Consider the following 144,179-nt stretch of genomic DNA (forward strand, 5'->3'; position numbering starts at 1 on the left):
TTTTAGTTGATGCAATTGAATCAAATATGCCTATGCAATTTATATGTATGGTATGAACCATCCTATTACACAAAGCATGCTAAATTATTGGTGAGCCAACAAATACAATATAGGAGATGAAAATTCAATGACTATGAAACATAGAAGCAAGCATCTGTGTGGTGAACATACATGCCTTTTGGCACAATATGATATTGAAGCTATATTCAACGTTCGTTCTATATATTCTTCCTCCATCTATGGATGGTAAAAGGGCTCCATATATTTTATATAAAATTCCATGTGATGGAATACCTCATAGATCATGTCAGTTTTAAGGCCACTCATGGGGATTAAACAAGTGATAAAATACATGACTTAGGTCAAGGGAAATCGCTCGAGAAGCGTAGGAACAAAGATCTTTCCTAATATGATATGCAATGTTGTTAATGCTTGAAAAAGGAAGAACGTTGGTAGTCTTTTAGAATCTGCTCTTACTATGCAGTAACACTGGGAACAAACACCTCTCAAAATCATGGTCGAGGAAACCTAAAATGATTTTTCACATACCATATAAATTGAAAATATTATGGTGTAGAAAGGGACTATACAAGGGTCCAATTTAATTTCTTTCTTTCAATCAATTGATTGTGTTTATAATGCTATTCCTTATTTGCAAATGTGTCTAACCAATGCGGTTTTCTTGCAATTAAATGAGAGGGAACAAGAATGGAGGATGGGACTAAGTTGGAGGCTAACAACTAGGGTTTTGAGAAGTCAAAAAGACATATCCACGTAGGCTTCTGGAACCAGTTAAAAATACTAGGAGCACAACATCAAAGGTTGGTTGGATGCATGTGAGGCATAATATAAAAAAAAAAACGCTTGAATCGTTACCTAGTAACGACATTGGCAGTGAATACTCTAGGGTTTCAAAGAAACCTCTGTACACTCCTCATAACTACTCCTCTAACATAATGTAAATATTTCTCATCATGGTGCGAGGAACTATGGTGAGATCAATAGAGCATGTATTATTCATTAGGTATGAGAGAGCTGTGAGGAAGTTAAAGAGTCATGAGGGTAGACGAAAAGTCACGATATGTGAATAATCACTTAAACTCTATAAATATACCCTCATGCCTCAATTGGGGGGACTTTTAACATTCAATCTAGGACTAGTAGTAGATATAGTAGATATATGATCTATACTTGAAGAGTTAGAGGCACTCAACTCTTGGAAGCTACTAGGGTGAGATGTGGTGAGGCTAGGGTTTTGCATTGGATGATGGTATGAGTAGCCCATGTTCCACTATTGGGATTTGATGGATTCCGGGAGATGTACTTATATTTGCAGAAATATTAATAATAAGTTATTTTCTTTTAGTATGAATTCCTTTGCATAGTTATGATGATTTTACTAGCTTTCTTATATTTCCATCGTGTTTGTATGTGTGCTTTCATGTGGGCATATTTTAATGAAATCATTCTTAGCTTATGGATTTAATGTCCGCTTCAAATTTGTGCTTACTTATTCCACGCCATGTTAGTGACCTATTGCGAACTAATTTGAAAATAACCTCTTGCATGTTCTTGTTAATGTATGACTTAGATAGTTTTAGCTCACTAATCCTTCTCATGGTCTACTTCTTATTATTGTTCCTATTACTTTTCTATATCTCATTCTATATTTTGTCAATCTTGGGTTGACCTTGTTCCTGTTTTCCATGCATTTCATTCTTCCCCTCACTTTAAAATCTCCTCATTTGATAGCCAAGAGAAACCAAAATGATGGCAATCGAGCCTACATATCAGATGGGTCTCCTATCCCAAGCAATGTTAGGCATAATTTGGACTTCACACTAGGAAAGACCCCTAGCTTTTGGCAGTACATTCCAACATGTCAAAAACATTTTGGTGCTAGAAGGAGGGCTTGATGATAAGTTTATCTCATGGAGCCTTCATCTTAATATCATATCTCGAAATGAATCCTTCCCAAATCTCTATCTCAGGTTATTTTTCTAAAAGTATTAATCTTTGCGTGCCCATGGAAATAGTTTATAAATTGTCACAGTTTAAGCTTGATGGTGAGGGTCGAACAAATGTATTTGGGCACATGTGTCAACTTATCCATTTCTGTCACTCTAATAGAGTACATTGTAAATATGTTATTGGCAGATTGTTCACTCTCATGCTCGAAATTCACATCAAGAATTGGTGCCACACATTACCAGTCTCTTTAATCGATTTGTTCAAAAAACTCGTTAGCGAGCTCTGTCAAGCTTTTGACAGGTACAATTATCAAGGTGTGTTTAAAAGGATAAAAAAACTTAGAATGAAACCTAAAGAGTTTTTAAAAGATTTTGTTGATAGGTTTGCTCATCTTCGCTATGAATTTCCTGAAAGGGACATGGATTGGATGTATTTGAGTGATAAATTTTGACGATTGGTTTCTGTTTCTCTACAAAATTTCGAATCTGAAATGAATCTCGATTCTATTATTCATCATGATAACCTGCGAGTTACAAATCAGCTAGATCTTATCCCTAATATTATATTTCCTATTTCTTTGAGTCAGGAAAAGCCTCAAACACCTTGGGAGGAAATTATCACCTGTGAAATTCCTCATTCACCTCTGACTTCATTTTCTAATGAAACTTTTGTCATCAATAATCTAGGTGATAGAAAGTGTTTGCACGGTAAATAACCAACTTGCCTTGCTTCCAAAGCTCTCATAATTACTGATAAATTTGGATAACTTGAAAATCAAGTTAACAACCCACCTTCCTCTGTTGACAAGATTCAACTTAGACCCGTTGCGCAACTGCCTGAATCCCCTCATATTATGCTCCCTCATTCACTTATTCCTAAAGACTTGGTTCTTGTCTCAGGTAATACTGAAGTTGTAATCAACTCCATGGAGCATAACATGCATGGAGATCTCTTGATTTCTCAAGATGATATTAATGTGCAAGGCTTGAGTTTTGAACCAATCTTGGTTGTAAATGTTATCTCTTCACTTGATTCTTTTCATCCCTTGTACCCTAATTTGTTTCATGAGTCTGCTCCACCATCGATTTCTCTAAATTATTCAAATATTTATCCTACTAGTTTCGATTGCAATCATGTACATGATGATGTTGTCTCGTAATCAAAGGTAGAAAGTATTGAATCCATTTTCTACAATATTTTCAAACTGCATTCTTTGAAATATGGAGTGGAAGAACTACGTCTCAAAAAATTCAATATGGTCCTTTGATTGGTTCTTCATCATTCTTAATCCTTGAAGAGTCTCATTGGTTCAATACTAAATTTGATCAAATTAATGGGTTTGATCACTGTCACCCTATTGATAATATCTTCACTAACACCTCTGATGACAGTTTCTTAGATTCATTCATTGAACTTTATAAGCCAACGAAATTTAATGATTCACCTTTCAAATGTTCAGGGACTTGTTAGGAAGTTTAGGCACTTCATGTTCCACTAATGGTTAAGTTAGGTTCTCACGATATTGATAGGATCCCAGAACTAGGTCTGATTCTAGGGTTTCCTCACATGATCTCTCTCTCAAGACCAAATCATTCAATGAAATATCATTTTTTGAAGAATCTCAGATGCATCACTCCCTATACCCTAATTTTTTTATTGAAGAGAGTATGTTGACCATTGTTTCAAATCCTTTTGATTCCTACCTAGCTTGCGTAGATGGTAATAATGTAAAAATTGGTGCTTTATTACATTATATTGTGTGCATGGGAAAGAATCACGTAACTCATCTCTGTCATGAGACTCATTCGGTTGATTCATCTCCATATTTGAGAATAAAAGAATCTAATCTTTTGAATTGTCGGTATGTCAATACTAGAATTCCTAATCATATTAACAATATATTCAATAATAATTTTGATGGCATAAATGATGATGATCATGTTAATTTATCTCTTAATCATATGAAACCACTGATATTCGATGATCTACTATTTGAGGGTTCAAAGGTTTGTTAGGACGGCGAGGTACTTCAGCTCTCACCAACAGTTATGTCAGGTCCTCATGTCCTTAACAAAATCCATGAACAACCTCAAATTAGGGTCTCTAAAATTAGGGTATTTATCTTAGAATCCTCTGGTATCTTAGTTGCACCTGATGGATGTCCATGTTTGGAAAATTGTGAGGGTCTTCAAATTGATCATCTTGGATTTCATGATAGGATTGTTGACTGGATGGAAGACTCTTGTCTAGCTAATGCCTCTGCAATAAGGCAACATCTTGCCTCTCTTATGCTGGATTTAGGGTTGGGAAATAATGAATGCACACCTTGGAGAAATGACCAAGGTTCCAATATTTATATTTATTTTTACAAGGATAGAGTTGTAGCTTAGCTAGAATAGTCTTTTCTAGCATGTTTTCTTGCCTATAGGCATTACCTTCTTGCTCTTGTGTATCTTTTTTCCCCTGGAAAAATCCGTAATTTTTCATTATATTGGAAAAATTACATATTGTAGATGCTTATCGCATATGCTGTTTGCCACTATGAACTATGATCATAAGAGAAACTAAGAGTATCTATAGCCAGATATACCTCGTAGGGCAATCAGCTATATTTAGCTGTATATATTGACAACTGTGTTATACTTGTTTTGACTATACATTTAGCCGCGCAGGGCCCTCATACTTGGTTCTGTACATTTCAAAAATACCATTTGTATTGTTCAGAAAAGTTAACAAAAATCAAAAAATGTGTCCTGTTCAGTGACCAGGAACTCTATGATATATTTGGTCTATATATGGCTGGTGGTAATACTGATATGCATTTGTCCCTTGCTGCTCGGTAATCTCCCAAACGCCTCTGGGCATTAGCGCGGCCTCCTTGGATAATTTGTCAGCATGGTTGTTATGCTCCCTGTAGATATGAGAGCAAGAGATATTGGTAAAAGCTGCTTTGAATATATTTACTTCATTTAGAATGTTGCTGAGTGTGTGAATGTGACAATCAGAAATTCCATTGAACCAATTGATAATAATCTTTGAGTCCCCGAAAATGTTTATGTTGGTGCAATGGTGACCTAGAGTGAAATGAAGTAAGTGACGCAATGTTATGAGTTCAGCATAGTTATTTGTTCCGGCTCCCAAGCCCATTTTGATTTTATAGTAATGTTGTGCATTGATATATAAAATGAACCCTCCACCGCATCCATGTTGGTTTGCAGCCCCGTCAAAAAATGCCCATGGTGTGTTTGTGTCAATACATGAAGGTGGATGTGGTTGACGCTCTTTAGGAGGCGGGGGATCTGGCAGCTCCTTGAATGCAGATATTATCCCTGCCTCAATCTGTGGCCAATGTGCAGGTCTGTTGTCAAAGATATGGCGATTGCGAGCTTTCCATATGTGCCAATTGACGAGTACCGGAAGGTTTATGAGCTTTGTTCCTTTGTGTCTATGAGTCCATTCATCCCAAGCGATGTTCAGGTCATCTCCCTCCCAATGCCCGTTGTATGGAATCGTAATGGATAATGAGTTCCACAGGGCTAGTATAACACTGCAGCGCAGAAAGAGATGCTCTATGGACTCCGACGTACATTTACATAGAATACACCAGGTGGGCCCTTGAAAAGCTCTGTGTGTGAGCTGTTCCCCTGTGGGTACCTTGTTTCTCAGAATACACCAAAAAAATAGCTTGGTTCTTGGCGGGGACGTGAGTTTCCATAAGCTTCTCCACCAAAATGGAATGATGTCAGGTTTTCTATGCATATTTAGAGTGATGTAGCCGACTTTTGGGGAGTATTTTCCATTTTCGGCCTGGCTCCATATCAGTTCATCGGGCCCTCTTTGATTCTAAGATGGGATTCAGATAAAGCTGATCTGAACTCCTGCCACTCCTGGTGCCATCTATGTGGAAGATCTATTTGATGAGCCGACTTCCATGCCTGAGTAAACATCCCTGAGTTCTGTTGGTCAGCAATTTGTGAGAATACCTTGATCTCCCGGGAGTGAAGATATCTGATGAGCTCTTGAGAGAGGATATGTCTACCTCCACTACCAATCCATGGATCCAATCCTATCCGAGCCAGGGATCCGTCGTTGATCCTCCACACCAAGTTGTCTCTAATTAGGGGCAGTGAATGAAGCAACGCCTTCCAAACAGATGAGATACCTATCTTCTGCCAGCTAGGAAGCCTGACCCAATCCATCATGTCTTGGGGCCAGATATATTTATGATATGATAAGTGGGACCATAGGTTCTGACTAGTCAGCAAGGACCAGCCGATTTTGGCAGCAAGGGCTTGTGCAAATAGAGGGAGATCTTTTAGGCCCCATCCCCCCCATCTCTTTGGCAATGCAATCTTTTGCCAGTTGATCCAGGCAAAAATGTCTTTGTCCTGATTCCTGGCCCAAAGATATCTGGTGCACAGTTTTTGTAGGCAGGATAGAATATGTCTAGGAATCCACGCGAGAGCCATCCAGAAGACTGGGGTGGCTTCCAGGACTGATTTGATAAGCACTAATCTACCTGCCCTGGACAGATATCTGTGGCTCTAACAGCTAAGCCTTTTCTCCAATTTTGTAACGAGCCAGACCCAATCTGCTATCCTCTGACATGTGGGTTTTAACCAATAACCCAGATATTTTAGTCCTCTGTCCAATGGGTGTATACTGAAAGGGAATACCTGTTGAGCATACTGAGATTCATGAACAGATGTGCGAGCGAAAGTGATTGTGGATTTTTGCTGGTTTACTAGCATGCCAGTGGCAGTCGAGAAAAGGTGAAGGATCCGAGAGAAAGCCAGGGAGTCTCTGATGCTGCCATCCAGCAGGATAAGTACATCATCCACAAATAATAGATGTGTGAGGTAACAGACATCAGAGATCTTGAGGCCACTGAGGGATCCATCCCGCTTAGCAGACGCAATTAATCGACTTAGCCCTTCCATGACAATAAGAAATAAGAGAGGGGATAGGGGGCAGCCCTGTCTGAGACCCCTTTCTGAGTGAAAGAAATGGGATGCCGATCCATTGATGAGGACACTGAAAGTAGGGGTGGTGATGCATGCCATGATCCAGTTGATGAAATTATGAGGTAGACCCAGATGAATGAGAAGCATTTTGATATAAAGCCAGTTGACTCGATCAAATGCTTTTGACAGGTCGATCTTGAGGATGATGCTCCTTGCTCTTGTGTATAATTTACAAGTAAACATTTTTTTTTGGCATATTACTTCATACTACATTTAATTGTTGGCCTCTTTATTTTTGCAGGTCACGAACTACTATGACGGATACATTGGAAGTTTGATTTTAACTTAGCTGTTCCCATGCCTAGTTAAATTAGGGTTTTAGGTTTAGACTAGTGTAGAGTTTGCTAATTAGGTTTTGATTATTGGAATTTGCTTCATATGGTTTTAGGGTTTAGATATGCGTTTTTTGTGTTTTCCTCATTACAGGTAGTTAGTTTATTACATGAAATTATGCATTTATCATGCATTCATCATTTTGCAGTACATTTTTTGCATAGACATTACATCATCCTTTTAGTCACAGTTAGTTGATTTCTCTTGCATTACATTGTATTACATTGCCATTAGAGAAATTTTGAAGTAAAAAATGAGCCTCAAAACAAAAATGTACAAAAAAAATCAAGTTTATAAGAACCAATAGGTTTCAATATGATGATGTAAACCATGGGGGATGATTCACCATTTTTTAGTAAAAAGGTGAAAAAATAAAAAAATAAAAAAAAACTACATTTTTAACTCGTATTTTCAACTTATCTCCTTACGATTTTACTCAAATTTCGACTAGAAGCACTCGTTGGATGAGAAAATTAATTTTGGAGTACCCATGTTGCATAATTTTAATGGACCCTACTACACGAAAAAATTGAAATACATGAAAAAACATGATTGCAATCACATTATGTATTTCACAATTTTCATGTAGTAGGGCCCATCAAAAGTATGCAACATGAGTACTCCTTGGATGCAAAATTAAATTCTGCATCTAACGAGTGCTCCTACTCAAAATATGAGTAAAATCATAGGGAGATAAGTTGAAAACACGAGTTGAAAAAGTAGCCTTTTCTTTCCCCCCCCCCCCAAAACTTCCTCTCAAAAGAAAGTTATAACGAAATGTCAAACTGGCATGTTTGAGACCAATTTCAAAAGTATTTAGAGACCTAATTTTCTTATGCTATATCTTTGAAAATATAGCAAACTAAGATCTAAAATTTGATATAGAATTTGACTAAGAGCTTTACTTGATGTGATTCAATTTTCAACTTTTGAAACCTCCTAGAAAAATATTACATAGAAAATGTTGAACTACCATATTTGAGACTGATTTCATAAGCATTCAGGAACCCTAACTTCCTTAAAGTATATCTCTGAAAGTGTAGAAAAACAAGATTTGAAATTTAAACCATATATTTCTTGATATTTCTCCTCAATATTATGAAAAATTCACCATATGAAAAATTCCTAAAATAAATTTATAGTGAAAATGCCACAATCACCCATTTGAAGCAGTGAAATCCTAGGATCATGAGATAAGATACCAAATGTTATGAGCCCTATGCCTTAAAAATGATAAGAAACCAATAATTATAGCGCTCTTCGAGGGGGGAACCTTCTTTTATAGTGAACACAATGGATTATGCAAAGACTAGGTCTCCTTAGTGTGTGTGTCTATATATATATATATATATATATATATATATATATATATATATATATATATATATATATATATATATATATATATATATATATATATATATATATATATATATATATATATATATAGGAGACAAATTTTACAATTATGATAAAATGAGACCATGAGGGGTTCTATCCTACACATATTATAACAATGCAAATGTAATCCTTCATTATCTAGGGCTTAAAGTGGTTTTAGTGTTAACATGGGGCTTATATAGGGCTTAATACATACTTACCATACCCTTTTATCGATAAAATTTCCTTTCAAGAGGATTTTATATCCATGCCATTAAAGATGTCAAATAATCACGACTTGGTATGATCCCTATGTTCATTAAATCCATTAAATATAAGAATACAACCATACATATCCATGACAAGAACCCATTTAATTTTTAATAGGAAATCATGTGGATTTTACATATCCATAAACATCATTTCCATTTCATTTCGTAAAAGTCTCTTTGTAATTAAAAAATTAGAGAGGAACTTATTTCATTGAGTTAAATATCTACTTGCAACTAGTGAAGGGTGAGCCATTTTTGACCCATCCGTATGCTCAAATTTGTGTTAATTTATTTTGCAATTGGCCACCCCCTAGACAAACCATGATTCCATTGGGGAATATTTCTCTTAGTCAATAATAGGTGGAAATAGTGAAGATCACTCTCCTTGATGAATCATAATTGGAAAATCAATAAGTTTCCCTTTATTCCCTTTTGATCCAGGAGCCTACACATAGTTATAGGTGGTTTCCTAGGTGGCTTGCATAGCACAAGGGAGTCCCTTCAATAACCTAGAAGTTCCTTAGTGACCTCCCCTTTTAATTCCTCTATGATTTTCTCAATAAGAACCAAAAAATTGTAGTTTGAGTTCAATGCACTTTTGCTTGATTTCCTTAGTAAAAAAGTAGATCTAATTGAGTCTCAAAATTTTTACACCAGTCAACAATGTTTTTGATACCATTGTTCATCCAGATTAGTCACCAAACCCATTCATGTGCAACCCCCATTGTCCTCCCATGAAATTTCTTTGTTCTTTTCTCTTTTCCATGAGATTTCATGTGTAGGATCCAAAATTCATGGGTCAAATCAACATATTTGTGCATCGAATTAGAATTTTTTGGATGGAATCTTGCCCATACCTTTGAGGGAAGGTTCGGTACAAGTCCCAACTACATCCCATAATCATAGGGAGTTGGTAGTTCACATGGGGGCTTCACTCAATGAACCTTTGACATATCGCGTGCATCCATGACATACTAAACAATACCCCTAATTTGAATAAATATTGGAAAAACCTCTAAAAATCACATTATTTAGCCACCTACCAATATGAACCCAATACACCTTCCCAATTTAGAAAACCCCTAATCTCCCTAGATATGTTAGGTATCCATATTTTCATTAACATTTTTTACACCCCTTTATATTTTTTCATTAACTTTGAGCTCCATGTTTTATACTTGTGAATATAAAAACCCTTTACCCCTATATATCCCCCAATATATTATACCATTTTTTTTTCAATCTATATCCCCCAATATGAATGCACATGGTATGATATTTCTCTCCTAGTGAAGCCCCCGTGGTAGTTCAACTACCAATTCCCTCACCAATTGATTTCTTGGAAATTTGGGATTTTTTTTTTTTTTTTTTAATTTTCAGCTTAGCAAAGGAATTCTAGGGATAGGTTATGTTAGCTGGCACACTTTATATCATTTCCCCATTTCCATCTTATGCTCATGGAATCATAATTAGCATGGGTGCTCCACTCATTCACTTAGTTGCTAGACAATTATCATTAACAATAAACAATTACATTATCAAAGCTCTAACAAATTATCCATGATGAGCTCTCTCAACAATACATGCCTTAATGATATTTAAACTTTGGGTTCATAAATTGGGTGTTACAATACTCTCCTCCTTAAAGGAATATTTTCCTCATGATTCACACCACTCTAGGTGTATTTTTCTATTTGTAAACTATTGTGGATATTCCACTAGATAATTTGTCATAATAGATAATAGTTTTGTAAAATTAAAACCAAAATATGTACTATTAAATTGATTCCTTTTCGATTCAATATTTTTTATTATTTCTTTGTTGATGTGCATGTAATAGATAATATTAAGAAAATAGAGAACATGCAACTGTGATCACTTACAAACCATAATGAACAAAAAGATATGCTTTAGAAAACCCTTATGGGAGAAAATCCAGGTGGAAGGTGAGGTCGCTTTACTATTTTTTCTAGAATGGAAATGATGAAAGTACAAGGAGAAGGCACTCCCTATGGATTTTCTTGATAACTATGGCGCATGGGATACTATAGATCACAAACCTACTTTTTTATGCTCTTTATCTATCCACAGTTAACTACTTTGTTCCAATATGAAACAAAATGTAAGAAAATAGAATGGAACCCCTTTTCCTCCTAGTGGTCTAGTTATAATACAACCTGATAGCCAACGAGGAGTTAGATTTATCCCGTTCAATCCTCAATATGAGTTATAACTCAACCCTCCTAGAGTATTCTTTATATTTCCCATGTTACTAGCCTATTTTCCATGAGTAATGTAGGTTGATGCTGCAACTTCTTGAAATATGGTGGTTATTCATGATAGGTCAAATTATGATAGGCATAAATTTCTCATACAAGCTTCGATTGAGGTGATTCGTATGCCTTTGGAAAGGTATTAGTGTGTAAATTATGGAATATAGTCCATAGTAAGTTTGGGGCCATGAAAGTGATCATTTAAAGCCTGAAAATGGCTCCTAAATTTTTTCCCACTGATAAAAATAACCCTACTTGCTAATTCCAACAATTTTTCTACTCTAAAAAAAATTGGGATGGATGATAAATAATATAATGATCCAATGATCATACCTCTCTATTTTAGGGTACTTTTTGTCTCCAAAATATTTTTAAAAATGAGGTGAGCAAATTTTTCCTCTACCTTCTCCTTGGAGTACCATTTAATCTTGCTTGGAAATTGTCCTTTCAACCTAATCTACCAAAGCTCACACTACCCCTATCTTGTAGTTATATACCTATTTAGTAAAAATGTATGTTTTATCAACTTTGATTGAGAATCTAGTGCTAAATCCTCTATGGAAGGTAGCACCTATTCCTCTTCTTGATCTAGCATGGAAGGCTCATATAGTTTCATAATTTCCACATTCATTGCCGAGAAAGTTGTTGACCTATTTTCCTATTAAGGACCATAATAAACTACCTAGGGACTTATTTAAATTCCCTATACATTTTTAAAGAGCTGTTATTCCTATTTTTAATTCACTTAAATTAATTCAAAGAAGAAAATTGAACATTATGCACATTCACCTATAAGTAGAGTAAGTGAGTTTTCAAAATAAAAAAAGAAATGAAATATAGTAGAAATACAAATTATCTTACATATTCATCCCATAATACATATCCATTTACTTATCATAAGAAAAACATATTTGAATCAAAATTCATATATAGAAAGTAAATAAATGGCCCGAATTTTCAGAGAATTCAAATGATATCATTCATTTGAAATCATAAATAGTCATATGAGAACATTCATGAGATCTCACTACTTCATTAAAAGTATATGTAACCAAACATGTCATGCACTATTGAAATTTTATCTCTACCAGAGTCAAAAAATAATATTACATACTTTAAGTTAGAATAAAGTAGTTTCCTATAAAACTTTAGAAAAATCTTGATACTTAAATGTAACTTCAATGCATTCATCCCTAATGGATTGGGATGGGGATCCCATGGACCAAAAATATAAAGTTACTTGGAAGAAAACAAAATGAGTGTAGTTAGGGATTGGGTTCATAAATGTAAAACACAATTCACAAAGCTAGATGATTAAACACTAGGTTGAAAGAAAAAGGAATGGCCTCGGATAAAATAGAGAACACTCACAAAATTTTAGAAGGGTGACAAGAAGAATGAATTCTCTCCCTTTTGTATTGTCAAACTGTTGGAGTATGTATTGGCTTTGTGTAGTTGTTAATCTAACTGTTGGACAACTATTTAGGATTAACAATTTTGTTTACAGATATATTAAGCCATTATTCAATACAATCCTTCATTGGTGGGATGGTTATATCTTCCTTCACTCTTACCTCACATATCTCTTCTTCTATTTCCTTTGAATTTGACTGCAATTGCTTAATGACTAATTGCTATTCTTCATTTTCATTAACAAATATGACTAACCATTTTTTAATTTCTTCTTCTAGAAAATATATAAGGTGTAAAATTGATTACTTTGATGTTTTAATAACTTTCAATTCTTCTTGTAATATATTTCAAAGCTATCATGGAGTCTCTAAACATCCTATACCCTTGAAGACCTTCGAAAACTTTAATTTTGAACAAATCATTACTTCTTTAGTCATCAAATCTCGAGTATTCAAAAATAGCAACTTGTAGAATCTTGATTCTAGCATGCCTTCCTACCTTAATTTGTTTTATTCACTTCCATGTTGAAATCCCTCATTGAGTCTTTTAAAAATTGAGTTGAGAGTAGCAATCTTGGTAATGAATGTCATTAAATTATTATCATCAAAGTGTTGATCATGTTCTAAATATTTTTACAATAATCAAAGGTAGGATAAATAATTTGAGAATTATTTCTCAAATATAAACAAATTTCCCATGCATATTCAATAATATCTAGTCACTTATTAATATTATCTATGACATGGGTTCTAATAGAATTTAAAAATATTGTTTCCTTCTTAAATTTATTAGGTGTGCTTGGTGTAGCTACTGGTGCAGGTTATGGGGCTTCAATTGCTGCAAGGGGCATGAACACAGATTTGGGGCTAAGATCTTCTTCAAGCTCACTAATATTTCTCTTCAATATTATGTTCTGAATCTCTTTCTCTGTAACAGAATGAGGAATAGCACCCCTTGTAGTCATGAGTAATTTAAGGAGTCTAGTAGGTCCAAATCTTAATATGTTTATCTCTAAATTCCACTTCTTCGTGACTTTCTTATTTTCAATGTGCACCTTTTGAATTTTGAATTTCTTACCAAACTAATCATATTAAGTATTTTACATTCTTAGTGACTTCCCTTCAAAAATGGTTGGCTCTTCAAAAACTAGTTCTTCCACTATCTTTTGACTTTTAGCTAAGCATAGTGCCAACCAGTCTGGGATTGTGGCATTGTCCAATTCCATGTCAGTAGGTTATTTTTCTTTTTGTGACCCTTTCATACTAGAAATTTTACTTTTTGATGAAGTAACAATATGATATTTTTCCAATCTACCATGATAGGTTGCCTTGTTATCATCATCTCCACTCGATCATTGTTCATTACTCTCTTCATGGTTTGTAGTTTCTTCTTGTTTTCTACATGAGCCAAGGAGGAACTATAGCATGTCTATGGCACTAATGAGGAATGTGCATTCATAGGATTGTTCCGTCTTTGCTTGGCTTCCCTTTTGAATTGGTTCTAATTTCAACGACTATATCATAATTATGTATAACCGGTTCCTTTTATTTTTCTCTTGAAGTTTCTTCTTGTCTCTACCTCCTTTTATAATTTTTGTGAATAGGTTTTTGTATCTTGCTAATTACATATGTTTTGATAATTGTCCCTTACGACCAAACCTTGGCAAGTTCAAACTTTTTCAAGTTAAAAGATATTATTCCTTTAGACAATTCTACCAAATGTGTAAAGTTCTTCATTACAACTTCTCCAACTTTAAATGTTAGTGAGATGAATTGCATCTCCATTTTCCTGTCAAATATATTGATTAGGAACAATATTGTCTACATACTTACGCAAAAAAATACTTATTAGAGATAAGAGTAGGGAGTACTAACAAACTTCCTTGATAACTATAAAGTTTTATGTATCTATGGTTATCCTCTGCTATATGCACTCTCTTTTCTTTAATTTGTTCTTTCTTCTGAAGTTATCCTTTTTGGTTAATTTCTTATCGATATATATCTAAATGATTTAAGAAATTGGTGTAGGAAAAGGAAGAAATGAAACAATTATTTATGTTTCCACAAATTAGGGTACCATAATTGTACTAGCTCTGCTTAAAGGTTCATATTTCTCTTAAGGCGTTGACTATTGAATAGGTTGAAATAAAATATGGCCATGACTCAATAGGAAATCATGAATAATATCTAAGGCTTATGATAGTTTGCTAGATGGAAATAAATCTCAATTGAGATTACATTTTCTTAGTCTAAAACAATGTATTTTCTAGAAGAAAAATGTAAGATACACAATACTACTTTGGGTACACGAGACATTGATTCATGTCCCATAATGCAGGAAAATAATTAAGATAAATATTAGTATGCCTTTGCTAACAATGAAATGTCAAAGTAGTGAGGTCAAATGGAACATGCATAGTCTAGAGCATGAATTCTTAGGTGACATTAATTCTACCACCCCAAGAGTTAAGAAAATCATCAGCCTTAAAAAAATTAAGTTTCTTATTTTGGTTTGGAAACTTTAGAATTCTTATTAAATCTTTGGGATTCAATAGGATTGGGTTCTTTCCTAACTTTGATATTCCTAGTCTTGGGGTCAAATCGGTAGGCATACCAACAAACAATTTCTTTGAAATTAAATAATCCAAGAACACATCCAAAGTTAACGAGGCTTGTAATGAAATCTATGTTTTTATTCTTCTCTTGAGGTGTTAAATTCAAATACCATTAAGAGGTCATAGCCTAATGGGAGTTGAAAATAATGGGCATGAAATCCAACATTCTACATCTTATTGTGTGCAATTTTGACAAACTAAATTATATGAATTTTCATAATATATAGTAATTGAGGTATTGATAGGAAACCCAAGTCCTCCTACAAGTTGACAAATCCAAAATTCCTCCATCTCTGCATTAATATATCCATGATATTCTTCTTCCATAATCGAAAAAGATCTAATATACATTGTTTCTTGCATATTGAAATGAACAAAATAACCATTAGTGTATTTTTTATCACCATTTTTACCTTCCTAGTTAGACTCAATGAATTTTAATAATGAATCTAAGCTTCGACAATATTTGATACCAAAATAAGAGGTACCTTTAATGTAATGAACAATTCAGTTTGTATCTTTTTAGTGGCTCTCTCGCAGATCATGCATAAAATGGAAAACCACACTAACAAAGAAGGAAATATGAGGATAAATTTGAATTTAATAAATAATGTTGTTAACCAGCTGTCAATAAAGTGTAGCATTAAATTTCAGAGAGGGATGCAATTTAGTCAAATTAATACCTAACTAAAAAGGTGTAGCACATTTCTTATGATCATCCATACTAAATAATTTCAACAAGGTCAATACATATTTAGATTGAGATTTAAAGAGACCATCTTACAAAGGAAAGACTTGAAGACAAAAAAAGAAATGTAGAAGACTAAGGTCAATCATCTCAAAGGTTGTAGTAAGTTGAATATTCAATTTAAGAACTTGATTAATTTTATTTCCAGTTATAACCAAATCATCAACATAGACAACAACAATCAAGGTGTCACCATTAATGTCTGATACACAAACACTATGATCAAATTCACAATGTTTGAATCCATGATTGACAAAGAAATGGTTAACCTTAGCATACCAAGTTCTAAAGGCTTGCTTAAAACCATACAACATCTTCTACACTCAACAAACAATGCCAGAATCTATCACAAAACTTGGGGCTTTCTTCATGTAAATTTCTTCATATAAGTCACCATGAAGGGAGGCTCTCTCAATTTCCATTTGATGAACTTTCCATCCAAAACAAGTAGTAATGGAAAGGATGAGTTGAACATAATTCATTTTTACAACAAGGGCAACGGTCTAATGTAGTCAATTCTTTTTGCAATGAAAAATATTTCATAATGAAACAAGTGTTATGATGCTAAATATCACTTTTAGAAATGAATTTGGACTTATATACCCATTGGCACTCCAAAACATTATTCCCTTATGGTCGAGGAATTAAGTCCCAAGTGTGATTCTTCAAAATAGAATTTATCTTAGCCTACACAACTTGTTCCAATTTAGGTTATCCTTATGCATCATCAAGGGATTCTAGATCACAATTTTCATGAACATGAGCCATCAACGTAAGATTGTCTGTAGCTTCTGAGTATGAGTCTATATTCATGAAAAACATCACCAACATCTAGTCCAATCGTTTGTTGATGGAAAAAAATGATCATAATTGATAATGGGGAGATCACTCAGTCAGGGACCCAATCAAGCTCTTTTCCGTTTGGAATTGTGATTTTGACTGGTCAATGGGTTCAAGCTATCCCTCAATCCCCCTAGCGATTTATGATGTTTCTAATTACTGTAATCAAGAAGAGGTATCATACTTGCCCTCTTGTAGCTAGCGTGCAAGAAATAAATTATTAAACTAACATAAGGGCTCAACCAAGCCACCAATTGGATTTCCCCTAAGAAAGGACACTTTCAAAAATGTAATGAATACATATAAATGAAATGAAAATGCAATATATTCTAAGATGCAAACAACAAAAGTAAACTTTTAAATCTCGGTTGGGAAAGACATAGATCTCTTCCTAATCAAGAGAAAGATAATGAAATATGGACCAACTTGATCTTAAAATAAAATGGAGTTTGTAGGCGAGGGAAATAGTTCTATGATCTACTACTTGTTCAAGCAAATATGCACAAACAACTATCTGATGTAAGCCATCATGATGCAAGCATGACTCTTTGCACACAGTTTCTTTTTGTAATTTTTGAAAATATTCACTCAAGAAATAGATCAAAAAAATTTGAGGTGACTAGCCGAGAGATTCTTACCACACTAGTATTCGACTAGAGTAAAAAACTAATAGCTTTATTTGGAAAAAAAATTAGGAGATAGTTGGAATAGCAAACAACTTCAATGGTAATTTTTTTGTATTGGAAGAGATACTAGGTCATTGCGACTAAGATCTTGTTCTTGCATTCTACCACACCATCATATTGGGGACTATGGGATACTAACCTCTGCCAAGAGATACTCAACTAAACAAGGCATTCCTCAAACTGTCGATTCAGATATTCTCCTTCATTATCAAATGAAAAACATTTAATAGGACAACATCATTGCTTTTTTACCAATTCCCTAAAACCTTTAAATATTTGAAAGACATGGATTTTATTCCTCAAGAAATAGACCTAAGTAAATATTGATAAATCATCACTAAAGGTCAAAATATAATTCACACCTGCAAATTAAGACTTATTAATGCAACAAAAGTCACTGTGAATTAACTCTCTTGGTTTCTACACACGACATTCTTTTCTAGAGTCAATGGGTGCTTGATGATGCTTTCCTAGCACATATCTCCTGCAAAATCCATTAGGTGCAAGAACCCTTAGTAGGCCAAAAATCATGTCATTTGTTTCCATTCTCTTCATAGTTCAAAAATATATATGTTTGAATAATTGATGCCAAAGTTTGATCCAATTGTTGATCTTTACAATGAGAGCAGCCGATTCAAGATCTACATGGGACAAGTAATGAAACTTATACAGTTCATCCTTTGACTTGGGAACTCCTTTGGTGATAATCAACTTCTCTTTCTTTAAATATTTAGAATTGATCCAATCTAGCCAAAATTTAATAATTTTAACAGTTTGTGTTAGTTGAGACTCTGACAACAAATTCACACTCAAACTAGGCACATGATAAACATTCATAATTTTATCATGTAAAAAAGGTACATCATAGTGACTAGCAATGTTGAGAGCAAAATCATCTACTAAGTCTTTTGCTTAATATGAACATTCAGAGAGGAAAGCAAGGAAGCATCCTTTTCCATGTGATGATTGCAACTAGAATCAATTATTCATCCATTCTACATGGTGTGAGCATATGATGCTTCAGTTTCAACTAAAAAATTGAAATTTTTAGTCGACCGACACTTGATCTTTTAGCTAACATGTTTTCTTCAATAATCCTTAACCTTTTCCTTCAACTTGCTACTCTTTTTCCAACTGGTTTTCTTCACATGTCATGTCTCCCCACAATAATGAAATTATTTTTTCTTCCAATTCTCATTTGATGATTTAGCTCTATAATGCTTTCATTTAGTTTTGTAGTTGAGACACTCCTACCAACTTCCATTCTCCTCCTCCTTCAACTTACCCTTTCCTTTGAGAAAGTGATCTTCGTGTTTATTACCAAGCTTCCCTCAATCAACCAATACACCATAAAAGGTATCAAAGGTGTAATCCTTACCATCTTCCTTGTGTGATCTCTAGTTGGTGCAAAATGGAGAACATAAAGCATCGTAAGATGTTCTTAAATTCATCAGAACTAGTTCAATGAGCTTTCCATCTTTCTTTGAATAGTTTTTCCCATAATCTCCTAACTTTAACTGTAGCCCTTTAACAAAAATCGGATATTACTCAATCCTTTCAAAGAAATGGGGATTAAGAGAGATAAATTCTCTCCCTAACTACATGATCTCACTTTTGACAACTTTTCCAAACAATGACCTAAGATTCTTTCATATATTATGAAGACAACCAATTATACTCATATGAAAAATGAATTTCTTGAGTAATAGAGGCCACAATGACACCAACACCCTCAACTTGCTTTATATCAATGACAAACTTCATCTAGACATCCTTTGAATTTGGAATATAAATCTTAATATATCACTAGAGCCCTTTGCTCTTCATAACGGTTTCCATATCTAGTGCCCAACTAAAATAATTTTTTCCATTCAAAGTGACATATTCAACCGTATAATCCATCTTCAATTTTTTTGATAGATATATTCTATCCCAAACTTAGGTCTACTTAGTAAATCAATCAACATAAGATACGACTCAACATGATTGTAGATAATAGGGCTAGGTCTAAATCATCAACTTTGATAGCATGTCGGGGAGTGAGGGAAACCTGAGAATATACCATGGAAATCATAACCTAAAAAAAAGTAACAGAAGAAAAATAATAACACTCTAAGGTGATGGGTGGTGTCACAATGCATGATAATGAAATGATAGTTCATGATCTTCCCCATACATATTCTACCCATAGGGTCACTTATTTATAATGTCCAAATCTAACCAAATTCCTTGAATTGTGGAAAATTCGACCGATAAACAAGTGTTAAAAGTTCCAACTGTTTATGTAAAATTCATGTTATTTCATTGACTAGTTGATTGTTCTAGTTGATTCGATTTTCTCTTCTAGTTAATTTCCTAATTCAACTTGATCATTCTGTTAATTCCGTTGACTCCAACCACACAATTGACGGTCCCACTAGTTGGCCATTCAACTGACTATTCGATAATCAATTACTCAAACAACTCATCAACCAATGAGTGGACTACTTAACTTCACTAGTTGACCACTCAGCTTACTACTATTGTTAATCAATTGTTCAACTAACTATCTCTAAAAACCCAAAAAATATAATAAACCAACATAACCTTAATTACCAAAAATACTAATTAGTAGAAATACTTTTATTTTTGTTTTAAATTAATTTCTTTTCTACCTAATACCACTTAACATTAAATATCTCATTACTCTTACACTTGAGTTCCATCATCCAATCACAAAATGCTATAACTCAAAAGAGACCTTTCATGTCTAATGAGATCGATAATGACCTAGTAGGTTTCTTCAACATCATCACAAAATTAGCTTATGTTCTTCACAAAATGCTATAACTCAAAAGAGGCCTTTCATGTCTAATGAGATCGATAATGACCTAGTAGGTTTCTTCAACATTGTCCCAAAATTAGCTTATGTTCTTCGATAAAAGCACCTCACATAGGAAAGAAATGTATATTACAACCCTAAAGGACTTTTCCTTTCCCAAAGTTCATATTTTCAAAATGTAAAGCCTAAGGGATTTTCCCTTTCCCATAGTTCCTAGACTAGCAATATGTACTATTAACCTCGGCCTTGGTGGCAGGTGCTTATATAGGGAAGACAAGGACAAAAATGTCATAATAACATGGCTGAATAAGGAAGTTGGGTAGGTGGCCCACCTATCTGTACGCGTATGGTCTCAAACTCATGACAATATTCAAGGTTCACAAGAAATTCAGAATCTTGAATGGTAAAATCAAAGCTACCAACTTTCTCGAGGTTAGATTTAGAGTTTAATCCCTCTTTGGCCACTGGATATGTCATACTTTTGTTTGAATTCCTTACATGAGGAAAGAGTGAGAATGAGTGGAGAGTGGAGTTTTATGTATGAAAAAACAATATATAAGAATATAAATTGGTTTTTTTTAAAGAATTAAGTTGATATAAAACGGGATAGCAAAATATATATATTTAAACACGTTTTTATTTTATAGGTTTAGGGGATAAAAATGAGGTAGTTGTTTACTTGCATACATTTCATTTAATTTAATTTTATAGGTTTAGGGGATAAAAATGAGGTAGTTGTTTACTTGCATACATTTCATTTAATTTTATCTAATTAATAGTATTATTCACTAACTACATTATATTTTATTTTTGGAATTGCAATTTCTATATTATTTTTTCTAAGTGGATACTGTTTTTACTAGTTTTTTGGTTTAAGAGTGGTGATAGATTAGTAAAAAGCCAATATTTATCAAAGATAAATGTAACAATGGAAATTCTTGATATCTATGAATTTTATGGGTTTTCTATCATTTGTAAATGAGGATGGGAGAATGTAAATAAAAAAAAATCATAATTAAGTGAAAAGATGCATAGATATACAAGAATATGAATGAAATTCCAACCAATAACATTAGAAGGAATGTGTTAAATTTGCCTAAAAATTAAGGAAGTGAAGTAATATATTACATTATTGACTTCCAATATATCCACAATGTGTCTGTCCTTTTAAACAAATATTATTTTCATGCTCATTATGGACTTCAAATTGCTTAGCATGAATTGGGTTAGATTTCAAATTGTAATTTTGTATATTACCAATTTCTGCACCTCTATGGTTATCATCTTAGCATTATTAGCTATTTTTCTAGTTTTTCCTTTATCACTTGCACATTGGAAGGATGCCAAGTTTGATAGATAATATGTTAGAACCACAAACACATTAATATGTCAACCAATCTGGCCCGATCTATGAAGTGTGGGTGCCTTGTGGACCCTACATTGGGGTGAAATGGCATCACATGGGCCAAGTGGGGCTATATGGGTGCCACATAGATCCATCTTGTTGATGTCACCTCTTTAATGGGCTAAATTTCTAAGGGGCATAACTTTCTACCCGAAATTTAGATTAAGGTAAAATTTATATTGTTGGAAAGCTCTCGACGAGCTGAACATAATGGTGTCATTAGTTTTAGGATTTGTTGGAATATCTAATTCCTACTTGTCTCAGTTGTGATTCTTACTAAGTAAAGGAGTCTGTTCCTAATAGTTAGGATCTATTTCTTAGATTGGTGTGTGGTTGAGATAATCTCTCAACCAATAGACTCTATGTCCAAGATAGCCTACCTATCTTGAGACAAAACTTCTTGTATATATATAATTGCATTTGATTAATAAATCAATCTGAATTCTCATATTTTATCATGGTATCAGAGCCCTAAGGGCTAGCCCCTTGTGAGCTTGGCCCATCCTGGGCTGAGGGAAATAAAAGTTGTGTGAATGTTTGTGTGTCCATCTCCCACTGTCCATTAGCCAGGGTAGCGGTAGTGTGGTGATTCATCAGTCTCGTGAATTATGGACCGCCCTGCCAGATGTAGAAAGAGCTACAGTTTTCTTTGTTGTGCGCTATGAACCAGACATGAAGAGTGGAAGCCGACTGGATCAGAAAGCCTATCTACCGAGAATTGCAGAGAACCTATACGGCTTCAGACCTACGTGGCCAACACTTGCAACTCTGTTGAAGGGAAGGCAAGAGGCAGAGGAGAATGGGGTGGGCAATTGCCTTGCATGGAGGAGTAGGGGATATTGCTGACACAGTAATGTCGGAGCGCAGTGAAATGGCCGAGGTACGCCAGCTCTGTCAAGTTTCAAAAGAAATATTGTTCAATCAACTGAATTTATTGGAGCTCGAGGCACTTATAAAGATCTGTGGTGATATACATGGTCAATATTCAGACTTGTTATGGCTGTTTGAGAATGGTGGCTATCCACCACAAGAAAAATATTTGTTTTTAGGGGATTATGTAAATCTTGGAAAGCAGAGCATAGAGACAATATGCCTTCTTCTGTCATACAAAATAAAATTCCCTGAAAACTTATTTCTCTTGAGGAGAAATCATGAATGCACTTCAATCAACAAAATTTATGGTTTCTATGATGAATACAAGTGACTGGTGTGGTAATGGATTTATTGCTCAGAGTGGAGAGACAAATGTGTAGAGAGATGATCTGTAGACCGAACTAGAAGTTCATGTGAAGTTGCTCAACAAGTGAGTTGAAGAGCAGGTGGCATTGTGTTATATAAATATCAGTGTATCCATGGAGTGTTGGACGTTGAGGATGATGTTTGTAAGGTAAAGGGATCACACATTCGATCCCTATGTCTGGCATTTGTGTGTATTGAATGAGCGGTGAATTTGGATCAAAATGGTGTCGATCAAGGCGCTATAGTTAATATTGTCGAGCTCTGGAAGAAGGCCTCCAGAAAAGATTGATTTTTCTTTTGGTAGTGTGAAGACTGTCAGAGTGCTATTGTGGACATATGTGTAGTAAAATGGTGTAAAAGGCACTACAAGTATCGGTAGATCTGACATAGGTAGATCTTCTTGCTGAATATGGTGTGGTTGATTTGCATTAGAGTGTCTACATAAGGAGTTGTCGATTGGGAGTAGTGGGTAAACTATGGAAGGGCGCATTGTTGATCCATTACTCCTTGTGAATTGGACAGTGCATTTCATCAGTGTTTTGAGAGCACTGCATTCCATCCTTGTCATGAATGTTGTGACTCTACGTGGAGTGTATTGAAGACCCAATCCAGATTCACAGATCTGAGCCATGGTAATGACGTGTACAGGAAAATCTGAAAGGACAACTTAACGGTGCAGTCCTTTATGCGTTGGGCCGAATCTATCGACAAAAGCGGTGGTACAATTATTGGATATGGAAGGTTTTCATAGAATGTTTCAACTGTTTGCCTGTTGCTGTTCTTATAGATAAAAAAATATATATATCTATGTATGCATGGAGGTCTATCCTCTTATTTGAAGGACTTGAGGCAAATCAGGGATGATATTTCACGACCTTTAGATGTGCCAGATCAAGGTCTACTGTGTGATCTTCTTTGGGTAGATCTAGATAAGGATATTGAAGGCTGGGGGTGAGAATGACAGAGGTGTCTTATACACCTTCGAAGCTGATAAAGTTACTGAATTTATACAAAAACATGATCTTGACCTAATATGGTGGAGGCTAGCTATGAATTCTTTGCCAAAAGGCAGCTTGTAACTATCTTTTCAAGAACCTTGGAACATGTGGTTCCATCCCAAGGGGGATATTTTGGCTGTAGCTGGAGGGGGTAGTGCCTCTGTGAAGCTGTGGGATACTACTTCATGGTGCACATTACATGTTAGTGAGATCCCTCGTTTTCTCTCCCACTGATTCTCGGATCTTATTCTTTGCTTTAGATGACAAGCATATTCATATCTATGATGTTGACAACAAGAGCCTTATCTGTGCTATGTTTGGGCATACAAGTTGGGTTCTAAGTATCGACATCAGCCCATATGGTTTAGCTGTTGCCACAGGATCCAGTGATAGAACTCTGGACAGTGTGTTGCTCATGCAACTGGAGGTTTACTGCCTTCTTCTTTCTCTTCGGGTCAATTTGACAGAATTGGAGTTTGGGAAGGTAAACACATTGAGCCTGATCAACTCAATGTAAAAGTGAAATTTGTTAGAATTTCATATTTAAAAAAAAACTCCAATGAGAAACAAATTAATGTGGTATTTATAAATGTTTTGGAATTAGAAGCATTGAGCTTAGCTAACTCAATGGAGTGGTCTTGTTAGAATTAGCTACTCTAACAAATCATGCAAGTAAATCCAAGACAATTAAATCAAAAATAGAAAGAAAAGACAAAGATGCCTAGGATGTGATCAAAAGATGAAGTGCATGAGCAACATCAGAGATTGGAGGATGATGGACAACTAGGTGAAAGTTTGTGTGAGTTAGTGTGAGTTTGTGGAATAGACTCACTAGCATGTTATTTTATGAGTCACATTTTATTAGTAAGCAAGTCTAGGGTGTTTTATAGTGGTATTTGTAAACTGTGTACCTGGTAACTCCAGAGTTGGAGTGTGAAATGTAAGCCTTGTAAGGCATGTGTATCCCCATAGAGTTCGTGGTAATCCAAAAAACACTTTGTATTTGCAGTGTCGGTTTGTGGTAAGCCAGAAACCACGTGTAAGAGTGAAGTGGGACAAAGATTCTTGTTGACATGGTTTAGGGTTAGAAACCCTCGGCCTGGTGGAGTCGGGTCTTTCGAGTGCCCTAGTGGCAGGTTTGTGGCCCAGAGTGGCTAGAGTGCCCTAGTGGCAAGTTTGTGGCCCATAGTGGCTGGAGTGCCTTGGTGGCTGAGTTGAGTCTTGGTGGCTGTGTTTAGCCTTGGTGGATGAGAGCACTTGGTGGCATGTTTGAGGGTGATCCGATAAAACCCAGAGCATGGTTACAGGTAATTCGATAAAACCCATGATGATATTGGAGGGGGATTTACAGGTATAGGTACAGGTGTGCAATTATAATGGTTGGAAGAACCATGTATGCGAAGGAAATCCTACAAGACTGGCAGTTGCAGCAATTAGTACCCATGCATTCCGGTGGATGGTTGTTCCTCTATATGGACATCAACATATTCTTTATTATGTTTGACCACAACTAGATTTTACAGATTGATATGGAGACAAGTACTCATTAAGGGGGTGTGTTGGAATATCTAATTCCTACTTGTCTCAGTTGTGATTCTTACTAAGTAAAGGAGTATGTTCCTAGTAGTTAAGATCTATTTCCTAGATTGGTGTGTGGTTGAGATAATCCCTCAACCAACAGATTGTGTGTCCAAGATAGCCTACCTATCTTGAGACAACACTTCTTGTATATATGTAATTGCATTAGATTAATAAATCAATCTAGATTCTCATATTCTATTAGGATTCAAATACTTTGAGAAAATATATTATCGCAACACAATATTCATAACAAACCTTTGAGGTCAAGTCAAACAAGTAACACTCCCGCAACACGAGATGACTTAAGGGGGTGGGAGGTGTTACAAATTAGTATTCGAGCAAGATGGTAGCACTCCCACAACCCGAGATGTTTTAAAGGCGTGGGAGGTGTTACATGTCCCAAGCTCCTATTACATAAAGGGGTGCATAGATGCTAGATCATTTATAGTCAGGGGGATGAAGCTAGACATAGTGGTGTAGAGATCGCAATATTTAGGTGAATATTATATTGGAATATTGTATATTTCTATAAGGAATTGAGCCGTGATGACCATAGAGGTTGAGAACAAAGATGTTTAGGTATTTGGGGGCTAGGTTCATACGTTTTTGATATATGTCAAAGTGGTTGGTAAATATGCTTGGTGGTTAGAGTGACCATCGTGTTATGAATGCAAGAAAAAAATAATTATAGTAGATGGAGAGACAAATATTGGGGCATGAGACAAGGGAGCAAAGCCGTTTAATAGCTAAAAAACCTAAAAAAAGAAGGGAATGCATCCCTTGTCATAGAGACATAATATATAGAATGAGATAAAAAAAATTAATATAACAAAACTTGAATTATAATATTTAAATGTTTTACATAAAGTAGATTGTTTTTTATAGTTTGTTGGGTACAAAATAAGATACCAATTTTATTTTATTTATTCTATTATTATTATTATCAATTAACTACATTTATATTTTTATCCATATCTATGAAGTGTACCAATTAATAATAATAATAATAATTATTATTAAATACATTTTTATTATTATCCATATCTATGGAATGTAACAATTAATTGACTTGCAATTTCAAAATTCAAATTTTTATTTACCATTAATGAATTGTAGGGAATGGGGTGGTGAAAAAAGGGATGGATTATGGCTAATTAGTTACTCATTAGAGTAATTTGGGAAATGCTCATTCAACAACTACCAACACTAAGAGTATATTGAATAGCTCACAAGCCAGATAAACTAATAAATTAGACTTAACAAGAGTTAACATGTCCTAAACCCCACAAGGGAGCTCTATGTGAAGAGTTGCCTATTCTCACAACCTTAAAAACTAGATAAAGAGGATAACATACCATTTGCCCAACCTCTAAGTCTAAACAAAAAATAGATAAAAATGTTAAAAAAAACCATTATAAATATATTGAAAAAATTACATCCATTAACCATATTACTTTAATAATTACTCTAATAATTTTATTATTCACCCTAAATCCATATATTAATTGCTTATAAATTATATTTATTAAATACTAACTATCTATTAAACTTTATTTAATAATTAATATAATAAATAATTTACATTATAATAATAATTTTCCACTATATTCATTAATCGCTAATGCGAATGGACCTGACGGCCTTACTTTATACATATTACCTACATCGCTCACTATAATTTTTTTCCTTAGAATGTATTCTTTAGAAACTCAGAATTACATCCAAGAAAATCATTGATTAAAAGATAAAAAACCATTTTATGGACATATTTAAACCCGTGCTTACATTGGTAAGTTATTTTCAGAAAGTATTGTCCTTCGCATGGCTTCCGTGACCTTTACTTTCAGTCATTTTTATAGCATTTTTCCTTTCACATTTAATAGTTTTAGACGTTTCCCTTCACCCATTTCCAGGATATGCTGCTATTTGAAATGCACCTTATGCATTTTTACAAACCAGAGCTAATTGGGGTGCAGATCCTCTTGCTCTCATTATCGACTTGACCAAAGAGAGTGGGTTGTTGGACTTTTATGTTTTTGTTTTTTCTTTCAAGTTTATGTTATTCTTTGTTTTCATAGACTCACTGTTGTGCTGTGTGATGGCTTTGTTTTACTCTGCGGACTTTAGGTCTCTCTCATAATCGTAGTCATGTTTCACTTTGAATTCCACTTGACAAAACCTAAATAGCATCTAAATAATCGCAAACCAGGGTAAGCGGATTGTCATGGAAGACTTAAAAGCCTCTGTCAAAGTTAAAAAGAAAAGACAGCTGAAGTACAATCAATGATCAATAATGTAGACAGTTCTTGCACTCTCATGACTCACATGCGGCCTTCCATTTCTTTATTATTGATGCACAGGGTCGTTATTCAACTCTGCTGTGCCATTGAAGTTTCTAGGTATTCGACAAGAAAATCCCATGATCATGGCCATGATTGATCTTTTCTGACTACAGTTTGTCGTATAAGGTACGCTTAGGGTCCGTGGTGGAAAGCCATTGGTTCGTGACATGAGGCGGTGGAATCCTGTAACAGAAAAGGTGGCTTACACTAATCAGTACCCATGGGGAAAATGTTGAACCTCACACATGACTGTCGGATCAAAAACAAAGTATTCAACAGATTGGTACAAAGTAAGCCGTGTTCCTCGCGGGCATCCATATTTTAAACATGGAACGCAACTGTCATCGCCGTACATATATTTTATCTCCTCTGCATTGAGGCATTCTATTTTGAGTGATACGAGCCAGGATTATTCCGTAGCAACTATTGCGTCGGGCGCTGGATTGTTGTTGGCATCCCTGTACATAGCGGAGGCGCAGGCAAAGGTGAAATTAGGGCGCCAGAAGGTAAGCCACCTACATTTCTATTTCCACGATTTACTGGTTGGCAAAAATGTGACGGCCGTGCAGGTGGCGTCGGGTGGGCCTCGGCTCCCACTACCAGCTCTTACTTTACTGGCTTCGGCACACAACACCCAGGAAATGCATGAAAAGGTGAAGAAAATACTGTAGCAAAGTAATGAAGGGTTTAAAAGGACAGAAGATTTGAAATGGAGAACAAAAGTTTTCGAACAAGGAGAATTGGTAATGGCACATCTATGGAACGAAAGATTTCCAATGCGAAGTATTTAGAAAGATTTCTGAAAACGTGTACAAGCCAGAGTTGTTGAGAAACTTGGATATGTCTCCGATGTTAAATGTGGTTGGTGTGTATGTGGTTGATGTGTATGAGTTCCATGAAAAGAAAAATGGTGATGAGATAGGCCATGAAAAGAAAATTGGTGATGAGATAGGTATACCAGCTAAGTGGAAGGAAAGATAGTTGGTCAAACTTGTTGAAGAAGCGGAAGAAATATTAACCACAAGGGTGGGAAGAAAGACCCCTTAAAAGGAGTATAGGGAGTATTTAGTCAAATGGAAAAATAGGGGATTTGAAGATGCATTATGTGTGACTGAACAAGAGCTAGCACACTCACAAAGTATTTCAATCTCTAAAAGAAGTACCAAATGCACTGGTAGTTTATATTTTTTTATCAAGTGTGTATGATGCAAGGGAATCTCTAGCCTCAGCGAATCCTCATCAACCAAAAAAAATAGGAAAATAAGTGTTGAAACTTCCATGTATTTTGAGTTGCTGACACCTCTGTTTTGTTAATTGCCGAAACACCCACCGGATAGTTAGTTTCTGTTTGAGTTCATAATATAGGAAAGTAAGTGTTGAAACTCCCATGTATTTTGAGTTGCGGACACCCATATTATGTTAATTGCCGAAACACCCACCCGATAGTTGTTGTTACTCTTGTAGTTGCATTTTATCAAAGCAGTGATTACTTTTGAGTTGTTGACACTCCCAGGATCCCGTTGCTAATACTCCTATTGCATGGAATTGTTCATGCACCCAAACCAGTACAAGAATTTGTTGTATAAAAACTACTACTAGATGTGCTATGGGAATGAAAAGTAAGTGAGAAATTCTTGGTTTGTCCATGTAGCTCGGGTGAATCGAATCATTTCAGTGCCAGAATGAGAAGGGGTAGGTAGCATGGAAAATAAAATTGTTTCAATTCTGGAATGCGAAGAGGTTAGCATTGTGGGGAATAAATTACATAGACAAATGAGAAAAGGGGCTTTTGGCGGCTATACGATTGGAAGAAATTGTTTTCGCTACTTTGGGGTATTACTGTGCTACAACATAAAAGTTGTAAGCACTATGAGGGTCTCATTCTTAGACCTGAGTTATTGTATGTAACAACAAATTATGAATTAATATAGATATTTGAATTTTGGTTTGAATTCTCGTGGTATATTCTACATAACTCTTTGTTTGTACTAATCAATCTAGTTAATTGAATTAATTTCACACTGTAGCCAAAGACAAATGACTAGAGTTTTGCACTCTGTGTCAACAGTGATGGTTTTATAGTTTGTTGTGGAAGCTACAAAACTTAGTGACTGCACGAGAAATGGCACTAATATATTACAATATTGGCTTCTAATATATCCTCAATGCTCACAAACAAATATTTTTTTTCATACTCATTATTGGCTTGAAATTGTTTAGCATGAAATGGGTCACATTTAAAATTTACTTTTTGTCTCTTTCCAAATTTGTGCTCCTCTGTTGTTATCATGTTAACAACATAAACTATTTCCTCTAGTTTTTCCTTCATCACTAACACATTGAGAGGATGTCAAGTTTGATAGATAACGTTTGGAAACACAAACACATTAATATGTTGATTAATGTGACCTGATCCACGAAGGTGTCAGTGCCCAGTGGACCCCACATTGTGTTGGTATGACATCATGCGGGATCAGCTGGGCTACATGAGTGCCACATAGACCCCCCTTGTTGATGTAGCCACTCTTTAATGGGATAAATTTCTAAGGGGCATAAATTTCTACTTAGGACTCAGATTGAGGTAAAATTAAATTGCTAGAAAGTTATGGATGAGATGAATGCAATGGTGACATTGACTTTAGGATTCAAAGATTTTGAGAAAAGAGGTTATCGCAACCCCATATTCATAACAAATCTTCGAGGTTAGGTTAAACAAGTAACATTCCCACAACACGAGATGACTTAAGGGGGTCACAACTATTATAGATTGGTATCAGAGAAAGATGGTAGCACTTCCATGGCCCAAGATGACATAAGGAGGTGGGAGGTGTTACAAATTGGTATCAAATCAAGATGGTAGCATTACCACAATGTGAGATGGCATAAGGGGGTGGGAGGTGTTACGTATGCCTAACCCATATTACCTAAAGGGATGCATAGTTGCTAGACCATCTATGGTAGAGTGAATGAGGCTAGAAATAGTGATGAAGAGACCATAATATTTAGGAGGCCTTTTGATTTCTTAAATGCAATACTTTAATCAAATATCACATCTCGACTAATTTCTATTTAGTGTACTTCCTTTATGTAGATCTTGTATGCCTTTAAAGTATTACTTTATCCAACACATGTTCCCTTCATATTTATAAGATCCAACTTCTTTCTCTTATCCTTCGGTATGCGAATATAGATGGGACAACTAAATATTCAGAGATGGTCCAAACTTGGTTACTTCCCAATGAATGTTGCTTCAGGAGTCATGTTGTCTAGTGATCTGTGAGGACTTTGATTTTGAATATATACAACGGTCTTTGTTGCTTCACCCCACAAAAAGTTTGGAAAATCTTGATCACGTAAAATGGCTCTTACACCTTCTTCAATACATCAATTCTTTCATTGTGCGGCTCCATTTTGTTCTATATTATATGGGACTATCAACTCCTTCTTAATCCCAACTTTCTTACAGAAAACCATGATTTTCTTTGAAGTGTATTCCCCTCCATTATCAGCCTTAGTATCTTTATTCCTCTTTCTGTAAGTTTCTCCACTTCATCTTTTAGTTATTGAAATTTGATGAATGCTTCATCCTTGGATTTCAACAAATAAACCCAAGTTTTTCGTAAATGGTCATCAATGAATGTCCCATAATATAGATGACCTCCAAGAGACTTAGTAGACATAGGACCATAGACATCAGAATGAATGAGATCCAGAATTTCTTTTGTCCTTGAAGTACTGCTTCCAAACAGTCTCTTAACTTTTTTACCTAATGCACATCCCTTGCATACTCCTTCATGATCCTCCTTGAGTTATGGGATGCCATTCACTATTGAGTTTAGAGTTGGTAATATTTTGTAGTGAAGGTGCCAAACCTTCTATGCCAAAGTTCACATGGACTTGCTTCAATATGAACCAAAGCTTGAGAGAGTGGAGTCAAAAATTTGTAGAGTCTTCCTTCATGAATCCCAATCATCTTTTCATTTTCGTTGTTAGAGTTTTTATCTCATACTGCAATCTTTCCATCTATAAAAGCAACTCTATCTCCATTATATTCTTAACATGAAATAGAGAGTAGATTATTTTTCGAACCTTGAACAAATAAGATGATGTTGAGATGAATACTTCCTCCATTCTCTAGCTCTAATGAAGTTTATCCAATTACTCTTATAGGATATCTCTTCTTGTCACCAATCTCAACGGAGTAAGAGAGTTTTCCTCTTGATAAGGTCTTTAGTTTCTTGTACTCACTAGTCATATGTCTTGATGCTCCACAGTCGATTACCTAAATATTCTAATCTTCAAACGTGCCAGTAAGTGTTGTGAATAATCCTTCGTCCTTTATAGATGTCTTTGTCATATTATTCTTGATGGATAATAGGAGGTTTTGTTGGAAATACTAAGAGGGGAGGTGAATCAATATTTCTTTTTACAATTGTTACTATACCAATTTAGATCACTTATAAAAAAAACACAAAATGAACAAATATAGAATAAATAATTTTATTAATCAGAAGTGGCGAGGAATCCAAACCTCTTCTTTACAATAAATCAAGTACAATAATGCTTAGGGCTCCAACCCTAGATGAAGACAACAATCTTCAATCAACCAGGCTCTGACCTGTATGATGCCAAGCTCTAACCTTATCTTCCACAAGGCTCCAACCTTATCATTATGAGGCTCCAACCTCTAGGGATCCAACCCTCTCCACTGGCACATGATCTAACTTGATCTTCTTGAGGAATCCTATCCTCTAGGGCTCCAACCATTTGCTTCAACTCTTCAACACAAGTACAATGGTTCTTCAAGGCTTACTCAATAACTTCTACAACAAACCTTGAAAATATTCAATACTACTCTCAGTTAATTTTCAAGAATCCTTCTTTCATCAATGACAACTTTATCAATTGCAGAAGGTGTCTCCAATATTGTTCATGATACCCAAAATATTTTTCTCCAAATATTACTCCATGAGGTCCGTCAAGAATTCATCAACGTATTTTCACTCCACGAGGGTCTTCAATAAGTCTTTAACAAGGTTTTGTGCCATTAAGGCTAATCTTCAACATGATAACAAGTCCAAATCTTCACAAGTCTTCACAAGACAACAAATCTTAAAAGGAAACAATTCTTCACAAGTCAAGGGTTCTTCTTTGGGATATCTTATTAGTTTCTTAGCTAAACTTTCCCCAAACAAGTCTTCAAACACTTCATAATATCCTTTTATGGTTCTTCAAAACATCAACCTCAAAATGCACAAAGGATCACCTCCAAAAGTTTAAAAGAAAATGTTCCACCAATGTCTTCAATAGTGCCCTAAAAATGCTTCAATAATAATCTTAAACTAACTCCAAAGAGCTTTAAGCCTTTCAACGAAGGTCTGCACCTTTAAATTCTTCAAAGAGTACCTTTATCAATGTAGCTCCAAGACTGTGCTTCACTTTGTTTTAGTTCACAGAAGGAACTAGATCTTAACTATTTTAAATAAGTTTACACTTATGTTCACCACCGGTGTGAGAGGTATGCTTGCTACAGGTGTAATGATAATCCATGCATCAAGTCCGAACAATTTGAGACTTCAATGTAACAAATCCATATGAGCCGAGGTCTGTGGGAGATTGTGGCTCCAAAAGGCCAGAAACATAGGTCTGAAGATGCTTCCACAGGTCCAAGCAAAGAGAGCCAAAAATATGTTTCCAAAGGACTGAAAAAGATGCTACTTCAGGTTCGAGAATGTCTCCACAATTATGCAATTAGAAGAGTTTCTTTGAGCCTCTTTTGTAGCTATAGAAGGCGAATATTTTTCTTTTGAACCACGTCCTTGATCTCCTTATCTTTCTCATACAAAACAAAGATATATCTGCATTGTTACACAAACATATACTACCTCAGATCCACATGATTACATAAATGCAATGCCTCAAACATCAAACCTTTTCTTCTTTAAAAGAATTCAAGCCATATATTTATAGTCATTGCTCTTGCAGAGCCAACACTTATGGTGAGCGGATATGTGAAACAGAGCCAACTTGTATGAATTCGACTATATAAATATTTTTTAAATTTAATTAAACTTTGTGATGGTGAGGTCATGTCATATGTCTTAGCATGGATTTGTTTAGAATTATGTATAACACTTCCTTTTTAATTTGCAAAAGTATGCATGTCGTGGATATAATATTATAAAGGTTTTATTAATGTATTTAAATTAATATTTTTGTTATGGTAGAATGTTAAGGAATGGGTAACTAAAAAAGTGTTTCGAGGTTCCCTTTTTTTTAAATAATAATTTTTTTTTATGAATAAATTTTGAGAGTTTGAATATTTTTAGGAATTTCATGGAGCTATAGTATAACGATTCAAGGATTAGTATAAGGGAATTAAATGATTAGGGTTTTATCAATAATAATATCATAAGGTTAGGGTTTCATTATATTTCCATTTAGGGTTTTTTCTAGGGATAGTGTTTACTCCATGACACCTAGGATTAGGACATTATTAGGCTTTTATCCATCTTCAACAATGTCATATTGAAATCAATGAAAACTTTGACTAACAATCTCCCCCTTTGTCATTGATGGCAATATTCTCACCCTTTCAACATTCTCTCCCCCTTTGACATCAATGGAAAGTGGTGTGTCCCGACAATGCCTTTTTCCGTCAAGTGATTCCCCTGTCATGCTTCTTCTTGTTATGCTGCTCCCCCTGTCAGCCTGCTTCCCTTCTTTTGGAAATATGAGACAAGAGATATCTTTGCGTTTCTTTGTGATAAACTAACTCCCCCTGCTTGCATAATATCCTCTTGCTCTTCTTTTCCTTATGGAACCCAAGAATGATTTTACTAATTTGTGATCAAGTGGAAGGAATCTTCAAAAATGGTCCATCGGATGTGTGGTAGGGATATAATATCATGCTTTTCTTCGATGGAATTTCTCCTCCTAAGCTTTTCATGCTCCTTGAGATAAATGATGGTAGAAGAGATCAATTTATTGATATTTCTTGCAAAATTTATGAGAGATAATTCATCATAGTCATCAAGAGATATATCTATGTGTATCATAGAATGATTGTCCATATGTAAATCATCAAGTTTTTAGGGCTCGTGAAGGATGCATCGTGCAAGAATGGTCAAAAAGTCACAAGCTCCCCCTAACAATATGCATGGTCTTCTTTTTGGAAGAATTTCTCTATCAAAACTTTAAATATCATACCTACCAAAGATGTACTTATCAAATCAACAACATGAGTTGATGCATTGAGTGTCGAAGAAACTTTTTGCTTTAGTTTGATTCCTTTTCCATACTTGTTTGACTTTCTTTTCATTCTTGGGTATCACAGTTTTAGCTTGTTTAGGAACGTAAGTCAAGTTACAATCACGATCAATATGTCCAATATTATGACATTTTAAGTATTCCATAAGTAAGGAGGCATGATTTCTTCTTACAAAGTTTCTTCTAGGGAGCTGATGAGGACCATTATACTTGACCTTATTGTATGCCCTACAATCCTTTGCCATGTTCCCAAAATTTGTACACAAGTAGCAATAACCAAAATATATACTTTGAAACCTGGAGGATGGATCTTGCCTTGATGAACTTCTAACTTCTTTATGCCTTGAGATAATTTGATCATATTTATTGTCTCTTGCTTTATTAACACCATCTACATATCTTCTTGGAGTAGGGTTTCTTCCAATGTCATCTTGACTCTTCTCCTTCCTTTTTCTAGAATTTAAGGCATCAACATTTCTTCCAATCTCCTCCCCATCCTTGTTTTTTGATGCATTAGGGTTTGCATCATTTTTTATTGAGGGTTCACCTGCATAACCAAAACCTGAGTGATCAAGGGGGGGTCTTTTATGACTTAGAATGTCATCTTGGGTTTGAGAGCTCTTTAGAGTCTTGTTAAGATGATCAACTACTTTCCTTAGGATATCAATTTATTCTTTCATCTTCTTTCATTCTTCATCCTTCTTTGCTAGATGGTTCTCCATTTCTTCCTTCATCGTTGTTGCTTCACATGATTGGGCCTTGAGTGAGGTGACATTTGATTTTAATTTGGAGATATATTCATCCTTTTATTTTAGTTGGCATGTCATGGAATTTATTTCCTTTTCTTCTGCATCAACTTTTCCTTCTAGAAGATCCAAAAATTCCATCACCTTTCGGCTCCTTGTGCTTGTTTCTTCGCTTCCTCCAACTGAGAATTAAAGGAGGGGACCTCATCCTTGTATTGACCAATTTTTGCTTCACGTTTGTTCAAGTCCTTATGACTTTGTTCAAGATGAATTGACAAAATGTCTTCCCTTTTATTTTCTTTACCAATTGATTTGTCATGGATATGACTTCTTCATGATGTCTTTTCTTGTTTTGAAGCAATTCCTCCTTAAGATTGGTGAGCTCCTTATATCTTTCTTTTATTTGAAGCTTTAAAAGGTTAAATTGCTTCCTTATCTTTTCAAGGTCATGGTCACCATCTTGTGCTTACTTCTTGAGCTCCTCATTTCCCTTTTTCAAACTTCTTATCTCTTCTGGCGAAGCTACAAGTTTTGCCTTGAGATCTTCTTTGAGGTTTTCTTCATCTTCTTCATCTTATAGGAATTCCCCACTCTTGGTGTCTTCAACTTTCCTTTTAGCTATCTTTTCTAGTTTTGGATCATACTTGTGCTCTTGGATCATCATTTAAGGTTATGATCAAATGTATTTTTGAATGAAGATCTTGAAGATTTTCCCAAAGCTCTTTTGCTGATGAACATTTCTCTATTTTGGCCTTTATAGGATTTGGAAGGCCACTCAATATTTCCTTAATTTCTCTTGCATTAAATTCCTTAGACTCATCTTCCATTGTCCTTTGAGTAATCATTGATTCCCAAACTCCAAAGCCTTGAGCCATAAAAAAAATCATTCTACCCTTCAATGCTTCAAAATTTGTTTCATTCCACATAACGGCTTTGTCAAATCGGTTTTCATCTAAATTCTTGACTGAGGAAGAGACATATTCAGACGGTTTGGAGACTTTCTTCATTGATCTTGCCATTTTTGTTCTAAGGATCTACCTTCTAGCTATTAGGCTAAAACTGAAGGTATTGGATCCGATTCCAATGGTTGGAAATACTGAGAGGGGGATGAATCAATATTTATTTTTACAATTGTTACTTTATTAGTTTATATCACTTATAAACATAACACAAAATGAACAATATAGAATAAATAATTTTATTAATCACAAATGAAGAGGACTACAATCCTCTTTTTTACAATAAATAAAGTATAATAATGATTAGGGCTCCAACCCTATATGAATACACCAATATTCAATCAACCAAGCTCTCACCTGTATGATGCCAAGCTCCAACTTGGAATTTATGAGGCTCCAACCCTATATTCCACAAGGCTCCAACCCTCTCCACTGGCACATGCTCTAACATGACCTTCTTAAGGACTCCTAGCCGCTATGGCTCCATCCCTCTATTGCAATAGGGGAATTTTTTAGGTCTAATGGGCCTCCTAAGGAAATTATAAAATAATAGCGGAAAAAATAAAATAAGATTTGATTACATTATCAAAATTTAGAGGGAAAAAAGAAAAAAACTATTTTTTCAACTCGTATTTTCAAATTATCTCCATACAGTTAAACTAAAATTTTGAGTGGGAGTACTTGCTGGATGAAAATTTTAACTCCACATCCAAGGAGTACGCAAGTTGCATACTTTCGATGGACCTTGCTACACGAAAAATGAGAAATACATGAAAAACATTATTGCAATCACATTTTTCCATGTATTTCTCATTTTACATGTAGCATGGTCCATCGAAAGTATGCAAATGGGTACTCCTTGGATGAGGAATTAAATTTTGCATCCAATGAGTACTCCAGCTTGAAAATTGAGTAAAAAATTAAGGATATAAGTTGAAAATAAGAGTCGAACAAGTAGTATATTCTTTTATTATTTTTACCTTTTTAATCCAAAATTGGTGAATCATCTCCCATGGTTGACATCATCATCATGAATCCTATTGGTTCTTACAAAGTTTCTTTTGGTTGTACATTTTTCCTAGGAGGCCCATTTTAGACCTCAAAATTCCCCTAATGACAAATATTCAAGACAAGTACGATGGTTTTTAAAGGCTTCCTCAATACCTTCTGTGACAAACCTTGACAATATTCAATACTTCTCTCAGTTGATATTCAAGAATCCTTCTTTCATCAATGAAAACTTTATCAGTTGCAGAAGGTGTCCCCTAGATTCTTCATGATACCCAAAATAAGTTTCTCCAAGGATTACTCCATAAAGTCCTTCAACAATGTATCAAAGTATGTTCACTCCACGAGGGTCTTCAATAAGTATTTAACAAGGTTTTGTCCCAATAAAATTGATCTTCAACATGATAACAAGTCTTCACAAGACAACAAATCTTCAAAGGCAACAATTCTTCACAAGTCAAGGGTTCTTCTTTTGGATCTCTTATTGGTTTCTAAACTAAATTTTCTCCAGACAAGTCTTCAAACACTTCAGAATATCCTACTATGGTTCTTCAAAACACTGGCCTCAAAATGCACAAAGGAAAAGCTCCAACAAGTTTACAGGAAAATGTTCCACCAACGTCTTCAACAGGGCCTTAACAATGCTTCAATAATAATCTTAAACTAACTCCAAAGGTATTTAAGACTTTCAACCAAGGTTTGCACCTTTAAATTCTTCAAAGAGTAACCTTATCACTGTAGCTCCACGACTATGCTTCAATTTGTTTAGTTGACAAAAGGAACAGATCTTAACTATTATGAATAACTCTGCACTTCTATTCACCACAGATGTGAGAGGTATGCTTGCTATATGTCTAATGATAATCGTTACAACAAGTTTGAAAAATTTGAGACTTCACTATAACAAATCCATAGGAGCCGAGGTTTGTGGGAGACTGTAGATCTAAAGGGCCAGAAATACAGGTCTGAAGATGCTTCCACGGGTCTAAGCACAAAGAGCCAAAAATATGTTTCCAAAGGACTGAAAAATATTCTACTTCAAGTTCGGGAATGTCTTACAATTATGCAATTAGAAGAGTTTCTCCAAGTCTCTTTTGTAGTTATAGAAGGCCAGTATTTTTCTTTTGAACTTCATTCTTGATCTCCTTATATTTATCATCCAAAAAAAAGATATATATGCATTGTTCCACAAACATACACTGCATCAAATCCACACGATTTTGTAGAGAGGTAATGCCTCAAACTTCAGAACTTTTCTTTCCTCAGAAAGATTGAGCTTTCATGCCTCAAAAGGAAAGTTTCTCTATAGGTTTGTAATATAATTTGCACAAAAATAATTTCAAAGACTGTGGTTCCACACAATTATGAAATGCAATGGCTCTCCACAGGTTCAAGAATACGCTACTACAGGTTCATAAGAAATATATCCAGAATTTTGAAGTATAAATTCTCACCACATGTTTAATACATATGCTATAGATCCACACACTTATGGGTATAATCACTTTCCACAAGTATGTCGAGTAGTTTCCTTCCACAAAGTCTAGACAGAAAACATCAACGCTCTTATGTTCTTTTCCCCTCTCTTTTTATCTTCTTTGACAGGCTATTTTCTTCCTGCGGCTATCTTTGAATATCTCAAGAAATTGGATGATCTCTAATGGAAAGAATTCGAGCCATATATTTATAGTCGTTGCTCATGAAGAGTCACATCTTATGGTGAGTGGATATGTGAAATGGAGCCGAATTGTATGAAGCTAACTATATAAATAGCTTTTAAATTTAATTAAACTTTGTGATGGTGGGGTCATGTAATATGTCTTAGCATGGAGTTGTTCAACGTTATATATAACTCTCCCTTTTTAATTTGCAATACTATGCATGTCGTGGATGTAGTATTATAAAGGTTTTATTAATGTATTTAAATTAATAATTTGGTTATGGTAGGATGTTAATGAATGGGTAGCTAAAAAAGTGTTTTGAGGTTACCCTTAAAAACAATTTATGAAAATTCTTTTAGAGTTTAAATATTTTTAGGAATTTTATGGAGCTATAGTATCATGATTCAAGGATTAATATAAGGGAATTAAAGGATTAGGATTTTATCAAGAATATTATCATAAGGTTATGGCTTCATTATATTTCCATTTAGGGTTTGTTTCTAGGGATAGGGTTTACTCCATTGCACCTAGGGTTAGGATATTATTAGGGTTTTAGCCATCTTCAACAATTCCATATTGACATCAATGACAACTTTGACCAACATATTCCACAATGCCGTGATCCCTTTCTTGAGATGGCTTGCAACCATAGAACATTTTTGTAGGGACTTCTTCAAGGGAATAGTGATCTTCATTATGCCCTTAGCCAACCTTAGCTTTGATTCCATGTTGAGAAATCTATAGGATAATAGCTAGGATGATTTCTCTTATACTTGATAGTTGCTTGTGATGTCTTTTTACTTTTCCTTACTTATTATCTTCTTTTCTTATTATTATATTATTATTATCATAAAAAAACTACAAAAAAATAAGATCAACAGTACACAGGAACACAAGATATAGGTTTCAAGCCAAGGCCAAAAGCTCTCTAGTTTGTAGAAAATCATGTAGATTCACAAACTCATGCAATGTAATAAAGAAAAAGACAAGAATATATTTCTACTTTCAACCAGTGGAATCCAAGAGATCGATGAAAACAATAATAACAAGAAGATAAATCAATGGCACATAACACAAGATGTATCTAGGGAAAGCCACTGCTCAAAACCCTTCTATCTATATTGCATATCAGAAATATGAGTGAAGATACAAAGCTTGTTCTCACTAGAACAATTCCTCATAAGTATGCTCAACTCTCTCAACTCAAAAGCTAGCTCTTGGCCAACACTTAGCCAATTCTACAGCTCTCCAAGATGTAATCTCTTGCTTAATTCCTAGGATGAATAACCCATATTTAAAAGGAATTCATGTTTCCAAAACTGCACAATCCAAACATAGGATCAATATCTGATGCACGCATGATATTTACACTCCAGTAAATAATACCACTGATAGTACATTATCCCTGCACTCGAGTCTCAACTAGGTCTTTCTCTGAACTGACATGCATGAGTTTCTCATGAGGGAATCTTCAGTTAACTGGAGTAGAACTAGTGGATGCATTAGTGAACCAATTGACTGTTAGTCCTATATTAGTTCCAAAAACAATTTGGAATTAATTTAATTTAACTTAACTCAGTAAACTGAGTGATCTAATTTCCAACTCAATTTAAACTCATACTAGACCCCTAAAATTTAGGGAGAACATATACATGACTACAGAAAGAATTCCAACTCGAAATTTCTAAGCTAATTAAGTTAATTAAACTTAATTAACTATTTACAAGTTTCTATGAGAATAGAATTCGATTTTAATTCTCATATTAATTCAAGGACAAAAAAACTGAATTTCTTGTTGCCATTTCTCAACACTCCCTCTCAACAAGAAAGGGATTATCAGCTACCCTGTTCGCGTCTCTATGAAACTTGAATTTACATCTTGAAAATGCCTTTGCCAAAATGTCAGTATCTTGATCCTCCATGGGAATGTACTCTAACAACATAATCTGCCTCAATATACAATCTCTGAGTTGATGATATCAAATATCAATATGCTTGGACTGGTCATGAAAAACTAGATTTTTCAGAGAGTTTAATACAAATCTGATTATCGGAGTAAATCATAGTTGGATTCATCTGTTGACCAAACAAACCAATGAGGATCTTCCTCATCCAAATGGCCTCACATGCTACCTAACTCGTAGCCATGTACTCTGCCTCTGCCGCATTGAGTGCAATTGATCGTTGTTTCCTATTGTACCAAGAAACTGTCATTCACCCAATACTGGAGATCCCTTCTGATGTGATTTTCCCGTCGGATGGACTCCCTACCCAATCTACATCGGTGAAGCCTTGAATCTTCACTCCCTCTATCCATTTGTACCATAATCCATGCTGAGAAGTTCCCCTGAGGTATCTCAACAAATAATTTTCCGCCTTCCAATACGGCTTGGTAGGCCTAACCATCGCTTGACTAAGTTGGTTAAATGCATAGCACATATCCAGTCGTGTGTTCACCAAGTACATGAGTGAACACATAAGCTGCCTATAAACAATAGCTTCCACTACTTCTCCTGAAGTAGCATCCTCCTCCCTCCAGTTACCTGCTACAGGAGTCTCCATGGGTTTGTTGCTCTCCATGTAGAATCTCCTGAGTATCTCATTGGCATACTTACCTTGAGACACAAACAACTCCCCATCTCCTTTCCATACATCCATGCCAAGAAAGTAATGCATGAGCCCCATGTCCTTCATCTCAAACTCTCTTGCAAGGTCCGCTTTGCAAGACTTGATTAATTGATCATCACCTACCATTATGAGATCATCAACATAAAGTACAATGATCAACAGTTTACCTTCCACCACTATGTGGTATAGGTTCGCATCCACTTCACTCTTCATGAAGCCCAACCCAATGAAGTATCTATCTATATTGGTGTACCAAGCATAGGGTGCTTGCTTTAGCCCGTACAATGCTCCCTTGAGTCGACACACATGCGACTCATGGTCAAATTTTTCAAAACCTTCAGGCTATTCTATGTACACCTCTTCCTCAATCATGCCATTAAGGAAGGTTGTCTTCACATCCATCTGATGTATCTTCCAACCCATTCGTGATGATAGTGCCAATATAGATATGATTGATGAGTACCTTGCAACAGGGGAAAAGGTCTCATCATAGTCAATCCCCTCTACCTGTGTAAAGCCATGGGCTATAAATCTAGCCTTATGCTCCTCCACACTACCATCTCCAACTTGCTTTACCTTGTAAAGACAATGGGAGCTCACCACTGAATTTTCCTCTGGTCTTGGGACCACATCCAAACACTATTAGGAAGTATGGAGTGATACTCCTCCACCATGGCATCAACCCAAACCAGCTGCAACATTGCATCCTTAAAGGAAGATGGCTTTGTCACAACACATTTTCCCATAATATCCATGTATCCAGTGTACCTCTCAGGTGAACTCCTATACCTGCGCTAAGAAGTGGGTGCTCCCACATTCTCCTGTGCATCATCCAAAAATTTGTCAGCCTCTATGGTGTTCTTTCTTCCCTCTCTGGAAGACTATGTCTAAGTGGATGTCTCCACTCACGGCTCCTCTACATGTGGCTGCTCCACATCAATATGAGGCTCCTCAACATTAGGAGCTGAAATCTCCTCATCTACAAGTATCTCAAGCTCCGTCTCAAGGGAAACTGGCATGGCCTTCTCCTCATCGAATCTAACATCCCTGTGAACCACTGTCATCCTACTAGTCAGCAAGTACACAGGATAGTTGTGATGTGTACCAGTGTACCCCACAAATATCCCCAACTCTGTTGTTGGCTCAAACTTCTTCTGTGCATCTTTTGTCACATGGAAATATACCAATGACCCAAAATTCTTGAAGTGACCAACATCTTGCCTCTTACCGGAATAAGCCTCCTATGGTGTCTTCATCTCAAGTATCCGATGTGGGCTATGGTTCTGAACATAAACTACTGTGTTGCATGACTCAGCCCACAAGTGTAGTGGTAGGCCTTGATCATGCAACATTTCCCTTGGTTCCCCTAGTATGCTTTTGTTCTTCCTCTTGGCCACCCCATTTTGCTGAGGGTTATGGGGTGTCGTCAAATCCCATTTAATCCGTTTCGCTGCACAAAAGTTCTTAAAATAATTTGAGACATACTCACCACCATTATCACTCTATAGGGCTTTACTTTCTTGCCTTACTCTTTCTCCACCAATGCTTTAAACTCACAAAACTTCGTGAAAATTTGATCCTTTTTCTGCATGAAAACTATGCAGCATTTACGAGAATAATCATCAGCAAATATAACATAATACCTGTGTTTGGCTGTGGATGTTGTCGAGAATGGTCCACACACATCTAAATGGACTCACTCTAAAATAGCCTCTACTCGACTATCTTTGTCTTGAAAGGAAGACATGGTTTATTTCCCAAAGTACACCCCTTGCATGTATCAACTTGCTCAAGCGTACCTTTGGGAAGATCGATAGAGATCTACTGCAATATTTTCGAAGCCCCATGATGCAAGTGGCCCAATCACTTGCGGTTCTGCACCCTTTCTTCTTTTGTGATCAAAGAAGCACACTCCTCTACCTCTAGCTTATAGAGATTCTTCACCCGAATCCCTATCTTCTTTACTTGACTCGTGGCTATGTGTCGAAGGAACGCCTTTCCTTTCGAGAAGATCACATCATAGCCTCTATCCTCAAGCATGGAAATGGATACGAAGTTCTTCTTCAGCCCGGGCACATACATAACATTCTTCAAGCTGAGTGTAGCCCCATGCTTCCTCTGAAAAATAATCATTCCCAATCCAGTAACAATATATTTCCCTTCGTCACCCATCTTGATACGCATATGGAGATATTTATCCTCTAGGTCACAGAATAACTCTTTGTTGCCAGTCATGTGGAATGAAGCTCCACTGTCTAAGTACCATACACTTCCCATTGGCACCATGCATGCAATGAGGGAAAAGTCCAATTTGAATTGAGAGGCCAAAGCCTCACTCACCACTCCTGCCGAGGACCTCTTCTTGGACTTCTTGAGTGGAAAATTTGTAGACAAATGGCCTAGATCATGACAATGAAACCATTTAAATTTCTTCATGTCTTTCTTCTTACCTCCATGATAAGAATCTGATTTGGAATGGGAAGATTTCCATTTACCCTTCTTCACCTTAATCACTAAGGCATAGTTCTCTTTATCATCGGTCTTTGATGAAGAGCCATCCCTGGTGTTCCTCCTAATCTCCTCCTGCATCAAATCCAACCATAGTCATTCCCAATTCGGAAGCTTCTCCTGACCATTGACAGAGTCCTAATAACTATGCCAACTCTTTAGGAGTCCTAGAAGAGAAAGACTCACCATATCATCCTCGAAAACTGTCATTCCAACACTTCCAAGTTCATCACGACATTGAGTGAACTTAGTCAAGTATTTTGGAATAGTCTCACCTTTCTCAATTTTGATTTTTCGAAGTTTGTCCTTCAGTGTCAATTTCCTTTAGTCAATGTTCTTCTGATATAAGTCTGTCAATGTTTTCCACATATCATACAGATTTTCCTTGCCATGGAGACTTGAGACAATGTGGTCTCCAACACCCTCAAGCATTATTCACCTCGCCTTCACCACACACTTCTTCCTTCGGCCAAATTCTGTGCATCCGATGCTACTGGCTTAGGAATTTTTTTATCAACAAATTCCTTAAAGCCATTATCCTCTAGCACAGTCTCCATTATGTCCCTCCCAACTGTCAAATTTGAGTTGCCTTCCAAGGCATACTCGAGCCGCAAACCGTAGAACGCCCTCTTCCAATCCTGAAGTATGTATTGCAAATTCGAATTTCACCTGTAACCCAAAAATAAAAAATTCAAAATCTCCTCTAGTTTACTGTTCTCAGCTCTAATACCATGTAGAAAATCATGTAGATTTACAAGCTCATGTAATGTACTAAAGCAAAATACAAGAATCTACTTCTACTTTCAACCAGCGAAAGCCAATAGATCGATGAAAACAATAAGAACAAGAAGAGGATAAATCAATGGCACATAACACAAGATGTATCTGGGGAAATCCACTGCTCAAAACCCCGTTATCTGTATTGCATATATCAGAAATATGAGTCAAGATACAAATCTTGTTCTCATTAGAAAAATTTCGCACAAGTATGCTTAACTCTCTAGGCTCTCAAGCTAGCTCTTGGCCAACACTTAGCAAATTTTCCAGCTCTCCAAGCTGTAATCTCTTGCGTAATTCTTAGGATGAATAACCTATATTTAAAGGGAATTCATGCTTCCAAAACTACACAATCCAAGCATATCATCAATCTCTTATGCATGCATTATATTTACACTCTAGTAAATAATACCACTGATAGTACATTGTCCCTGCACTCTATTCTCATCTAGGTCTTTCCTTGCACTGAAATCCATGAGTTTCTCATGAGGGAATCTTGAGTTAACTGAAGTAGCACTAGTGGATGCATTAGTGCACCAACTGACTGTCAGTCCTCTATTAGTTCCAAAAACAATGTGGAATTAATTTAACTGAACTTAACTCAGTAAACTGAGTGATCTAATTTCCAACTCAATTTAAACTCATATTGGACCCCTAAAATTTAGGGAGAACATATACGTGACTGCCGAAAGACTTCCAACTCGAAATTCCTAAGCTAATTAAGTTAATTAAACTTAATTAACTATTTACAAGTTTCTATGATAATAGAATTCGATTTTAATTCTCAGTTTAATTCAAGGACAAATTAAATTGGAATTTCTTGTTGCCATTTCTCAACACAGTTGAGAGGAAAACCTCAGTTTAATTCAAGGACAAATTAAACTAGAATTTCTTGTTGCCATTTCTCAACACAGTTGAGAGGAAAACCTGCAAATATCTTCTCTTATAGATTCATCAATTGAAGAATTACAAGACCAAGACCAATACCCTTCCAAGACCAAGTCTAACCTTGTTTATTATGTGCTTCCATTATCCAAGTCAAATCCAATCAAATCTCTTCCAACAACACAACTTCGACCCCCAACTACAAAATTTTGACCTCCACTATAGGTCTGAAACTTTCGACCCCTCTAGCAACTGCTGCCTTCACACGTGTGAGATGATTTAGGGATTCCAGGGATTCTCTTCACCTTCTCTTTAGTTTCTCCATATTCTAGGGCTTGAGGATGACCTAATGAGCCTTCCTTCAATCTTCTTTTTTCACTTTCTTCAAATTTGATCTTGTAGTAGAAAAACCTTAGTTTTCTTTCCTTTGCAAATGTGAAAAGAGAGAGTGAAATGACCCAAACACTTGTCTTCGTCCTTCTTCCTTCTTCACTTTCCTCCTTCTTCTCCTCCTTTGCTTGAATGATGAGAGGATTGATGATGATCTAAGGAGGTCGATATCCCTCCTATATATAGGCCTCCAAAGTGGACAATATGCCCTGAAATAAGCCGACTTCTTAGCTGCCAGGCTGACTCAGTCTTGAAAGGTATCTTGATACTTTACAATACAAAAGTAATTCTTTTTACAAGTTACAATGTGCCCTATGGGGCCTTCCTTATATGACAATGAATCTTTCGACTTCTTAACCCTTGGAGATATCCTAGAAGCACACAATGGGTACTTGACCTCTAAAATAAAAGACCTTGAGCATGAAATCCATGTGTCCAAAAATAATTTTTTCTTTCATTTTACAATATACAAGAATCAAAAGTACATTTCATATTGATGAAGACTGAACCTAGTTACACATTTTACAACAATATCAACATCATGACAAATGCATGATAATAAAAAAACTGTCACAATAATTGCACACATGATAACCATAACCATTTGCATGTACCTTGAGGTCGAGTGCTACAACTAAACTCTGATACCACCCTGTAACCACCCCATCACATATTTACCCACTTTTAGAAGCTCTCCAAGTAAACATGAGTTGAGAGTTACTATGGCATGACCTGACCTCCAAGTTCTAGTTATGGAAGTGGAGTCTATTAATTAGAAACATACTTCCTCTCCTTAGGGAGATATGATCACCCAAGTGTCTGACAACAACCATCGGTGATCAATCCTTGAGCTGGAACTTTTACTTCTTAGGATTTACACCCCAACCACAATCTTGAACACTGTGCATGCGGTTGGAAGGATCCAAACACACTCATCAGCCTTCTGGCATGCAGTTATAACTGAAATTATTCAGTCAAAAGTGTACGGTTGCAAGATCAGTATCGTTTTTCGGGGTTTCCCTACAAGCCACTACCCAAAACATCCCAAAACTTTCTAGAATTAGATATAGGATAATCATGTATAAACAATCAGTAGTAGAGCTAGATATTTTTCAAGACATGCCTAATACATGATAGACGTTTTGTTAAACATATAACGGGCATTGTAGCTACAGGTCATGAATTCATATATGATCATGATCTTCTTAACTTCACTGGAGAATCATAAAGAAGGCTCAATTCCCTCTCAAGCTCAGTGCAACAACACTTGTTAGCACATGTAGGCATTAACGATTCAATAACTTATCAAATAATGAACAAGATCCATAGTAAGGGCACATCACTCAACCATGTTTGTAACCATCATATAATTAAAACAAAATCCATGAAAAACCAACCATAAGATTGGCATAATACCCATTATATGTGCTCATAGATCAAAATAGGAAAATAACTCATATTAACATATGTAAATGCCAACCAAGTCAAGTACTTCCACGTACCACCCGACCGTAGATTGGGATGAACCAAATATATATTTCAAACAATCAACCCCATGCCACATTCCAAGAATTAATGTGGGATCATATGGGTTAAACCAAACCAACCAAGAGTTCTAGAAGCCAAACCACCTCAACCCTCAACCATATTGATTTCACCTAAACCGGTCAAGAAATCACTAACACCAAACAAGCTTGGATTCCTGTGACTTCCTTCATTATCTCCAGAGGAGTTTTCTTATCTCTACCCATCCATTAAGAGTTCCAAGAGAAAGCCCATTTCACCCTTGACCTCTGGGAATTTTCTTGAGACCACCTTAACTAGGATCCAAGCCTACTACCCATCCAAAGCTTAATCATATTAGAGAACCCACTACATCATGACTATCCAGGAAATGGCAAGGAAAGGTTGAAACCAATGTCAATCCAGGAAAATCACAATCTAATGATATCAAAATAACCAAATAACCACATGCATGTACCATGCATCCAAATCTCAACAAGGAAATCACATATGCAACCTCTTACCTACAATGAACTTCAACTGTAGTTGTTGATCCAAGCTTCTTTTCTACATCCCACAATTCCTTTTCTTGCTTCTCTCCAAGTCCAAGTGAATTCTAGGATGCTCCAAGAAAACTCTAAGTGTGCAAGAGCATAAGAGAGCTAGAATGAACAAAGAGTTGAGCCAAAAACTATCAAAACCTTGAAAATTGATCAAAAGTTGTGAATCATTTCTCTAATGCCTTATTATCATTGATGTCTAGTCTCTTCCTTTTCCTTTTTCCCTTTTCTTTCATTTTCCTTCATTTTCTCTCTAATTTCCATTTCATGCATATTTGTGTCTCTTCATCTTCCTTTTCTCCTATTTTCCTTTATTTCCTTAATTAAATGTTATTTATTTCCTCTTTTCCTTTGCCAATTTCCATATCCATTAATAAACCACAAGTGATACCCACTATAATGTTTATCCACCACCCAACTTCGAATACCTATCCCATGACCTTGGTTTTATTTTGTTTACATGAAAATCAACTCGGGGTTGTTACAATGGCGCCTCTGAGGCAACTGCTGGATGAAGATGCTTCACCTATTAATACCTGTTGAAGGATCAGGGAAAAGTTAAACATCATCATTTTCCTTTGTCACTCAAGGGATTCTTCAACCAACATTGTTAAAGGATATCCTGCTCCCTTATCTTTCTTTTCTTCCACTATCGAAGGTCATCGAGGTAATCCAGGTTGATGTTGCAAGGGTTCAACCAGTTCAAGTCCTAACTCCTCATACCTCGACATCGTTGGGGACATGAACAAAAAAATAGAGAAAGAGTTATCTGCTCTAATACCACTAATCCAGATTTATGCAGGAGAAAAATACAATGTAGATTTAAATAGAAACACATAGCTACACCGAAAACTAAATTTCAATTCATTAACAACAAATACTAAAAATTGTTATATGAAGAATGGAAATAAACTTACTCGAGTAATAGTAGTTATCTCTAAGAAGAGATGTGACGGCTACATGCATTATGAGCTATGTTAAAATAGGCTCAAAGGCCTTTTTATTATTGAGAAATAAGGGAAAACACTAAACATCCAAAAATCTTACCCTCACAGATGAAGCACCAAACGTTTGTGGGCCTTGTGGGGTTTAGTTGGTACATCAACTTCCTAGGGTTGTAACTTTGGAATACGATCTTTGTTTTATGCGTACGACACTTAGTTAGAAATACTTATTTGAGGAAAACACCTTTCTACTGTAGACCCCCATTGTAAGTTTTGGGTTTGCTTGTTTTCCCAAAAAAAATCATTTAGGGCCTCAAAATGACTTCAAAATTTCAAGGCTTGAAAAATCTGCCAAACTAATAAAATGTGCTGGAAATTAGGAAACTGAAGGAGATAGTGTTGGTTGTCCAAGTGGAATAGGCGGGTGGCAACCAATATCCACCTGGATTAGTGGAGAAGGAGTTAGATCCAAAGACTTGAGACAGGCCTTTGGCTCATAAGAACTGCAGGCTTATGATATGGAATCTATTTGTGGCTGGGCTTATTTCCTAAATGATGGTAATAGTACCTAATCTTGCACTTCTGGTCTTAATGGAATCTACATCTAGGAGTATCAGGAAGGACATGTATGGCATCCTCCACCCAAGTATTTTGATTACATATATTAGTAAGTAATGGAACTGCATGGTTTGCAGTCCTCTAGTATATAGCTTTAGTAGTAGCTCTTAGGTCGTTGGAGATATTGCAATCCTAACTCAAACTAGAGGTTGTGAAGTTATAAGGCATTATGTATCTATGTCTGATTTCATACTTCAACTAATATAAACATCTCTTTTTTGAACCAAAAAGAAAATAATTAACATTTCTCTTCTTGCATATTAGCTCTCATAAAAGGTGTGGAAAGAAATAGAGAAAAAATGACACATACCTCTTGAATATAACAAACATAAATAAGATCACCAAAAGTGTGAACAGACATAATCACATTGGGAAAGAGTGTATTATCACATTTCACAACAATTTCCTTTTTCACCCGTCATATGTTTCTCAGCACCTATTCAATCCCAATTGATAAGCAACCTCTAAAGTGACATAATCTAAGATGCATTCCATCAACAGGTGTTTTATGCAAAAGCTCCAGGGATTTTCCATCATCCACAATCCTATAGATATCAATAAAAACTCCTAGACAATGCCACTTTGACCAAAATTTTGAATCCTTTTTTGTCCCAATGGTCACCAATGTTCCCCATTCATTATCATGAAAATTAACAAAGAAAATGCTAATTGTAGCTTCATTGTCCTGCAGTGCCAGGAGGAACGTAATTTCACCAATTTTGGGATCTATAAATTTAATGCAGGATGACCACTTCTCTGACTCTACTTTTTGGATAACCATATTGCTCATGAGGAAGAGGATCCTCCTTGTGATATCAGTTGTGATAGAGATTCAAAAAAGAAAGGTGACAATTAAAGAATTCTTGATTATTTTCAAATCATTGCATCCTATCCTTAATGGATACAAAGGGGGAATGATGCCTTATATGATCATTTTGTTCTTTCATTTTCCTTTTTCTATTGACATTGTTTTTTACATTATGGATTAACTTATAACATTTATGTGATTTCAATAGGAGAATTTTTTACAACATTGACACTTGAATTTTAACTTTACTTTTTTCTTTTCTTTTCGGTCATCATTATTTAATTTTGAAATTATTTAATATGGTGTTGCAAGGGCTTTATGTTCTTAGCAAAGTTGTAGGAGTGAATGAGTTCAACAAGGAGGAATTCATGCATTTTTTTGTAGCATCTTTCCAAGGAAGGTGTACATTCCTTTGAATAGATTTTTGCAACACATGAACAACTCTCAACTTCGTGTGGAAATGATATGGTGTATAATGAACCTAAGCGATCCTGAAAACCCTCGTGTTCTTTCTCGTATAGAAAGACTCCTAGAATCTAATCCAATGATAGAATCCACCTAGCAATCTAGTGTGGTTAACTAGCACTCTTCTTAAAGCATGCAATCCATAGTGGCATTCTTTACAAGCTGAACCATATGAGTTTTCTAGCTGGATCATCTTGATTCTTATCTTCTTATCAAGATTTTCCTCCCTCATGTTGTGGAGGGATTTTTTGTGTGAAAAATACTTTATTGCATTTGCAGAGATACTTCTATTGGGTGGAAAATTACATCCAAAAATGTTGACATTGGGGGTTAAGAATCCTTTGCCATGGATTTTGTAGTGGTTTATGAACTATTCAATGGAAACATGATTGCATATTTGTTGTAATATGTAGATTCTCCAGGATGATAATTTTAAGTTTTCATAGCATTCAACAAAACTATTACTAGAGTATAAAATATGGATTATATATTATGAATTATTCAATCAACCTGAAGATTATATATTATGGATTGCAATCTGGTCAGTTGGATTGATAGGCCGGATGCCAAGAGTGAAGAAAAAGAAACATTATAGTTGGAGTAGAAATTCAGCTGCCATGAACTTTAGTAAGCCATTATTTCAAAGCTCTAATCGATGTTTCAAGCACATACAAGTGGCATATGAACAACGGGGACTAGTTCCAATAATGGATGAAAAATTGATATTATATTACTCATTGTTCATTGGTTTGATTGTTGGAGTTTCTAGTATTTTTTTAACGGTTTTGATGAGGTTATGAAGTAGAACAATTGTCGTGTCTTGGCCATAAATCGACACTAAATGGTATGATAGAATTGTATGCAACTTCTTTAAATTGAAACAAGTTTCCACCACATAAACAAACACAAAATCTAGATGGTGAATAAGTGTAGTTTTCCTATCCTTCCCTTGCTACATAGGAATATTGCATTATCTACGAGAATCATTTTTTCATCTTTTCTTGGACATTTCCATTTTTATGTATAGTTATTTTTCAGAAAGTTCTTTTTTTCTTTAAATATAAATCAACTATTGAAAGTGGATGCTTTTCTCATTTATGTTTTTTCTTCTATGAGAAAGTTAAATTGAAAATGGATGAAATATAGGAAAACATGTACATAAAATATGTAGATGAATCTTCTATTTTAATGTATTATATGTTATGAGAAATTGGTAGGGTTGTGGATTTGAGGGATTTTTTACTGTTACTTTCCTCCTTAATAATCTTCAAAATGAAAAAATGTGGGTCATGTTTTTTAAAGGAATAATGAATTATTTTTAAAGGGACAATGTTGATATTTGTATTGCGAAATAATGTTTCCTCTCTGGATTCAAATTCTTTTTTGGAGGAGGGTACAATTTCAAATCAAGAGTGGGTAAGGTGTATGAAAGATACCTTGCAAAACTCCTTTCACAACAAGATCAGCCTTTCCAAAATATCAAAAATACAAAGTTATCACTAGGGAGCAGGGAAACTTTTCAATAGAGGATTTCATAATGATTACCTGAACTCTACAAAATTCCACATAAAAATCTACAATTGAATTCAAGGAAAATTGGTGGAAAATTGGCAGATTTTTCACATGTCATATTGTTTGTAGGGTTAGATTTTGTTCCAAGTAGAAGATGATGATTAGTTGAATTCCTTCACATTTTCGTTTTTTTGCCAGTGAATATTGCTTAATTGTTTTGGGTTTGAACATGAAATGTTGCTTCAACCATGACCCATTTAGGTTTTTCTTTTAGCAGGTCACAAAACATCTTGTAGCATGTCTTTTGGTTGAGAAGAGCAGAGATTTCTCTAGTTCAGAAATGCCCACTTCTAGGATCTCATTTAAAGAAATAATTTCAATCTCAATGTCATCATAAATAGAAGAAATGATTTAAAGATAATAATTATAATCTCTCTAGAAGGATCCCCAAATCCATTGGCAACCTCCAACAACTAGAAAAATTAAATCTTGATATGAACTAGTTATCAGGTAGTATACCTGTAACTATGGGGAAATGTGTGAAGTTACTACCACTAAACTAGCATATAACAGATTCACAGGGTACATACCTCATAAGATTCATTAAATTGAGGATCTTCATTCATGTAGTCGCTAGTAAACTTGTTGTGAAGTTAAATTAATATATTACAAGTTGTTAGAGGCAATAATTTATGTTGCAAAGGAGATAGTTCCAAAGTACACAACATTTAGATCAAATAACATATCACATCTCTCTTCATCTATGCTCTTCTTCCTTATGCCACCTACTTACAACGTTAAATTAATTTATTACCTATTGTTAGAGGCAATAATTTATGTTTCAAAGGAGATAGCTCCAAAGCACACAACATTTAGATCAAATAACATATTACATCTCTCTTCATCTATGCTCTTTTTCCTTGTGCTACCTATTTACAACTTTCGTGTGCAACAAGTGATGCAATTGCTAGTTATGTTTTTTCTATAACTTTATTTAATTTGTTAGATGTGTATTAGTGAATTGACAAATGTTAAAAACCATGAACTAAATTAATGATTAACTTATTGTCTTTATATCTTGTTATTAGATGAAAATAAAATGATATTCAATAAAACATAATTGAAAAAATATAATAAACCCATCCCTAACTTAATGAATAATGCTTAACTTAATGAATAATGCTTAGTATTTACCATTCAAATAAGCCAACCAAAAATATCCCACTTAACCCATGAAAATTTTCTTAACAAAATCTAAACTCGCATCTAAATAATCGCAGTACAAAACAAAAATCGATAGTGAAGATAGTTGACCAACTAAAGCTCGTTCAATGATGGAGAAGCTTCATGCATGCCCGACCTCTTATATTTCTGTATTATTCTATTCTGGGTGACTATTCAACACCGCAGTAGTGGCGTGCCGCGTGACTTGCGTCGCCGTGCGACAGAATCCATTATCAGAAAACGGAGGGAAGCTGCAATTTATCGTACAAGTGTACGTTCGATAGTTGCGGTGAAAAGCCATTCGTTCCCATTGGGCGGTGGAATTGTGTAATACGGAAAGGAAATGCTTACAGATGGGCCCGACCAAAGACAAAATAGTAATCAAACATTCAATAGAAAGGGAGAAAGTTGTTCACCGGCGTCACGTTATAAAATTGGAACTCGACTTTTTCATCACCACACATTGCTCTCTCTTTCTCTGCATTGAGGGATTCCTGTTCCTCTTTTCAGAGATGGCGAGGAAGGGTTATTCGGCCGCAACGATTGCAGCGGTCACTGTAATATTGTTGGTTTGCCTGCACGTAACGGCGGTGCACGCAAAGGTGAAGTTAGGGAAGGAGAAAATTAGCCGCCTTCATTTCTATTTCCACGATTTACTGGTGGGCAAAAATGTCACGGCCGTGCAGGTGGCCTCGGCTTCCACCACCGACAATTACTTTACACAGTTCGGCATGGTGAGGGTTATGGACGACTGGCTAACCGAAGGGCCGGAGGGAACATCCAAAATGTTGGGCAGAGCGCAAGGTATCTATGTTTCTGCGAGCCAAGAGAAGTTCCAGCTGCTCATGGCAACGACGTTTGTTTTCGAGAGCGGAAAGTACAACGGCAGCACCTTGGCAATGGTGGGGAAAAATGCGGTGGTCGAACAAGTGAGAGAAATGCCAATCGTGGGAGGAAGCGGATTGTTTCGGTTTGCTCGAGGCTACGCACTCGCCCACACCCATTCCTTAGATCTCAAGACTGGCAACGCAGTCGTTGAATACAATGTAACCGTGCTCCATTACTAGCCCTTCCGTAGTCGTGTCTGTCAGAGCAGGGGAAAATTTCTTTCCATTTCAAGTTTTGCTGCAGTAAACGCTTTTTCATGTAACGATGGAATGGCAACAGCTTTTTAATTTTCCAGATTTTCCTCTTTAGTCATGGCGATATATGCAAATTCATTCTCACTCCTCAGTTTCATAGGGAATTCAAATAGTTTGATAAACTGTAGTATTTTTACGGGACTATTTAATAACTTTTCATGTGTTTTTGTGGCTGGTACATAGACCAGCATAGATGTATGTAAACATTAAAAAGAATTTGGATGTACAAATTTTGTGGGTAGGAAAAATTATAGTTTTATATTAATATATTTTTAAATGTTGTTTTTCTTAATTATTATTAGTCTAGAGTTAAAATAAATTTATATGGTTTTTTATTACAATATAATTATTTAAAATTTGATTCTTTAAAAAATTATAATTGGATTACTTTCTCTATCTAAGACATTTTTAATAATATCAATCACATATATATCTAATCAATATTTAATTGTGATTGTTTAATGGTGATAATTCTATATTAAAATTTATATTGTTTATTAGAATTTAAGAATATAAGAGATTAATGAAAAAAATTTAATATTTTATTTCTATCCTAAAAAGAAGTGAGATAAACATTTCAAAATTAATATAGTTTGGTGACTTAAAATCCCAAGAAGGTTTGTAGTGTGACAAATATTTTGAAAATTAGATTGAATGTGACTATAATATGAACAAAAGTGTTTTTCATATTCAATAGTCTTAGGATTGTACATATGATAAACTCTTTCATCCTATGGCGTTTTAGGAATTGACCAGCATCTAGTTTCACTCTGAAGCTCATGAGAATTAATTCTTATCTTGGCAATGCTCATTTTCCTCTTTAACACTAGTAAAAGCAAAAAGATAATTTCAATTTTTCAGATTTGGGGTTGATCATCTTAGTTTCCTTTTTCCATCTATCTCGTCATTACCTCACAATTTTTCCTTCAGTTTTTAAGTATTAATATTTTTAATATTATCCAGATTTTGCAAGATAATCTTCTCCTTCATTCTTCAATGATCTAGTCAACACTTGCATCTTTATGCTAAAGTTGCTTGGGCCTAAGGTGAGACTTTTGGCTAGAGTTAAAAACAATTTTAGGAAACTTCTTTGCATCTATGTTGTATAACTTTTCCTTATATATAAGATAGGTAGTCATAGCTATGTTTTTACCCAATGAAAGACTTGTTTCAATTAAATAAATAAAATAAGAATTGATAAACCACACTTTGGTTCCAAACGAATTAGTCAAACATTTCTCTTATGTAATTTCTACCAAAATACTTTTCTTAAATATTTTTGTGTAAATTATAAATTGTTTTTTAAATTTATTCAATGTTCTTTTATAATTCACCAATATATATAAAAAATTATCTGGTATACAACCTGACTAAACATAACATTCATATAAATTAATATAAATTTATTTATATTATATTAATTTTGATTTAAATTTAGTAAAAACAATAATATATTTTTTAAGGAAATGAAGAAGTTATTCATACAATTGAGAATAAAATTTGCGAGAAAATAAGTGGCTATGTAAATTTACTCAAAGAAAAAACAATTTTTTTATAAAGTGAAGAAGTTATTATGGAATTAAAAAATAAAATTTGTGAGAAGATAAGTGGAATTTGCCTTACATTTTGATGAATAAAATTTTCACGAAGCTACAGAGTTGAGGGATGAGATAAAAAACTGCCTTTGTTGGAGGTGCATCCTAAGAATTTGAGAGCTTGGAATGGCATTAAGTCCTTGCTTTTGTTGATAGCGAGCTTCTGGAATCTATGAGATTCCAGCAGCAGCCTATTCCACTCCTGGTTTTCTGTTTCTTGAATTTGCCGTTCATTAGAGTTTGGTAGCATGCATGTCAATCAGGACAGTTCCTTCTCTGACGGGCAGCGCTTTAGCAGATTGAAATGAATTCCTGAAGCGGACGTTGCTTCCACGGATTTGATCAAATTGCGGTCTAGCGGATGATTCACGAGACAATTTTGACTCCCGAAACCTGCACCGTGGACGGCATTTTTTCACGTTGCTTCCACGGATTTGATCAAATTGCGGTCAAGCGGATGATTCACGAGGAAATTCTGACTCCCGAAACTTGGACTGTGGACGCTTTTTTCCAAATTGGAGAACCAACGGCCGGTTGCTTGGCACCAACGGCAGTGAGTTGGCAGAGTACCAATGTTCGCCTGATTCGGACAATATGTTTAAGGAAATGCATGCAAAAACACACTAGTAGTTATCTGTGCCAAAGCATAGGATTGCCACCATTTGTTTGACTAAATGTTTGTAGGCAAGTTCTCAGTAAACCCTTTAGAGGAAATCCAAATTAAGGAGGAGATCTTTCTTTAACTGCTGTGAAGCACCTTTGTGATAGTGTGGCTAAAATAAATTTCAATCTAGCCTACTTTGGGTAGAAAAATGAACAAGCAAAGAGGGAAGGCCCTCACTTCTCCCAGCATAAAGAAGGGGATGATATGACTATTTCCCCATGCACTTACATATGCCATAAGCCTTGATTTCCAAGAACGTTAAGATGACATATTCTGCATCCTCGACACTTTCTTACTCTAACCACTGTCAATCCATGCATCCTGGACACTTTCTTACTCTACCCATTGTCAATCCATGCATTTCTATGACACCCATGTCGATTTGAAGGTGCACGCTGGTTATTTCCATTACAATGCCCCGTTCCTTGGCAAATTGGTGAAGAAAGGCCTAGGCTCCCTGGGCCTCAATCCCTATAACATTCATTCTTTGATAAACATTGGAACTTGTAGCACTGAAGTGGTTGTAGGGGAGTTAAAACTAAGAAAGCGAACTACACAGTGGTGTGGAGAACTGCAATCATAAATACGAAAATCCTAGAGGGATGCTAATAAATTGGTAAACTCTTCTATGTATAACTCCTGCAGTTATGATAGTTTGGTTTCTTTTGCATGGTGGACTTCAAGATTTTGTAAGTAGTGTGACCCTGTGGAGTTCAGTCTTCTTGGTATCTTTTGGCTTGCATTGACTTCTTCCCATGCCCAAAGATTCCCCCCTTGTGTCGCTCCCTTTTTTGTTGTTTGATGGCCACTATAGTTGGTTAGCTTGGGCCTTGATTCCCATTCTCCACACAACCCTATTCTAGCTAAGCTTTTCTTGGCATATGTGTCCTTAACACCCCTCGTCTTTTATCAACTCTAGTTCTCATCTACATTTAGAAGGCATGCCAAGGAAGAAGATGCATTCTCGCTGGGTTGGCGGTAGAGGCTCTTCAAGTAGAACTCGAGCCCCGGATCAAGCCCAATCTACTATAGCAAATTTCCATTCTTCCACCCCTCTCGAAATTCAAGTAGAAATTCAACAATTGGAAGTGCTGACCACAAATGATTGTAAGGCTTATTCAGACACTGAAATACAAATTGAAGTTGCTAGCTAGGTCCTTGATCCTCATCACAACAGGGGATGACGAAGTTAATGCTTTAACTCCATCACCCTTCAATTGAAAATGAAGATGCTTCTGGGTCATTTCCTCAAAGAAAAACATGAGGATCACAACAAGATAATTGCCCACCTCAATGAAATCCAAAGAGTCTAATGTAACCAATTCTCTTGGCTAGCTAACCTTGATGCTCGGCTAACACATATTGATGGACATCTTAAGTGACAATACCAACCTTCAACATGCTCAAGTGCATAGGACCCGATCTTGGTAATGTCCTATGATAAATGATGTTTGTCCAGATTTCTTGTTTTATGCTTTTGGATTAAGAAACTTTATTTTACTTTCATAAATAGATTGATGGCTAGCTACACTAGGAAAATGATATATATATATATATATATATATATATATATATATATATATATATATATCACAACAATAGTCCCATACAATTGTCTCAATATAAGATAACTAAAATTGAATCTATAATTTTGAGTATTTTGATGGACAAGAAACTAATAAATTACTTCCACTAACAGTGGTCTAATTTCTCTTACAAAATAGAATAATAATAAACTTTTATACTAATATTTATAATATAATAAAATACCTTAATTAACCTTAAAAAATATCTCAAACCTAAACTCTTTAAATAGATTTCAATCTCTACAATAAAATACCTCAATTAACCTTAAAAAAAAAATATCTCAAACCTAAACTCTTTAAATAGATCTCAATCTCTATAATAAAATACCTTAATTAACCTTAAAAAAATATCTCAAACCTAAACTCTTTAAATAAATCTCAATCTCCTTTGGTCCTAAACTAAAATCGTCAACCAAAAGCTTGTGTTGAGGAAAGCACATAAGATATCCTCGAATTAATAGCATTTTATATTATATAGTTATTTTCTTAGATGATTCCGAAATATAATTTGTCGAAGATAGAATTAAAATGTTGTTAAATAATGAATCCATACAGGTGAGGATAGTCTTAAATAGACAAGGAAATACTTGTTATAGAATTTTATGAACCCAATGTTTTGGACTACCAAGTGAGTCCATCATAGGGGCTACGACAATAGATATTCTAGAGATATTGTCAAATATCTCTAGAATATCTATTGTGGCAGCCCCTGATGATGGAATCACTTGGTAGTCTGAAACGATGGGTTCATAAAATTCTATAACAACAAATATCTCTAGAATATCTATTCTGGCAGCCCCTGATGATGGACTCACTTGGTAGTCCGAAACGTTGGGTTCATAAAATTCTATAACAGGTACTTCCTCCTCTATTTAAGAGAATTAAAATGGTTTGAATTAGGATATATGAATTTATTATCTTAGTAAAATATGCATATAAGTGAAATTGAAATGGATCTATCTTGCACGATCTAAAACTAAGTTTTCCAAAAATTTGAGTTTCTCTCTTAATATAATAGAGACTTTAACGCCTCGTGGGTAATAGAAATAACCTACAAAGTAATGATAAATTAATTGTAGTTGTGTTTATTGGTGTTTTATAATTTGGTAAGGGAGATGTGTAGGGGTAATGTTTTATATAAAAGAGATTATAAGTTTGTTGAGAAAAATATATAAATAAAAAAACAAAACAAAATAAAATTAAATGTGAGCTTCATATGTTTTAATTGTGTCAAATAGTCAACATGCAAATCAAAATTTCTAGTCTTAATTTTAAAGGAGCAAATAAATTGAGTTTTGAAGTGGATAAATTAATTGTAAGTCTACACATTTACAATTTTACTCAAAGGAAAGACATAAATAATGGTGGGAAGTTACTATATTTATTTGCATCTTATTTCTATCCATTTTTAATGCCAAGATTATCTTAAATTATCTACATGTCATTGTATTATTCAAAGGTTACAATAAGACCTTCAAGTTATTGTCCAATCAAATATTTAAAAACAGTTTAATTTTTTTTTAATAACATTAAAAAAATAAATATTTATTTTTCAAAGATAAAACGTTATAAGTTGCATTGGTCAATGCTAAAATAATAATGTTCAACATGAAAATTGATTGCTGGAGGCAAGGACTGGTAATGATTTTATACTCATATTTAATTTAATTAATAAGTACATAAAAACTTAATACTTACAATAAAATTTTACCATTGATATTATTAACTTGTAATGAGGCTTTGTCACAATACCATGGCTTATCAATACTACACGCCCAAAAACCATAACTCATTTCACAATAAAGATATTTTATAAATATTTTATTTTAATTTATTTTTATGACATTTTAAAAATTAAATCTAAAAGAAAAAAGTATTATTTTTGAGATATATCTAAACCCTTTAACTTCACTACTACTAAAATATTATGTAGATCAACCGTAGAGACTAAATCAATGTTTCAATAAAATTAAAAATGAGAATACTTTTATATATAAAAATGCGAAATTTACATAATACTAGATAAGATCTATTTTAACTCCAGATCTACTGAGCATCCAAAGGGATCAAATCTCCTTTCACTCCAAAAGAGGTTTGCACCTCAAGGTATTTGATCCCTCTAAGGGCTTCCTAGATTTAAAATTAAAACGAATCTAAGTTATATATATATATATATATATATATAATTTTAATCCACTACTTTATTACATCTATATAATATAAATTTAAAACTCATATTCATATATTTAATATGGAGTATAAAATTTATATTAATAAACTACTTTATTACATCTACATGATATAAATTTAAAATTCATATTCATGTTAATTCTATGGAGTACAAAATTTATAATTTTAATTAAAATTTGGTAAATCAAAGTTAAATTTTAGGGGTGGCATGAGGGCATGGATTATATTTAGTCCCAAAGGAAAACTATATATTAATTACTCTTCAGGGCTTTGACAGAAGACCAATAATCAAGCTGAAATGTATGGCCCCTTGCTTGGATTAATATTGGTCAAAGATTTGGGAATATCTGAGAACATAATCCTAGGAGACTCTCTACTGACTATTTACACTTACGCAAAGGCTCATCTCCTAAGGATAACCACCTTAAACTCCTTCTTTAAAGAATTTAATGTGCACTAAAACAATTCCTCTTCAAGTCATTTTTTCATATACTTAGATGTCAAAACATGGAAGAAGATAGACAGGCTAATCTAGCTCGCCTTCTAAAAGTTGATCAGATGGAGATAAATGAATCCTCTTGATGGAGAAATATACCTTAGGTTTAATGAAAATGCAATGGTATTTTATTCTAAGGTCACATCCCTATAATTTTTGTAGAAATATGAGCAAAAGCATTATAGTTTATAATCTAGTGGAGGGGCATATCAAAATGGGCATCGTGGATCCAGGAACAAGAACGACCCATGCATGGGAATTATTCCTAATAACTCCACAATCTCTAATAATTGAGATCATACAACACAACCAGTCTTGATATGATTATGCACCTGGTTTAATTATGGAATCAAGAAGGTTGGCCATATTGAAACTTAGTGGTGATAAGATTGATATTGTATATGGGATCTCTGGATTTCAAATTAAATATATGGCCTGCACTGGATTTTATTTCATAGTTCCCAATTGCCTATATAGTGGGATTTGTTTCTCAATTGTTCCCAATGGCGTCCCACACATGCAAATTCTAAGCAGGCTCCATTTTTTGAATTTCTCGATGACAATTGGCTCTGTGACTTACTCTTACACATTCATGGCAAAGGATTGTGCCTGCATATTGTAAATTGGGGAAAATTATATGCCTCATCCATCACTAGGGCTTGTAAGGTCTAACAGTATACTGGAAGAAGCTTCTTCTATTGGGTTTGTGTTTTCTCTAGTGGCCAGGATGTCCAATTTTGTGGATGCTTTCTCTGGTAGGTTTGCCTTACTCAACTAGGCCCTTTAATTTTCAGGACTCTCTTTTTCCCATGTGCAAATATTCTTTATTTTTTTTGTGATTAGTTTTTATTGGTTTATCTCTCCTCTATTTGGTATTTCCCTCTACTATTGGTCCACTTTGAATTGTATGCTCTCAATCTTCTAAATTTACAAAGAAGCTTTGATCATCCCTATGAGAAGAAATTGGTCTCCCATGGTGGTGCTCCTACTATATGTCTAACTTTTCCTACTATGAGGCCATTGACAACCTCTGTGCTTTTCTTCATAGTGTTATCATCAACCCTTTGACCCCTTTGGGCCTCGTCTTCTTCGACACTTGGACCCTTGTCCCTAACACTCCAACTATGTTGACCACGAAAGGGAATTTAGCTGTTGTTGGGGATAATAGTTGTCTAGTAACATGGGACTAACCTCCCACTCAAGGTAATGGTAAAGTTTTGCAAGACTACTAATCCCTATAGGTTTTGGTGTAATGGAAAACCTAAACAAGGACCAGACCCCCTTTCCTTACACCCACAACAATTCCCCCTCCCTTGGTTTTCTCTATTAGGTCCTTTTACTCTTCAATGGTCGATAGGAGCTATTGCAAGAGAACACTCTATAGGGAGTTGAAACTCCCTTTATTCTGTTGGTCACCTCTATAGGTATATAATATTTTTCATCCTATCTATATTGAGGCAGTTCATTGGTTTTCATTTTAAGGCTTGGCTCCCCTTTCTCAGTAATTATCAATTTGAACTTTTATTTTTTTAGTATTTATAGAATTAATTTGGTTTCATTTCCTATTATTGGGCTTTGAGGGACTCCCTTCTTCTTCTTATCCCAGGAACCTAGTTTCTATTTTCTCTTTATTCTTGCCTAGCTAGGTTCTCTTCTCCCTTTTTGTGTTTTTATCTCATCCCCATCTCCTAACTCCCACACCAGTCTACAAAATCCCCTTTTAGCCTTCTTTCTCTAAGTGGTTTTCAAGGGATGTGGTTTGTTTCTTCAACCCTAGTTCTTTACTAATCTTCATTTATGTGAGCCACCATTGCTTATTTTCACTCTTTTCTCTTATCCTCCTTTGTTTCCTCTATAATTCCTCAATAGATAGCTCACTCTCGTTAAGGAACCAATAGTCAAGGCACATGTGCGGGCTCTTGGGCTCAAGAACATGCCCACTCCTCACCTTTATTGCATGAAAAATCAACTCGAGATAAAAGAATAGATACAAAGTTGAGAAAGTGGTGGTAATTTATCAAGAAGATAACACAAATCCAAAGGTCCTAGCTTTAGTGGCAAACTTGGTGCCAAACACTAGTCACACTAATGGCCAACAAAACCAATACCTGCACACTTTCAACTTATATTGGAAAACTAAAACTTTGTTTGACAAAGTCCTTCTCAAATGAAATGAACCTAAGAAAGAGATCCTTCTATAGCTTGATGAAGTATAGGTGGAGCATCGTGACATGGAAAATAGATTAGCTCGAATTGAGAATGTTCTCTTTAGTGGCAGGGGTCTTGCTCCCTTAGATAGCCCAAGGGATCTGGTCCCTATTGTGGTTTCAACGTCCTTGTAATTTCTTTCATGGTGTTTATCGGTGGCTTTGAGCATTGTTTTTATGCTTTGTGTTTCTTGGTCCTTCGATTGTCCATGGAAGCTTTTCTTTGCTATGCAAGGTGCAACACCAGATATGTCATGACTCTATTTTGTTATCAACTATGCTCATCTTTGTTAGCAACATAAACATCAAACTTAGAGATAATCTTTATGTTATTATGATCCTTTTTTAAACTAATTTCATCTTATTTTATAGTTGGTTTGGTTTCCCTTGTGATAGACCATAGCACCAAAAAATTTAATATGAATCTAATCCTATTTTAGAGAGAATATAAAACTTTCAACATATAAAAAAATCATCATATTTTAAAATTTAAATTTAAAAATATAAAATATTTTTTTTTTATATAATAAATTAAAATGAATTATACAAATGATTTAATCATAACTTATAATTGGATATATTTAATTACTTTTTTAATTTTTTTAATAAATTAAAAAGTAATAATTATATAATCTTTTTCAAAAAAATATTCACAACTTAATTATGGTTATGTAAAAGTAAAACTCTTTATCATTCTTTACATTTTAATATATATATATATATATATATTAAAAATAATATTAACATTGAAAATTTAACTATTAATATATTAAGATATTCAAAACATCTTTAAAATTGACCTACTATAATGGAACATATTAAGATATTAAAAGATCATTTAAATTGACATCATAAAAGCGTAAGCGTTCAGTTCAGAAAAGTTGCTTAAACTAATGAAAAGTGATTAAGAAGAAAAAGTTCACTCCGAGGTATTTGCCAAACCTAAATCACTTCAATGAATTATCATTTCTCATTCTCATGTTTTAATTAGAATAATAATTAAGCAAGTCCACTACGTATTTAGTTTCTGTGCGAAATGGAAAACACTCTGGCATTGGATTTTAGTCACGATTCTCTAATGACATCTTGAACGTCTTTCTCGGTGACAAAAGCCAAACCTTTAAGTCAATGATTTAGAAAAGTTCGTGTTCCCTGAAACGACCAGGTAACTTCACAAACCCGTTATACCAAAGAATCCCATACATCTAAACGAAATTGTCGTCGGTCTTCCATTTTTTCGCTGGGAAAGATGAATTGAATTCTTCCAGAAGGTCTACCATGCGTTCTGAAAGTCATGGGTTCACGTTATACGGCAGAAAATGTGGCATTAAACTAAGAAAATTCCGCACCCACAACAAATGTGCTAGAAGGTCGCGGCTACACAAGACAAAATAACAATAAAAAGAAAATAGTGGCACAAACTTATAAGCGTGTTCATCAAGGGAATCTGCACTTTAAAAGTGGGTGGTGTGATAACAGAGTTCTAATTTTCATTGATTTTTCAATCCAGGTAATTTTATGTTTTATAGTGTTTTCTTACTCTTCATTTTAAATTCTGACATGATATCGAAGTCATAGCTTGATCCATCAACCTGAAGAGAGCCTTTGAAGGAGGAGGTTGTGAAGGGTCGAGGAACCAATCTCACTAATGCCACTATCGCAACAACATGCAATGACATATTTCTTATAAAACGTTTGTTGGGTCATGAAAATTGTGTAGCATGCTTTGCTCGAGTATTCGAAAGGAGTTTGTTTCTCACATATAGCATAATTAGGTGCTCGAGTCATAGGGTGTCTATGAAGGAGGTTTGGCAATTCTGAAGTGCTTTTTTTTTTCATGGAAAAGTTATAAATCTGAAGTGCTTTTTTATTTGTTTAGCACAACCATTTATAATTAGCATAATTTTTAATTTTGGATAGATGCATTTTACAAGGATGCAAATGAATAATTTACTTATTAGATAATCGAATCTAAAGAACATTGTTGAAGGGCTCAATTAATTTACTTAATTTTGATTAGGGATTTTCTATAGGTGGGAATTCATAGTCATTATCATAATAGGTAGTAAAATCTAGAGGCTTCAACCATTAGCAGAGGAGAGGAATACCAAATGGTGCACACAGAAGGGTTGCCTTCTTTCACCTGCTAATTACATGGTGGAGATTGGGTCACTTCTTTGTCTTATGAAAATATTGTGAAAATCTCATGACACCATATTCTAGACTAACAATTCTTATACGTTTTTTAGATTATGAAATCCAGTCTTATTTCTGACATCCACATGAATCTTCCAACATTAAGAAAGTATGCAATGTTTATTGTAATCACGTAATGATTTCGTTCTTAGCTACTCAATTTGTATCACAGTCATGAAAAATATGTCAAACTCACCACCAATAGCTCTTGGCACTTTGAACAGTGCAAATCATCAACCTCATCACCAACAGCTCTGACTTGGTTAGTGCAAGGTTATCTAAGAACATCTGAAGAAGGAAGTTGGGAGGCAATATCACACACTTGATCCTAAGAGCTAGCTTATCGTTTGAATCCACACTCATATAATTCTCCCAAGCGTGATTCTCTTATACTCTTGTGAAGTATCCAAAAACGTGGCTTGAGGCCTTCCAAATGCTACCAGAACCCCAACCTCCTCGCAAATCCAATAGCCATATCTGTTCTGAACTCCTTCGAAGACTTCGATATTTTCATAACCAACAGATGTGTCCATAACAGCCTTAACACCATTGGCATGTGCATTCCTCACGAAATCAAAGTAATCCCAAGCCTTCCCTTCGCTTCTAGAATACTATACCGAAACCATGCAGGCATCCGTGGAAATATTGTAATAAAAAACCTTGAAAACAACTTTCATGACCTTCATATCAAGAGCGTCTACTTGAATTAACATGGCTTCTGCTGCAACAATACTTTCGTCGAGAAGAGAATCGTTGAACATGGGCAAGTCAATGAGATATGTAATTTTGTTTGGAAACTCAAGAGGCTCCAAACGCCCCTTGGTAATCTTTGCCTAGTCAAATTTTTGTCTGCTTCCTCTGAGTTATATTGACCTAACTGGTATAAGCAACAATGTTAAAATTGATCCATTTTGTCTTCACAATCCTTGCCCAACATGGAAACATAATAAACAAGCAATTTCCTCAATATTCAAAGAATTAAATAAGGAATTGTATAAATTTTGTGGTAATTTAGCTATTTGTCTATGCAATTTTCCATGAGTGATCTTACTCCAGGCATAACCAAATGTTGTAATAGAAAAATTTCCATCAACAAGCAACCACTGAAGTAGAAGCTTTCTCTTCGTAATCCGATATTTTTTATCTTTTTCTTGTAATAAGAACATTAGCCTCATTGCTGAAGTAGTGTTGACTAGACTAGTGGAATCTCGCAAGAGAACACATTGTGTGGCTTGAGGAATGAGTCTTTGGGCTCTAGAACCTCGACAACGATCGATCTTGATGTTTATATAATATTTATTCTAATAGAAATAAGAGTTTTTATATTTAGTGATTTAATTTTTTAAGACGATCTTACCAAATCTTCTATTCCTTTATTGTATCTTTGCATCTTTAGGGGCAATTGCTAATATTTAATAATTTCAATATCACGTGAACGAATCTATGGGTTGGAGGGATACCTCAGTTGCCTAGATGCACTTATTTTCATTTGACAGTTTTCACGGAGATCTTTGTATTAAACCATCAATAACACAAACATCGAAAACCCTAGTTTGTTAACCCCCATTACTCGCTTTGTATTTTTCATATTGCTATCATGATTCTATACTCCCCAAAAAAATAATAAGTACAAAGTAATCTATAAGTAATAGCTTCCGATGAGGGTTACCTTGAGAATTTGAGAGTGCCTTATGTTAACTACATCTAGTTCTCTAGTACACAATTTTGACGTAAGACGATATTCATGTTGTGTGCTTACGTCGCTATTAATGACCGCTTTTGTTGAATCGTAGAATTTTTATGCCAAGATGCACTCTACAACCGAGTATCGAGGTAGATATCACGTAAAAACGTAAACACATAAACATAAACATAAATGTAAACGTAAACTTAATGTTTAACATTTAACATTTTTAATTAAATGTCTGCCCTATTTAAAAAATCAATCTAATTATTATTATTATCTATAAACACAATATAAATTTAAAATATAGATTATTGTGTATAAACACAATATAAATTTAAAATATAAAGAGGTTTACGAACACTCAAAAAAGAGGTATGGTAAATAAATAAAAATATAAATAAGCCAGAGGTATGGTAAATAAATAAAACCTCTTTTTATATTTGCTTCATAAACCTCTTTATACTTACTCACACTCAAAAAAGAGGTTTTATTTAGGTGAAGCCTATGGGCCAAATTATTATTAATACCATGCAAAAAAAATATTGACCATAATATTAATATTATTATTATTAAATCTAATATTCATATTAATATATTATAATATTAACATTATTAAATTTAATAATTTTGGATTAATACAATATTAAATTTGTTACATTATAATATATATTAATGTGTCATGATATATATTAACTCTAGATATGTATGGGAGGGAAGAACAAAGATATAGAGTGATAGAGGTGGAGAGATAGGGGGAGTGACAATGGAGAGATGGAGATAAATTAAAGGAGAGGGGAGAGGAGGAATGAAGCGAGAGAAAGGGAGATGAGTGAGAGAGATAGATAAGGGTAAGAAAGGGAGAGGGAGACAGAAATATGGAGGGGGGAGAGAGAGAAGGAGAGAGGGAGGGATATAATGAGAGGATTGGAGGGAAAAGAGAGAGAGAGAGAGAGAGAGAGATGGGGGAATAGAGAGGGAGGTAGGAGATAAATGGAGAGAGAGGAATTGAGAGAGAGGAGGAAAGAGGGAGGGATAGAGAGATGGAGTTGGAGGGGGTGAGAGGGAGGGAAGAAGAAATACATAGAGCATGAGAAGTGGAGAGAGGGAGAGATGGAGAGAAGAGGGGAGAGAAGGAGAGAGGGATATATATATATATATATATATATATATATATATATATATATAGAGAGAGAGAGAGAGAGAGAGAGAGAGAGAGAGAGAGAGAGAGAGGAGAGAAAGGGGGAGAGAGGAAGATCGAGATACAAGACTTGAGAGAGAGGGGGAGAGAGGGAGGGATAGAGATATGGAGTTGGAAGGGGGATAGGGAGGGAAGAAGAAATACATAGAGAGTTAGAAGTGCACAGAGAGAGGGAGTGACAAGGGAGCGATGGAGAGAGAGTGTGTATGTTTGGGGTTGAGATAAAGAAACAAAAGAGAGATAGAGAAAATGGGGGAGAGAAGGAGAGAGGAGAGAGGAGAGAGGGAGGGATATAGTAACAGAGTTTGAGGATGGAGAGAGAGAGAGAGAGAGGAAGGAAGAGAGAGAGGATGTGAAAGAGTGGAGAGAGGGATGGAAAGAGAGATGGAGTGGGATGGGGAGAGAGAGGGAGGTAAGAAGAAATAAATAGAGAGAGAAAGGTGGAGAGAGAGAGAGGGAGTGATAAGGAAGATGAAGAGAGAGGGAGAGAGGACAACAAGAAGGAATAGATATCAAAGTGGGGGAGAGGGAGAGAAGGGGAAGAGAGAGAGAGAGAGTGATAGGAGGAGGGAGTGATAGATAGATAGATTGGAGAAAGAAAGTGTATGTTTTGGGGGTGGTATAGAGAGACAAAAGGAGATAGAGATATAGATGGAAAGTTAAGAGAGGGAACAAGAGAGAGAGGGAGGGAGGGACAAAGAGATTGATAGATATGGAGTGAGAGAGAATGTCTGTTTAGGGGAGTGAGATAGAGAGACAAATAAGGAGATATGGAGGGAGATATAGATATAAATGGAGGGGGGGTGGAGGGGAAGGGGGGAATATGGAAGAATATTTATTGCAATATATCCATTGATTTTAGTGTAGATGGTGATTTCTAATCCTATTTGATTTCTTGCACTAGATGCATTAATTTTAGTGTATATGTTGATTTCTAATGATATTTAATTGCTTGCACTAGATGCATTGATTTCAATGTAGATTATTTCTAATCCTATTTGATTACTTACACTAAATGCATTGATTTCAATCTAGATGATGATTTATAATCCAATTTGATTGCTTGCACTAGATGCATTGATTTCAATGGAGATGATTTCTAATCATATTTCATTGCTTGCACTAAATGCATTTCAATGTAGATGGTGATTTCTAATCCTATTTGATTGTTTGCACTAGATACATTGATTTATATGGAAGAATATTTATTGCAATATATCCATTGATTTCAGTGTAGATAGTGATTTCTAATCCTATTTGATTTCTTGCACTAGATGCATTAATTTTAGTGTATATGTTAATTTCTAATGATATTTGATTGCTTGCACTAGATGCATTGATTTCAATGTAGATTATTTCTAATCCTATTTGATTACTTGCACTAAATGCATTGATTTCAATCTAGATGATGATTTATAATCCAATTTGATTGCATGCACTAGATGCATTGATTTCAATGCAGATGATTTCTAATCCTATTTGATTTTTTGCACTAGATGCATTGATTTTAGTGTAGATGTTGGTTTATAATCTTATTTTCTTACTTGCACTTGATGCATTGATTTGAGTGTAAATGTTGATTTCCAATCCTATTTGATTCCTTGAATTAGATGCATTGATTTTAGTGTAAATGTTGTTTTCTATTATTTGATTGCTTGCATTAGATGCATTGATTTCAGTGTAGATGTTGATTTTTGATTTGATGTAATTGGATGTATGATGGCACATTAATTTTAAAATGATTGGATTAACATTGTGCATAGATTGCAGTGTAAACGCAAAAAAACATTGACAATGTACATTGCTTTTTGTGTTATAGTAATTCAACCTATTAATATTTTAGAGAAAAAGAGGCAATGTATGATGTTTACTATAATAGCTCAAGCTAAATATTTAAATGGTTTACCATTTTTTTTCCTTTTATATAATCGATATGAAAAGATGACAAAAGTAACAAGGGTGACAATAAGAATAATAGAAGAAAATAGTTTCAGATTAACCACAATGAAGACTATTTGTAATTGAATATAATTTTCTATAATTCAACACTATTACATTGTCACTTTACATTCAAAATTTTTATTTCATCATTAAAGTTATAAACAATATTTATCATCTCTAGAAACTGAGGTAACTAAGAAAATTTAAAATTGAAATGACCAGATTAATTCAAACATATTTAACATATTTAAAATTATTATATGAATTTACATATTATTGATAAAATTAATCATACCTTCAATAGATTTTCTTTAGCCGCACACGACGAAAACTGGTCAAGATCCATCTTAACTCTAGATCTATCAAGCACTGAGAGGGATCAAATCTCTAGAGGTGCAAAATTTACCTCAAGCTTTGCACTAAAAAAAGGGTTTACATCTCGAGAGATTTGATCCTTCTCGACGCTTAATAGATCCGGAGTTAAGATAGATCTTCATAAAATAATGGAAACAAGAATTGTAAGCTGAGTATGACGTTGAACATGAAAATGGCCATGAATAGATGGGTTAAATCATTTTAGATACAAGCAACACACGGGAAAAAACATTAGATGCAGGAACATACATGTAACGATGCACCTGCAATAATATTTCACATACATCCGAGGATACAAATTCCAATGGTATTATTGGAGGTTAAATCATTTAATTTATTGATAATTAAATAATCTTAATTATATGCATATCAATGAATAATAAATATCAAAACTATATAGAAATCAATGCTCGCTTTGATTGTTAAGATGAAAAATTTATAAATAAATTATGATTGTTATTATTATTAAAAAAATTAATATATAAGTTAAACATATATACATCTCACATTATCATGGAAGTTATTAACTTATAAATAGGATTTGTTACAATATTATGGATTATCAATACTACTTGCCAAACAATCATATTTTATTTCATATAACATTTTTTATAATTATTCAATTTAATTAAAAGAGGTGGAATAACTATTTTTGAGATAAATATCAATATTTGATTTGTGAAGACTATTAATAATATTCCAAAATATTCAGTGGAGGTTAAATCCCTATATCCACTTAATAATTATTGATAATTAAATTATAATTTTGGAAGTCCATTTCAAAATAAACACACCTATATATGTAAAATCCTTTTATTTTTATTTTTCTATGTAAGTAGAGGAATTGGTGAGTGAAACTTCCATTATAACCATAAAGTTTCCACAACTACCCCTATAGTGGACATGAGTAAATCCAACTGAAAACCTTTAAATAAAGAATTCCTTAACAATACACCTTGTTACTAACTAGTTTACTTCCCTGAGCTATTTATAAAAATGTATTAAACTTACATAAATTTACGTATTTCATACTTCAAATTTAATTAAGAAAAAATTAGAAAGCACAGAGTGTAACACAACATAACACTTCTATTAATTCATTGATGCAGGAGCATCCGAGCATCCTTAATCAAAATTGGAATCCAAAGTTGTGAAAGGGGAAACGTGGAAAACCATTGTAAACCTGGGAAAATTATGTTTAAACAAATCTAAAATGATGGAATTGATAAGGCTTGATTAAATGTAATTATTAGCCATTTATGCGTATAGAGAGATTTAGGGGTTTGATTGAACGATTTTAGGAGAAGATCATGGATCTAGAATGATCCATGATTCTGTAGTTATTTCTATAAATTGTGTAACTACGTGTGGTGATGAGAGAGAGATTGGATACAATGTAGTTGTAGGAGAATTTGTGACTAAGGCTGAGACGCCTTATACTGTAATCTTGTTTTGTATATAATTGAAATATTGGGTGTTGTCTGGATTTTGTGTATATGTAAATTGTTTAGCTATAGTTTAGATGTATGCGTTGAAAGAGTTAATTCCTTTGTTCAAGTTTATTGATCGACCATCGATCACTGTAAGGATTGATGGCGATCCGATGATAATACGATATCATAGAGTGAGTGTTGTATGGAGTAATGTGAGCACCTTAGATAAAGTAAGGCAAATCTGTGTTATAATGTGAATTCCACCAATAAGCGAACGAGTTCAGATCAATGGAGGAGATTGAATAAACACAGCGGAAACCGTCATATCGTCTAGATCAACAAATAATATTGGCAAAATGTGAGAAACTTGACAAGTTCATGGAGAACCCCAGAGTAGATCAGGATCATCCGATCAATAGATCCATAGATCTAATGGTCATCGCGTGGCTACAGGCGCTAAATTTTAACTCTAAAAACGAACCCGAGAAAATCATTAAACTGAGTTTACGGTTCCGAAGGATCAGACTGTCCGTTGAATAGTTGATCAGACACATATCGTATCGGAAGATTAACAAGAGTTAATTTCAGAATCGGACGCGATGGGGTTTTATACAACAGGGTTAAAACCTCGTTGAGTTTTGATAATCATGATCGTCCTTTGGTTGATTGATCAAACAGTAATCGTTCTCAAATGTGCGCACATGTTAACGCGTCGGATGGACCCGATATGTTATCAATACGCGTTTATTTCCTTTTGAGCTCTGGGTCTTAAACATTAAGCTGGGACTGACGTTCGTTGCTAGGGCTTTGTTGTATTGCGTTGTTTTTTGACCGACCGGTGATTGGATCGGTTTTGCTTAAATTCTACTAATTCAAAGGCTTCTGATATATACGTGGGCCCATAACCGACAGGTCCACATATTAATTATGTAAAGTGATAGCTTTGTTGCATTTAAGCAGCCAAGATGTCATCATTTTGGTATCAGAGCAGGAAAAATATTTCCTACGAGAAGGAGTTTGCGAACAAAAGGAGGAGGTACAGTTATATTGAATGTCAGAGAGTTTATGGTCTTATATTGTCATACAAATAGCGGCAGAAGAAGGTGAGAATATTGCAGAAACCTAGAGCCAAGAGTGATCAAATGGTTCCAAAGTAGAGAGAACCAGAGAGATGCCAAAAGACTAAGCTCAGAGGAGAGAAGCTTGGTGAGGCATGTGTAGCAGGGAGGACTTGTTACTGCAGAGGTTTTATTGCAACCCTCGGAAAGATCATAAAGGAAATTCCACAGAGGATGTGGGTAGAATTGCTAAGGGATGATGGAGAAAGCAAATGACCAGGACGTCATAAATTTTTGTACCTCGAGAGTTTGATGCATGAGCATCCAAGCATCCTTAATCAAAATTGGAATCCAATGCTGTGAAAGGGGAAATGTGGACAACCATTGTAAACTGGGGAAAATTCTGTTTAAACAAAGATAAAATGATGGAATTGATAAGGCTTGATTAAATCCAATTATCTGCCATGTATGCGTATAAAGAGATTTAGGGGTTTGATTGAACGATTTTAGGAGAAGATCATGGATCTAGAATGATCCATGATTATGGAGATATTTCTATAAATTGTGTAACTATGTGTTGTGATTAGAGAGATATTGGATACAATGTAGTCACAGGAGAATTTGTGACTAAGGCTGAGACGCCTTAGACTGTAACCTTGTTCTATATATAATTGAAATATTGTGTGTTGTCTGGATTTTGTGTATCTGTGTATTGTTTACCTATAGTTTAGATGTATGCTTGAAAGAGTTAAATCTCGTGTTCAGGTTTATTGATCGACCATCGATCACTATAAGGATCAATGGTGATCCAATGATAATACAATATCATAGAGTGAGTGTTGTATGGAGTAATATGAGCGCCTTAGATAAAGTAAGACTGATATGTGTTATAATGTGAATTCCACCAATAAGCGAACGAGATCAGGTCGACGGAAAGATAATGTGAATAAACATAGCGGAAACCGTCGGATTGTCTAGATCGACGGATAACATTGGTGGAACGTGAGAAGCCTGACAAGTTCGTGGAGAACCCCGAAGTAGATCTGGATCGTCCGATCAACAAATCCATAGATCCAATGGTCATTGTGTGGCTACAAGCGCTGAAGTTTAACTCTAAAAATGAACCTGAGAAAATCATTAAACTGAGTTTACGGTTCCAAAGGATCAAACCATCCGTTGAATAGCTAATTGGATGCATATCGCGTAGGAAGATTAATGAGAGTTAATTTCAAAATTGGACGCGATGAGGTTTTATACAACGGGGTTAAAACCTCGTTGAGTTCTGATAATCGTGACTTCCCATTGGTTGATTGATCGGATGGTAGTCACACTCGAATGTGCACATAGGTTAACATATTAGACAGATCCAATATGTTATCAGCGTGCGTTTGTTTCCTTTTGAGCTTTAGGTCTTAAACGTTAAGGTGGGACCAACGTTTGTTGGTCGGGTTTTATTGTATTGCAATACTTGTTGACCGACTGGTGATTGGATGGGTTTTGCGTAAAGTCTATCAATTTAAAGGTTTCCGATATATACGTGGGTCCATAACCCACATGTCCATGTACTAATTATGTAAAGTGATAGCTTTGTTGCGTCCAAGCGGCTAAGCTGTCATCATTCATACCTAAGCCTACTCACACAAAATACATCACAATGTGCCCTATTATATAATAATGGATCACTAAACTCTATGGACATAACAATGTGGAATAGACATTCTGACTTAGTTACAACTCACTTACATTGGAAAACAATGACTTTTAGAAAACCACATCATAACTCACATAGATCTAGAACATTTCCAAACACCTAAAAAGACAACTCAACAAACCTATCACTTTTATGAACTCTTTCATTTCTACATTATTCTAACCAAAATAATTTTATGATTAAATTCAAAAAAAGATATGAACTAAAAATTGAATATAATAATTTTTTAATTCTATGTTTTTATGAATGAATTTTCCATCCTCATTCATTCATACTATTTGAGTTTAAAAAAACCTCAAATTATTATAGTTTAAGTTCTATAAATTATAAATTAAATGGAATTATAATTTTTGGCATTTTTTTAATGAATTAAAAGAATAAAAAATGGTTGAGTTTGTTTAAATTTTAACTTAAGAAACTTAAACTTTTTTTTCACTTATTTTTCAAATTTTAAACAATTTAAATCATTTTAAAATGAATCAAACAAGTTATAATAAAAAATTTCTATTAACAAAAGAAAACTACGCCTTTCAACAAAATTTCAATAATAAAGAAATTAATTTACCAATTAAATTATGTGATAATTTTTATGTTGAAACCATTTTTAAAATTTTCCTTTTGGGGTGATGGACAAGGTTAAAGCGGGTGGGGATGAGAAAACCCCATCCAAGGATTCTCTCATTTCAACATTAGTGTGAAGGTTTTAGATAATTTTCTTACTAGGGATCTCATATCTCAAAGTGGAAATTTTCCTATTCAATATATGACTACTATATGTTCTTAACTCTTTTCTTTATATCATCTTGAGTTATTCTAGTTCTTGGCATTGTGATTTCAGTTCTATCTCCAGATTTTAAGATTTTATCTTCTCTTCTATTAGGGGAAGGACTCATGAACTATCTAACACATTGCTAAGAATCGATCACATGGACTAGCCACCATCCTAGTAACATGGGACTAACTTCCCACTCAAGGTAATTGTAAGAGTTTGGAACTTTACTAATTCTTGTCGGTTTTGGTGTAATGGTAAACCTCAACATGGTATCAGAGTCTTGACCCAAGTTCAGCTCCCTCGATTTATGTCGGAGGGTGAATGTTGGACTAACTATTTCACCTATGAGAATTGATCATGTGGACTAACTGTTACCCTGGGAACATGGGACTAATTACCCACTCATGATAATGGTAAGGGTTAGGAATATTACTAATGTTTGTAGGTTTTGGTGTAATGGAAAACCTAATTAAGGACCAATCCCACTTTCCATGCTCCCCCAATCATTCCCGCTTGCTTGGGTTTCTCTAATAGGTATTTTTCCACTTCAATGATTGATACGGACCATTGTGAGCACACACTCTATAGGGAGTTCAAAATCCCTTCATTCTATTAGCCACGTTTATAGGGATATTGTACTTGTCATTCTATCTACACTGGAGAAGGTCATTGGTTGTTCAATTTTAAGGATTGGCTCTCCATTCTCTACAATTCTTAGTTCGAAGTTTAGTTTTCAATGTTTATATTTTTAAGTTGGTTTCATTAGTATGTTGTTAGTCTTGGAGGGGCTCTCTTCTTATTCCTATCTCAAGTATTTGGTTTCTTTCCTATTTCTTCTTTCCTAGCTAAGTTCTCTTTGCAATTTTTCTATTAGTATCTCATCCCCCTCTGCTAACTCCCGACTAGTCTACGACCTCCCCGTTTAGCCTGCAAGCTTTTCAAGGGATGTGCTCTATTTCCTCAACCATGGTTCTTTGCTAATCTTCATTCCTCCAACCATTACCATTCCTTTTCATTCTTTTCTCTTAGACTCCTTTGTTCCCTATATCATTCTTCGATAGATAGCTTGCTCTCATTCAGGCACCAACATTCATGGCACACATGGAGGCTCTTGTGCTTAGGAACATGCCCATTCCTCTACTCACCTTTATTGCAAGTGAATTCCACCCAAGATAAACAAATAAATTCACATGGTTGACAAAGAGGTGGTAATTTATCAAGAAGATAACTGAGACTCAAAGATCCTATATTTAGAGGAAAACTTGGTGTTGGACACCAGTCACACTAATGGCCGAAAAAACAAATACCTGCACAATATAAACCTATATTGGAAAACTAAGACTTTGCTTGACAAAGTCCTCCTTGAATTCAACGAAGCTAAGAAAGAGATTCTTCAATAACTTGATGAAATATAGTTGGAGCATGTGACATGGAAAATATATTAGCTTGAATTGAGAATGCACTCTTTAGTGGAAAGGGTCTTACTCCCCAAGATATCCCAAGGGACCCAGTCCCTATTTCTGTCTCAATTTCCTTGTAATGTCTTTCATGGTGTTTCTTAATGGCTTTGAGCATTGTTCTTATGCTCTTCATTTCTATGTCCCTTTAAGTGTACAAGGAAGTTATTTTATGCTTTATAAGGTGAAACACTAGCCATGTCATGGCCCTATTTAGTTATATACTATGTCCATCCTTGTTAGCAACACAAGAAGAAAACTTAAGACAATTTTTATGTTGTTATGATTGACTCTTTTTAAACTAAATTCATCTTATTTTATAGCTAGTTTGGTTTCCCTTATGGCAAACCATACTACCAAAAAATTTAATATAGATGTAATTCTAATTTAAAAATAATATAATATTTTTAACTTACCAAATATGATGATGATGATTATGATTTACGCCCACTAAGAACAATGTGGTCTACCAGAAATAAAAAAAAAAAAAAGGAAATCTAATTGGGAGTCTTCAAAATCTCATTTCTATGATAAAAAGGAAGGGAGAGAAGTGCTCCAAAATCGCTATAGTTGTGCAAACTTAATAAGCCAGAACCTTCGTTGGACCCTGCTACATGAAAAATGAAAAATACAAGAAAAACATTATTGCAATCACATTTTTTCATGTATTTCTCATTTTACATGTAGCACGGTCCATCAAAAGTATGCAAATGGGTACTCATTGGTGACGACTTAAATTTTGCATCCAACAAGTACTCCTGCTTGAAACTTGAGTAAAAAATTAGGGATATAAGTTGAAAATAGGAGTCGAAAAAGTAGTCTATTATTTTATTATTTTTGCTTTTTTAATCCAAAAGTGGTGAATCATCTCCCATGGTTGACATCATCATCATGAATCCTGTTGGATCTTATAAAGTTTATTTTGGTTGTACATTTTTCCTAGGAGGCCCATTTTAGACCTCAAAATTCCCCTAACGAAAAACTTCAAGACCAGCACGATGGTTTTTCAAGGCTTCCCCAATACCTTCTGCAACAAACCTTGACAATATTTAATACCTCTCTTAGTTGATATTCAAGAATCCTTCTTTCATCAATGACAACTTTATTAGTTGCAGAAGGTGTCCCCAAGATTCTTCATGATACCCAAAATAAGTTTCTCCAAGGATTACTCCATGAGGTCCTTCAACAATGTATCAAAGTATGTTCACTCCACGAGGGTTTTCAATAAGTATTTAACAAGGTTTTGTCCCAATAAAATTGATCTTCAACATGATAACAAATATAAATATTCACAAGTCTTCACAAGACAACAAATCTTCAAAAGCAACAATTCTTCACAAGTCAAGAGTTCTTCTTTGGATCTCTTATTGGTTGCTAAACTAAATTTTCTCCAAACAAGTCTTCAAACACTTCAGATTATCCTACTATGGTTCTTCAAAACACTGGCCTCAAAATGCACAAAGGATAAACTCCAAAAAGTTTACAAGAAAATATTCCACCAATGTCTTCAACAGTGCCCTAACAATGGTTCAATAATAATCTTAAACTAACTCCAAAGATATTTAAGCCTTTCAACCAAGGTACACACCTTTAAATTCTTCAAAGAGTAACCTTATCACTGTAGCTCCAAGACTGTGATTCACTTTGTTTAGTTCACAAAAGGAACTAAATCTTAACTATTCTGAATAAGTCTGCACTTCTATTCACCACAGGTGTTAGAGATATGCTTGCTACAGGTCTAATGATAATCCTTATAGCAATTCTGAACAATTTGAGGCTTCACTATAACAAATCCATAGGAGCCGAGGTTTGTGGGAGACTGTGGATCCACAGGGCCAAAAATACAGGTCTGAAGATGCTTCCACGGGTCCAAGCACAAAGAGACAAAAATATGTTTCCAAAGGACTGAACAATATTCTACTTCAAGTTCGAGAATCTCTCCACAATTATGCAATTAGAAGAGTTTCTCCAAGTCTCTTTTGTAGCTGTAGAAGGCCAGTATTTTTCTTTTGAACTGCGTTCTTGATCGCCTTATATTTATCGTCCAAAACAGAGATATATATGCATTGTTCCACAAACATATACTACATCAAATCCACACGATTTTGTAGAGATGCAATGCCTCAAACTTCAGACCTTTTCTTTCCTAAGAAAGATTGAGCTTTCATGCCTCAAAAGGAAAGTTTCTCTATATGTCTGTAATATAATTTGCACAAAAATAATTTCAAAGACTATGGTTCCACACAATTATGAAATGCAATGGCTCTCCATAGGTTCAAGAATACGGTACTACAGGTTCATAAGAAATATATCCAGAATTTTGGAGTATAAATTCTCACCACATGTTTAATACATATGCTATATATCCACACACTTATGGGTATAATCACTTTCCAAAAGTATCTCGAGTAGTTTCCTTCCACAAAGTCTAGGCAGAAAACATCAACGCTATGTTCTTTGCCCCTCTCTTTTTATCTTCTTTCATAGACTATTTGATCCAGGTGGATGTTGGTGGCCACCCACCTATCCCATTTGGAACCCCACAACTATCTCTTTTAGCTTTTTCAGTTTCCTAAATTGTAGCATAGTTTACTATTTTTAGCAGTTTTTCGGGTCCTGAACTTCCGGAGCTATTTTGAGGCCCTAAACGACGTTTTTTGGAAATCTGGGGCAACATCGATCCATGGACAGATGTTGACTCCCAAAGTGGTGGTACTCAGATAGATTTTTCTAACGAGCTATTGTACGCGTCAAACGGAGATCGTATGCCAAAGTTACGACCCCGGGAAATTGATGTACCAATTTACCCAAACGAGGCCCACAATTTGGCGTTTCATCTTCTAGGGTTAGGTTTCAGGATGTGAAAGGTTTTCCATTGTTTCTAAACAATAAATAGGCCCTCGAGCCTCATTGTAACACAGTTCAGAATAGTTCAGAGGCATGTAGCCGCCACATCTCTTCTCAGAGATAAGCTACCATCGCTCTAGCTGGTTTATTTCCATTTCTGTTTGTAAGAATATTTCAGTATTTTACAGTAATGAAATGAAGTATTATTTCCACTGCATATCTGTCTTTATGGTTATCTCTGTATTTTATTGTGTTCCTATTTAAAATCTAGATCACTATTTCCTTCTTGTGGCTATCTTTGAATATCTCAAGAAACTGGATGATCTATAATGGAAAGAATTCGAGCCATATATTTATAGTCGTTTCTCATGAAGAGTCACAACTTATGGTGAGTGGATATGTGAATCGGAGCTGAATTGTATGAAGCTAACTATATAAATAGTTTTTAAATTTAATTAAACTTTGTGATGGTGGGGTCATGTAACATGTCTTAGCATGGAGTTGTTCAACGTTATATATAACTCTCCCTTTTTAATTTTCAAAACTATGCATGTCGTGGATGTAGTATTATAAAGGTTTTATAATGTATTTAAATTAATAATTTTGTTATGGTAGGATGTTAATGAATGGGTATCTAAAAAAGTGTTTTGAGGTTACCATTAAAAAAAATTATGAAAGACTTTTTAGAGTTTAAATATTTTTAGGAATTTTATGGAGCTATCGTATGATGATTCAAAGATTAATATAAGGGAATTAAAGGATTAGGATTTTATCAAGAATATTATCATAGGGTTAGGGCTTCATTATATTTCCATTTAGGGTTTGTGTCTAGGGATAAGGTTTACTCCATGGCACCTAGGGCTAGGACATTATTAAGATTTTAGCCATCTTCAACAATTCCATATTGACATCAATGACAACTTTGACCAACGTATTTCACAATGCCTTGATCCCTTTGTTGAGATGGCTTGCTACCATAGAACACTTTTGTAGAGACTTCTTTAAGGGAATAGTGATCTTCATTATGCCTTTAGCCAACCTTAGCTCTGATTCCATGTTGAGAAATCTATAGGATAATAGTTACGATGATTTCTCTTATACTTGATAGCTGCTTGTGATGTCTTTTTACTTTTCCATACTTATTATCTTCTTCTCTTATTATTATATTATTCTTAACATTGAAAAACTACAAAAGAATAAGATCAACAGTACACGGGAACACAAGATATAGGTTGCAAGCCAAGGCCAAAAGCTCTCCAGTTTGTAGAAAATCCTGTAGATTCATAAGCTCATGCAATGTAATAAAGAAAAAGACAAGAATATATTGCTACTTTCAACTAGTGGAATCCAATAGATCGATGAAAACAATAACAACAAGAAGATAAATCAGTGGCACATAACACAAGATGTATCTGGGGAAAGCCACTGCTCAAAACCTCGCTATATATATTACATATATTAGAAATATGAGTGAAGATACAAAGCTTGTTCTCACTAGAACAATTCTGCATAAGTATGGTCAACTCTCTCAGGTCACAAGCTAGCTCTTGCCCAACACTTGGCCAATTCTGCAGCTCTCCAAGATGTAATATATGTATATCAGAAATATTAGTGAAGATACAAAGCTTGTTCTCACTAGAACAATTCTGCATAAGTATGCTCAACTCTCTTAGGTCAGAAGCTAGCCCTTGGCCAACACTTAGCCAATTCTGCAGCTCTCCAAGATGTAATATCTTGCGTAATTACTAGAACGAATAACCGGTATTTAAAAGGAATTCATGCTTCCAAAACTACAAAATCTGTTATGAAACCAGCTCACAAAAAGATAGAAAAGAGAGATCCACGCCTTAGAATTCAGCCTCTTCGAGGGGGCAACCTCCTTTACATTACATAAATGAACAATTCTTGGATGATACAAATGACAAAACCTCCTTTCTATATATAGGAGTCTAAGGAGTCACAATATAATCCAGCCGACCTAACAATAATAATATAAAGCCACAAAAATAACAATAGAGGGATTCTATGGGGCACAAAAATAACAATATGGGGGTAATAGGGGCACAACAATATAAATAAGGGGTATAACTACAATAGTAATGGGGTAATCACTAGTATTATAGGGACCCAACATGCCCCTCTCCTTCAAAAAAGTGTTGTCCTCAACGCTTGAGTAGTTCTGGATACTTCTGCATAAAATTCTCATCCTCCCATGTGGAATCTTCAGCGGATAAGTTCTTCCACTTGATAAGATACTCTGAAATTGATCGATTTCGTAGCTGTCGAGTTCTTGTTTCTGTGACTGCTTCCGGTTCCAATATAATTTTTCCTTCCTCGTCAAGTTCTGGCAATATTGTTTGAATTGGGAGCTTGTCACCTATAACCTTCTTTAAACATGAAACATGGAAAACTGGGTGCAATCGAGAAGCTGCAGGAAGCTCCAATTTGTATGCCATAGTACCAATCTTTTGCAACACCTTGTACGGACCATAATACTTTGGTGATAATTTATTATCCTTCTTAGCTTGCTTTAGGGACATTTGCTTATATGGTTGTAGCCGTAGGAATACCCAATCACCTACATCAAAACTTCTTTCACTGCGATGTTGATCTGCCTGTTGTTTCATTCTATTTTGTGCCAACACGAGGTTATCCTTTAAGAGTTGGAGGACTTGTTGTTGATGTTCGATGTGATGTTCCACTGCCTGAACCTTAGAATTTTCTCTTAAATATGATGTGATGGATGGTGGTTGATACCCATAAAGTGCCATAAATGGGGTCATTTTTGTTGCTGTATGGAAGGAAGTGTTATACCACCATTCAGCCAGAGGCAACCATTTGACCCATTGTGTCTGTTTATCAGATACAAAGCAACGAAGATATCCTTCCAAACATTTGTTTACTATCTCAGTTTGCCCATCAGATTGAGGATGATAAGATGAGCTATGAGCTAACTGAGTACCAAGACAAGAAAATAATTCTGTCCAAAAATTTCCAGTGAAAATGGGATCTCTGTCACTTACAATAATCTTTGGGTTTCCATGTAGCTTTTGAACTGTTTCCATAAATGCAGTAGAAACTGTACTGGCTTTAAATGGATGTGATAATGCACAAAAGTGTGCATACTTGGTAAGTCTGTCAACTACCACCATGATGACACTCTTTCCCTCAGACTTGGGTAAACCTGTGATAAAATCCATTGAAACCTCCTCCCAACGTTGGCTTGGAATGGATAAAGGTTGTAATAGACCCGGTGTCTTAATTGTTTCAACTTTATTTTGTTGGCAAACCAAACATTCCGCCACAAACTTTTGAATATCTGATTTAAGGCCATCCCAAAAAAATTCCTTCTTAACCCTGTGGTAAGTTTTTAAAAATCCTGAGTGCCCTCCTAAGGGAGAAGTGTGCAATTCCATAAGAATCTTTTGTTTTAGCTGGGAATTCTTACAGAGGTATAAGCGATCTTTGTACCATAACGAATCATTTTTCCAGCTAAATGTATCAGAAGTACTGGAATCTTGTTGTAGCTTTCGAATAAGTGCCCACACTTCTTCGTCATTCTTCCATTCCTCCCTTGCTTCGTTTATCCAATCTGGTTGGATAATAGAAATGGCACACAACAATGCTTCCACATCCTCATCCTTTCTTGAGAGTGCATCTGCCACCACATTTTGCTTCCCTTTTTTGTAGATGATTTCAAAGTCATAACCCAACATCTTTGTGACCCACTTTTGTTGCTCTTCAGAGGATAATCTTTGTTCTAAAAAGTATTTAAGGCTATCATGATCCGTTTTTACCTTGAAGTGTCTTCCCATTAGGTAGGGTCGCCATTTCTTAAGTGCATGGAGTATTGCCAACATTTCCTTCTCATAAATAGCTTTGCTTAAAAACTTTCCCTTGATTGGACGACTTTCAAAAGCAATGGGTCTTTCATCTTGCATTAGAACAGCACCAATTCCATTTCCTGAAGCATCACATTCCACAATAAAGGTTTTTGTGAAGTCCGGTGTAGCTAAGACCGGTGCTTGGCACATTGCCTCTTTAAGATGTTCAAAGGCCTTTGTTGCTTCCGGAGTCCATGAAAATGAATCTTTCTTCAATAATGTTGTTAGAGGTGCTGCTATTCTCCCATAATTCTTAACAAACTTGCGATAATACCCTGTCAACCCAAGAAATCCTCGCAGATGCTTTATGGATGTGGGGATTTTCCATTCCTTAATGGCTTTAATTTTGCTAGGGTCTACCTTAACTCCTTCATGAGATACAATATGACCCAAATATTCCACCTCCTGGACTCCAAAGAAACATTTGGATCTTTTTGCATATAATTGTTTCTCCTCCAATAGTTGTAGCACCCTATCAACATGTTCAACATGATCCTTCCAAGACTTGCTGTAGATTAGTATATCATCAAAAAATACTAACACAAATTTCTAAGGAATGGTTTGAAAATTGAATTCATCAAACCTTGAAATGTTGAAGGTGCATTGGTAAGGCCAAAAGGCATGACCAAAAATTCATAATGACCCTCATCTTTTCGGAATGTCTTCAATCTTCATTCTGATTTGATGATATCCCGAACGAAGATCCAACTTGGTGAAGTAAATTGATCCATGCAATTCATCCAGTAATTCATCAATGACAGGAATGGGGAACTTATCTTTAATAGTGAGCTTGTTGAGCTCCCTATAATCCGGACACATGCGCCATGATCCATCCTTCTTGTGCACCAATACTACTGGAGCTGAGAAAGAACTTTGACTCGGTTGAATTATACCAGCCTCTAGCATTTCTGCAACCATACGTTCAATTTCACTTTTTTGGACATGGGGATATCTGTACGACCTGATGTTTGGAGGAACACTTCCTGGAATCAGATGAATAGCATGATCATGATCACGCATAGGTGGGAGACCTTTGGGAGTCTCAAATACCTTGGAATGATTGTCCAGGACTTTTTGGAGATCTGGAGAAATAGATGATTCCAATGTGGAAACATCTAGCGAACATAATTGTGCAATTACACCTCTTTGCTCCTTTTTTAGAAGCTTTGTCATGCCATTAGAGCTGATTATCTTTCCTGGTTTCCCTGCAATACCCCTTAATTCAACTTCCTTTCCTTCCACAGAAAATTTCATGAAAAGTTCTTGAAAATTAAAAGCTATTGTACCCAAGGATTGTAGCCATTGGACTCCTAGTACAACATCAGCACCTCCCATTGGAATGGAAAGCATTGGGCTAGTCAATACATATTCTCCCATGGATAGCTTGATATTATGGCACTTTCCAGAACAATTTATTGTTCCTCCATTTGCAATCATCACTTGACACTCTGGTGCTGGATATAGGAAGCAATTCAATTCTTTTGCTACCCTACAATGAATAAAATTGTGGGTGCTTCCTGAATCAATCAACACTATTACCTTTTTCTTCTTGATTTGTCCTTCTATCTTGATGGTTTGAGGAGTGGTAATTCCCGCCAATGCATTACAAGATATGGTCGGATTTATTTGTTCTTCATCTAGGCTTTGTTCCTGGAATATATCCTCTTCTTTTGACCTTTCTTGCTCCTTTTCTTCTTCCTCTTCACAATCTATGTAGAATAATTTCTTCTCAGCACACTTATGACCTTTTGTGTATTTGCTATCACAATTGTAACAAAGCCCTTTTGCTCTTTTTTCTTCCAATTGTTGTGGTGTCAACCTTGTAGGTTGTGGAAGACTATGGGCAACAACACTTCCGTCTTTATAGTTGTGAGTGGTATGCTTCCTAGTTGCCATAATTTTGCTTTCCATTTTTCTTGCTAACCTGAATGCCTTCTCTAATGAATCAGGTTCCCAAAGGCGCACATCATGTTGGATATTATCCTTTAAAGACCCTATGAACACATCAATCCTATGCTCCTCTGGAATATCTTTTACCCTTATGTTCAATTTTTGGAACTCCTCAATGTGCTCCATTATTGAACCCTTTTGTTTGAGACTTATCAATTGGCTAAAAAAAGTGTTGCTTTTTGTATCCTCATAATGTGCTATCAATTCTTCCGTAAAAATTGCCCAAGTGATAAATTGTTTACGAGAACAAAGCCATTGATACCATACAAACTGATTTGGTTCCAAATATAAAGTTGCCATACGTACCTTTTGTGTGTTTTGCACATTATTGAGATCGAAGAATTGCTCCATCTGTAATATCCATGTGGCGGGATCCTTGCCATCAAACTTCCTCATATCGATTTTTGGAACATGGTGAGTCTTCGATCCAACATTAGAGTCTATGGAATCATGATTAACATTTCTTTTGTTCTCATCATGAGTTTCCTTTACTACCTTTTCACCATTAGTGACCCTTTCTTGTAGCAACTTCTTCAATTCATCCATCTTATAATCCATGCCATCAATTTTAGCGTCCATGCCATCAATTTTAGCGTCAATCTTAGCTTCCATGCCATCCATCTTAGCTTCCATTCCCTTTATCTTAGATTCCACGCCATTTACCTTAGATTCCACGCCACTTATCTTAGCTTCTGTTAGCTTTTGTGAGCGTGACATTTGTTGCACTTGTTCTTGTAATTTTGATATATCATGTAGCATTTCTTCCTCTTCTTCATGAGTCATGCTAGAGCTTTCAGGTTCCTTACTAGGTGTTTGCATTTTCTTTCCTCGGGGCATCAGTTACCGATAATAATGCTTTACTATGCCCTTTGAATTCCGTTAAACCAAGCTTACACAAAAATTAAAAAAAAACTACACACCTTTTTTCACTTTATAGAAGCCTGATATTGAATCTGATGTATCTCTGTAATTTCGGATCATCCAATTCTAAAATTGCTACCTGTAGTAGCCTTCTGTGTCCTCTTTCCAATGCCACAAGTCTGAGCCAAATTGGATTCTCCAAGGAAGAGTTATGTGAAATCTCCCACAGTGACTTGCTTTTAGACTGGTTCAGTAGAGCGAACTTGTACGACGTGCCACGAGTCACTGTTTCAACCTTTGAATCTGAAACACACACAAAAGAAACTACAGTCCGTCCTCTTTCTGTACCTTTTTACGAAATTTCAATCCGATCCTCAGAGAGAAAGTTATGACGATTTTCCCCAGGTCACCTGTTTTGAATGTAATTCAGGAGTCTGCAAAAAGACCAACTTCCTCAGATCATATCTCCGAAAATATCGCGAGAAAAGCTCTGAAATTCGGACCCAAGGTTCAGCGCCAATTCTTCTCAAATGGGTTTTTTTTGTGACTTCTGAAACGTCACAGAAAAAAAGTTATAGCGAAAATGCCACGATGACCTGTTTGGAGCAGCGAAACCCTAGAATCCAAAGCTCTGATACCAAATGTTATGAAACCAGCTCACAAAAAGATAGAAAAGAGAGATCCACGCCTTAGAATTCAGCCTCTTCGAGGGGGAAACCTCCTTTACATTACATAAATGAACAATTCTTGGATGATACAAATGACAAAACCTCCTTTCTATATATAGGAGTCTAAGGAGTCACAATATAATCCAGCCGACCTAACAATAATAATATAAAGCCACAAAAATAACAATAGAGGGATTCTATGGGGCACAGAAATAACAATATGGGGTAATAGGGGCACAACAATATAAATAAGGGGTATAACTACAATAGTAATGGGGTAATCACTAGTATTATAGGGACCCAACAAAATCCAAACATAGGATCAATCTCTGAAGCATGCATGATATTTACACTTCAGTAAATAATACCACTGATAGTACATTATCCCTGCACTCTAGTCTTAGCTAGGTCTTTCTTTGAAATAACATACATGAGTTTCTCATGAGGGAATATTCAGTTAACTGGAGTAGCACTAGTGGATGCATTAGTGCACCAACTCACTGTTAGTCCTATATTAATTCCAAAAACAATTTGAAATTAATATAATTCAACTTAACTTGGTAAACTGAGTGATCTAATTTCCAACTCAATTTAAACTCATACTGGACCCCTACAATTTAGGGAGAACTTATACATGGCTACAGAAAGACTTCCAACTAGAAATTTCTAAGCTAATTAAGTTAATTAAACTTAATTAACTATTTACAAGTTGCTATGAATAGAATTCAATTTTAATTCTCAGTTTAATTCAAGGACAAAATAAATTGGAATTTATTGTTTCCATTTCTCAACACTCCCTCTCAACAAGAAAGGGATTATCAGCTACCCCGATCCTATCTCTGTGAAACTCAAATTTACATCTTGAAAATGCATTTGTCAAAATGTGAGCATCTTGCTCCTCCATGGGAATGTACTATAACAACATAATCCACCTCAATATACAATCTCTGAGTTGATGATATCAGATATCAATATGCTTCGACCGGTCATGAAAAGCTAGATTTTCAGAGAGTTTAATGCAAATATGATTATCAGAGTAAATCACAGTTGGATTCATTTATTGACCAAACAAACCAACAAGGATCTTCCCCATCCAAATGGCCTCACATGCTACCAAACCCATAGCCATGTACTCTGCCTCTACTGCATTTAGTGCAATCAATCGTTGTTTCTTGTTGTACCAAGAAACTGTCGTTCACCCAATACTGAAGATCACTCCTGATGTGATTTTCCCTTCGGATAGACTCCCTACCCAATCTGCATCCGTGAAGCCTTCAATCTTCACTCCTCTGTCCATCTGTACCATAATCCATACTGAGAATTTCCCCTGAGGTATCTCAACAACTGATTTTCCGCCTTCCAACATAGCTTGGTAGGCCTAACCATTGCTTGACTAAGCTGGTTAACTGCATAACACATATCCATTCATGTGTTCATCAAGTATATGATTGAACCCACAAGTTGCCTATAAACAATAGCTTCCACTACTTCTCACGAAGTAGCATCCTCCTTCCTCCAGTTACTTGCTAAAGGAGTCTCCATGGGTTTATTGCTCTCCATGTAGAATCTCCTGAGTATATCATTGGCATACTTGCCTTGAGACACAAACAAGTCCCCATCTCCCTGCCATACATCCATGCCAAGAAAGTAATGCATGAGCCCCATGTCCTTCATCTCAAACTCTCTTACAAGGTCCTCCTTGCAAGACTTGATCAATTGATCATCACCTATCATTATGATATCATCAACATAAAGTATAATGATCAACAATTTACCTTCCACCACTATGTGGTATAGGTTCAAATCCACTTCACTCTTCATGAAGCCAAACCTAGTGAAGTATCTATCTATATTGGTGTACCAAGCATAGGGTGTTTTCTTTAGCCCATACAACGCTCTCTTGACCCGACACACATGCGACTCACGATCAAAGTTTTCAAAACCTTTAGGCTGCTCTATGTACACCTCTTCCTCAATAATGCCATTAAGGAAGGTTGTCTTCACATCCATCTGATGTATCTTCCAACCCATCTGTTATGATAGTGCCAATATAGATATGATTTATGAGTACCTTGCAACAGGAGAAAAGGTCTCATCATAGTCAATCCCCTCTACCTGTGAAAATCCACGGGTCACAAATCTAGCCTTATGCTTCTCCACACTACCATCTCTAGCTTGCTTTACCTTGTAAATCCAATGGGAGCTCACCATTGAATTGTCCTTTGTTTTTGGGACCACATCCAAACATTGTTAGGAAGTATGGAGTCATACTCCTCCACCATGGCATCAACCCAAACCAGCTGTGACACTGCTTCTTTAAAGGAAGATGGCACTGTCACAACACATTCTTCCATAAGAGCCATGTATCCAGCGTACCTCTTAGGTGAACTCCTCTGGATGTGCAGAGAAGTGGGTGCTCCCACATTCTCCCGTGCATCATCCAAAAATTTGTCAGCCTCTATGGTGCGCTTTCTTCCCTATCTGGAAGACTATGCCTGAGTGGATGTATCCACTCCCGGATCCTCTACATGTGGTTGCTCCACATCAATATGAGGCTCCTCAACCTTAGGAGCTAAAATATCCTCATCCACAAGTAGCTCAAGCTCCCTCTCAAGGGAATCTCGCATGGCCTTCTCATTGAATCTGACATCCCTGTGAACCACTGTCATCCTACTAGTTAGCAAGTACACCGGATAGTTGTGACGTGTACCAGTGTACCCCACAATTATCCCCAACTCTGTTGTTGGATCAAGCTTCTTCCATGCATCTTTGGTCACATGGAAATATACCAGTGACCCAAAAGTCTTGAAGTGACCAACATCTGGCCTCTTACTGAAATAAGCCTCCTATGGTGTCTTCATCTCAAGTATCCGATGTGGACTATGGTTATGAACATAAACCATTGTGTTGCATGCCTCAGCCCACAAGTGTAGTGGTAGGCCCTGATCATGCAACATCACCCTCGATGTCCCTAGTATGCTTTTGTTCTTTCTCTCGACCACCCCATTCTGCTGAGGGTTATGGGGTGTCATCAACTCCCATTTAATCCCTTCCATTGCACATAAGTTATTAAAATAATTTGAGACATACTCACCACTGTTATCACTCTGTAAAGCTTTAACCTTCTTGCCTTACTCTTTCTCCACTAATGCTTTAAAATCACAAAACTTTATGAAAGTTTGATCCTTTTTCTGCATGAAAAATATCAAACATTTACAAGAATAGTCATCAACAAATATAACATAATACTTGTGTTTGCATTTGGATGTTGTCGAGAATGGCCACACACATCTGAATGGACTCACTCTAAAATAGCCTCTACTCGACTATCTTTGTCGTGAAAGGAAGACTTGATTTGTTTTCCCAAAGTACACCCCTTGCATGTATCAAAATTGCTCGAGCATATGTTTGGGAAGATCGGTAGAGATCTACTACAATATCTTCAAAGCCCCATGATGCAAGTGGCCCAATTGCTTGTGCCACAATTCAGCAACATCTCGGCTCTGCACCCTTTCTCCTTTTCTTCTCAAAGAAGCACACTCCTCTACCTCTAGCTTATAGAGATTCTTCACCTGAATCCCTATCTTCTTTACTTGACCTATGGCTATGTGTCGAAGGAATGCCTTTCCTTTCAAGAAGATCACATCATAGCTTCTATCCTCAAGTAGGGAAATTGATACCAAGTTCTTCTTTAGCTTAGGCACATACATAACATTCTTCAAGGTGAGTGCAGCCCCATGCTTCCTATGAAAAGTAATCATTCCAATCCAGTAACAATGTATTTCCCATTGTCATCCATCTCGATACACATATGGAGATCTTTCTCCTCCAGGTCACTGAATAACTCTTTGTCACCAGTCATGTGGAATGAAGCTCCACTGTCTAAGTACCATACACTTCGTATCATTGATGATACCATGCATGCAATGAGGGAAAGGTCCAATTCAAATTGAGAGGCCAGAGCCTCACCCACCACTCCTCCCGAAGACCTCTTCTTGGACTTCTTGAGAGGACAATTTGTAGACAAATGGCCTAGCTCATGACAATGAAACCACTTAAATTTCGTCATGTCTTTCTTCTTACCTCCATGATAAGAATCTAATTTGGAATTGGAAGCTTTCAATTTATCCTTATTCGCCTTAATCACTAAGGCATAGTTCTCTTCATCATTGATATTTGATGAAGAGCCATCCTTGGTGTTCCTCCTAATCTCCTCCTGCATCAAATCCAACCATAGTCATTCCCAATCCGGCAACTTCTCCAAACCATTGACGGAGTCCTAATAACTATGCCAACTCTTTGTGAGTCCTAGAAGAGCAAGATTCACCATATCATCCTCAAAAACCGTGATTCCAACACTTCCAAGTTCATCATGACATTGAGTGAACTTAGTCAAGTATTTTGGAATAGTCTCGCCTTTCTCCATTTTGATTTTTCGAAGTTTGTCCTTCAGTGCCAATTTCCTTTAGTCAATGTTTTTCTGATATAAGTCTCTCAATGTTTTCCACATATCATACAGATTTTCCTTGCCATGGAGAGTTGCGACAATGTGGTCTCGAACACCCTCAAGGATTATTCGCCTCACCTTCACCACACACTTCTTCCATTCAGCCAAATTCTATGCATTTGATGCTACTGGCTTAGGAATTTCTTGATCAATGAATTCCTTCAAGCCATTATCCTCTAGAATAGCCTCCATTATGTCCCTCCCGACTATAAAATTTGAGTTTCCTTCTAGGGTATACTCGACCCGAAAACTGTAGAACACCATCTTCAGATCCTGAATTATGTATTGCAAATTAGACTTTCACCTGTAACCCAAAAATCAAAACTTTGAGATCTCCTCTAGTTTACTGTTCTCAACTCTAATACCATGTAGAAAATCATGTAGATTTACAAGCTCATGCAATGTACTAAAGAAAAAGACAAGAATCTACTTCTATTTTCAACTAGCAGAAGCCAATAGATCAATGAAAATAATAAGAAAAAGAAGAAGATAAATCAATGGCACATAACACAAGATGTATCTGGGGAAAGCCACTGCTCAAAACCCCGCTATCTATATTGCATATATCAGAAATATGAGTCAATATACAAAGCTTGTTCTCATTAGAACAACTCCGCACAAGTATGCTCAACTCTCTAGGCTCTCAAGCTAGCTCTTGGCCAACACTTAGAAAATTTTGCAGCTCTCCAAGTTATAATCTCTTGCGTAATTCCTAGGATGAATAGCCTATATTTAAAGGGAATTCATGCTTCCAAAACTGCGCAATCCAAGCATAACATCAATCTATGATGCATGCATTATATTTGAACTCAAGTAAATAATACCACTGATAGTACATTGTTCGTACACTCTATTCTCATCTGGGTCGTTCCCTAAACTGACATGCATGAGTTTTTCATGAGGGAGTCTTTAGTTAAATGGAGTAGCACTAGTGGATGCATTAGTGCACCAACTAACTGTTAGTTCTCTATTAGTTCCAAAGACAATTTGGAATTAATTTAACTGAACTTAACTCAGTAAACTAAGTGATCTAATTTCCAACTCAATTTAAACTCATATTAGACCCATAAAATTTAGGGAGAACATATATATGATTATAGAAAGCCTTCCAACTCGAAATTCCTAAGCTAAATAAGTTAATTAAACTTAATTAACTATTTACAAGTTTCTATGAGAATAGAATTCGATTTTAATTCTCTGTTTAATTCAAGGACAAATTAAACTTGAATTTCTTGTTGCCATTTCTCAACACAGTTGAAAGGAAAACACGCAAATCTCTTCTCTTCTTATAGATTCATCAATTGAAGAATTACAAGACCTCTAGACCAAGACCAATACCCTTCTAAGACTAGTCTAACCTTCTTTATGATGTGCTTCCATTATCCAAGTCAAATCCAATCAAATCTCTTCCAACAACACAACTTCAACCCCCAACTACAAAATTTTGACCTCCACTGCAGGTCTAAAAATTTCGGCCCCTCTAGCAACTGTTGCCTTCGCACATGTGAGATGATTTAGGGATTCCGGGGATTATCTTCACCTTCTATTTATTTTCTCCATCTTCTAGGGCTTGAGGATGACCTAATGAGCCTTCCTTCAATCTTGTTTTTTCACTCTGTTCAAATTTCATCTTGTAGTAGAAAAACCTTAGTTTTCTCTCCTTCGCACATGTGAAAAGAGAGACTGAAATGACCCAAACACTTGTCTTCATTCTTCTTATTTCTTCACTTTCCTTCTTCTTCTTCTCCTTCTCTTAAATGATGAGAGGATTGATGATGATCTAAGGATGTCGATATATCTCCTATACATAGGCCTCCAAGGTGGACGAAATGCCCTGCAATAAGACGACTTCTTAGCCTCCAGGCAGACTTGGTCTTGAAAGGTATCTTGATAATTTATAATACAAAAGTAATTCTTTTTACAAGTTACAATTTTCCCTATGGGGCCTTCCTTATATAACAATGACTCTTTTGACTTCTTAACCCTAGGACAAATCCTAGAAGCACTCAATGGGTTCTTGACCTCTAAAATAAAAGACCTTGAGCATGAAATCCATGTGTCCAAAAATATTTTTTTCTTTCATTTTACAATATACAAGAATCAACAGTACATTTCATATTGATGAAGATTGAACCTATTTACACATTTTTCAACAATATCAACATTATGACACATGCATGATAATAAGAAAAAACTGTAACAATAATTGCACACATGATAACCATAACCATTTGCATGTACCCCAAGGTCGAGTCCTGCAACTAAACTTTGATACCACCATGTAACCACCCCATCGCACATTTACCCACTTTTAGAAGCTCTCCAAGTAAACAAGGTTGAGAGTTACTATGGCTTGAATTGACCTCCAAGTTTTAGTTATGGAAGTGGGGTCTATTAATTAGAAACATACTACCACTCCTAAGGGATATCTAATCACCCAAGTGTTTGACAACAACCACCGGTGATCAATCCATGTGTTGGAACTTTTACTTCTCAGGATTTACACTCCAAACACAATCTTGAACATTGTGCATGCGGTTTGAAGGATCCAAACGCACTCGTGAGCCTTTTGGCATGCAATTATAATTGAAATTATCTAGTCCAAAGCGTACGGTTCCAAGATCAATACTGTTTTTTAGGGTTGCCCTAGAAGCCACTACCCAAAATATCCCAAAGCTTTCTAGAATCAGATATAGGATAATCATGTATAAACAATCAGTACTAGAGCTAGATATTTTTCAGGACATGCCTAATACATGATAGACGTTTCGTTAAACATATAGTGAACATAGTAGCTATAGGTCATGAATTCATATATGATCATGATCTTCTTAACTTCATTGGATAATCATAAAGAAGGCTCAATTCCCTCTCAAGAGCGGTGCAACAACACTTGTTAGAACATGCATGTATTAACGATTCAATAACTTATCAAATAATGAACAAGATCCATAATAAGGGCACATCGCTCAACCATGTTTGTGACCGTCATATCATCGAACAAAATCCATGACAAACCAACCATAAGATTGGCATAATACCCATTACATGTGCTCATAGATCACAATAGGAAAATAACTCATATTAACATATGAAAATGCCAACCAAGTCAGGTACTTCCACGTACCACCTAGCCATAGATTGGGATGAACCAAATATATCTTTCAGACAATCAACCCTGTGCCACATTCCAAGCATGAATGTGGGATCATATGGGTTAAACCAAACCAACCATGAGTTTTAGAAGCCAAACCACCTCAACCCTCAACCATAGTGATTTCACCTAAACCAGTCCAGAAATCACTAACACCAAACAAGCTTGGATTCCTATGACTTCCTTCATTAGCTCTACACGATTTTTCTTGTCTCTACCCATCCAGTAAGAGTTCCAAGAGAAAGCTCATTTCACCCTTGACCTTTGGGAATTTTCTTGAGACCACCTTAACTGGGATCCAAGCCTGCCACCTATCGAAAGCTTAATTATATTAGAGAACCCACTACATCATGAATATCTAGGAAATGGTAAGGCAAGGTTGAAACCAATGTCAATCTAGGAAAACCCCATCTGAATGATATCAAAATAACCAAAGAACCACATGCATGTACCATGCATCCAAACCTCAACAAGGAAATCACACATGCAACCTCTTGCTTGCAAATAACTTCAACTATAGTTGTTGATCCAACCTTCTTTTCTACTTCCCACAATTCCTTTGCTTGCTTCTCTATAAGTCCAAGTGAATTTTAGGATTCTCCAAGAAAACTCTAATTGTGCAAGAGCATAAGAGAGCTAGAATGAACAAAGGGTTAAGCCAAAAACTATCAAAACCTTGAAAACTGATCAAATTTGTGAATCATTTCTCTAATGCCTTATTATCATTGATGTCTAGTCTCTTCCTTTTCCTTTTTCCTTTTTCTTTCATTTTCTCTCTAATTTCAATTTCATGCATATTTGTGTCTCTTCATCTTCCTTTCCTCCTATTTTCCTTTATTTCCTTAATTAAATGTAATTTATTTCCTCTTTTCCTTTGCCAATTTCCATATCCATTAATAAACCACAAGTGACACCCACTATAATGTTTACCCACCACCCAACTTCGAATACGTGTCCAAGGACCCTGGTTTTATTTTTTTTACATGAAAAATCAACTCGGGGTTGTTACAATGGTGCCTCTGAGGTAGCTGTTGGATGAATATGCTTCACCTGTTAATACCTGTTGAAGGATCAAGGAAAAGTTATACATCATCGTTTTCCTTTGTCACTCGAGGGATTCTTCAAGCAACATTGTTAAAGGATATCTTGCTCCATCATCTTTATTTTCTTCCGCTATCGGAGGTCATTGAGGTCAGCCAAGTTGATCTTGCAAGGGTTCAACTAGTTCAAGTTCTAACTCCTCATACCCCGACATCATTGGGGACATGAACAAAAAAATAGAGAAATAGTTATCTACTTTGATACCACTGATCTAGATTTATGCAAGAGCGAAATGAAATATAGATTTAAATAGAAACACATAGCTACACCGAAAACTGAGTTTCAATTCATTAACAACAAACACTAAAAATTGTTTACATGTAGAATGGAAATAAACTAGCTCGAGTAATGATAGTTATCTCTAAGAAGAGATGTGATGGCTGCCTTATTAACTATGTTACAATAGGCTCAAAGGCTTTGCTATTATTGAGAAATAAGGGAAAACCCTAAAAATTCAAAAATCTTACCCTCATAGATGAAGCGCCAAACATTTGTGGGCCTTGTGGGGTTTAGTTGGTACATCAACTTCCTAGGGTTATAACTTTTGAATACGGTCTTTGTTCTATGCAAACGATACTTAGTTAGAAAGACTTATTCGAGGAAAACACCTTTCTACTGTAGACACTTGTTGTAAGTTTTGGGTCTGCACGTTTTCCCAAGAAACATCATTTAGGGCCTCAAAAAGACTTCGAAATTTCAGGACCTGAAAAAGTTTCCAAAACTAGTAAAATGTACTAGAAATTAGGAAACTGAAAAGAAATAGTGTTTATTGTCCAAGTGGAATAGGCAGGTGGCAACCAATATCCACCTAGATTAGTGGAGAAGGAGCTAGATCAAAAGAGTTGAGGCAGGCCTTTGGCTCATAACAACTGCAAGCTTATGATTTGGAATCTGTTTGTGGCTGGACTTATTTCCTAAAGGATGGTAATAGTACCTAATTTTGGACTTTTGGTTTTAATGGAATCTACATCTAGGAGTATGAGGAAGGCCATGTATGGCATCCTCTACCCAAGTATTTTGATTACATATATTAGTAAGTAATGGAGCTACATTGTTTACAGTCCTCTAGTATATAGCTTTAGTAGTAGCTCTTAGGTTGTTGGAGATATTGAAATACTAACTCAAACTAGAGGTTATGAAGCTATAGGGCATTATGTATCTATGTATGATTTCATACTTCAACTAATATAAATATCTCTTTTTTGAACCAAAAAGAAAACAATTAACATTTCTCCTCTTGCATCTTAGCTCTCATAAAAGGTGTGGAAAGAAATAGAGAAAAAATGACACATACCTCTTGAATATCTCAAACATAAATGCGATCAACAAAAGTGTGAACAAACATAATCACATTGGGAAAGAGTGTATTATCACATTTCACAACAATTTCCTTTCCCCCCATCATATATTTCTCAGCACCTATTCAATCCCAATTGATAAGCAACCTTTAAAGTGACATAATCTAATATGTATTCCATCAACAGGTGTTTTGTGCAAAAGCTCCAGGGATTTTCCATCATCCAAAAACCTATAGATACCAATAAAACCTCCTAGACAATGCCACTTTGGCCAAAATTCTAAATCCTTTTCGGTTCCAATGGCCACCATGTTCCCCATTCATTATCATGAAAAGTAATAGAGAAAATTCTAAATGCAGCTTCATTTTCCTACAGTGCCAGGAGGCACATAGATTCACCAATATTTGGATCTATAACTTTAATGCAGGATGACCACTTCTTTGACTCTACTTTTTGGATAACCATATTGCTCATGAGGAAGAGGATCCTCCTTGTGCTCTAAGCTGTGATAGAGATTTAGAAAAGAAAGGTGACAAATAAAGAATTCTTGATTATTTTCAATCATTACATCCTATCCTTAATGGATACAGAGGGAGAATGATGCCTTATATGATCATTTTTCTCTTTTATTCTCCTTTTTTTATTGACATTGTTTTTTACATTATGGATTGACTTACAACATTTTTATGTGATTTCAACAGGAGAATTTTTTACAACATTGAGAGTTGAATTTTAACTTTACGTTTTTCTTTTCTTTTTGGTCATCATTATTTAATTTTGAAACTATTTAATATGGTGTTTCAAGGGCTTTATGCGCTTAGCAATTTGTTGCAGCAGCGAATGAGTTCAACAAGGAAGAAGTCATGCATTTTGTTGTAGCATCTTTCCAACAAAGGTGTACATTCATTTGAATAGATTTTTGTAGCACATGTGTAGGTTTTAACCCCATATAGAAATTACCTGCATATGAATTCTAAAACATAGAAAATAAACAATGCGAGAGCATAACACATAAAACACATATACACAGAGATTTTCCCCTGGATCGCAAAACCGGGACTACCAGCTTGATTTTTCATTATGTTCCTTTCAATGTTACAATACATATTTATACATGTTGAAGAATCCAATACCATGGACTGAAAACCATCGCGTCCAAAACCATGTGCTAAAATCATGCACAAAACCATACGTAGGTCCGCCCAACCTAATATAGGGTCCAAATTTTTTTTTCCCCGGGCGCTACCCCGGACCCTGTAGAGGGGGCCTATCCGCCCCCCTAAAACCTACCTGTGACCCCCCACTTCGCAATTGACGCAACGAAGGGGGGGCTCCACCCCCCCTCTAACCCCCCGATTCACTACATGGCATAGGCGTGGAAAGAATAACACAACCCAACATTCTCCCACTTGTTGTTTTCTTTCTACATGAGGCCACAAGAGAGCTTAGTCATTGATCCAGCTCCGCAATGCCCATTGTTTCTCTACACCAAGATAACTTCTCAGAGCTCACATATTTTGTCAATGCATCTACAATATTCTTCAAAGTGTCCACCTTTACCAACAACACCTTTTTTTCTTCTATCATATCCCTAACAAAGTGATACTGAACATCAATGTGCTTTGTATTTGAATGTTAAGCATGGTTCTTTGCCAAGAAAATTGCACTTTGGCTGTCACAATCTATCCTTATAGCTCCCTGTACTAACCCCATACTTGAACCCAATCTCTGCAACCAAACTGCTTCCTTGCTTGCATGAGTGGCTGCCATGTAGTCTGCCTCTGTAGTTGATAGTGCCACTACATATTGTTTCTTACTCATCCAACTAACTGCACCTCCAAATAGGTTAAACAAATACCCACTTGTAGATCTTCTATGATCCAGATCTCCAGCCCAATCCGCATCAACAAAGCCACAGATATCCAAAACTCTGTCTAATCCTGGTCTTCCTTGGTAGCACAAACCATAATCACTAGTGCCACACAAATACCTGAAAACCCGCTTCACTATTGTCCAATGCTCCTTCCCTGGTTTTGACATAAACCTACTCAATACTCTCACTACATGTGCAATGTCCGGTCTAGTACAGACCATCGCATACATCAGGCTACCGACTGCACTTGCATATGGAACATGGGACATATCCTCTTCCTCTTCTTGTATCTTGGGACACTGTTCAACAGATAACTTTACACCTACAGGAATAGGAACCTTCACCGATTTACTATCCTTCATATTTAACCTATGCAATATTGTCTCGACATACTTCCTCTGGTTTAACTAGAGCTTCCTCTTTGCCCAATCTCTTTTAATTTCGATGCCCAAAATATAGTTTGCAACACCAAGATCTTTCATGTCAAATTTGGAGGACAATTGGGTCTTCAAATCTTGGATAATTTCTTTGTCATTTCCAACCAGCAACATATCATCCACATATAAGACTAGATAAATAACATGGTCACCAATTAATTTAAAATACACATAGTGATTTGCTTGCTTTTGGTGAAGCCAAATCCTCGTATAAATGTATCAAATTTTTGATACCACATCCTTAGTGACTGTTTTAACCCATATAAAGACTTCTTTAACCTGCATACCAATTCTTTCTTACCCTTCACTGCAAAGCCTTCAGGATGCTTCATGTAGATCTCCTCTTCCCGATCCCCATGAAGAAATTTTGTCTTCACATCCATCTGTTCTACCTCAAAATAAAAAGCAATAGCAACAGATAAAAGTAATCTAATAGACGCTACCTTGGCAATAGGAGAAAAAGTATCACCAAAATCAATTCTCAGAACCTAGGAATAACCTTTTTCTACCAATCGATCTTTGTATTTGTCCACCTTTCCTTCTGTATTTTTTTTCTCCTTGAACACCCATTTGCTACAAATGGGTTTCCTTCCATCCAACAACTCCTCGAACCATCTTGCAGGTATCCTTCTCAAACATTGTTTTTACACCTGCATCATCCAGCTTGCTTACAAAAATCAAATTTCTGGCCAATGTCGGAATATGTAGAACACCCAAAAGTGTTCTAGTCCTTCCACCTTGTCACTTCAACTTTACTCTTCCGCGACCAACAATTCTATCCTTCCTATCATCCCCTAAGAAGACATCACCACTATCATATTTCTCATACTCGTAGAACCACTCTCTATGGGGAGTGAAGTGAAAGGATGCACCTGAGTCAATCAACCATACCTTATGATCTACATGTGTACTTGAAGAAGCCAAGGACACATCCCTACCTTTATCTGAGGTGATTTTCACCTCTGCAGAATGAGCATCATCAAATCCTTTTCCTTTGTCAAGAGATTTAGATTTATAGTCCCTTTTTTAGTGCCCTTCCTTTCCGCATTTCCAGCACACCACATTTATAGGTTTTCCTGGATATTTTGATCTCCCTCTAGATTTAGATCTCCCACTCGATGACGTTTTTTTTTCTTTTCTAGGACCGACCTCGTACAGACAAGGCATCACCATTCTGGCTCTCCATATTTTTCCGTCTCATCTCCTCCGTTAGCAAGGATGAGACTATTTCATCAAACTATAAGGCAGTTGCATTGCTACCTATTGCAATAACTAGACTATCCCACGAATGTGGTAGAGAACACAACAAACTAATGCACTTATCTTCATCTGAAATTTTTATATCAAAAGACGATAACTGACTTGCCACAGTATTAAACGCATTCAGATGCTCTGTCACCGAGTCTCCATCTTTCATCCTCAGGTTATACAACCTTTTTCGTAGGAACAGTTTACTCACCAGAGACTTAGATTGGTACAGATTCCCTAACTTGTCCCACAAAGCCTTCGTCGTAGCTTCCCCTAATACATTCAGCAATACTGAATCTGAGACACACAATCGTATTGTGTTCTTTGCCTTTCAATCCAACTTCTTCCATTCTTCATCAGACAATCCCGTTAGTTTAGTACCCAGGTCTACCATGATCCACTAATGTTTATCCACCAACAGATCCTCCATCTTGAGTTTCCACAACTCAAAACTCTGACCATTAAATTTCTCGATCTCTATCTTTTCACTGCTCGCCATCTTCTTTCACCACCAGAATCGATCCCACAGATCTCCCATTGAACAAGGTGTACCACAGGCCCAAGCAAAACCCCTCAGCAATAAAGGCATCCCCTCGAAGCCAAAACAAATCGGATACCAAATGTAGGTTTTAACTCCGTACAGAAATTTCCTGCATACGAGTTCTAAAACAAAGAAAATAAACAATGCGAGAGCATAACACATAAACACATATACATAGAGATTTTCCCCTAGATCCCAAAACCGGGACTACCAGCTTGATTTTTCATTATGTTCCTTTCAATTTTACAATACATAATTATACATGCTGAAGCATCCAATACCATGGACTGAAAACTATCGTGTCCAAAACCATGTGTGAAAATCATGCACAAAACCATAGGTAGGTCCACCCAACCTAATATAGGGTCCAAAAAAATTTTCCTTGGGGTGCTGCCTCAGACCCCATAAAGGGGGGCTACCATCCCCCCTCAAACCCCCCTGTGACCCCCTTGCTGCGCAATTTGCACAACGAAGGGGGGGCTCCACCCCCCCCCCCCCCCCCCCCCTCTAACCCCTCGGTTCACTACCTGGGCTAGTCTTGCAAAGAATAACACAAACCAACAACATGAACAACTCTCAACTTCGTGTGGAAACAATATGGTGTATAATGACCCTAAGCTATCCTCAAAACCCTGGTGTTCTTTCTCGTATAGAAATACTCGTAGAATCCAATCCAATGATAGAATCCACCTAGCAATCTACTGTGGTTAACTATCACTCTTCTTAAACTATGCAATCCATAGTGGCATTCTTTACAAGCTGAACCATATGAGTTTTCTAGCTGGATCATCTTGATTCTTATCTTCTTATCAAGATTTTCCTCCCTCATCTTGTGGAAGGATTTTTGGTGTAAAAAATACATTATTTCATCTGCAGAGATACTTCTATGAACTTTTGATGGGGAAACAAGTGGAAAATTACATCCAAAAATGTTGACATTAGGGCTTAATAATCCTTTGCCATGGATTTTGTAGTGGTTTACGAACTATTCAATGGAAACATGATTGCATATTTGTCATAATATGCAGATTCTCCATGATGATAATTTTAAGTTTTCATAGCATTCAAGAAAACTATTACTAGAGTATAAAATATGGATTATATATTATGAATTGTTCAATCAACCTAAGGATTATATATTATGGATTGCAATCTAGTCAATTGGATTGATAGGTTGGATGCGAAGAGTGAAGAAAAAGAAACATTATAGTTGGAGTATAAATTTAGTTGCCATGAACTTTAGTAAGCCATTATTTCAAAGTTCTAATCAATGTTTCAAGCACATACAAGAGGCATATGAACAACGGGGACTAGTTCGAATGTTGGATGCACAAATGATATTATGTTACTCATTGTTCATTGGCTTGATCGTTGGAGTTTCTAGTAATTTTTTGAAGGTTTTGATGAGGTTATGAAGTAGAACAATTGTAGAGAGTTGAGGGATGAAATAAAAAATTGCCTTTGTTGAGGTGCATCCTAAGCTTTGATTAATTTGAGAGCTTGGAATGGCATTGAGAGTTGAGGGACGAAATAAAAAATTGCCTTTGTTGGAGGTGCATCGTACTCTAAATAATCCCACGATAACAAAAAAAACTTCTACTGTCGTTGATCATTGTAGTGGGTAAACTATGGAAGGGCGCATTGTTCATCCATTGCTCCTTGTGAATTGGACTGCACATTTCATCGGTGTTTTGAGAGCACTGCATTCCATCCTTGTCGTGAACATTGTGACTCTACGTGGAGCGTATTGAAGACCCAATCCAGATTCATAGATTCGAGCCATGGTAACGACGTGTACAGGAAAATCTGAAAGGACAACTTAATGGTGAGGTCCTCTGTGCATTGGGCCGAATCTATCGACAAAAGCGGTGGTACAATGATCGGATATGGAAGGCTTTCATAGAATGTTTCAACTGTTTTCCTGCTGCTGCTCTTAAAAAAAAAAATCTATGTATCCATGGAGGTCTATCCCCTGATTTGAAGGACTTGAGGAAGATCATGGATGATATTCTGCGACCTTTAGATGTGCCAGATCAAGGTCTACTATGTGATCTTCTTTGCGTAGATCCAGATAAGGATATTGAAGGCTGGGGTGAGAATGACAGAGGTGTCTCATACACCTTCGGAGCTGATAAAGTTACTGAATTTCTACAAAAACATGATCTTGACCTAATATGGTGGAGGATGGCTATGAATTCTTTGCCAAAAGGCAGCTTGTAACTATCTTTTCAAGAACCCTGGAACATGCGGTTCCATCCCAAGGGGGGTACTTTCACTGTGGCTGGAGGGGGTAGCGCCTCTGTGAAGCTATGGGATACTACTTCATGGCAGACATTACATGTAGTTGGGTTCTAAGTATCGATGTCAGCCCATATGGTTTAGCGGTTGCCACAGGATCCAGTGATAAAACTCTAGATAGTGTGTTGCTCATGAAACTGGAGGTTTACCGCCTTTTTCTTTCTCTTCGGGTCAATTTGACAGAATTGGAATTTGGGGAGGTAAACAGATTGAGTCTAATCAACTCAATGCAAAAGTGAAATTCGTTAGAATTTCATATTTAATAAAAAAAAACTCCAATGCAGCAATATTAATAAATGTTTTGGAATTAGAAGCATTGAGCTTAGCTAACTCAATGAGTGGTCTTGTTAGAATTAGCTACTCTAACAAATCATGCAAGTAAATCCAAGACAATTAAATCAGAAAAAGAAAAAAGAGACCAGAAGTGCAGGAAATATTGATCTTGTGCAACATTGACATTGGAAATTAAATGATGATGGACAACTAGGTGAAAGTTTGTGTGAGTTTATGGAATAGACTCACTAACGTCTTATTTTATGAGTCACATTTTATTAGTATGCAAGTTTAGGGTGTTTTAGAGTGGTCTTTGTAAACTATGTACCTGGTAACTCCAGAGTTGGAGTGTGAAATGTAAGCCTTATAAGGCATGTGTATCCCCATAGAGTTCGTGGTAATCTAAAAACCACTTTGTATTTGCAATGTCAGTTTGTGCTAAGCTAGAAACCACGTGTAACAGTGAAGTGGGACAGAGATTACTATTGGCATGGTTTAGTGTTAGCTAAGAAAACCCTCGGCCTGGTTGAATCGGGTCTTTGGAGTGCCCTAGTGGCAGGTTTGTAGCCCAGAGTGGCTGGAGTGCCTTAGTGGCAAGATTGTGGCCCATGATGGCTGGAGTGCCCTAGTGGTATCTCATTTTAACATGGTATCATTTTAACATTGTTGAGCCTTCGTGGTTGTGGTTAGCCTTGGTGGCTGAGAGCCCTTTGTGGCATGGTTGAGGGTGATCCGACAAAAACCCAATGCATGGTTGTGGGTAATCCGATAAAACCCAGGTTAATAATGGTGGAGGGGGATTTATAGGTACAGGTATAGGTGTGCAGTTATAATGGTTGACAAAACCATGTACGTGAAGGACATCCTACAAGACTGACAGATGTAGCAGTTTGCATCGATGCATTCTGATAGATGGTTGTTCCTTTATATGGACATCAACATTCTCTTTTTGGTATATTTGACCGCAACTAGATTTTGCAGATTGATATGGAGACAAGTACTCATTAAGGGGGATTGTTGGAATATCTAATTCCTACTTGTCTCTAGTTGTGATTCTTTCTTTGTATGGAGTCAGTTCCTATTCTATAGGAGTTGGTTATATCTACTTGTTCCTAGTTTGGTGTGTAGTTGAGAGATTTCCTCAACCAACATATTATGTCCAAAATAGTCTCCTTATCTTGAGACAACACTCTGTATATATGTAATCTTATTTTAATGAATAGAATACAAATAATGTGCATATTGATATTTTAAGTTCTTTGTAGGAAAGCTCTCCTTTTTATTACACTATAAATAGTAAACCCTTTAGAGGAAATCCAAATTAAGGAGGAAATATTTCCTTAACTTCTATGAAGCACCTTTGTGATAGTTTGGCCAAAATAAATTTCAATCTAGCCTATCTTGGGTAGAAAAATGAACAAGCAAAAAGCCCACCACCTCTCTCAGTGTAAATAAGTGGGATGGTGTGACTCTTTCCCATGCACTTACATATGCCATAAGCCTCGATTTCCAAGAACATCAAGATGACATATTCTGCATCCTCGACACTTTCTTACTCTACCCATTGTCAATCCATGCATTTTTTCTACACCCACATCCATTTAAAGTTGCATGTTGGATATTTCCATTAAAATGCCTTTCTTACTCTACCCGTTGTCAATCTATACATTTTTGCTACACCCACATCCATTTAAAGTTGCATGTTGGATATTTCCATTACAATCTCTGGTTCCTCGATAAATTGGTGAAGAAAGGCCTAGGCCTCCTGGGCCTTGACCCCTATAAGATTCATTCTTTCTAAACACTGGAACTTGTAGCACTGCAGTGGTTGTAGGGGAGGCAAAACTAAGAAAGTGAGCTACCCAGTGGTGGGGAGAGCCTAGAGGGCTCCTAGTAAATTTGTAAACTCTTCTATCTCTACCTCCTCCAATTATGATAGTTTGGTTTCTTTTGCATGCTGGACTTCAAGATTTTTTAAGTAGGGTGACCTTGTGGAGTTCTCTGTTCTTGGTATCTTTTGGCTTGCATCAACTTCTTCCCATGCACAAAGATTCCCCACCTTGTGTTGCTCTGTTTTTTGTTGTTTGATGGCCACTATTGTTGGTTAGCTTGGGCCTTGATTCCCATTATCCACACAACCGTGTTCTGGTTAAACGTTTCTTGGCATATGAGTCCTTACCACCAGTTGTCTTTTATCAACTCTAGTTCCTGTCTACATTTAGAAGCCATGCCAAGGAAGAGGATGCATTCTCGTTGGGTAGTTGGCAATCGAGGCTCTTCGAGTAGAACTCAAGCCCGAGATCAAGTGTAATCTATTAAAGAAAATTTCCATTCTGCCACCCCACTTGAAATTCAAGTAGAAATTCAACAATTGGAAGCTTTGACCATCAATAATTGTGAGGCTTATTGAGACTCTGAAATCCAAACTAAAGTTGCTAGCTAGGTCCTTGATCCTCATCACAACAAGGGATGACGAAGTCAATGCTTTAACTCCATCAACCTTCACTGGCAAATGAAGATGTTTTTGGATCATTTCCTCAAGGAAAAACATGAGGATCACAACAAGATAATTGCCCACCTCAATGAAATCCAAAGAGTCTAATGTCACCAATGCTCTTGCCTAGCTAGCCTTGATGCTCGGCTAACACATATTGATGGACATCTTAAGTGACAACACCAACCTTCAACATGCTCAAGTGCATAGGACCTGACCTTGGTAACGTCCTATGATGATGTTTGTCTATATCTCTTCTTTTATGCTGGATTAAGAAACTTTATTTTACTTTCATAAATAGACTGATAGCTAGCTACACTTGCAAATGATATATAAAAATTATGAGAATAGTCCCATATAATTGTCTCAATATAAAATAACTCAAATTAAATCTATAATTTTGAGTATTTTGATGAGCAAGAAACTAATAAATTACTTCCACTATCATTACACTAATTTCTCTTACAACATACCATAATAATGAACATATATAATAATAAACTCTTATAGTAATATTTATCATATAACAAAATACCTTAATTAACCTTAAAAAAAATTCCAAACCTAAACTCTTTAAATAAATTTCAATCTCCTTTCATCCTAAAATAAAATCGTCAATTAGAAGCTTTTGTTTTGGAAAGCACATAAGATATCCTCGAAATAATAGTATTTTATATTATATAGTTATTTTCTTAGATCCTTCCAAACAATTTGTCGAAGATAGAATTAAAATGGTTTGAATTAGGATATATGAATTTATTATATTGATAAAATATGCATATAAGTTTTCCAAAAAAATAGAGTTTCTGTCTTAATAGAATAGAGACTTTAATGCCTCGTGGGTAATAGGAATAACCTATAAACTAATGATAAATTAATTGTAATTATGTATAATGATTGTAGTTATGTTTATTGGTGTTTTATAATTCGGAGGGGAGATGTATAAGGGTAATGTTTTACGTATGAGATTGTATGTTTTTCGAGAAACAAAATAAAATTAAATGTGAGTTTTTTATGTTTTAATTAGGTTAAATTGTCAACATGAAAATCAAAATCTATAATCTAATTTTTGAAGGAGTTAATAAATTGAGTTTTGAAGTGGATAAATTAATTGTAAGTTTATACATTTACAATTTTATTTAAAGGAAAAGCATAAATAATGGTGGGAAGTTACTATATTTATCTGCATCTTATTTCTATATATCTTTAATGCAAAGGCTAGCTTAAATTATGGTGTGAAGTAATTGATCGTAAATACTTTATTTACATGATTATAAACTATTTTCAAATATTTTATTTGTGAATTGGAAATCACTACACAAATATCTAAACTCACGTGTGATTATTGGAACCATATCCATAAATTATGTTATTAAATATGTGATGTAGTTATCTACATGTCATTATATTATTCAAAGGTTACAATAAGACCTTCAAGTTATGGTCCGATCAAATATTTAAAAATAGTTTAACTTTTTTTAATAACATTAGAAAATAAATATATATTTTTCAAAGTTAAACATTATAAGTTGCATTGGTCAATGCTAAACTGATAATGTTCAATATGAAAATTGATTGTTGGAGGCAACGACTAGTAATGATTTTATACTCATATTTAATTTAATTAATAAGTACATAAAAACTTGATACTTAAAATAAATTTTTACCATTGATATTAGTATAATTTGCAGCAAATGTTGCAAAGGAAATGTAAGTGGGTAGCGCATATCAAAGAAGAACCTAGATGAAAATAAAATGTGATATGCTATGTGATCTAACTATAGCCAAATTTGAATGAAAAATAAATCTTAATGTTAAATGTAATACAACCAAACAATCTACTCAAAGCAGAGGAATGCACAACCTCCTTCCCAAGTGCTTAATCTAATAACATTCATTAAAAATTGCATCCTAGACCAAACCTTTATCATTCATTGCCTTAGCCAGACTAAACCCTTCACCCTCATATGGTAATGGTTTCAGATCAATTTTTTGTGCTAGTATTATGTGTTTCCATTTATACACGTCTCCATTAGCATAATCAAAGGGCTCGTTCTTTGGATAAGGATCTGTGGCAGCCCAAATTTCCTGTTCTGCAATCAATTTTGCATTACATGCATCCATAAATTATTCCCATGAAATATTGTTCCCTGGGTACTTGAAAGACAACCCCTCATGTTTGTAAATGGCAGTGTGAACACACATTATGCCTAAAAAAATCATCAAGTTGCAAGGAGAGAAGCCAAAGATGTGTGTTGGACGGTGAATGGACCAACTTAATCCTTCTTTATTCTCTGCAACCTCAAATACAATATCTTTGAGAGTGTAGTAAAAATTGGGCACAAGTATCATAGGAAGCTCTTCATGAAAGGGTGCCTCATGGGGCTGATATTTACGATTCTTTGTCACTGCATCAAATAGACCAATGAAGCTATTCATGAAATGGTGCCTCATGGGGCTGATATTTATGATTCTTTGCCACTGCATCAAATGGACCAATCTAATGTTCCCCTAGTCTAAAGAAATATATGCTATAAATTCTTTGCATTAGGCAGGAAGGAATTTAACACATTTATCTTTAGATCTTTCACTAATGGTTTGGAATTTTCTCTACATAGAAAGAGGTACGAGTTACCGAAATAACAATAAAAAATGCAATATAATGAAGAAAAAACAACAATTCCAAATGCAACAAGATGCTTGTCATTTAACCCAGCCAAATACGAGTTTGATAAACACATCAATATTGTGAAGCCCAAGTATCCATATTCAGGTTTCATACGTGGACCATTTCTATGTTGTCAAAATACATAGTCGAGATTAACAACTTAGAATACATATCATACCAGGTTTAAATGGATATGTGTTAATATTCCTATTCAATACAATGTACCTTTAATTCGCCTATATAGACAAAAAGTGTGTAAACCATTTAACATTAGCCAATAAAGCACCTCAATATTTTTGCCATGGATAGAAACATGTAATTAACAACCAGAACCTTCCTGATATTTTGTAATGACCGTCAAGTGACTTGCATGTATTTGGTTAATGTCAACAAGTTGTATTTGGTAGAAGTCAATAATGATGGAATGTGGCTATGGGGATTGTGAGTGGTATGTGAGATTTAGTTTTCCTTATCATGGGTTCTCGACCAAATCCCCAATATTTTCCATAATCTCAATGCTTTTCTATAGAAAGCATAGCATAGTGTCTCGCGGTCCTGAGAGCTATTTCAACTTAAAATGTGACTTCATAAAAAAAAAAGTGAAACCAAATTTTTTGAACGAGAATAGGAGGGTGGAGAGAGAGTATGATGACTTGAAGGTGAGGATCAATTCATTGCTAGATTATATCAAGAGAAGAGAAGATCAGATGTTTACAATGCTCATGAAGTGATTAATTCAAAGAGAGCATAAATTGAGTTGGGAGGTGATCCTACAAAGCCACGAAAGGTAATGAAGGCTACATGGATGGTAGAAGGCTACACGGATGGTAGATGGGACTCACTAGCATGGAACATTGAGTTACCCTGACAGAGAACATTACAAGGGAGATCATCTAGGCATAATTCAGGTATAAGCAACAGATGCTAGCATTTTTCTTTTAACTTTTTATTTTATTAGTGCATCAAGATGCAATCCCCACAAGGTTGCATTGCACACAATGAATTTCATTTGACTTAGCTGACAAGTTAAAGGAGTAGCCACTTTGCCATAATTTTGAAAGTCATTCTATTTGGATGGATATTTCACATATAAGAATGGAATCAAATTGGATATGATAATTTAGGTTTGATTGTATTATTTTGATTCACAAGATTCAAGAAGCAATCCTTTTCAGGACAACACTTTGTTACATTTTCAATTTTTTTTATTTAGTGGCAATACAAAAAGTTTAGCATGCCTATGGAACCAATGTGCCAAACAGTGAACGCCTTTCGTTATTCCCAAATTCAATTGTTAAAGGAACTCCATTTAAATCTTCTACAATCCTAGAACTTATGTAATACCCCTTCAAAGGAAAATCTAGGAATTACAAACTTCTTTAATGGAAAAAATAAATACACGCCTTTGTGAAAACTAACTAAAATTGTACAACGATATTTGAATCAATAAACAACACAAGAAAGGCAATTTTAAAAGAAATTCATGTGCCTGAACCTATGTTCCATAACCCCGAACACAGGCTACCATAACTGCTTTTATTTTATCAAAAGAAGTCCTAGAAACAAGGTGGGTTTCAAAAGAAATTAAAAGATACACATTATTTTTAAGTGTTCAACAAAAGCAAAGAATCCTAAATAATTCACAAAACAAACAATTTTTCAAAAGAAATTAAAAGATACACATTATTCTTAAGTGTTCAACAAAAGCAAAGGACTCCTAAATAATTCACAAAAGAACCAATTTTTTCAGCTCATTCTTAAGAGAAATTAGTACCAAAAACATTTTTTAACATGTCTTTGGTTAATGTCAACAAACTCTTCTTTGGTAGAAGCCAATTGGATTACATCTCTACCTTTGTGGAAACTAATTGTGATTGTACAACGATATAAGAGAATTTGGTACTTTCTTATTTCAAAATAATTATAAATATCAACACAATAAAACATTTTTATTAATCCAACCTATTAAATATGAACACAACAAAACATTTTTATTAATATAACCTATTAAATATGAAAGAGACTAATAACACTTTAAAAAACTTTCATTTTCAATTACCTACAAGTCTAAGAGGTTCCAGAAATAACATGTAACTGATTTCATTGACTCTTTTGTTTTCACTATCTAACTTCAATTTTTTGATTTCATTGACTCTTTTGTTTTCACTATCTAACTTCAATTTTTTGAGATTAGTTTTAACTTTTTATAATCTGCACCTAATTACTAATTATGATTAGAAACACATTATAAAAACCAATAAAAATGTGATATGTGATTTTTACTATGTTCAATGTAGAATTGAACAAGTGTAACTAATTAGTTAATAAAAATACATAATCTAATAATCAAAATATAAATATATCATTCTACAAGTCAATATGAAAATACAAGTCAATATGAAAAATGAAAGTGATGTATGATTCTGTCCTTGCAACTAAATGTGAATGTGAATGTGAATTTGACATATATACTTAAAAAAATAGTTAATAAATAAACAACCTCTACTAAATGAAGAATAGAGGTTCACTATCCATTCACTCCATGAGCACTTCTCTCTGATCAATGGTGCTTTCTTTACCATTAAAACAACAAATACTAAATGCTGAAACTTAGGCAGCGTACTACTGGAATCCACTGTTTCCGCCATGATAACTCTAGCGCCTTGAAACGTCGGCAACGGACACCTGGTATCCACTGTTGCCCAGAATAATGTAGATGCTGGTAAGGAGTCGATCTGTTTCTTTCATATATTTTTGTTATCTGAAAACCAACTAATTATTGAAAACCATCAAGAAACAGTTAAGTCATTAACTAACTGTTCACCTAGAATCAATTTTAATTATTAGTTTTTTCTTAATTATTAATTATTAATTATAGTTTTTTTAAAATATTAACTATTAATCTGATGGATTTAAAATCTTCAATGATCTAACATTCTATCCAATGGTTCAGAATAGTACTCATTAGCAATCAGGGGAATTGTTTTCAAAGAAGAATGTCTTACGACCTAATTAACTTGTAATTAGGCTTTGTCATATACCATGGCATACCAATACCACATGCCCAAAAACCATAACTCATTTGACAATCAAGATATTTTATAAATATTTTATTTTAATTTATTTTTATGACTTTTTTTTTAATTAAATTTAAAAGAAAAAAGTTATATTTTTTAGATATATCTAAACCCTCTATCTTCACTACTACTAAAATATTATGTAGATCAAAAATAGAGATTAAATCAATGTTTCAATAAAATTAAAAATGAAAATACTTTTATATATAAAGATGTGAAATTTACATAATACTAGCCCAAATCTATTTTAACTCCATATTTACCCACCATTGAGAGGGATCGAATCTCTTTTCATTCCAAAAGAGATTTGCACCTCAAGAGATTTGATCCCTCTAAGAACTTCCTAGATTTAAAATTATCACTATTTTGTTACATCTACATGTATAAATTTAAAACTCATATTCATATATTTAATATGGAGTATAAAATTTATATTCATAAACTACTTCATTACATCTACATGATATAAATTTAAAGTTCATATTCATGTTAATTATATAGAGTACAAAATTTATAATTTTAATTAAAATTTGGTAAATCAAAGTTAAATTTCAAGGGTGGTATGAGGGGAGGGATTATATTTAATCCTAAAGGAAAACTATCTATTAAGTACTTTTAGGGGCTTGGAGAGAAGATCAATAATCAAGCTGAAATGTATGGTCTCTTGCTTGGATTAATATTGGTCAAAGATATGGGAATATCTGAGAACATAATCCTAGCAGACTCTTTCCTAACTATTTAACAGTTGTGCAAAGGCTCATCTCCTAAGGAGAACCACCTCAAAATCCTTCTTTAAAGAATTTCATGTGCATTAAAACAATTCCTCTTGAAGTCATCTTTTCATATACTCAGATGTCAAAGCATGGGAGAAGATAAACGGGCTAATCTAGCCTGCCTTCTAAAAGTCGGTCACATGGAGATAAATGACTCCTCTGGATGGAGAAATATACCTTAGGTTCAATGAAAATGCAATGGTCTTTTATTCTAAGGTCACATCCTTATAATTTTTGTAGAAATATGAGCAAAAGCATTATAATTTATAATCTAACGGAGGGACATATCAAAATGGCCATAATGGCTCCAGGAGCAAGCACAACCCATGCATGGGAATTCTTCCTGAGAACTCCACAAGCTGTAACAGTCGAGATAAGACAACATAACCAGTCTTGATATGACCATGCACTTGGTTTAGTGATGGAATCAAGAAGGTTGGCCAAAATGAAACTTAATGGTGATAGGATTGATATTGTGTGTGTGCTCTTTGGATTTCGAATTAAATCTATGGCCTACACTGGATTTTATTTCATAGTTCCCAATTGCTTATATAGTGGGAGTTGTTGCTCAATTGCTCCTAATGACGTCCCACACATGCAAATTCTTTTTTTTTTTTTGTAAGCTGGGGTGGGACTCTCTCATTTACATGTCCATTATGTACCCCTCTACGGGGGAGGGGTAGCCCAAGATTTGAACCCAAGACTTCCGGTTCGGTGAGACTTCATTTCCATGGCCCTTGCCGCTTGAGCTACCCCATGTGGACGTCCCACACATGCAAATTCTAGACAGGCTCCATTTTTTCAATTTCTTGATGATAATTGGCTCTGTGACTTACTCTTACACATTCATGGCAAAGGGTTGTGCCTGCATATTGTAAATTGGTGAAAATTATATGCTTCATCCATCACTGGGGCACATGAAGTCTCGCAGTCTACTTGAAGAAGCTTCTTCTGTTAGCTTTCAAGTTTCTCTAGTGGCCAGGATGTCCAATCTTATTGATGCTTTGTCTGGTCGGTTTGCCTTACTCAACTAGGCCCTTTAATTTTTAGGACTCCTTTTTTCCCATGTGCGAATATTCTTTATGTTTTTGTCATTAGTTTTTGTTGGTTTATTTGTCCTTTATTTGGTATTTCCCTCTACTATTGGTCCACTTTGAATTTTATTTTCTCAATCTTCTAAATTTACCAAGAAGCTTTGATCCTCCCTATGAGAAGAAATTGGTCTCCCGTGGTGGTGCTCCTACTCTATGTCTAACGTTTTCCTACTACGAGGCCATTGATGACCTATGTGCTTTTCTCCATAACCCTATCATTAGCCCTCTGACCCCTTTGAGCATCATCTTCTTTGACACTTGGACCCTTTTCCCTAACACTCCAACTATGTTGACCACGAAAAGGAACTTAGTTGTTGTTGGGGATAATAGTTGTCTAGGAACATGGGACTAACCTCCCACTCAAGGTAATTGTAAGGTTTTGGAAGTTTACTAATCCCTATAGGTTTTGGTGTAATGGAAAACCTAAACAAGGACCAGGCTCCCTTATATACTTATGTATCATATACATAAACAGCTTCCGCTGGTATAACTGCTAGGTCAACGACTAGATCTACTTGATGGGTTTCTATATTAGGTCCTTTTACTCTTCAATGGTCGATAGGAGCTATTGTGAGAGCACACTCTATAGGGAGTTCAAACTCCCTTTATTCTGTTGGCCACCTCTATAGGTATATAATAGTTTTCATCCTATCTACATTGAGGCAGTTCATTGGTTTTTCATTTTAAGTCTTGGCTCCCCTTTCTCAGTAATTTTCAGTTTGAAGTTTCAGTTTTTAGCATTTATAGACTTAATTTGGTTTCATTATCCTGTTACCGAGCTCTGAGGGACTCTCTTCTTCTTCCTATCCTAGGAACCTAGTTTCTATTTCATCTTTCTTCTTGCCTAGCTAGGTTCTCTTCTCCCTTTCGGTGTTGGTATCTCATCCCCATCTCCCAACTCCCACGCCAGTGTACGAAATCCCCTTATAGCCTTCTTTCTCTGAGTGGTTTTCAAGGGATGTGGTTTGTTTCTTCAACCCTAGTTCTTTGCTAATCTTCATTTATGTGAGCCATCATTTTTCATTTTCACTCTTTTCTCTTATCCTCCTTTGTTTCCTCTATCATTCCTCAATAGAAAGCTCTCTCTCATCAAGGCACCAACAATCAAGACACACACGGAGGATCTTGGGCTCAAGAACATGCCCACTCTTCAGCTCAGCTTTATTGCATGCAAAATCCACCCGAGATAAAGGAATAAATTCAAAGTTGAGAAAGAAGTGGTAATGGATCGAGAATATAACACAAACCCAAAGGTCCTGGCTTTAGTGGCAAACTTGGTGCCAAACACTAGTCATACTAATGGCCAACAAAACCAATACATGCACACTTTCAACTCATGTAGGAAAACTAAAACTATGTTTGACAAAGTCCTCCTCAAATGAAATGAAGCTAAGAAAGAGATTCTTCTATATCTTGATGAAGTATAGGTGGAGCACCGTGACATGGAAAATAAATTAGCTCGAAGTGAGAATGTGCTCTTTAGTGGTAGGGGTCTTGCTCCCTTAGATAGCCTAAGGGATCTAGTCCTTATTGTGGTCTCAACATCCTTGTAATTTCTTTCGTGGTGTTTATTGGTGGCTTTGAGCATTGTTTTTATGCTCTGTGTCTCTTGGTCCTTCGATTGTCCACGGAAGCTCTTTTCCGCTATGTAAGGTGCAACACCGAATATGTCATGACCCTATTTTGTTATCAACTATGTACATCTTTGTTAGCAACATAAGCATCAAACTTAGAGATAATTTTTATGTTGTTATGATCCTTTTTTAAACTAATTTCATCATATTTTATAGTTGTTTTGGTTTCCCTTGTGATAGACCATTGCACCATAAAATTTAATATGAATGTAATCATATTTTAGAAACAATATAAGACTTTCAACATATAAAAAAATCATCCTATTTTAAAATTTAAATTTAAAAATATAAATATTTTTAATAATAAATTAAAATGAATGATGATGATGATGGTTAACGCCCACTGAGACCAAACTTTGGTCTATCGGAGCTAAAGAAACAAATTATTTAGTTTGATTTAAGATTTTATTCCTATGATCAAAAAACTTGGAGAGAAGCCTCCCGAGCTCACTATAATTTTGACATCGTAAAAGGCTAGGAAGGTCAATATTGCGATAAAGATTATGAAACTGAGATCTAATGTGGTTGTACATGGGCACTCTAAGAGGAAGTGGCTTTCATCCTCGATGTTCCTATTCTCACAAAGATGGTAGATCCTTTCCATCCATGGTGTTTTAGGAACTACCCAACGACCTGTTTCACTATGGAGCTCATGAGAGTTCGTTCTAATCTTCACTATATTAATCTTCTTCTTTGAGCTAGTTAAAAGAGAGAGATACTTTTGATCTTATAGGGTGGGGTTGATGACTTCTTATAATAACTTAATTTTCTTTTAGCTGCTAAATCTTTCTCACACCACATTTTTCTTTGAACTTAGAAGTAACAATATTTTTAATGTTATTAATGTTTTGCAAAGCATCATTCTCATTGATCTCCCAAAGGTTTAACCAGGCCTTTGTGTCTTTATCCACCCCTGCTTGAGCCTTAGGTGGTTTTGGCTGGAATTGAAAGTTAGCTTAGGAAGTCTATGATCTCCTATGTTATTGAGTTTGTGCTTGTACAATAGAATCCCAGTCATAGCTAGGCTCTCGATAGGGAAAAGACCTAATTCTATAAGGAGAATAGGATAGGGTGTATTGCTTTTAATTTTCAGGTTATACGTTGTAAAACACTTCTGGATTTGCTCAATCTTTCTCCAAGATTCTCTAGAGATGTTGCAACCCCAGACCTCACATCCATATAAGATAACAGGAGTGACTAAAGTTTCAAAGAGGAACTTCGTTTTATCCCACATTACTAGGTTTGCCATTTTACAATTATTTTCAAGACCAAAATAAGCTTTGCACCCCACATTAATCCTTTTCTCAATGCTATAGTTCTAGTTGATCTTGTGATGAATATCAATTCCTAGGTATTTGTAAGAATACACTTCCTCCAAGTTATTATTGTCATACATAAAATTAGCGTAAGTGTCCTTCTTGGATTTGATAATCATAACTTTTGTTTTGTCAGTGTTAACAGTCATACCCATGGTAGAGCAGAAGTCCTTAAGAAGCCTAAGTTTCTTATGAAGATCAGATGGGCACCTTGCGAGAAGAACAATATCATCAGAATAGAGAAGAAGGATGATGACTATCCCAGCTAATATCGTGTCAGCACAACCTGCGTTCTCTAAATAACCTTCAAGATTGTCGATGTAAATGCCAAATAGGGTAGGGGAGAGGGGGCAACCTTGTTTAACTCAAATATTACATTTAATATCTTTTGACTACCCCTCATTGCTTTTTAGCTTGGCAACTACATTCTCATATAATCTTATAGCGACAGCTCTCAACTCGAAAAGAACCTTTAGCTCTTCTAATCTATTCCAAAGTTTGTTTCTAGGAACTGTATCAAAAGCCTTTCTAAAGTCCACAAAGCAACAAAAGAGATTGGATTTATCATTACGACATTCCTCCACAATAATCCTAAGCCTAATGAGGTGGTTTGTTGTTGAGTGGTGCCTTCTAAAACCTGCTTGGCCTTTAGCCCGGTTACCTTCACTTTCAAGCCATATGCTCAACTTATTTTCCAAAATAATACCATCTAGCTTGGCTAAGAGAGGGTTGATCATAATGGTATGATAATTAGAGGGGTTATTAGTATCCCCACTTTTAAAAATAGGGATAATGAGGCTCTCAGTCCATGGTTTATGGAACCCTTGCTTGACTGCTTGATTGAAAAGCTTGCGGATGTGGGGGATGAGGACATGACCTCCAATTTTTAAGACTCCTGCCTAGTAACCTTCGATGTCCTTAGATTTCCCATTTTCCAAGTGTTTAACCCCAAAATCAATGTCTTCTAATGAGAAAACTTCTTTTGTTGTGAGCAGAGTTTCAAAGTTATCCATGACGTTTGGAGATTCATAAAGCTTTTTAAGATAGGAATTCCAATCGTGTAGAAAAATTTTATTATTATCTTTAGTTTTCCTAATCAGAATCTACCTCCAAAATTTCTTAGGTTCTACCGTAAAGAGGTGTAAGAGATTCTCTTGTGTTTTACGAATGTACTGCCTCTTTTTCCTTTTAGTTAGGGCTTTGTATATTGTTATCCAGCCCATTTTAAGAGATTCATCAACAACTTCCTTAATTTCTCTCCTCGCACTTTTACAATCTTTGTCATACCATGGGTTGGTTTTCCAATTTCTTTTATTATTTTAAACTTCAATTGAGAACTTGTAAATATAATATGAGAGGGTTGTAATAAAATTATAATAGAGGTATTCTATGTTGTCTATACTAGATAAAGGAAGCAAATTAATATTTAATTCATTTAGAAAGAGATTGTTTTTATTTCTATCAAATATTAGGTTCTTTTGGCTACAAGGATTATTTTCTATGGGATCTGTATGGATGAAAAGATTGAGAGTTATAAGTAAAGGCCTATGATCAGAGTCAGGCTCATGGTCATTTAAGATGTCACAATTTATTATTTCATTGTATAAAGGGAGATCGTAAATAACAGTCTACCACACTGCTACCAAGCCCATGGATGCCGGTCATTTGTCTAGAATTGGGCCACTTCTTTAGACCATTGCAAATTATGAGATCATGAGCACTACAGAGTTTGACTAGGTCCGACCCAAACAAATTCTCCTCGAGGTCTTCAGAGCTCCTTTCGTACCTACTAGCCAGAGTAGGGTCTTCGTCTAACCAAAGAGGATTAGGGTTGGAATGCTTGCTTATAATAATAGCCTGGTTGCTTGAAGTTCAAGCATTAAAGTCACCTATTAAAAGGATATTACCTTCATTCCTTAGGCTAAAAATATCATTCTCTAAACCATTGTAAGGACTATTTTTATGTAGATTGTTCTTCTTATAGAAGTTAGAATTGATGGGGGGAAAATAACATATTGCTATGTAGGTCTTTTTATTATTAATGTCAACGATCTCTATCCAACTATATTTGTTGTAAGGGTCGTTTTTATAAATCCTAGCACGGGGGGAGATGTTCTTCTTAATGTAACAAGCTACTCTCCCAATGCCTCTATGGGAGGACCGCTTGTTCCAGGTAGACCATAGCATAAAGCCATTTATGTTAGGGACCTTAGATTCTTCGTGCTCCCAAGTTTCAACAAGCAAAATAATATCAACATCATTTGAGATCCAACTTAGCTTGGGGCCTTTGTTCCATGGAAAACCCTGACAGTTCCAAGAAAGAATCCGGAGCATGTTGAATTGCTATTTATTACTATATTTTTGGTTTCTATCTCAGATAAAGGCTTTTCTATTTCTGATTATTGCCCATTTTCCTTCCTTCTTAGCTTCTTTTACCTTTTGAACCTCCTTTCTTAATTCTGTTTGATCTTCTAGAATGAGATCTTCATTTATAAATATTCATGTTCCTTTTAGACTTGAGGTCTTACTAAGTATGTCATACTTATGATCAGTAGAGCTCACCTTTATTTGGATTAGTCTTCCTTTATTCTCAGTTAATTTCCCCAACCCTGTTGCTTCAATGAGACACGTTGTTTCAATTTGTAATCTATTATGTAATTCTGTCTGGGCTATGGTTAAAGTATCCACATCTACTTCCTCTTTTAAACCGAAGATTATAAGGTTCAAGGCCCTTTTGTTATGCTCATGGTCTAATTTTATACAAATGATTTAATCATAACTTATAATTTCATATATTTAATTATTTTTTAATAATTATCTTTTTAACTTTTTTTAATAAAATAAAAAATAATAATTATATAATCTTTAAAAAAGTATATATTCACAACTTAATTATGGTTATGTAAAAGTAAAACTCTTTATCATTCTTTACATTTTAATATATATATATATATATATATATATATATATATATATGTATGTATATAATAATCTTATTTCTCGATGCTAATAAACAAGATGCCCATGGGGCTTTGGATTGATGGTGAATGGGTGCGCTGTTAAGGCACTCCTTGCGATAGGTCACTGGTTCAAATCCCACATGGGTACTTAGATTAGTCTTAACTAAAAAAAATAAAAATAAAAATAAACAAGATATAAATAAAACCAAATAATCTATAATAATTTGTTAATCATTTATATTAATTAATATAAATCTATCTATAGCGGTTAGACCAAAGAATCCCATACATGTAAACGAAATTTTCGCTGGGAGAGATGCATTGAATTCTTCCATAAGGTCTACCATGCCCTCTGAAAGCCCATGGTTCACGTTATATGGCAGAAATTGTGGCATTAAACGAAGAAAATTCCGCACCCACAACAAATGTGCTAGAAGGTCGCGGCTACACACTTATAAGCGTGTTCATCACGGGAATCTCCACTTTAAAAGTGGGTGTGGTGTGGTGTGATAACAGAGTTCTAAAGTTTCATTGATTTTTCAGTCCACGTAACTTTATGTTTTATAGTGTTTTCTTACTCTTCCTTTTAAATTCTGACATGATATCAACCTGAAGAGAGCCTTTGAAGGAGGAGGTTGTGAAGGGTCGAGGAACCAATCTCACCAATGCCACTCTCGCAACAACCTGCAATGGCATATTTCTTATAAAACATTTGTTGGGTCATGAAAATTGTGCAGCATGCTTTGCTCGAGTATTCGAAAGGAGTTTTTTTTCTGACATATAGCATAATTAAGTGCTCGAGTCATAGGGTGTCTGTGACGAAGGTTTGTTAATTCTGAAGTGCTGCTTTTTTTTCTCCCGGAAAAATCATAAATCTGAAGTGCTTTTTTATTTGTTTAGCACAACCATTTATACTTAGCATAATTTTTAATCTTGGATAAATGTATTTTACAAGGATGCAAATGAATAATTTACTTGTTAGATGATTGAATCTAAAGAACATTGTTGAAGGGCTCAATTAATTTACTTAATTTTGATCAGGGATTTTTTATAGGTGGGAATTCATAGTCATTATCATAATAGGTAGTAAAATATAGAGGCTTCAACCATTAGTAGAGGAGAGGAAAATCAAATGGTGCACACAGATGGGTTGTCTTCTTTCCCCTGCTAATTACATGATGGAGATTGGGTCACTTCTTTGTCTTACAAAAATATTGTGAAAAGCTCATGACATTGTATTTTAGACTAACAATTCTTATACTTTTTTTAGATTATGAAATCCAAGCTTAATTCTGACATCCACTTGAATCTTCCAACATTGAGAAAGTTCCATGCAATGTTTATTGTAATCACGTAACAATTTCATTCTCTGCTACTCGATTTGTATCACAGTCATGAAAAATATGTCAAACTCACCACCAATAGCTCTTGGCACTTTGAACAGTGCAAATCATCAACCTCATCACCAACAGCTCTGACTTGGTTAGTGCAAGATTGTCTAAGAAATCCTGAAGAAGGAAGTTGGGAACCAATCTCACACACTCGATCCTAAGAGCTGGCTTATCATTTAAATCCACACTCACTCATATAATTCTCCCAAGCATGATTCTCTTATACTCTTGTGAAGTATCCAAAAAAGTGGCTTGAGGCCTTCCAAATGCTACTAGAACCCCAACCTTCGCACAGATCCAATAGCCATATCTGTTATGAACTGCCCCGAAGACTTCGATATTTTCAAAACCAACAGATGTGTCCATGACAACCTTAACACCATTGGCATGTGCATTCCTGACAAAATCAAAGTAATCCCAAGCCTCCCCTTTTGTTCCAGAATATTATACCGAAACCATGCAGGCATCCCTGGAAAGATAGTAATAAAAAACCTTGAAAACAACTTTCATGACCTTCATATCAAGGGCGCTTACTTGAATTAAAATGGCTTCTACTATGACAATCCTTTCGTCGAGAAGAGAAGTGTTGGACATGGGCAAGTCAATGAGGTCTATACTTTTTGTTTGGAAGCTCAAGAGTGGCTCCAAATGCCCCTTGGTAATCTTTGCCTAGTCAATTTTTTGTCTGGCTCTTTGAAGTTTTCCTCTGAGTTGTATTGACCTAACTGGTATAAGCAACAATGTTAAAATTGATCCATTTTGTCTTCATAATCCTTGCCCAACATGGAAACATAATAAACAAGCAATTTCCTCAATATTGAAAGAATTAAATAAGGAATTGTATAAATTTTGTGGCAATTTAGCTATTTATCTAGGCAATTTTCCATGAGTGATCTTACTCCAGGCATAACCAAATGTTGTAATAGAAAAACTTCCATCAACAAGCAACCATTGAAGTAGAAGATTTCTCTTCGTAATCCGATATTTTTCATTTTTTTCTTGTAATAAGAACATTAGCCTCGTTACTGAAGTAGTGTTGACTAGACTAGTGGAATCTCACAAGAGAACCCATTGTGTGGCTTGGGGAATGAGTCATTGGCTTCTAGAACCTCGACAACGATCAATCTCGATGTTTATATAATATTTATTCTAATAGAAATAAGAGTTTTTATATTTATTGATTTAGTCTTTTAAGACGATCTTCCCAAATCTTCTATGCCTTTACTGTATCTTTTCATCTTTAGGGTCAAGTGCTAGTATTTAATAATTTCAATATCATGTGAAAAAATCTATGGATTGGAGGGATACTCAGTTGCCTAAATGCACTTATTTTCATTTGACAGTACTCAAGGAGATCTTTTTATTAAACCATCCGTAACACAAACATCGAAAACCCTAGTTTGTTAACCCCATTACTAGCTTTGTATTTTTCACATTGCTATCATGATTCTATACTCCAAAAAAAAAATAAGTACAAAGGCTAATCTATAAGTAATAGCTTTCGATGAGGGTTACCTTGAGCATTTGAGAGTGCCTTATGTTAACTACATCTAGTGCTCTAGTACACAATTTTGACGTAAGGCGATATTCATGTTGTGTGCTTACGTCGCTATTAATGACCGCTTTTGCTGAATTGTAGAATTTTTGTGCCGAGATGCACTCTACAACCGAGTATCGGGGTAGATATCACATAAAAACGTAAACACATAAACATAAATGTAAATGTAAACTTAATGTTTAACATTTAACATTTTTAAGCTAATTCCTGCCCTATTTAAAAATCAATCTAATTATTGTTATCTATAAACACAATATAAATTTAAAATATAAAGAGGTTTACGAACACTCAAAAAAGAGGTATGGTAAATAGATAAAAATATAAATAAGCCAGAGGTATGGTAAATAAATAAAACCTCTTTATACTTACTGGCACTCAAAAAAGAGGTTTTATTTAGGTGAAGCCTATGGGCCAAATTATTATTAATACCACGCAAAAAATATTATTAACCATAATATTAATATTAAAATATTAATATTATTATTATTAAATCTAATATTCATATTAATATATTATAATACTAATATTATTAAATTTAATAATTTTGGATTAATACAATATTAAATTTTTTACATTATAATATATATTAATGTGTCATGATATATATTAACTCTAGATATATATGGGAGGGAAGAACAAAGACATAGAGTGATAGAGGTGGAGAGATAGGGGGAGTGACAAGGGAGAGATGGAGATAAATTAAAGGAGAGGGGAGAGAAGGAATGAAGCGATAGAAAGGGAGATGAGTGAGAGGGATAGATAAGGGTAAGAAAGGGAGAGGGAGATAGAAATATCGATGGGGAGAGAGGGGGGATATAATGAGAGGATTGGAGGGCAAAGCGAGAGAGAGAGAGAGAGAGAGAGAGAGAGAGATGGGGGAATAGAGAGGGAGGTAGGAGATAAAGGGAGAGAGAGGAATTGAGGGAGAGGAGGAAAGAGGGAGGGATAGAGAGATGGAGATAGAGGGGGCAAGAGGGAGGGAAGCAGAAATACATAAAGGGTGAGAAGTGGAGAGAGAGAGGGAGTGACAAGGGGGAGATGGAGACAGAGATTGTATGTTTAGGGGTGAGATAAAGAGACAAAGAAGGAGAGATAGAGAGAAAGAGGGAGAGAAGGAGAGAGGGATGGATATATTAATACATACATATATATATATATATATATATATATATAGAGAGAGAGAGAGAGAGAGAGAGAGAGAGAGAGAGATGGGGGAAGAGAGAGGGAGGTAGGAGAGAAAGGGAGAGAGAGGAAGAACAAGGGATGAGACTTGAGAGAGAGGAGAAGAGTGATGGGGGGAAGCGAGGATTGGAGGGAAAAGAGAGAGAGAGAGAGAGATGGTGGAAGAGAGAGGGAGGTATGAGAGAAAGAGAGAGAGAGGAAGTATGAGAGAGTGGAATTGAGAGAGAGGAGGAGAGAGGGAGGGATAGAGAGATGGAGTTGGTGGGGGATAGGGAGGGAAGAAGAAGTACATAGAGAGTTAGAAGTGGAGAGAGAGAGAGGGAGTGACAAGGGAGTGATGGAGAGAGAGAGTGTGTATGTTTGGGGTTGAGATAAAGAAACAAAGGAGAGATGGAGAGAATGGAAGAGAGAAGGAGAGAGGGAGGGATATAGTAACAGAGTTGGAGAGAGAGAGAGAGAGAGAGAGAGAATGGGAGAGGGGAAGGAAGAGAGAGAGGATGTGAGAGAGTGGAGAGAGGGATGGAAAGAGAGATGGAGTGGGATGGGGAGAGAGAGGGAGGTAAGAAGAAATAAATAGAGAGAGAAAGGTGGAGAGAGAGAGGGAGTGATAAGGAATATGGAGAGAAAGGGAGAGAACAACAGGAGGGAAGAGATATAGAAGTGGGGGAGAGGGAGAGAAGGGGGAGAGAGAGAGAGAGAGAGTGATAGGAGGAGGGAGGGATAGATGGATAGATTGGAGAAAGAGAGTGTATGTTTTGGGGGTGGTATAGAGAGACAAAGGGAGATAGAGATATAGATGGAAAGTTAAGAGAGGGAAGAAGAGAAAGATGGAGAGAGGGAGGGAGGGCCAGAGACATTTATAGATATGGAGTGAGAGAGAATGTGTGTTTAGGGCAGTGAGATAGAGAGAGAAAGAAGGAGATATGGAGGGAGATATAGATATAGATGGGGGCGTGGTGGGAATATGGAAGAATATTTATTGCAATATATTCATTTATTTCAGTGTAGATGGTGATTTCTAATCCTATTTGATTTCTTGCATTAGATGCATTAATTTTAGTGTATATGTTCATTTCTAATGATATTTGATAGCTTGCACTAGATGCATTGATTTCAATGTAGATTATTTCTAATCCTATATGATTACTTACACTAACTGCATTTATTTCAATCTAGATGACCATTTATAATCCTATTTGATTTCTTGCACTAGATGCATTGATTTCAATGTAGATGCTGATTTATAATAATATTTAATTGCTTGCACTAGATGCATTGATTTCAATGCAAGTGATTTCTTATCCCATTCCATTGCTTGCACTAAATGCATTTCAATGTAGATGGTGATTTCTAATCCTATTTGATTGTTTGCACTAGATGCATTGATTTTAGTGTAGATGTTGGTTTATAATCTTATTTTCTTAATTGCACTAGATGTATTGATTTGAGTGTAAATGTTGTTTTCCAATCCTATTTGATTCCTTGAATTAGATGCATTGATTTTAGTGTAAATGTTGTTTTCTAATCTTATTTGATTGCTTGCATTAGATGCATTGATTTCAGTGTAGACGTTGATTTTTTATTTGATGTAATTGGATGTATGATGATACATTAATTTTAAAATGATTGGATTAACATTGTTCATAGATTGCAGTGTAAGCACATAAAAACATTGACAATGTACATTGATTTTTGTGTTATAGTAATTGAACCTATTAATATTGGAGAGAAAGAGAGACGATGTATGATGTTTATTGTAATAGCTCAAGCTAAAGATTTAAGTGGTTTACGATTTTTTGTCCTTTTAGATAATCGATATGAAAAGATGACAAAAGTAACAAGGGTGACAATAAGAATAGTAGAAGAAAATAGTTTAAGATTAATCACAATGAAGACTATTTTTAATTGAATATATTCTTATTATTCACATTTTCTATCATTCAACACTATTACATTGTCACTTTACATTCAAAATTATTATTTCATCATTAAAGTTATAAACAATATTTATCATCTCTACAAACTGAGGTAACTAAGAAAATTTAAAGTTGAAATGACCAGATTAATCTCAAACATATTTAGCATATTTAAAAATATTATATGAATTTACATGTTATTAATAAAATTAATCATATCTTCAATAGATTTTCTTTATCTGCACATGACTGAAACCAGCCTAGATCCATCTTAACTCTCGATCTATCAAGCGCTGAGAGGGATCAAATATCTCGAGGTGCAAACTTTACCTCAAGCTTTGCACTAAAAAAAAGGTTTACATTTCGAGAGATTTGATCCCTCTCAGCACTTGATAGATCCGGAGTTAAGATAGATCTTCATAAAATAATGGAAACAAAAATTGTAAGCTGAGTATGACGCTGAACTTGAAAATGGCCATGAATAGATGGGTTCAATCATTTTAGATACAAGCAACACACGGGAAAATACATTAGATGCAGGCAACATGCATGTAACGATGTGCCTTCAATAATATTGCACATACATCCGAGGATACAAATTCCAATGGTATTATTGGAGGTTAAATCATTTAATTTATTGATAATTAAATGATCTTAATTATATGCATATCAATAAATAATAAATATCAAAACTATATAGAAATCAATGTTGCCTTTGATTGTTAGGATTAAAAATTTAAAATAAATTATTATTATTATTATCAATATGTAAGTTAAGCATACATACATCCCACATTATCATGGAAGTTATTAACTTATAAATAGGATTTGTTACAATATTATGGATTATCAGTATTACTTGCCAAAAAATCATATTTTATTTCGTATGACATTTTTTTATAATTATTCAATTTAATTAAAAGAGTTGGCATAACTATTTTTGAGATAATAATCAATATTTGATTTGTGAAGATTTTTGAAGACTATAAAGAATATTCCAAAATATTAAGTGGAGGTTAAATCCCTATATCCAAAAAATAATTATGGATAATTAAATTAAAATTTTGGAATTCCATTTCAAAATAAACACACCTGTCTATGTAAAATCCTTTTATTTTTAGCCCCGAGGGTTAGCTCAAATGGTTGAGTTCCCGTTGATAGTACTCTCCCGGTTTGAGAGGTCACGGGATCAAACCTCCTCGGGGTCAGGTCTGAAACGGCCGAACGGCAGTTCCCTTCGGGGAGTTGCCCCGCTTCTCTACGTGGATGTAGCGGCCCACCTCTGGTGCCCCGTGAACCACACGGAAAAAAAAAAAAAAAAAAATCCTTTTATTTTTATTTTTCTATGTAAGTAGAGGAATTGGTGAGTGACACTTCCATTATAACCATCAAGTTTCCACAACTACCCCTATAGTAGACATGAGTAAATCAAATTGGAAACCTTTAAATAAATAAGTCCTTAACAATACATCTTGTTACTATCTAGTTTACTTCCCTCAGCTATTTATATATATGTTTTAAACTTATATAAATTTATGTATTTCATACTTCAAATTTAATTGAAAAAAATTAGAAAGTACAGAGTTTAACACAACATAACACTTTTATTAATTCATTGATGTAGGAGCATCCAAGCACCCTTAATCAAAATTGGAATCCAAAGTTATGAAAGGGGAAACGTGGACAACCATTTTAAACTGGGGCAAATTCTGTTTAAAAAACACTAAAATGATGGAATTGATAAGGCTTGATTAAATGTAATTATCTGCCATGTATGCGTATAGAGAGATTTAGGGGTTTGATTGAACGATTTTATGAGAAGATCATGGATCTAAAATGATCCATGATTCTGTAGTTATTTCTATAAATTGTGTAACTACATGTTGTGATGAGAGAGAGATTGCATATAATGTAGTCACAGGAGAATTTGTGACTAAGGCTGAGATGCCTTATACTTTAATCTTGTTTTGTATATAATTGAAATATTGTGTGTTGTCTAGATTTTGTGTATCTGTATATTGTTTACCTATAGTTTAGATGTATGTGTTGAAAGAGTTAAATGTCGTGTTCAGGTTTATTGATCGACTAACGATCACTATAAGGATCGATGGCGATCCATACGATATCATAGAGTGAGTGTTGTATGGAGTAATGTGAGCACCTTATATAAAGTAAGGCAAATCTGTGTTATAACGTGAATTCCACCAACAAGTGAACGAGATCAGGTCAATGAAGGAGATTGAATAAACATAGTTGAAACCATTGGATTGTCTAGATCGACGAATAATATTGGCGGAACGTGAGAAACCTGACAAGTTCGTGGAGAACCTCAGAGTAGATCTGGATCATTCAATCAAGAGATCCATAGATCTAACGATCATCACATGGCTACAAGCGTTGAAGTTTAACTCTAAAAACGGGCCTGAGAAAATCATTAACTCAAGTTTACGGTTTCGAAGGATTGGACTACCCGTTGAATAGTTGATCGGACGCATATCGCACCGGAAGATGAACGAGAGTTAATTTCAGAATCGGACGCGATGAGGTTTTATACAACGGGGTTAAAACCTCGTTGAGTTCCGATAATCGTAACGGTCCGTTGGTTGATTGATTGGATAGTAATCACACTCGAATGTGTGCACTGGTTAACGCGTCCGACAGACCCAATATGTTATCAATGCATGTTTATTTCCTTTTGAACTTCGGGTCCTAAACGTTAAGGTGGGACCGACGTTCGTTGGTCGGGTTTTGTTGTATTGTGTTGTTTGTTGACTGACCCGTGATTGGATGGGTTTTGCTTAAAGTCCACCAATTCAAAGGCTTCTGATATATACGTGGGCCCCTAACCCATAGGTCCACATACTAATTATGTAAAGTGATAGCTTTGCTACGTTCAAGAGGCTGAGTTGTCATCATTTTGGTATCAGAGTAAGGAAAATATTTCTTGCGAGAAGGAGTTTGTGAACAAAATGAGGAGGCACAATTATATTGAATGTCAGAGAGTTTATGGTCTTATATTGTCGTACAGATAGCGACAGAAGAAGGTCATAAGATTGTAGAAAAATAGAGCCAGGAGTGCTCAAATGGTTCCAAAGAAGAGAGAACCAGAGAGATGCCGAAAGACTAAGCTCAGAGGAGAGAAGCTTGGTGAGGCATGTGTAGCAGGGAGGACTTGTTACTGCACATGTTTTTTTGTAGCCCATGGAAACATCATAAAGGAAATTCCACAGAGGATGTGGGTAGAATTGCTAAGGGATGATGGAGAAAGCATATGATCAAGAGGTCATAAATTTTTGTACCTCGCCAGTTTGATGCAGGAGCATCCGAGCGCCCTTAATCAAAATTGGAATCCAAATCTGTGAGAGGGGAAACGTGGACAACCATTGTAAATCGGGGCAAATTCTGTTTAAACAAAGCTAAAATGATAGAATTGATAAGGCTTAATTAAATGTAATTATCTGCCATGTATGCGTATAGAGAGATTTAGGGATTTGATTGAATGATTTTAGGAGAATATCATGGATCTAGAATGACCCTTGATTTTGTAGTTATTTCTATAAATTGTGTAACTACGTGTTGTGATGAGAGAGAGATTAGATACAATGTAGTCATAGGAGCATTTGTGACTAAGGCTGAGATGCCTTAGACTGTAATCTTGTTCTGTATATAATTGAAATATTGTTTGTTGTCTGGATTTTGTGTATCTGTATATTGTTTACCTATAGTTTAGATGTATGCGTTGAAAGAGTTAAATGTTGTGTTCAGGTTTATTGATCGATCATCAATCACTATAAGGATTTATGGTGATCCAATGATAATACGATATCATAGAGTGATTGTTGTATGGAGTAATGTGAGTGCCTTAGATAAAGTAAGGTATATCTGTTATAATGTGAATTCCACCAATAAGCGAATGAGATCAGGTCAATGGAGGAGATTGAGTAAACACAGTGGAAACTGTCGGATCGTCTAGATTGACGGATAATATTGGCAGAAGCTGAGAAACCTGACAAGTTCGTGGAGAACGCCGGAGTAGATATGGATCGTCCGATCAACAGATCCATAGATCTAACGGTCATCGCATGGCTACAGGCGCTAAATTTTAACTCTAAAAATGGACCTAAGAAAATCATTAAACCAAGTTTACGGTTATGAATTATTGAACCGTTCGTTGAATAGTTGATCGGATGCATATTGCATAGGATGATGAACGAGAGTTAATTTTAGAATTGGATGTGATGAGGTTTTATAGAACGGGGTTAAAACCTTGTTGAGTTGCGATAATCGTGATCGTATGTTGGTTGATTGATCAGACGGTAATCGCTCTCAAATGCGCGCACAGGTTAATGCGCTAGATAGACCCAATATGTTATCAACGAACATTTATTTCATTTTGAGCTCTGGGCCTTAAACATCAAGGTGGGACCAACGTTCGTTGGTCGAGTTTTGTTGTAGTGCGTTGTTTGTTGACTGACTAGTGATTGGATGGGTTTTGCATAAAGTCCACCAATTCAAAGGCTTCCGATATATACGTGGGCCCATAACCCACAAGTCCACGTACTAATTATGTAAAGTGATAGGTTTGCTGCGTTCAAGCAGCTGAGCTGTCATCATTCATACCTACGCCTACCCACACAAAATACATCACAATGTTCCCTATTATATAATAATGGATCTCTAGACTCTCTGGACATAACAACGTGGAAGATAGACACCCTGACTTAGTTACAACTCACTTACATTAGAAAACAATGACTTTTAGAAAAACACATCATAACTCACATATATCTAGAACATTTCCCAACACCTAAAAAGACAACACAACAAACCTATCACTTTTATGAACTCTTTCATTTCTACATTATTCTAACAAAAATAATTTGATGATTAAATTCAAAAAAAGATATGAACTAGAAATTGAATATAATTTTTTTTTAATTCTATGATTTTATGGATTAATTTTCCATCCTCATTCATTCATACTATTTGAGTTTAAAAAATCTCAAATTATTATGGTTTAAGTTTTATAAATTATAAATTAAATGGAATATAATTGTTGGCCATTTTTTTATGAATTAAAAGAATATAAAAATGGTTGAGTTTGTTTAAATTATAACTTAAGAAACTGTTGGAAATAATACTGAGAGGGGGGGTGAATCAGTATTATCTAATTCTTTTTCAATATATTTATACTTTGAATTATTGTATGTCAGTACCATAAAATAATGAGCATGAACAAGAAAAACAGATAGTCACACCAAAGAACACCAGATATAAGGTGGAAACCCAATGTGGGTGAAAACCACCTGCTGCAATATGTCTCTATCTTCTTTCAATTAGAAATTCCTTTTACAATGATTTTATACTGGTGCAGTCCTTTACGAGTACGCAGGCTGCAACCTGCAGAGAGCTACAACTCTCTCTCTCTTGGAAGGGAGTTACAACCCCCTACTTCTTTTCTTTCAAGGACCACTTTTAATAAATTTTCAAACTGGATCCATGAACATCAATCAATCATCAAGTATATCTGCATCAAACAATCTCCTTTTCCCAATTAGCACTCAATCAAGTAAACACTTCTCTGACAGCTGTACCCAGAACACAGTAACAGTAACCACACACCAAATTTTGAACCCAAAATACTGCAGCAATAGACAGAGGCAGCTAGATCATAATTTAAAGATATACGCTACTTCAACAACCTGAAACCTGCGTGCAGATCTATAAAGGATAATTCCTTCTTTCAAATATTCAGACACTAATTTACCTAGATTGTCAGATTTATAGATCAAGCATGTGCCTCATATAACAGATCAAAATCATACAAAGATACTATTATTCAAGCATAAAGAGTATGACACATCAATAGAACTTATCCTTCTTTATGCGCTAAGGTTCCTCCTTCATTCAGATCCAGATCTGCACCATAACCCAATCACAAATATTTCAGATCTAGCACTTATTAGATATTCAATTCATTCGATGATACTTTTCCAAATGATCTCCTTCCTCTTTTATAGTCTTAGGCCTTCCACAATACCACGGTCCAAAACCATAGGATCAAAAAACTGTTGGACTAATACCATGAACAAACCATGAAAGTGCGTGAGATCAACACTTTTGGATGCAATACCACGGACCAAAACCATAATAAACCAATACCACGAACCCAATACTTGGGATCAACACTTCTGACGAGGTACCATGGTCCAAAACCATAGGTTCAAATACCAAGGACTAACTACCATGGACCAAAGGTAAGTTCTCCAACATATACGCGATTTTCCTTGCATGAAAGTGCGTGAACTTTTTCTCTACATGAAATAAACTTTTCTCTGCATAAAAGTGCATGAACTTTTCTCTACATGAAATAAACTTTTCTCTGCATAAAAGTGCGTGAACTTTTCTCTACATGAAATAAACTTTTCTCTGCATAAAAGTGCGTGAACTATTCTCTACATGAAATAAACTTTTCTCTGCACATAAGTGTGTGAACTTTTCTCTACATTATAATTTATTATCTGAGATGAGTGGATTGCCATCAAGTACAACATATGTATCATAATGCCAACAATCTCCCCCTTCGGACTTGATGGCAACAACAACCAATCACTCTCCCCCTTTGACATCAAGGGCAAAGGGTTATGCTCCCCCTAAGAACATGCTCCCCTTGACTATAAACCAGATCTTCAAAGAAGAACCATAATCCATGACCATGAGAGAGATAGAGACGTATTGCAGCAATATTCAGACCAACATCCATGATCTCCTTCTGTACTTCCTCCATCATGCCAACAATCCATGATATGCTCCCCCTGAACCTGTGCCATTCGATCTTTAACCAATCCGCAACCCAGCACATGTACGTATATACTTCAGATGAACCTTGCGTACAGCCAACAATTAGAAGAGATTCAACAACAAGATGATGCATCAACAACCCCTAGCTTTTGCCTGAGGTATTCAAAGGTCTCCCTAGGCAATGGTTTGGTGAGTATATCAGCAACCTGTTCCTTAGAAGGAACATACTCCAACTTGACCTTTTGTTCAAGCACTTGTTCCCGGAGAAAGTGATACTTGATTGGTATGTGCTTGGTTTTTGAATGCATGACTGGGTTCTTTGAAATGTTGATTGCACTTGTATTATCACATAAGATGGAGATGGGTGGTGTACAAGTGATTTGAAAATCCTGCAAGGTCTGCATCATCCAAAGGAGTTGAGTGCAGCAAGATGCAGCAACAACATATTCTGCTTCAGCTGTAGACAAGGAAATCGAACTTTGTTTCTTGCTGAACCAAGATACAAATCTGGAACCCATAAAGAATGCACCACCACTTGTGCTCTTCCTATCATCCACGCTTCCGGCCCAATCTGCATCTGTATAAGCATGAAGTGTGAGATCTGTATCTCTAGGATACCATAAGCCATAGTTTTGAGTCCCTTGAAGATATTTGAAGATTCTCTGTTGGCATTATGTTTCTGGTATGGCTATTTGTTACAGATGTCGTACTTGATGGCAACTCCCATGGCAAGGCTCTCAATTTGTTGAAAATTAAGAAGTACGCAGGAAATCAGTTCAGAAGGTGCGTACCCGCAGGTACACCATTGCAGGGAGCGCGTCCAGATACGCAGGCCAGCCGTTCAGGAGGTGCGTCCCCCCAGTGTACACATTTCAAGGCAGAGAAAAGCACACGTGGGGTTTCTTATGTTTTACTCTTGGTATTTAGCCGACGGTATTGGGTTATTATGGTGTCGGCTCGTGGTATTGATCCATGTTTTGAGGATGAACTTGCCTATATAAAGCAAAGGAGATCACTTGGCTAAGCATCTTTTGAAATTGAATATCTTTAGATCTGAAATATTGAGTTATGGTCTTAAAAGCTTGATCTATATGAAAGGGAAGTTGAAGGCGAAGCTGTGAAGGGTGATCTCTCGAGCGCATGATCAGATCTGAGCAACTGTGCCACTCTGGTGGACTGCCTATTCAACCCTAATCAGAAGGCCGCAGGTGTTTAACAGAAGAGCTGCGTGGGTACACAGTGCAGAAACAGGAGAGTTGCGTGGGTACGCAGTGCAGAAACAGGAGATCTGCGTGGGTACGCAGAGCAGAAACAGGAGACCTGCGTGGGTACGCAGAGCAGGAGAAGGAGAGCTGCGTGGGTATGCAGCGCGACTAAGGTTCAGGTGCGTACGCATAGTAAAAGTACGCGGCGCGATAGTATTTCCGAGTGCGTACCTGCAGTAACAGTACGCGGCACGATAATGTCTCTGGGTGCGTCCCTGCAGTAATAGTACGTAGTGCGGTTGAAGGAACAGTGTGTGGGCACGCAGTGCGGCAGAAGGATCTCTGCGGTTATACGCAGGGAAGCAGAAGGTGAACTGCGTAGCGACGCAGGCCACAGAAGGGAAAACTGCGTATCTGTTCTGTTGATTGAATTTTTTTTGATAAGGTGTTCTGGGTTAGTTCTGTTATTGCTGATCTGATAACTGTAGTGGACTGTAACTTTTATGTACTTGATGATCATTTGATGCTTTATGAAAGGAAGTAGGGGGTTGTAGCTCCCTTCCAAGAGAGACTGGAAAACGAGAGAGAGAGAGAGTTGTAGCTCTCTGCAGGTTGCAGCCTGCGTACTGGTAAAGGACTGCACCAGTACAAAACCATTGTAAAAGAAGTTTCTAATTTGAAAGAAGATAGAGACATATTGCAGCAGGTGGTTTTCACCCACATTGGGTTTCCACCTTACATCTTGTGTTCTTTGGTGTGACTATCTGTTTTTCTTTGTTCATGCTCATTATTTTATGGTACTGACATGCAAAAATAATTCAAAGAAAAAATAAGGAAGATTTATTAAAAGAATTAGATAATACTGATTCACCCCCCCTCTCAGTATTATTTTCAACAATTGGTATCAGAGCAGGTCCTTCAAAGAAGCTTGATCGCTTGAAGGTAGATCGTTCATCATGAGCAACTACGAGAGAGAAGCATCAATCAGGCCACCGGTTTTTGATGGGACAAACTTCAATTATTGGAAGGTAAGAGTTACTGCCTATCTTCAATCTCTTGGTACAGAAGTTTGGGACATCGTAGAGACAGGCTATGCTTTTCCTTCAGCTACTCCTACAGATGCAGCCGAGAAAAAGAAGTATGAAACAAATGCGAAAGCAGTCAGTACTCTATTAGGATGTATATCTCAATCAGAATTCATGAAGGTAATGCACTATAAATCCGCAAAAGAGATATGGGACAAAATTGTCACGAGCTATGAAGGAGATGAACAGGTAAAACGTGCTAAACTTCAAACTCTCAGAATTCAGTATGAGACTCTCAAAATGTATAATGATGAAAGTGTGGCTAACTATTTTCTTCGGGTAGATGAGGTTGTTAATTGTATGAAAAATTTGGGTGAAGAAATAAAAGAGGCTATTGTGGTTGAAAAGGTCCTAAGATCATTGTCCCCCAAGTTTGAATCTAAAGTATCTGCAATAGAAGAAAAGGAAAATCTACGAATTCTTACTATGTCTCAGCTACATGGAATTCTAACTGCTTATGAAATGAGAAAGGGAGGTCCATCAGACAGAAGAGAAGCTGCTTTCAAGGCATCAGGCAAAGGAGATTATTATGAAGCAAGCCACGTCCCAGAAGAAGAGGAAGAAGAATCAAATTTTGTCAGAAATCTTCAAAGGGGTTCTGGAAGGTTCAGAGGTAAGTTACCTTTTAAATGCTTTGCTTGTGGAAGAGTAGGTCATTATGCTGCAAAATGTCCTTATAAGGATAAAGGAAAGGAACCTGCTAGATGGAACAAGAAACAGAATGCAAATAAGAAAAGCTACTACACTCATGAAGATAGTGATGGTCTATCAAACAGTGATGAAGATGAACAAGGTAATGAATATAAGTTGTTAATGGCATTTGAAGATGATGATTATATGGATGCTATAGATGTGGATAACCTTTATGATGAAATTACTAGACTCAAGAGATGTATAGAAGAAAAGAACATGATCATTGATACTCTACAATTTCAAATTGATGAAAAGGAAAAACATCTTGAAAAATTAGAAGGTGAAATTGTTGGTCTTAGAAAAGAGATTGAGAAAACAAAAGCTATTAATCTCAAGTTTGTCAAAGGATCTGAAACTTTGGATGAGATTATCAATGTGCAGCGGTCTCCACTAAACAAGACAGGTCTGGGCTATAATGGAGAAACTTCTCAAGCATCCACCTCAAAAAGTTATCTTGATGCAGCAAGAAGAAATGAGCAAAAGCACAATGAAGATCATCAGGTAAAGCAGGGACGAATTACAAACAGAAACTATCAGGGGCAATCCATCTTAAGGGTGAACAAAAGCTACAACCAGCCACAGGTAAAATCTTCTCAATTTGGTTCAAGAATAGATGAAAATAGAAATTACAATCAGTTGGCTGGTAGATTCGATAACCGCAGAAGTTTCTTCAATGGACAATGCTTTTCTTGCCATAACTTTGGTCACAAAGCAGCTCAATGTGTTGCATATAAAACGATCATGACTAGGGAAGCTCAAAAACAAAGAAGTATGACAGGGATTACAAAAAGGACCTATAACAACTTTTCGGTTCTTGAAAATGAAGTTGAATGTTCTATTTGCAATAACTTTGGTCATGAAGACTCTGAATGCAGGAGCAGGTTTCAGCAGAAAAAGGAACAAGCCTCAAGCACCAAAACATGGAGAATAAAGGAACCACAAACAGAAAGATGTGGGATAGCATTTTATGCAGAGGGACAGGAAAATCTATGGTACATTGACAGTGGATGTTCGAAGCATATGACAGGTGATAAAGAAAAACTTGAGTCTTATTCTGCTCTAGAAAAGGGAAAGAAAGTCTCTTTTGGAAATGATACTCCTGCAACTATAAAAGGAAAAGGCATTGCTCAGTTAAAAGAAAAGGTCAAGGCTGGAAATGTTTTGTATGTTGATGGATTGAAGCATAATCTTCTAAGTGTCAGCCAGATGTGTGATCAAAGAACCGAGGTTATATTCAGATCAAATGGATGTCTTGTTCGTGATCTTGATACAGGTAAAACAGTGATCAAAGGCAAAAGAACTCCAAATAATCTGTACATATTTGAAGAAGGACAACAACAATGCTATCTGAGCAAGGATGATGAGCACTGGTTATGGCATCGGAGGTTGGGGCATCTAAGCTTTTCACAAATAAGGAAAGCATGCAAATATCAGGCAGTTCGCGATCTTCCAGATATCAAAATTCCTGACAACACCATATGCAAATCATGTCAGTTTGGAAAACAAACCAGAACTAACTTTCCAGAGAAGGAAGGATCAGCTAGCATGCCTCTTGAGCTAGTACATACAGATACATGCGGTCCATTCAGGAAAAGAACACCTAGAGGAGAAGAATACTTGATATTATTCATTGACGATTTCTCCAGGTTTGTCTGGTTAGGACTTATGAAGCACAAAGATGAAGCATTCGAAAAATTCAAATCCTTCAAAGCCTTGGTTGAAAATGAATCAGGTCACAAAATTAAGTGCCTCAGATCCGACAGAGGTGGGGAGTTTACCTTCAAATGAATTTTTCGATTTCTGTGAAGAACATGGGATAAGAAGAGAATTCTCTACAGCTAGAACTCCTCAGCAAAATGGAGTTGTGGAAAGAATGAACAGAACAGTCCAACAAATGGCTCGTGCTATGCTTGATGAATCAGGAACTCCCGCAACTTTCTGGGGTGAAGCTGCACATGCTGCGGTTGTTATTCTCAACAAAACAAATGTCCGGGTGAACAGCACTCAAACTCCTCATGAGCTCTGGAGTGGTAAGACTCCTTCGGTAAAGCACTTCAAAATCTTTGGGAGCAAATGCTATATCAAGAATACTGATGAGCAGCTTGGCAAACTTGAACCTAGAGCAGATGAAGGCATTCTTCTTGGTTACTCTCCACATAGCAAAGCATACAAATGCTACAATAAAAGACTTGGCAGAATTGTTGACAGCATTGATGTAGTGGTTGATGAGAAGGGATACATTCCTAGGCAAGTACATCATGAAGACATCGAAGAAGATGAAGGCTACCCTCAAAGACAGAATGATGAAGAAGAAGAACCTCAAGAAGAACCTCAAGAAGAACCAGAGGAGCAGACAAGAATAGAAGAGAAAACTCCATCCAGATATGTTCAGAAGAATCATCCAGAATCTCAGATTGTGGGGCAGAAAGAAGCAGGTGTACAAACAAGAAGAACAGTTGCAGAAGCCTCAAGCTATTTGGCATTACTCTCCTCTACTGAACCACAAAATGTGAAAGAGGCATGCAAAGATGAATGTTGGGTGAAAGCAATGGATGAAGAACTTGAGCAAATCGAAAAGAACAACACTTGGGAGCTGGTTCCTAGACCAAAGGATAAGAATGTTATCGGAACAAAATGGGTCTTCAAAAACAAATTGAATGAAAATGGAGAAGTAATTAGAAACAAAGCCAGACTTGTTTGTAAAGGGTATGCGCAGCAAGAAGGAATAGACTTTGAAGAAACCTTTGCTCCTGTTGCAAGACTTGAGGCCATCCGAATGTTCCTTGCTCTCTCAAGTTTTCAAAACTTCAAAGTATTTCAAATGGACGTGAAATCAGCCTTTCTGAATGGAGACTTGGAAGAAGAAGTGTACATTGAACAGCCAGATGGGTTCATTCTTGGAAATGATCCAAATCTTGTATGCAGATTGAAAAAGGCTCTCTATGGTCTCAAACAAGCTCCAAGGGCTTGGTACTACCGTTTGGACAAATATCTTCATCAACAAGGTTTTTCAAAAGGATCAGCAGATAGCAATCTTTATATAAAAGTTGAAAATGACAAATTGCTAATACTTGTTGTGTATGTAGATGACATTATTTTTGGGAGCAATGAAGAAGCTATGAGTCAAAGCTTTGCCTTGGTCATGCAGAAAGAATTTGAAATGTCCTTGCTAGGAGAACTGACATATTTCCTTGGTTTGCAAATCCAACAAAAGGAAGGAGGAATCTTTTTATCTCAAACCAAGTATCTCAAACAGATTTTGAAGAAATATGGTATGGAAGATGCAAAACCAGTATGTACACCCATGGTCACAGGATGTAGCCTCAGTGCAAATGATGAATCTGCAGCAGTACATCAACCAACCTACAGATCTATGATTGGAAGTTTACTTTATTTGACAGGTACCCGACCGGACATCATGCATGCAGTTGGAATAGTTGGAAGATTTCAGGCAAATCCGAAGGAGACTCATCTTCAGGCAGTGAAGAGAATTTTCAAATATCTTCAAGGGACTCAAAATTATGGCTTATGGTATCCTAGAGATACAGATCTTACACTTCATGCTTATACAGATGCAGATTGGGCCGGAAGCGTGGATGACAGGAAAAGCACAAGTGGTGGTGCGTTCTTTATGGGTTCCAGACTGGTATCTTGGTTCAGCAAGAAACAGAGTTCAATTGCCTTGTCTACAGCTGAAGCGGAATATGTTGCTGCTGCATCTTGTTGCACCCAACTCCTTTGGATGATGCAGACTTTGCAGGATTTTCAAATCACTTGTACACCACCAATCCCCATCTTATGTGATAACACAAGTGCAATCAGCATCTCAAAGAATCCTGTTATGCATTCAAAAACCAAGCACATACCAATCAAGTACCATTTTCTCCGGGAACAAGTACTTGAACAGAAGGTCAAGTTGGAGTATGTTCCTTCTAAGGAACAAGTTGCTGATATTCTCACCAAACCATTGCCCAGGGACACTTTTGAATACCTCAGGCAAAAGCTGGGGGTTGTTGATGCATCATCTTATTGTTGAACCTTTTCTGATTGATGGTACAGGTTCAGGGGGAGCATATAATGCATTGTTGGCATTATGGAGGATGGTCAGAAGGAGATCTTGGAAATAGCTGCAATATGTCTCTATCTCTTTCATGGTGGATTATGGTTCTTTGTTGCAGATCTGGTTCATTTTCAGGGGGAGCATGATCTTAGGGGGAGCATACCCCTTTGCCCTTGATGTCAAAGGGGGAGAATGAAGCTGAAGTTTGTGAGGTTGCCATCAAGTCCAAAGGGGGAGATTGTTGGCATTATGTTTCTGGTATGGCTATTTGTTACAGATGTTGTACTTGATGGCAACTCCCGTGGCAAGGCTCTCAATTTGTTGAAAATTAAGAAGTACGCAGGAAATCAGTTCAGAAGGTGCGTACCCGCAGGTACACCATGCAGGGACCGCGTCCAGATACGCAGGCCAGCCGTTCAGGAGGTGCGTCCCCCCAGTGCACACATTTCAAGGCAGAGAAAAGCACACGTGGGGTTTCTTATGTTTTACTCTTGGTATTTAGCCGACGGTATTGGGTTATTATGGTGTCGGCTCGTGGTATTGATCCATGTTTTAAGGATGAGCTTGCCTATATAAAGCAAAGGAGATCACTTGGCTAAGCATCTTTTGAAATTGAATATCTTTAGATCTGAAATATTGGGTTATGGTCTTAAAAGCTTGATCTATATGAAAGGGAAGTTGAAGGCGAAGCTGTGAAGGGTGATCTCTCGAGCGCATGATCAGATCTGAGCAACTGTGCCACTCTGGTGGACTGCCTATTCAGCCCTAATCAGAAGGCCGCAGGTGTTTAACAGAAGAGCTGCGTGGGTACGCAGTGCAGAAACAGGAGAGCTGCGTGGGTACGCAGTGCAGAAACAGGAGATCTGCGTGGGTACGCAGAGCAGAAACAGGAGACCTGCGTGGGTACGCAGAGCAGAAGAAGGAGAGCTGCGTGGGTACGCAGAGCGACTAAGGTTCAGGTGCGTACGCATAGTAAAAGTACGCGGCGCGATAGTATTTCCGGGTGCGTACCTGCAGTAACAGTACGCGACGCGATAATGTCTCTGGGTGCGTCCCTGCAGTAATAGTACGCAGTGCGGTTGAAGGAACAGTGCGTGGGCACGCAGTGCGGCAGAAGGATCTCTGCGGTTATACGCAGGGAAGCAGAAGGTGAACTGCGTAGCGACGCAGGCCACAGAAGGGAAAACTGCGTATCTGTTCTGTTGATTGAATTTTTTTTGATAAGGTGTTCTGGGTTAGTTCTGTTATTGCTGATCTGATAACTGTAGTGGACTGTAACTTTTATGTACTTGATGATCATTTGATGCTTTATAAAAGGAAGTAGGGGGTTGTAGCTCCCTTCTAGGAGAGACTGGAAAACGAGAGAGAGAGAGAGTTGTAGCTCTCTGCAGGTTGCAGCCTGCGTACTGGTAAAGGACTGCACCAGTACAAAACCATTGTAAAAGAAGTTTCTAATTTGAAAGAAGATAGAGACATATTGCAGCAGGTGGTTTTCACCCACATTGGGTTTCCACCTTACATCTTGTGTTCTTTGGTGTGACTATCTGTTTTTCTTTGTTCATGCTCATTATTTTATGGTACTGACATGCAAAAATAATTCAAAGAACAAATAAGGAAGATTTATTAAAAGAATTAGATAATACTGATTCACCCCCCCTCTCAGTATTATTTTCAACATTCTCTTCACTGCCTGAAGATGAGTTTCCTTTGGATTTGCCTGAAATCTTCCAACTATTCCCACTGCATGCATGATGTCTGGTTGGGTACCTGTCAAATAAAGTAGACTTCCAATCATAGATCTGTAAGTTGGTTGATGCACTGTTGCTGATTCATTATTTGCACTGAGGTTACATCCTGTGACCATGGGTGTACATACTGGTTTTGCTTCTTCCATACCATATTTCTTCAAAATCTGCTTGAGATACTTGGTTTGAGACAAGAATATCCCTCCATTTTGTTGGATTTGGAAACCAAGAAAATATGTCAATTCTCCAAGCAAGGACATTTCGAATTCTTTCTACATCACCAAGGCAAAGCTTTGACTCATAGATTCTTCATTGCTGCCAAAGATAATGTCATCTACATACACAACAAGTATTAGCAATTTGTCATTTTCAATTTTTATATAAAGATTGCTATCTGCTGATCCTTTTGAAAAACCTTGTTGATGAAGATATTTGTCCAAACGATAACACCAAGCCCTTGGAGCTTGTTTAATACCATAGAGAGCCTTTTTCAATCTGTATACAAGATTTGGATCATTTCCAAGAATGAAACCATTTGGCTGCTCAATGTATACTTCTTCTTCTAAGTCTCCATTCAGAAAGGTTGATTTCACGTCCATTTGAAATACTTTGAACTTTTGAAAGATTGAGAGAGCAAGGAACATTCAGATGGCCTCAAGTCTTGCAACAGGATCAAAATTTTCTTCAAAACCTATTCCTTCTTGCTGCGCATACCCTTTACAAACAAGTCTGGCCTTGTTTCTAGTTACTTCCCCATTTTCATTCAACTTATTTTTGAAGACCCATTTTGTCCCTATAACATTCTTATCCTTTGGTCTAGGAACCAACTCCCAAGTGTTGTTCTTTTCGATCTGCTCAAGTTCTTCATCCATTGCTTTGACCCAACATTCATCTTTGCATGCCTCTTTTACATTTTGTTGTTCAGTGGATTAGAGTAATTCCAAATAGCTTGAAGCTTCTGCAATTGTTCTTCTTGTTTGTACACCTGCTTCTTTTTGCCCCAAAATCTGAGATTCTGGATGATTCTTCTGAACGTACCTAGATGGAGTCTTCTCTTCTACCCTTATCTGTTCCTCTGGTGCTTCTTGAGGTTCTTCTTCTTCATCATTCTATCTTTGAGGGTAGTCTTCATCTTCTTCGATATTTTCATGATTTACTTGCCTAGGAATGTATCCTTTTTCATCAACCACTACATCAATGCTGTCAACAATTCTTCCAAGTCTTTTATTGTAGCACTTATATGCTTTACTGTGTGGAGAATAACCAAGAAGAATGCCTTCATCTGCTCTAGGTTCAAGTTTTCCAAGTTGCTCATCAGTATTCTTAATATAGCATTTGCTCCCAAAGATTTTGAAGTGTTTTACCGAAGGAGTCTCACCATACCAGAGTTCATGAGGAGTTTGAGTGTTGTTCACTCGGACATTTGTTTTATTGAGAATAACAACCGCAGCATATGCAGCTTCACCCCAGAAAG

At 35.8% G+C, this 144,179-nt stretch overlaps 2 pseudogenes; both read left to right on the forward strand.

The window, feature by feature from the left end:
* The first annotated feature begins 22,579 nt into the window (after positions 1 to 22,579).
* LOC149187220 (serine/threonine-protein phosphatase PP1 pseudogene) lies at positions 22,580 to 104,776 on the forward strand (annotated as a pseudogene).
* LOC149187221 (dirigent protein 22 pseudogene) lies at positions 54,849 to 55,842 on the forward strand (annotated as a pseudogene).
* Positions 104,777 to 144,179: the final 39,403 nt, after the last annotated feature.

Source organism: Pinus tabuliformis, chromosome 3_1 (genome assembly GCF_031772625.1).
Source record: "Pinus tabuliformis cultivar Carrire ecotype Pingquan chromosome 3_1, CPIR1, whole genome shotgun sequence".
Lineage (NCBI taxonomy): Eukaryota > Viridiplantae > Streptophyta > Pinopsida > Pinales > Pinaceae > Pinus > Pinus tabuliformis.